Source organism: Bemisia tabaci, chromosome 3 (genome assembly GCF_918797505.1).
Source record: "Bemisia tabaci chromosome 3, PGI_BMITA_v3".
Taxonomy (NCBI): Eukaryota; Metazoa; Arthropoda; class Insecta; order Hemiptera; family Aleyrodidae; genus Bemisia; species Bemisia tabaci.
Genome location: NC_092795.1, coordinates 40278294 through 40422472, shown reverse-complemented (window position 1 = coordinate 40422472; position 144179 = coordinate 40278294). Strand labels below are relative to the sequence as shown.

At 40.7% G+C, this 144179-nt stretch overlaps 1 protein-coding gene across 2 annotated transcripts; it reads right to left on the bottom strand.

Annotated features, from left to right (window-relative positions):
- Positions 1-32800: 32800 nt before the first annotated feature.
- On the bottom strand, positions 32801-135567 carry vg (transcription factor vestigial). Of its 2 annotated transcripts, XM_019044470.2 has the most exons (7): positions 134224-135567; positions 81118-81310; positions 73612-73854; positions 47806-47971; positions 39018-39256; positions 38010-38106; positions 32801-33233 (listed from the first exon to the last, which is right to left on the bottom strand). In XM_019044470.2, exons 1-6 carry the CDS (start codon positions 134341-134343, stop codon positions 38039-38041), a joined length of 1029 nt encoding a protein of 342 aa, XP_018900015.1. In that variant the 5' UTR covers positions 134344-135567; the 3' UTR covers positions 32801-33233; positions 38010-38038. The 2 variants fall into 2 exon arrangements, with proteins under 2 accessions (XP_018900015.1, XP_072154452.1); XM_072298351.1 differs by lacking the exons at positions 32801-33233; positions 38010-38106 and having other exon boundaries at positions 39013-39256.
- Between the last annotated feature and the right edge of the window lie 8612 nt (positions 135568-144179).

Here is a 144179-nt window from a genome sequence, read left to right as displayed (position 1 = left end):
CCGAAGTTGAGGTCATATGGATCTCTGAAGTTTTCTGATCACGCATCCGAAAACTTGAGGTCGAGCTGCCGAAGTTTGGATCAGACATCGAGGGACTTCGGTATGTACCGGAGTACTTCAGATGTGTGACCCGAACCCTTCGGTATATATCGAAGTACTTCAGGTGTCTGACCCGAACTTCGGCAGCTGGACCTCAAGATTTTAGGTACGTGATCCGAAAACTTCAGAGATCCATATGACCTCAACTTCGGGTCCCACGCACGAAGTTTTTTTTCTGCTTGTAAAACGGTTTTTCTCTGTCATAGGATCAATCAAAAAAGTTTTAGCCATAAAAATATGATTAAAAAATGTAAGAAATGAATAAAGGACAAAATTAATGATTCCTATGATAAAAAGGGAAAAATACCAAAAAAAAAAGTTTGGCATACTGCAACGCATGACGAAAGTTTCTTGAAAAAGACTCTATGCTGGTTCATCACACGGTAACTTACAGAGATGATCAGTTTTCACGAAAAGAGATGCATCAATTTATTGAAGTATTAAGAATTCCAAATGCATCGATAACTTAGAGGCTCGTGATTTGAAACAGAAAGACTCCTTAAATACGTTGTTTTGAGATTCCTACTCTCCGACCAAAAAACCCATTTCCAGCAATTTCAATTACAGATCCCGTTAAAGCCGAAAAGGCAAGGTCAGGAAAAGAAGAAAATTCAATTTTCAGGAGATTAGGCATCATTGGACAAGACAGCAAAGGGGTAAATTTTTGTCAATTCTCTCAAAGCCATAAACCGGTTTCAGTAACACTAAGAATTTATTTCTTTTAGGTTCGCATTGTTTTTCTAACCGCCTCTCTTCCTCCCCTCCTTATTGCCACCTATCTGCGCCCGGCTCTTTTTTCTTAGCCTCAACGTGCGTACAACGGTGTTGGACGTAAATGTCTAAGGTAACTTGCTTCAAATAAAAATGTGATACGCTTAAGCCTAAAACATGGATACAGATGAATATATCCCTCAAATAAATATAATTTGATAAATTCTTAATAAACGTATACGTACAAATTATAATGTATTATCTTGTATAAAGGTGCTTAAGTGATAGATCTTGCTTTGGATAAAGTTCTTGTCGGAGATATGTGAATTAGACTTGAGAATGTGTCCACCGTGAAAGAAAGTTTCCGTGTACTTAAAAGATGACCTGCGATCGACAATCGGTTTTTTGCAGTAGATTGCACTTAATAAAAATAAAAACAATTTAGGTGCCCCGAACACGATGTTTTGGAATTGATTAATTATTTAATTTTCGAACTTCTTTTGTTCCTAAAAATTAGAACCTGCTGTCGGATCAACATTTTAATGTTTTCTTGTTGCGGCGGTAGACAATTGGCTTTCAATTTGATCGAGTACTTGAGAAAAAGACAGCTTAGTTCAGCTCGAGCTATGACATGTAAGATGATCTGATCACCTGATTCAGCTCCTATTAACGGAGCGATGCCAATTTGAAACGTATGATAGTAATTAGAAACAGAAACCAGTGCGTCACTAGGTCTATCAGTTTCAGCCGAGTAAAGTAGGTGGGTGTTATCATTGCGAATCACTAGGAATTCACATATCTCTTCCTCTGGTTCTTACAATTAGTTAGGGAAGTCATTTAACTTCTGTGCATTCTTGAGAGCTTTTAAAAGCATCAATGATCGTATTAAGTATCGTAATTTGGGCAGGATCATCATTTCGATGATATATTTTATCTTTTTGGTTATAACTTGGGTTTATTCAAAACTAGGGGGCTATGCCCCCGGCCGCTACGCGGCCCAAATCCCATGTGGCGCTTAGCGCTCTCTTAGGCCCGCGTCGACAGAAGAATGACCAAAGAAAAATTAAATGATTATCATGTCCGACTCTCATTTGTACAATCTCTCTCTGTCTGGGAGCGATTCACTGGAAAAAAACACATTGGATCTAGAGTCCAGACTCTTAAAAACATCGACAAGAAAAAATACTCTTGATTCAATCAGATTTAAGCTTAAATCAAGGACCAATTAGAATCGAATGAAAAAATCGGCATTTATTTCATACTTCACGCCAAGATTGAAACGAAACGGAATAGAGCGTTTCGTCGCTTTTGGATATAGTCTGCACCAAAGGAGTATACCTTCGATTAACTTACCCTACTAACAGCCCAAGATTCAACATTTCCCGCATACAAAGTTAAATTTTCCGCTAAATTTAAAAATCTCGCTTTATTTCAACGGCGGCACTTTCAAATTTTGCCCTCCTTCCTAGGTTCTCTGGTTTTCTCTTACCCATGTAAAAAAATCTGGGTCATATTCTCAAAATTTGATTAGAGCGGGCTCATCTAAAGACTATTACCTGTTGCGAGACCTGTATTCAGAGAAGCAAAGGTGGCTTTGCTCCTTTACAGCTCATTCACGAAAAATCCCTGGTTTGAAAGTGAATTTTTTTTTAGAAGATGTTAAACTAATCGTAAAAATTCTGTAACGCGACGATGCTAATGCTGCCGTGCTAAGGAAGAACGCCGTATGAACATTTAAGAGTTGCCCCGGATAAAACACGTATTTTTAAAGAAAATTGTGCGTATATTTCCTTGAAATTTTCGGACGATTAGAATAAAATTGCGAGCAAAACTGTCTGAAAAAATTGAAGAAAAATATTAACGATTTTCCCAATAAACTTGGGTTTTAGAGAAGGAAATATAGCAGCGTCTGAGGGCTCATACGGCGTTCTTTCTTAGCACGCACTGGAAAAAAAACACATTGTATCTAGAGTCCAGACTCTGAAAAACATCGACAAGAAAAAATACTCTTGATTCAATCGGATTTTTGCTTAAATCAAGAACCGAGCCTCTTAATTTGAGTGGATTTCCTTTTAGTTTAAGCAAAAATCTGGTTGAATCATGAGAATCTTTTCTTGTCAATGTTCTCAAGAGTCTGGACTCTAGATCCAATGTGTTTGTTTTTCCAGTGCGGCAGAATGGGGGTTTCTAACGTATTTTCCAAAGAGACTGCACTATTCAGTTATTTTTTTTTTTTTGCCAGTTTAGGCCTCCCTCGCTTCGTTCCCTGGGCGCGCACGGCTCTTACGTGATTCGCAGGTTGCATATCTTCAAGTGCTACGCTGCTGGCCTGGAGACCTATCTTCTCAAGTATGTCGGGAATTGAGGTTAAGTTACGACTGGAACTCCGGAATGTCAGGACTCTGATAACATTACTCGCCCCGTCGACAGATTTCACGAACTCCCAGGGGAAGAGAATCATCGAGGAATTCAGTAGCTCACAGCGCGCCTGGCAGCTTGGCAACTTAGGCTGGTTCTCGTCTGCTTCCTTGCGAGAAAAATTTGAGGAGCTTCGATTTGGTCTCGACGCACGACGATTTACAACGGGAATCGCTCCGTTAAAACCTGAACAAATGCATTCAAATCTTCAGGTCAATTGGATTACATTTTGCAATAGGGAACCACTATTTATGGCCCATTTTAGAAACAACATACATGCTATTGGTTTCCCCACGTAGATATGTGCTTTTATGGGAGAGCAAGAGATGGTGGTTCCCGCAAAATGTAATCCAATTGGAACCAAGATATCCTGCCCCTCTGCAACACCTTTCGATCAGACCTGAAAATTCACCATTTTCTCGGTAGGGTACGAAATGTATCAAAATACCATCAGACAGAGCTTAAGCATCGCGATTCGTATACCATCATTCTGCCGTGCTAAGGGAGGACGCCGTATGAGCCTTCAGACGCTTCCTTATTACCTTCCCTAAAACCCTAATTTACTGGAAAAATCGTTAATATTTTTCTTCAATTTTTTCAGACAGTTTTTTTCGAAATTTTATCTTAATTATCTGAAAATTTCAAGGAAAAGTACGCACAATTTTCTCTAAAAATACGTGTTTTATCCGGGGCAATTTGGCAACTCTCAAAAGTTCATACGGCGTTCTTCCTTATAGCACGACAATATTGGACCTTCATGTTGAGTACGGCGGACAAATTAAAAGCACCATTAAATTGTAAATGAGTCGATAACTTTTCCCAGTCCGTTGGTTAAAACATTGTACTCAAAGGTCTCTTGCACAAAATCGCTTCTCGGACCAGGACGCTGCCAGGATCGAACGTACCTGGATCATATCGGTGGTAATTCAATGCGCTAGACATTCGCAAGTCGCGACCTCTCAGTATTTGAGGAGAAAAACAAGAGAACATTAGTTCGGCAGGACACTTTCTTCATCATCCGTTGTCTATGAGTAGCCTACTGTTTGAGTGGATTTAACACAAAATTGTGTTGAGCAACCCGCCTTTGGTTGATTTGATACAAAAAAATAACACAAAGCGACACAGCGTAGCTTCACACACGAAAATTTTTAACTGTGTGCTGCTCGGACATTACGTCTTTCCCAAGAATTATGAGGCTCCCTAGGGTGCGTCAAAAAAAATGAAAGTCTGAAATGTTCCGCTCCCCAGGCGGCAATCGATGACGTTTGGTAAAAAAACATGTTTGCCAAAATTTGGGCCAATTTCAATCATTTTATATGGTGCCAAAGGTCAATTTTGTGACGAAATTATGATATTTCGGTTTAGACCTCGATTTCGTACAAAAAACTCGATTTTACGCTGAAATCGTGCGTTTACGAGAAATATGTCAAAGAACTCGACTTGTAGAGGATGAAATTTTACACTAGGAGGACGTCTTTGTAACCGATAAAAATCAAATTGAACTAGAAAAACTCAACTCGGTATTTATTTTTTTGGTTCTCAGAATTTCCGAGGTCTTACTAAGTAGAGGTTTAAAAGACTCATTTTTCACGAAAATAAGTCGAAAGAGGGTATAAATGAACTGTAGGCAAGTGTTGAGGATGCAAATGTCATCAGAACTTCCTCAGTTTCAAAAAAAGTTCCAACTATTTTGCACAATCCTCCAAAAAGTGTACGACTCGAGAAGCAGGATCGTGCTATAATAGTAGGGGGAAAGTGCGGTTTGACCGGGAAAAATTGCGTAACAAACTTTCCCTATGTAATCGTCATCAGTAGGTCCCCCTGAACAACTTCCTAAAAGTTAAAAATGGCCTGACCCCGGAATATCCCTCAATAAAGTTAAAATTGAAAATAGCGACCGTAATAAGAGGGTCCGGGAAATCGGTATTTTAAAATGCTCATCCTGTCTCATCATGTGAGGTATCATTTCCTATGTAATTTTGGTCGTAGATTTCATAAATGAATTCCGCAAGGCCCTCCGGCCGAAGGGGGCGCTCCAAATCAAAGATGGCGGCCAAATGTGAAAGGCAGGAGGTTGCATTTTTTTAAATATTCACCGAAGGAACAAGGAAAGTGAAGTGTCTTTATTTTCATGTATTTATGGCCAAGAAACTTAAATTTGATGTTATAAATGTATTTAATAAAGGAAATTAAAGGAAACATACGACTACCGAGAGAAACGTAAGCTCAGAAGAGGCCTTGCGGAATTCATTTATGAAATCTACGACAAAAATTACATAGGAAATGCTACCTCACATGATGAGACAGAATGAGCATTTTAAAATACCGATTTCCCGGACCCTCTTATTACGGTCGCTATTTTCAATTTTAACTTTATTGAGGGATATTCCGGGGTCAGGCCATTTTTAACTTTTAGGAAGTTGTTCAGGGGGACCTACTGATGACGATTACATAGGGAAAGTTTGTTACGCAATTTTTCCCGGTCAAACCGCACTTTCCCCCTACTATTATAGCACGATCCTGCTTCTCGAGTCGTACACTTTTTGGAGGATTGTGCAAAATAGTTGGAACTTTTTTTGAAACTGAGGAAGTTCTGATGACATTTGCATCCTCAACACTTGCCTACAGTTCATTTATACCCTCTTTCGACTTATTTTCGTGAAAAATGAGTCTTTTAAACCTCTACTTAGTAAGACCTCGGAAATTCTGAGAACCAAAAAAATAAATACCGAGTTGAGTTTTTCTAGTTCAATTTGATTTTTATCGGTTACAAAGACGTCCTCCTAGTGTAAAATTTCATCCTCTACAAGTCGAGTTCTTTGACATATTTCTCGTAAACGCACGATTTCAGCGTAAAATCGAGTTTTTTGTACGAAATCGAGGTCTAAACCGAAATATCATAATTTCGTCACAAAATTGACCTTTGGCACCATTTAAAATGATTGAAATTGGCCCAAATTTTGGCAAACATGTTTTTTTACCAAACGTCATCGATTGCCGCCTGGGGAGCGGAACATTTCAGACTTTCATTTTTTTTGACGCACCCTAAGGCTCCCTCGGTGTCGCAGATACTGTGGTCTCAAGCGTCAAAAATCGAGCTTGGACCACCGCGCGGCGTTTCAAGAAAATGAAATTAGTGTGAGCGGAATTTTCGAAAAAGTTGACCGGATTCTCGAGCTGTTTGAAGTGCCTTTGCGTGCACTCATAGAGCGCCGAATGAAAAAATAAATAAATATGCAGTGTCGAGTCGAACGCACCACACCACCGTGTGTCCGTCCGATGCACCTATTTACCGATGGAAAGAGACACAAAAACGGAGAGGAATTTTTAGGAAAGTTGCCGGAATGCTCGGACTGTCTCTGGGAATGTCTCCTTACTCGCACGGGGAAAGTATTCCAATTCAGTGATTTGAATCCTTCCTACGCTTGACTGGAGGGAATTCTCATAAAAATTTGACCGCGTTCTTTCGTTGCTTTCAGCGTGTTATTCGAGCCGTTTGAAAAAAATGTCCCGTGAAATGCACCTCGAGACGCAAGTCATCGACATTGTACATCAATTGGACTTCAATTTGCAATTGAGAGTTGCGATTTCTAACTCAACCGTGAGAACACTTATGTGCATGGGGAAACGAATGGTGCATGCGTTGTTTCTGAACCGAGCTAGTAATTGTAGTTTCTAATTGCAAAATATACTCCAATCGGTTACCAATCATAGTTTCAATGATAAAGAGGGAGGTTTTGTTTAAAAAGGCAATTACGTCATTCAATTTTACATTTGCAATGAAACAACCGAACGGAAAGGAAAATTCTCTTTAAGCAAGGCTACAGCAATACCGGATCCAAAAAGACGTCGAGAGACGGATGGGGGAGGATAGGAAAGTCGGAGGAGGAGGGAAAAATATGGCGGGGATATGGTGGTTCCGTGGAAATTTCATTTTTGAAAAATGACCTTTACAGCTTGAACTTTTAAGCGATGTGAGTTTTTGGATCAATCAACACAGAATGAGAAATAAAAGTTTACAAATTTCCAAGTGCGACGAACAAAAAAAAAAGTTGGTGAAAAACTTGCTGATGACTTTGGTAGCCATTCGATTTAAGATCAAGACACATTGCAGAATGTTGAGATTTTAATCAAGATAAAAAACGAAAAGGAATTATTTTTGTGATCGGGCTTAACCACTGAACTGGTCTGAACTTGAAACTATAATAATTAAGCACATGTTTTTTTCTATGGAGGTTTCAATTTTTCTCGTATGCTCTTTTTATTTCCACTCCACTTCCGTTTTGCCTCCTATTTTCTTTCAAAAAAAAACAAAACACCCGTGTTTTTTTAACGTTTAATTTTGACCCAAAATTAGGATATTCCGCATCACAACCAACATTTAAGTTTTGTGTTCCTTCTTAATTTTGTCCTCTCTCTCGTTTTTAAGCTCCACACTGGAAAAAAACACATTGGATCTAGAGTCCAGCTGTCCAGACTCTTAAAAACATCGACAAGAAAAAATACTCTTGATTCAATCAGACTTAAGCTGAAATCAAGAACCATGCCTCTTAATTTGAGCGGATTTCCTTTTGATTTTAGCTTAAATTTGATTGAATCAAGAGTCCTTTTTCTTGTTAATGTTTTCAAGAGTCTGGACTCTAGATCCAATGTGTTTTTTTTTTTTTTTTTTTTTTTTTTTTTTTTTTTTTTTTTCCCAGTGCAGGGCACGTCGATGAAGTGCCCTAATTTCGCCTTAGTGCTGGAGGGAAAGAAGGAATGCCCATTCATCATCTTGGCTTGCAGCCGAAAAATGGGAAATTCAGTGGGAACTGAAGGAGATGCACTTTTCCGCGCTGGTGTGGAGCTCGGGAGTTTGATTCGGAGTCGGCGCCCGCGCAAGTGCTTAAATCGAGTTGAAAAATCGTCGCCGGGGCCCCTTATCGGACATTCCATCAATTTGTTCTCGATTTTTATGTCCTGCTCGGCCGCCGCGCCGCGTTTACATCGTAATAAAACTGCTTCACCGGGCAACGGGCTCTCCTCCACGGGAACAATCGATCGTTTTGTCCCGTTCGTTGTTTGTCAAGCGCCGCAATGTTGTCGCCTCAGAGTTAATGTCAAAAGTTGCATCAACAACTTATCGAAATGCGCAGGGGTCTTCGGATAATGTTAATGGCAAAAATAACAACATTGCTTCTTGGGCAAAGAGATGCTACACTGGACAGAGGGTATCGGAATGGAGCCAAGCCACAGTATGGAAAAATTGAGTTAAGAATGTTTTTGAGTTCCATCATTCGTATATTTTCCCCTGCCAAAAACACAAGCTGGAAAACAATATTCTTCTCTTCTTCTTCTTCTTCTTCGGCCCTAGACAGAGGGTAGAAGAAGAAGGAAAACAAAATTAGTCTGTGAAAAGAGGAGTCAAAGTTTATTTTCTGCATTGAGTTTTATGGGGGAATGAAACTTCAAACCTCGTTTTTCTCAGTTTCAACTTTAGGTGGGTTGGTTCCTTTCCGATAAACTCAAGTGAATTTATCTTTTCATGGTAAAAAAGACCACTAGTATCTGTTATAAACACTACGTATGCTAAGTAAATCACTAAGTCGGTAATTTGAATCATAATTTTTTCTCAGCTCGATGATATTCAACAGCCTGCTTTGAAAACACGTGAATTTTTCAAGCACTGCCGAAAATGACGCCCTCGTAATGAAATTCGACAGTCTGCTCTGCTCTTACAATTAGCTTGCACGAATTATTTAAAATCCATTAAGCATCAGCGAAATATTTGTTACGAAGCGTTTATGAGTAAAAAAAAAAACATATTTTTAAGTAGTTGGTTTGATGTCGGTTCTGAAAAGATTATAGAGGGGAATGGGTCCTTAATTTCCATAATTTTTTTAATTCCCCCGCGGCTGAACCGATGAAATCCATCAGAAAATTACTGACTAAAATCTGTGTTTAAGGAACTCTACTTGCCATTCAGGAACTTGGCTTTTGTTCGAAATGTGAGATCAATTCTTTGGAATTTTTACGTAAACGTGTACAAAGGTTTTCAAGTTAAACAACAGACACCTTAGATCATTTAAAATTAATATTTATCGGAGGTGAACAGCATCTCCAATCTGATCCGAGCAAATTTAATGTGGATACCTTTCTTTCATTGAGTCTGCTCTTTGAATTTTTCAACTTCATAGCGCAAAAGTGGAAATGCAAAAGCTAAACATTGCAACGGCGCCTCGCACCTCAGCCGGCTTAAAAAATCAGCTCTGCCGATAATCGATTGATTTAATCGGAATACCTAATGAGAGCGGTTTTTTTTTTCGTCTCGATTTAACGCGTGCGAATATGTCGGGGGCCGTGTCTTTGACTCCCTCTCCCCGCTTTTCGCCCCTTGCCCTATTCTTCGGCAGCTATTGCTCTTTTAAGGTGCTGTTGTTGGAGTCAAGTACCCATTCCTTTTAATTCTTTTCTCTCTAATCACGGCTCTCGCTTTTTCAGCACCTTTTTTTCCGAGTTACTTTCCAACTGATTTTATTTTCTTCTTCGGCTCCGGCGAAGGCTAGTCGCGCGCTCGTCGCATCGAAAGATATACTCCTTTGTTTTCTAACACCGTTGATCTCCGAGGAGCTGTTGGACGAAATGGATGAGTTATTGTCTCGAGTAGCATAAAAAAGAGGAGAGGAAAAATACTGTTACGTACATTTTGTTAAGTTTTATGTAGCAACATTATCTCTAGGGCTAAAATTGGTTTACGCAAGCGACCCGGCCAAAGGAAGATTGGACGAATGAGAGTCGGGTATGAACATTTTTTCATTTTTTGTGGACGTTCTTTTGTCGAAGCGGGCCTAAGAAAGCGCGGAGCGCCCTCTGGGGGTTCGGCTGCATAGCGGCCAGGGGCCATATAGCCCCCTAGTACTTTCTGATGATAAATGAAGTGAAAAGATTGAATAATGGCCGTGTGTATAAAGAACTTACCTAACTTCTCTCAGAAAAAATATTTAATCAGGAGAAACAAGGCAACGATGGACTGCTCTGCGGCGTCGAAACGCAACAGAGACCTTTTAAGCCCTAATATTCGATGCCGCGATCATCCTAATTTAACGCGAGTTCGAATAATCGCGCTAAACACAGTGCGCCCAGCATTAAACGTATATTAGCGCCTGCAAGACTTTAGGAATACTTCATGCATTGCACCGATCGGTGCGCTCGGCGCGCGGCGTGATAGCGCCTACAAGACTGCAAGAATACTTCTCGCATTGCGCCAAACAGTCGGTTAGTTGGCGTGAGACGCATACCTACTAGCGTCTACAGGACTGTGGGACTGTGTATCATCATTCTTGACTTTCTGCTCCAGTTTTTATCATAATTAAAGGGAAAATACACGTATATCCTCATTATGAAGCTTCAGAAACTTGGATGATATTCAATTTTTATGCGCAAATATCGCGTCGAAATTTTCGATACTTTTAATTGATATCACTTAGGTAAATTCGCGGGGAAAATTTTAAAAAAAAAACAGTATGTAGCTTTTTAAAAACATTTAATAAAAATAAAACATAAAAGAGGAGCATAACGTTGCAATAAGAGATATACGCTCTCTTTCGGGTGCACCCGTAGGATTTTGAATCCATTCATCTCTTAAAAAACTTGAACATAGTTGTTCCACAATTTTTTATGTTCAGTTTTTTTCAGTGGTTGGCGGCCACAGGCCCCTGGTGAAATATATTGTGTATTTCTCTTTTTCTAACTTCCTTAAGGTGATTCAAACTGCAAACTTTGTATTTTTCTTTCCTTATTCCTCTTTTTATAATTCTAAAAAAGTTGCATCATATTTCGTTCTTCATAATATTATCAGCCCCACGTGAAAAGGGCTTGTTCCTGGGACTCCAGCCTTGAGACCTGGGCCGTGGGGGGCGGCAGGGCCCCCTTGCCGCACAAAAGTTTCCTGATGGATCATAGGACAGAGTGAAATTTATTCCTTCTGTCGTTGACTATTTTCAAATCCTACCCTCTGTTTCAATAGAAGGATCCCGAAAAACTTCACACAGGATCACAGGGTTGTTATCTCACGGGTGCAAATCATGCTTAAGCGCACAAGTCCCGTGGATCGCATATAACATGAGGCAATTTTTTCATGCAAAGATGTCGTTTCTCTGCAAAAACTGAAAAGAAAATGGCAAAACGCCCCGATTGATTCTTGTTTGGCTTAATACTCGTACTTTCGACCTTATTGTGGAGTTAAGACATTTTCAGAGAGTAAGTACACTTTGAGACGCGCACAATGAATCGAGTCAATGGGAGAGGTCGGACAAAATTTGGAAACTTTAAACGTTTATAACTCCGTTTATAAACAACTTTGATGTTCTAAAAGTGGTTAAGTTGTGACGAAACAAACATCCAAATTTGCAGTTTTAGTCAAAAAGTGCAAGTCCGACCTTTCCAATTGATTCGATCCACCGTGCGGCGGTGGTTGTGACTAACTTTTGCTCCGAAGAATAACTGCACACTGGTAAAAGAAAACCTCTTGGACCAATGCCGCGGTGCATTGACCTAAGAGTGCAGTTTCTTGTCGCCGGATTTAAGAGTCTTGAACTCTTGTTTCAAGCGGATTTTGCATTGATTCAAGAGTCCAGACTCTTAAATCCGGCGACGAGAAACTGCACTCTTGAACCAAGAGCACTGGTAAAGAAAACCTCTTGCTTCAATAGTGCAGTTTCTTGTCGCCGGATTGTTGCTTGAAACAAGAGTCCAGACTCTTTTTTCAAGCAACAATCCGGCGGCAAGAAACTGCACTCTTAAGTCAATGCACCGCGGCATTGGTCCAAGAGGTTTTTTTTACCAGTGAGGTTTTTTTTTTACCAGTGCACCTCTGCCTAATTTTTAGTGTTAACGAAAAAACTCATTTGAAAGAATTAGTCTGGAAAATGATTGGAAACTTGGATATCATACGGGGAGAGGCGTATAGAAGAGACGAAGAAAGGATAAAATACACGAGGGTTACAGCATGTTACATGCTGTGAGAAAGAAAATCCAACTCCAGAAACGAGACGTCTTAAACGGGCATAAAAAAGGGAAAATACGACGGCGGATAATAGGTAGCCTTTGTTTGCTCATGGCTGGAGCCTTATGCGTGGCGTTATGAAGAGTGGGCCAATGGGGGGAGGACGGCTGCGTCGAGGAAAGCGGAAGCGGATGGCGAGCTTTCGTTGTCGTGGAAACGACCGGCCTTGCCGCCATCTCCATAACGACCTTGGTCCTCGATGCACGCATACCTCGCTTTGTATTCTTTCCAGAGTCTTCGTGTCCCCCCATAATCGGCAACCTATAACCCCTCTGTCCCATGTATGCTCATCATGGAGGGAAAAATTCAGGTGTTAGCATTTCAGACATCTTCGAGAGAAGTCGGTGACGCATGTCGTAGACATTTTCGTCGTCGATTACCATGAAAATGGTGTTATGTATGAAAAATTGATTTCAAAAGCATATGCGGAGCCAAGGGGGGCGTAAGGGGCCGCTTGTTCGAAAAAAGGAGGAAGAAAAAAGGGAGAGAGAAAGAAGGAGGAAACGAAGAAAATAAAAAGGAGGAAAGGCTATACTTGGTAATCATTAATGACAAAATTGACTTAAACTTCACATTAGATGCTTTTAAATTTTGACAATTTTCTGGTAGAAGCCGAAACCCCTCAGCCTCCCCCCCCCCCTTGTTTGGAGTATCTGAATCTGCCTATGTTCATAAGAAATTTTTTTAAATTCGATTTTGTGACAGAATCACGCGTACGGCGAATCTTTCCTCATTTTCCGTACCGTTAATTTCGGACATCGCAGGGATATTATAAAATATTTCACTCACGTACCTCACCGTATAAACCAGTGGCGTGGCGTGCTTTGCGATGTATCGATTGATACGCCACTCATATCGCTAATCGATTATTCACGCCATGCCACTGGTATAAACAAAGCTAGCCCACTGAAAGGCCTACAGCTGAAGAACCAATCAGAGGGCGGCACAGACATGGCAATAGGTAAAGTGAAGTACTCTGGTCTTCGTGTGACAACGTAAGCCGGGGGCCGAGTCGGCAGCGCTCGGGGGCAGGTTCGACTTTCAGCTTGGGAAGCTGGAGCTTGGTGGCGCCAAAGCGACGGCTGCGGCGCTGGAGCCAACGGCGCCGAACAATAAAAGAAGACCATCGTGAACGACGCGATCGCGGCAGACCGCAGCTACAACTTACCTCTTAAAGCCGCGCCGCGCCGCAATGGAATCTGCTCCTGCAAGCTCAACCGCAACCACCTGCTACACCAGAAGCTCCTTGCGCGACTAGCTACCGAGGGTAGTCCAGCAATTCGTCCAGCGGGCCGATTATTGAAATTTATAGACAAAGCTACAGACAAAGAAGACATAAGGAGAATACGGCGATCCTATTGGTTGAAATGGGTGGTTTTTATAGACTAAGGGGGTAAATAATGGAGTAACTATCGGGTCTCTCGTGGGTTGCCGTTAGTTAGTCCATTACCTGCGTCCTTTGTCCATTGCAACCACCCGCTTCCACCAATAGGATCCCTCCATATCCTTTTTATCTTCTTTGTCTATTGCTTTGTCCATCAATTTCAATAATCAGCCCGCTGGTCTCAATGTCGTAATCAACCCCTTCATCAATCAGCTATTCAATTCGGAACTAGACTGGGTAAAAAACAATCCTGTTAAGTTGAAAAAATTTAATTAATCCTTCCCTTGACTTGATTTATATTTTGTGAAAATGTTTAAAATACAAAAAAACACGTTTTAATGGGGGTGGATAGAATACATCTGGAGTTCTTCCACAAAGAATTATGTCAATTATTACCTGTTCCGCGATAGACGGGCTTTTGTTTAAAAACGTCCTTTTACAATACCTTATAATTCTAAATGATGAAGGAGGTTATTGTTTGATTTGATCTATGGAAGACTATCGCCTCTCTCGACACCGTGCAGAAGGCGTGAGAGTGTCTAAACATTTAAAGCAGTCCTCAAGAACTTATTTCACTGATCTTGTATGTTCCGCGACCGCAAATTATGTGTCGAATTCGATGGAGGGAAAAACAACTATTAAAATGATTTTTCTTACAGCGGTAGTGTCGAGTGCGTAAGACTGACCTGCGTGCTATGATTATTTTCAGCTAAAATCTGGGCAAATCCCATTTTTTTCCAGGACCGGTTGATGGATAACATCCATGAATTACGTATCACGAATACGATATTTTCGAACCCCTTTCCTCCAGCTAAAACTGCAGTTTCGGGCACAACTATTTCTTGAACCGGGCCTTGCAGACGATTCCAATGCCGGAGCTGCCTTCAGTATCTACCTTGATGCTCGTCAGAGAGCGGCTACTCACGGACCCAAACGAAATTCGGTGCTACGTCGCGGACAAACCTGGTCCTTCAGTCCGGATGCCGGCGGTGGTTGAGCCGGTGCCGTTTTCTCATCACTCAGCGCCAGCGCCGCGCCGCGACGCGTCTGGATGGAGCGGGACTTGCGGAGCTTTCGCAGGCTCACGGAAGCTGGAAAGCTCGCTGTGGCGGCGCGTCGCGACACGGCGGAATCCGTCGAACGACAATAGGGCGACTTCTTCGGCTTCGGCGCGACTTGAGTTAGGAGGTAGGCCGGCTAAACGGTTACACTTAATAGAACAGAAAACAAGAGCGAGTTACAAGGGGGAGAGGGGGCGAGGGAGGGGGGCGCGGGGGGCGAGGGAGGGGGCATGATTGCGACGAATGCTCGGTCTCGCTATAACTCGCGGGATTTCTACAAGGCTCTGGAAGTCGAGGAATGCGCGCTCTGTTCCCACGAGCTTAACTCCGCCTGATACCTCGGAGAAACGAAGCTGTTGCAAGGTTTCGCTCGGGACGGTTCCAGCACTAACTTTTAAAGCATACATCGTCCTGATAACAATGATTAGAGGGAAATCCTTGGCAAACATCCTATTTGACGCTCCAGACGTCAATTCTTGAGACACCCTCCGCGCTTAAAGCAATAGGGACAATCTATAATTTTGAAAATATTGTTTTCTCTTCCTTTCTTGTTGGGATTGTTTTGTATGTTAATTTTTGATTAAGTTTTGACGAAACTTCGGGCTTGAACGGCAATTTGCTCCCCTTAAAACCCCAAAATTATTCCTCTCGCGATGAAAGCACTGTTTTTATTAAATTTACACCCTACCTTCGGGCACCCTGATCCCTGAAATACGCGGAGTAAGCGCTTCAAACGTGGTGAAATTTGGATAAATTTTCAAAAAAATTCAACCCCATGCTGTCAGGAGAGCTGGCTTTGCAGGTCTTTACCACATGTTTCTCTGGGCTCTACTAGGAGCGCGCACAATCAACGATCACATAGTATTAAAAACCAATAGACTGAACTTTGACTCTTGGTTGCATGTTAAAAAAAAGGTATTGGCATACAATTAACAACTGGAAGAACAATTATTTGCCTAAAATTGTGCTTAAACTTGACGATGACCATGAGCTTCATCGTTATTTCATAAACAAAAAGCAAAAACAAAAAACGATTGAGCATAATATAATCTAGTGACATCTTTCTTTGTCAAATATTTTTGATTCGATCTTCTTGTAATCTACTTACTCGTGAAAACTCTGTAATAAATAACCACGAATAATAAGATTGATCGGCGGATCCAAGAGGGTGGGGGTTTGTAGAGGGCGTGGTCCCCTGTTCAAAGTTGCTAAATCCGCCTATGCATTGCTAACTTTATGACTATCTCGCCACCTTCCGGCCGTAGTATCACAAGCGCCATGCGACGTTTCAAAATTTCCGCCGCCATTTTATTTTTTTACAGGGAAATTGTTTAAGGAGGCTGTTCGTAAACGTCGCATCAGGGCCGGATTCACCTACTTGCCGCCCATGGGCCGCCTGTATTTTGCCGCCTCCTTCTCATTCGTTTTGAAACATCAAGAAAAACCATCAAGTGAACGTTCCGGAGGGGTAGGGGTGCGTAAGACTCGTTTATTCATGTTGGACACATTTTTTGCGAAAGCCCTATGTCAACACTACCATCAAAATTTCACGGAACTTTACGCGAAAGTTAAGTTCCGTAAACCTATCTTTGTGTATCTCATTTATAAGAACTAAACGAACAAATTATGAAAGAACAACCATAAATGTGGTTTAATAATTTTAACTTCCGCCGCCGCGCCACGCTGACCGCACTGTGTTTTGCGCAATGCGTGAAGTATTTCTACAGTCTTGTAGGCGCTACGCGTCTCACGTCGACCGCTGCGTGCTGACCGCACTGTTTTTGACGCAATGCGTGAAGTATTCCTACAGTCTTGTAGGCGCTTAGCGTTTCACGTCGAGCGGTGCTGAACGCACTGTGTTTGGCGCAATGCGAAATTACTGCACTCTCAGGAAATGAGAGATTTTGGCGCCTTTTCTCGTTTGTATTTTTTTCTGAATCCGATTTGCTTTATACCTTCACTTAAAAAAATCGCAAAATTTGCGGCCCCCTAAATTTGCCGCCATGGGCTGCGGCCCATGTGGCCACCCCCTTAATTCGGCTCTGCGTCGCATGGAGCTTGTGACACTGTTTCCGAAGGGTGACGATCTGGGCCCAGGTAATCGCAGGCTCAAGGGCTCAGATCGCCACCCCACCACCCGAGCCAGTCCGGCCCTGACAATGAGTCAAAACAGTGGAATTTTACTAAAATTTCACAAAAATAGTCTCTCTTGCAGTGCTGCATTGGAGGTATCCTTATACCTCACTTGATCACAGTATTTACCATGTGAAGCCGTCCTAAGGAAAAGGGCCGTTTAAAGAACGGCTATGGATATAGCCTTAGGAGTTTTTTATAGGTTTTGTTTGAGGATGAAGCCGGTTGACTCCGGGCGCCCGCGTCGCGTCGCGTCGCACGGTGGATCGAGTCAATAGGAGAAGTCGGACAAAATTTGGAAACTCTAAACGCTTGTAACTCTGTTTATACCAAATTTTGAAATTCTGAAAGTGGTTTCCTTGGTTTCCTCTTGAAATTTTCTACTACAGGCACCCCTTAAAATTTAAAATATGACGAAATGAATACATCAAAATCGCTGTTTTGGTCCAAAATTTTGTGTCCGACCTCTCCAATTGACTCGATCCACCGTGCGCCGCCGCGAAAAAGCGGCGATGACCAAACCGCGGCTTGCGCAAGGGCCGATGTGCCCATCTCCGTCGCCCAATGGAGGCCGCTGCCGCCGCGATATTTTGAGTTTGGGCCCTTTGTCGGCGTCACATCAAAGCACGCCGCCGCGCCAACGTCCACTAGGCTGGTCGTCGAGCTGGTAGCACCAGCTCACCTGAAAACCAGCACCATCTATCGAAACTCCACCGCTTGATCGGAAACAGCACCATGAATTTTACTTTTTCTCAAGAATGACGTAAAAGGAATTAGTTCTTGGCTTTTTTCTGCAGTGGTCTTCCTTTTTGAGTGATTTTATTCATTTTTCTAAGCTTTGTTGGGCTGTTTCAGTGCGACGCGTACATCAGGAAAAACCCCTCTCTCTTGACCCTTCCAGACGCATTCTCTTCAAAATTAGGATAGAAAGCATTATACTTCAGGGGTTTTTTTCCAGCGGGAGAACTCTTTGGCATTAAAGAAAAACTACAGTTAATGTAACAAGTCCCAGCTCAAAATTCCACTTGCGGATGACAGTTAATTTTTTTACTTTCCTTATTGACGGTTGACTATAGAGGTAGAGTTAAAAAAATCGCACTCGCCAGTAATCAAATCGGGCTCTTGAGAGCATTTTTGGTGGCAAAGATCGACGCTAAATTATCTTCTTCAGCCTCCTCATATTCTTTTTCTATTTATGAATCATCTTCTTATTTTTTTTATTTTCCTCCAATAGGTTAACAAATTTTGCATTACATTTAACCTCGGAAAATAAATTGATATCATAAAAATAATAACATGGCACTGATAATGTTAGATACTGCAACACATTATCAATCATCACCAGCAATACTTTATTCGGAAATTCAAAAAGTACTGCGCTTCTTTGATGCATTATATGTGGTGATTTGCCCGCACTTCACCCTATAGTCTGACAATCCCTCTGATTGATTATGTATGAATGAAAACCCTTTGATTTCTCAAACTCGTTACATTACGAATCCAGCTTACCCTTCTTGGCACATCAATTGATCCAGACCCATCCCAATTTTATTTAGTAATTCAGATCATAAGTCTTGGTCGAATCCACTGCGGTACTTCGAATATGAGAGTCCGAGTCCCTATAAGAAAAAGTGTGTATCGGTTTCGCTAATGCACAGCTTTGTTGCAAAAAAGTAGGCCCCTAATCCTGAAACATACCAACGAAAAAAATGTCTGTCAAATCATGAGAATTTTTCCATAAAAAACACGTCATGAATAAAATGGTTTAATTTCTAGATTTGACAACTACGTGGAGGCAGAATCGGGTAGCTTAATTAGTCGGCTGTTGGGTGAAATTTCTCCTCTTCATGTAGATTTTAAGATGTTGTCGAGGAACAGTGAGGAAAATTATTGAGATTAGATCGTTACCTCTGAGAGGAAAGAGGCTGTATAAAGTCATTCATCGGGATATTAAATACTCTTAAATCAATATATATGCTACCGCTGACTGACAGCTAAAACAATTTGATTGGTTGAAGTTGATGCAAAAGGCCCGCGATTACGTGACAAGAGGTGATTGCCTGAAAGATGTAGAATTTAGGATTAGAACTGCAACCTGAAAAACGGCACGCCTAATATTGGCCACGTCAATGACTCCTTCATAAAAATCGCAATCCCATGCTAGGAAAAACATTTGCATGACATGTTGGCGAACGTGCATGATTTAAATCTTCATCTCATGTCGAACTTTGATAAACTTTCTCGATAGAGAGGATGTCCAACCACTTAGAGCGCCCAAAGAGATATACTAATTCAAATCCTAAGGAGGAGTTGAACCGATTATTTTCAAAATCGCGCAAGCGCCAGAATTGCGACTGCAAGAAAAACAAGAAAACCCGTTTTATTCGATTTGTTGACAATCTTCGAATTCCAAAAAGTGTCTGTTCCTATAAAAGGCTATTTGGAAATCAGACATGAATGATTGTACCAGAGAAAACAAAGAAAACAACCCTTCTACCTCTACCACCAAAATAGAGATTGGCGCTTACGAGATTTGGGAAATAATCGGTTAGATAAACTCGTTCCTTGGCTCACTCGATCTCTTGGCCATTCGCTGGGATTGCTTTTGGTTCTTCACTAAAAATTGGAACGTCTAAACCACCTTAGACAGGTTACAAAAATTAGTATCTCAAATCATGCTACCCCATTGAAATTAATATATTGGAAGCATCGAAAATTTCTGAAGTCAACTCATAAATAAGAAAATATCGTGTTGAGCGTCGATTCAAACTTCCCGCTGTCGAAAAGGTGCTCAAGGCTAGAGTTTCTTTAAAGGGAGAGAATGGACATGGACGACTCGATTTATGTAACTCTTACGGCCCATAAGGGCGACAACGTGAAAAACGAAAATCACTAGAGTTGTGCCACTGCCGTGATCTGTGCATTTGAAAGATTCATCAATAGGGCCGACAGCGCATTGTAAACAAGCGTTTTTAAGGATGAAGACTTTGAAACTGGGAAAATGTATGCAAAATCAAAGTTTTATTTATACGTGCTTTTACAATTTTTGATCAAAGTACCTACTCTCGGAGTTTGAATTACTACCAACGGGATAATTCGAGTTCATGGGTTGGCTGCCTTTTTGGGCCCTAAGAGCTAAGAATTTTTTCTGTGCAATGAATTTTTTGACAAACTTAGAGGTACTTTGAATATTAGATCCCCATTCTGCGGCTCTTTTCTTCAATTTGTTGTATGAAAAGTAACATCGTCGATAAAATAATTTAAATATTAATGACCCATATTTGCAGGGACTCATGATTCAAAACGTGGCAGCAACGGGTGGCGATGTCCATGCGCTCGCGGATGGAGCAATGGGGAGGCAGATGCGCATAGATGCACGTAACGCTCAAGCATTCGCGCCATCTAAACCATCGATGATGAGAGGGGGAGGTGGGAGAGAAGGGGTCTCTCCTCGGGGGAGTCTTGGGGATTTGCGGCATTCGGGCGCCGCGGGTCACGCTTTCACAGTCCTGACAACAAAGTCGCGGGACCCCTCTTCCAACTTCATGGATACGCAACTCATCCGATAATTGGACGGCGATATTCGTCGATGACGTCACAGTATGCTTGAAAACCGACAGTACGGTTCTGTGCTAAATGCAACGCTAGGTGTAGACCGTGGAGTTGCCATTTAGTTTCTTTCAGTGGCGTAACTAGAAATCTTCGCGCGCCCCCGCCGATCTAAGGCTGCGCCCTTTCATGTCAGAAGTTTTGAGCGGCGAAACCCTCCCCTCCCCTCCGCCCCCTGCCCGTCTCGTCATTCAGATCTGAATAAAAGGGAGAAAATCAAGGTATCGCTATATCAGAAAAGGAAGTAAAATGAAGAGGAAATTCAAGTCCCAAAAAAGTATGAAAAAATGTGAACCCTGCAACACTAGCAAATAGTTCATTCAAAATCAGTTGACATGTCAGAGATCAAGTCGCAAAGTACACTTAGTCACCCGTGGGAGTGTTAAGTACTTGTTCTCCTTGCTTTCCTCTTCCTTCATCTTTTCTGTCTCTGTCTCTCCCTCTCCTCCTTCTTTCTTTTTCTCTCTTTCTTTCTCCTTCTTCCCGTTTTCTTTTCCCAAAATTTTGCGCCCCTCGCATCGCTGCGCTGCAGTATAGAAACAGTCACTATAGTGAGTGGTGATCATGGTCTTGGAATCAGTCGTTCCCCTGGGAGATTCTTCCGATTTTCCAGTTTATTCATCCTAACTGCCCCCCCCCCCCTCCTCTCTCTCTCCCGACATAATCGTCACGTGAAGATCTGATCTCCCCAATCTGACTTGATCTTCGAGACTTCGGAAAAAATTGGGTTGGATTGAATCCCTCGTGGGAGAGGAAGGCGTCATAATTGCTGTTAAAATGTTTGCCGTCAACGTCAACTGACTGTAGCAACTTTTACATCCCCCCCCCCCTCTTCCAAAAAATTGGGGTCCCAGAGGTACAGGGATCACCTCCGAGTTCCTTCCTTTCCTCCCTAAATAATAGTTTTCTACGAAAGGTCCAAGATCCCTCTACACGAAGAAAAGTCTATGGCCTTATAAACCAATTAGTGGTTCACATGGAACAGTTGTTCACGACCACCAATAGTCGTAAATGAACTAATGATTCTCGGTCTGTGGACCATATTTTAAGGTATATTGCACCATACCCAGGTATCTCGTACCATCACTAAGGTATGTGTGCTAGTATTATTTGTTGCCTTTACTACTATTAATGGTTCTCAGGGCATAGCTTTTTTTTATGGTGGGTTGAAGAAATTGGTATTAAGTCGGGAACCGACAACTGTGGCCCATCAGTCATCGACGGCAAGAGCCACCCAAGGTGAGCACCATGCTTACACGGCCATAACAGGGCGGGATTTATGGATCAACACGAATGGCTTCTATTGATCGGCTCAGCTATGGAGGCTGTGCTTGCAAGCAAAGGCAAACCCGATCCATGAGGTTTTGCAATTTGCAACGGAGAATCCATACGTTGTTGTCTCATTTAATGACTGATCCTAATTGATTTTCGAGTGATGATGTATGCGTCTTTTCAGCTCTCAAAATGATTCTGGCGTATTTAGGTGGACAGACACGGAAGTGATCAAAACATCAGCCCAACAGTACTATTTGTATATGCTTAAAAGTTTTGATAAGATGCAAAGGAAATTTTCTATAATATTCATAGATGTATTCATTCCTGGGTTGGAAAGAACACAGAATATTATCTTTAAAAGTACCTTAATGTACATTTCATTTCAAGGGCGCAATTTTCTCTTCGACAGCTTTCTGACCTTAATTGTACTTTTTCATGTAATTCCACACGGGTCGAAGTATGAAAAATTGAATACTACGAATCTTCATGATCGGTAATGATTGAGGGATGTTTCAAAACAAGATTTCGCCTTTCACTTTAAGTATAGTGATATGATAGCAATCTTTTGAATAATAAAAAAAAATCAAATAGATTGTTTTGAAATAAATATTAAATTAAAAAAAATACGATACTTTTTGGGGATCACACGTTCGAACAGTTAAATCACTGAATTTTCTACGGAAACATTCTCTTGGAAAACTGATATCAAGACAAGATCTAAGAGGGCTGAATACATGCAGTTGTGCGGTTCTTTTACGTTAGAAATGGCCGTTGAATGGCGTTAGAAAACGTTAAAACGAAATGATGTAACGCTCTCCTCGGCTCGCTCCCCCTAGAGCGTTACATAGTTTAAGGACGGCCCCCCAGGGTCGGATTAAGGGGGTGGCCACCTGGGCCGCGGCCCATGGCGGCAAATCTAGGGGGCGGCAAATTTTGCAATTGTTTTAAATGTAGGTATAAAAAAAATCGGATTTAGAAAAAAAAATTACTAACGAGAAAAGGCTACAAAATCTCTCATTTCCTGAGAGTATAGTAATTTCTGATTTTGTCGCGTCTTTCAGTGATACAAGAGACAGCACCTTTAATTAGTCGAATTAAGAGAGAAACCAAACACACAATTTGGCCTGGAACGGCGCGACTTAGGGAGAAATGGTGACGAGGACTTGAGATGGAAAGGAGAAGCCATCGGCGCGGCAATCGGCATGTAACACATATCAGCGCCTACAAGACTGCACGAATACTTCATGCATTGCATCAAACACAGTGCGATTATTGTGGTCAGCGTGAAACGGATAGCGCCTACAAGACAGCGTGAATACTTCACGCATTGCGCCAAACACGGTGCGGTCGGCGCGGCGCGGCGGCGGAAGTTAAAATCATTAAACCAAATTTTGTGTTTGTTCTTTCATAATTTTTCGTTCATTTCTTATGAATGGAAGGCCTTGTCCATGAGAGATAGGTTTACGAAACTTGACTTTCGCGCAAAGTTCCGTGACCTTTTGCTAGTAGTGTTGACAGGGCTTCCCAAAAAATGTGTTCAACACGAGTAAACGCGTCTTATGCACCCCTCCCCCGCTGGCACGTTCACTTGATGGTCTTTATTGATGTTTCAAAACGAATGAGAAGGGGTGGCAAAATACAGGTGGCCCATGGGCGGCAAGTAGGTAAATCCGGCCATGTGCAGTTGTCGTCGGTACTTTCACGTTAGCAATAATTGTCATAGAACACGTTAAAACGAAATGGCGTAATGCTCTCCTCGGCCAGCTCTCCCCTAGAGCGTTACATAGTTTAATGTGATGCATAAGGGCATTATCATGCACCACTTGGCACTAGCATCACCCACCACTCATCGCTCATTAGCACCGGTCTAAGTATGCGCTGGACTGCACCAGCCCTCAGGCTGGACCATCGCATATTTAAGCCCGATGCAACTGATCGATGGGGACTTATCCCATCTCAACTTATCCCATCTCAACTTATCTCGTCTCACCTTCGGATTTCGACAGACTCACGTTTGCATCCCCTGTGTGGCCGCGCCGAGGTTGTTCGGAGTTTCGTTGCACTAGCAGTCTGTGTTTCTCATTCCATTCCCTTTTTAGCGTTGCCGACCCTTTCCCAGGGCCCGCATCGCATTTAAGGACGGCCCCCTAGATTAAATTATTGTTTGACAGACAAATCCAACAAATCCCCAGCGGAAACTGTACTTTCGAGGGATTTTCGGTGTGGATCCTTGTATCGTAGGAGATGATTGAACCCGGCATGAGATCACACTGAAAAAAAATCGGTGTATTTACTAAGAAAAGGGTAAAATTACCATTTATGGAATTGGTAATTTTACCGAGAAATCTCGGTAAAATTATTGAACTTTCTCGGTAATTTTACTGGACCTTAGTAAAAACGCCAATATTTTTTATCGACTGTGGCAGAATTACCGAGATAAAATGGCAAAGTTACCGGGAATTGATTACCAATAAAAGTAGTATTCTTACCTGAAAAAACAGTAAAAATGCCGGTTTTTAGGTAAGCTTACCAGTCTGTCTTGGTAAAATTACCAATAATTGGTAAAAAAAAGTGAGATGGTAAAGGTACCAACGGACCTTGGTAAAGATGCCGAGAATTTTTTTTTCAGTGCATGAGAACGGGATTGCTGGCAGCCTTCAGTATCTCAGTGCCCCGCCGTATAATGTGAACTCGAGGCGACTCTCTCATGCAGAAAACCGCATCAAAGCACCCAAGCCAGGCAGCGAAAGCACGAAAGTTGAGGAAAATAATTAACAAAGTCTTAGACTGAATTAATCTGCTCCCCCAACTTTCAGCGAGCTTTTCGATCAATTAAGCGCTTTGTTGTAGAGCTAAAGCGTCTTGTCTTTCGGTGAATTTGCCGAACAACTTCGGCTCCGTCCAACTATGGGAACTTCAATTAATATACCTGAGAACTTCAATTAACTTACCTGGAAACCTCGAAATGCTCGCTAGCCTCAAATTTCGAAGTTGATGGGTTGGGAGATTCTCTCTCGTCTTCATCGATAGGAAATAGAACTTCGCGGTAGTTGGTTGTAAAAGTTTGCTTTCCAGAACTCGATAATTTCTTTTTGGATTCCACACTTTTTAGAGTGAGGAATTCGTACTTAAAGTTAAAGTGAAATTGAAAACACACGTGTAGTAAGCGTCAGTAAATATATGTATAAGATTAAAATGTCAAGTATTGCATTCATTCCATACTCTTCTCTCCTTCAAAGAGGGAAGATTTTGCGTTTATATATAAAATGGAAAAGTCGTATTCTTTCAACTGCAGGGTGCTTAAAAACTTACGTGGTTTACATGCTTGTTGTAAGGCCGCATTTAAGTTACATAAGATTGAGATAACCCCACGATGAGGAATATACAAAAATGAAGTACGTTGATTCCATGATCCAAAATTTCTGCCCATACTTTACTTTTTCGGCTCAATATTTTTGTACATTTTTCCACGAAATTTTCCGCAATCATTCCTAACACGGTAGAAAATAATCTCATAACATTGCGGGTGATGGCATCGTAAGTTATCCTTTAAAAATTTAAAAACTGACAAGAAATAGTACCGTTGAATGCCGAGATACCTTCATGGTTTATTCCTAGCTTTACTATGATACATTACATCATCTCAGCACATACCTAATACCTCACTTTGTATCACGGAGGGGAAAAAAAAACCTACCGAGAACTAAGGAACGATACTGGCTAACTGAAAATTTTGGCCAAAATGAGTTAGCAATTTTGCCACTTTCTACATTATAAAAGACGCAAGTTGATGATTTCAGATTTTTTCCAATTTATTCTGTATTTATTTATTACATTAATTCTGTAGAAGAGAGCTGCAATGACGTGTAATGAATGAAAAAAATTGCATATCGACGGTGTAAGTCGGCAATCACACAACTCGGTTTGCGACGTCGCAGACTTCCTGTCATACTTTATTATTTAAACGGAAAACCACCCGACGCCAATTCTTTAAAAATGTCGTAATTTGTCCTCTCAGTACCTACGAAGAAAATTCTGCATTATCCTCAAGGAATGATGTCGATTCGTTCTCCTTTAAAAATATAACGTAGAGCCGGAGATTTTCAGACACCGCAAACAAGATATGGATTGCATTTTGCAAAAAGGAACCACTAGCATTGCAATGTTGCTAAGATTGTGCAACTTCTTTTGTCTTGGAGGGAAAAACCCGATTATCCCTTAATAGTTTCTATTCTACTCGCTAAAAACTGTAAATTTAAGACAAAAATTACCATCTAAATTTCACAGTTTTTCAAAGTTCCCGCAATTTTATTGCAAAGGAAGAAGTTGCACAATCTTAGCATCATTGCAATGCTAGTGGTTCCTTTTTGCAAAATGCAATCCATATGTGATTGCGGACTGACGCCGTCGATATCTAACCTGAAAATTACAAAAATGGCGAATTTATCTTTGCAAAATTATCAGTTTGCAGATAGGCGGTATTCTTCCTTACCCGCATCGATACTTTTACTTTAGACTATTCAGTGACACCGCGCACCGTGATCATGAACAACAACAACAACAACAAAAACCTGTCAAAATTTTATGGTCTCAAATAAGAAACGAATCCTCCCACTCCTCCTTCTCCGCAATTTTCAACACTGATGCCCAAGTGCCACGCCCACGCCGGGCCTTGATGATGTTACATAGTCATTTGAAAGTATAAGAAACGACAATAACCAGAGCATACAGGAGGATAAAGCCATTGTTTCCACATGGTTACAGGAAATCCTTAATATTCTGGACCAATAAACGGGCTTCTGCGCCAAGTCTGGCAACAACGTCGGAGTAAAAGCAAAGAGTCGTTTATCACGATAATTAAAGTGATCACTTGAGCGAGCTGACTGTGAGCAGTGCCAGTAATTATTGTAATAAGAGGAGATTATGGTGGTTGTGCACTGTCTCTGTGTCCCCCCGACTTTGATTAGTAACTCGTTTGTCCTGTTGACTACAGACTTAGAACGGCTGCTGCGGAGAAATTTCGATGTCGGTTTAGTCCCCGGCTTTTGTCCGTTCGTCGACGGATGGCGTCACGAAAAGTTTTTCTTATCTTCCTTAAAGGATAAAATTGCGCTTCGTGATCTACAAACGTTTTATTGGCCGCTCCTTTTCAACATTCGCCAGCATTATCTTCAATTCCTGGCTAGTATTTAAACTCATGACACCTATTGGTCCCACAAATATATACAACACATGTGATGCATGTGATTTCAAAAACCAGCAACATGAAAAACTGTTTTACCACCGAATTAATCAGAAACATCAAAAATTGCATAAAGAAAAAAATGCGGGAGACATGAGGACTTTCCAATTCTAAACTTGTTGAACTGTTTACCGTCGGTTTAAAAGGAAATAGTGAAAATATTTTCTAAAGATTTTGAGAGCTGACTTCTTGACTTTGAAATTCGTGATTTTTTGATAAGAAAATATGTAACTGCATGTCCTTGTGATAAAAATGGTCGCAGTCTTCAAAAGCACGATTTTCAGTGGAATTTTCGTTAACCCGGATTGAAGAGATAAGTTTTTTTAATTTTGATGGGAAACTCTTTCTATACTGATCTATAAAAATAAGTTCAAAGCCACAAAGTTCATATTTTTGCGAATGGAGGGCGTAGATTTCAATTAAAATCCATCAATTTCTAATTCGGAACATGCTAGAGAAGGTATATAGCATTCACTTGAGATTTCTGGGATGTTCTGTATTATTTTTTATTGATTTTTCTCATCACAACCATTTGAAACTCTATAAATCTGGTTCGGTTCGACACATTACATTTAAAACTTTCCGCAGATCGATCCTTCATGATTTAATGGTCTCAGTGATTCCTTTAAAAGCTCTCGTGGACCAACGTCCGATTACCTTTGAACGTTCACGCATACTTTCAAGAAGAGAGCCCGACGGCTAATGAATTCGACGCCCCTTTTCCGAAATGAAGCTTTTAACAAGCTAATAAGCAATATTGATACATATCCATCCTTTCAAAAGCTTAGAGCGTCGAGTAATGATTATTGCAAGATCGACTGGAGTTCTAGCGGCCGTTCGGTAAATCAGAGTTATTAGTTTCCTTAATTCAACTTGCACACGGGATCCATAAGTCATCTTTGATCCTTCAACGTCGTTTCAACGGCCACGCGTGGGATCAATTGGGCGTGCTGTGTGAAGGTACAGCCCCACGCAACGGGTGTCTTTTGTTCAACCTTTTGAAGTCGATATCTCGCCTACTGCCGAAAAGGTGCACGGCGCGTGCACTGCGTGCAGTCTCCTGTCACCCGAGTGGGGGTAGGGACGGTGGAGGACTTAAAATTAATTGTTGTGAGATGTAATTTGCCTCCTCTCATTATTCGCAAGGTTGAAACCATTTGTTTTATTGAACACCTTCCTGAATGAAAGTGATGTGGAAACGAATTTGTAACAACTCTTACTGAGTGTGATTCACTTTCCGCAGATAGCATTTATGAATACTGAGTGAAATTGTATTATCCAACAATTTCTTCTAGTTTCACTTATATTTTTCAAGTTCAAATTCAAATTTTTGGGAAATTATTCTTGTGCAGTTTTTTGATTGGCAAAGCGATTCTACGGATCTGTGTGTTGCACTCTTTAACCCTCTATGGCATAAATTAATTTTGGATTTCAGATTCTAGGGGGCACTAATCTATTTTGTAGCTTGCATAAAAAAAATACAGTATATACCGACTTTTTTTTAAATTTTGAAGTCAAGGAAATCAATTTTTCAAAGAAAGAAAAAACTAATGAAATTTCGCAAAATCGTGGCACAGGGGAAAGATTCAATTTTTAAAACCCCGAAAATATGACGACACGAATTCGTAACGCTATGCCATAGAGAGTTAATGTAAAATCATAATAGTAATAACGCATAACGCCCTAAGACCCGAGGCGCTGCGGGGGGTTGCATCTTGAGGCAGCCAGGAGGCGTATCCTATAGTTGTCTATTAAATGATATTAGTGACTCTGGTTCTTTTCGGGACACGATATTTCAAGTGAGTGTTACTAATTTTGTAGGTATCCTAAAATAATGGTTCTTTTGATCCTGTGACTGTCAGACACTGTTTTCGATACGTGTTAAGTGGGCGAATAAGTTTCAGATCATTCCTAAATTTTACACGAACGTGAAAATGGATCGTAATACTTTAACAAGATCGCTATACAGCCCACAGTGGATTCGCTCAAGGAGAGTAGGACAAAATATCTCTCCCCCGCGAGACTCAACGATCTTGGTTCAGATTTAAATGAATATCGGAACTCAGAATTTTTCATCAGTCAGTGTTATCTTCTGATACTTTAAATGTGAAACTTTAAATGTGATGTTTTTCAAATAGTGGACCTATTTAAATCAAAAGGAACGATATCTATTGTGATTTTGGCCCTAAGATCCATAAAAGCACATGCATATCGGGACACATGTCACAATGACAATTCTTTTATCAATTCATTTTTTTTTTTTTTTTTTTTTTTTTGAAGCTAAGAGTTGGCTCTTTTTTCATTCTAAATCGCGTAAAGTAAGTATTCCCTATACTTCTTTTTCACCTCTCATGCATGACGCATAAAGCTTTCCACTTTAATTCATTAAGGGTATGGAGAAGGGAAAATAAAATAGAAAACAAGCAAAAGCTGAGTTGCGCATTTTTCTTTATTTCATTAATCCGATTTTAAATCATTGGATACACTGAGGTTGATGAGAAATAAAACATCAAAATTCAAAAAGAAAAATTAAATGGGCACCGTAATGAATAATTAATATAATATCACATTACTAAATTCTAACTTTGATCTATTCAGTATTTACTTATATGTTTCACATGTTTTTCAAAGGCATTTCATCAGATAGAGATTCCTCCGAAATAAAATTTAAAAGAAGGTTATGTACAAACTCGGCTCTAACGAGGCTGCAAACACTTTGGCTTTCCTGTTTCAGTGAAAACAATAGAACTGAACAGAACTTGCCGAACCATGTGAGGAAGAGAAAGTAGCAAAAAAGATTTCATGGAGGACTGCATAGCAAAAAATCAGAGGGATTTTCCCCGTAAATTCATGAAACACAGAAGTTACTTCATTTAAATATAATTCTGTAGTGATTTGGCGATCTCGTTTGATGGATGGTTTCAAGAAAGAAAATACGCAAATAAATTTGCATGATCGTTTAAATGTGTGTTAATTCCGTTAAAATTGACAGGATCCGCAGCAGTTCAAGACGACACAGTTTACAACCCAATAAAAATGCGGAGAAAAGAGGGGGTCAAAGGGGATATGCTGAATTCAAAATAACCCCCAAAAAGGTATTTCATTTGTTGCTGTAATATTATTTTCAATTTTTAAACCCTTAATTTTCAGAAATCTTTGACGTGAGACTCTTCACCCATTTACATATTCCTTGCTACGCACAGAGAGCGCTGGTTGTTGTAATCGTCCAAATGTAATACTTTAATTGCAAGAGCAATGAGCATGTTTCTCCAAACGCTACGAATCAGCGGGGGCCTAGGCCACCCTCCTTTTATTCCTTTCTTTTTCCGTCATATTCGCTCAAAGGGCAAAAAAATAAAACCAATTGAACGGACCTACATGAGGGGTTTCTTGCGCTGTGAAAAATGGAGCGAAAAAAACATAAGTTAGAAAACAAAAGAAAATGCACTTTTGCATAATTGAGGAGGGTTTTACAGCACAGTGTGCGGTCCGTAGTGAGACATTTATTCAACCCTCACATTCCAGAAATGACATGTTTCACTGAATAACGCAATGGTGATCTCTCGAAGTTTCGATGAAATACAAATATCCACGGTCGTAAGCGTCTAGTAAAAAGATGGATTGAGATTCGCAGAGGGCAAACTATTCGGCTTACAATCTTGGACACGTAGTTGAGACTAATCGATAACCTCAAACCGGGTTAACGATTAGCGAACTGCATAAGCTTAACGGGAGAGGAAGAGTGGATATTTTTTATCGATTAAATCTCGATTGAATTTCGATATGAAAATGATGTTTCTGCTCAAAGACGACATTTTACTGGGCGCGCACAAATGTGCATCGGCGGTTGAATAAAAAGGCATACCGACATTGACGCGGCTCGGCCGACAGATCAAAATTAAATGAACGATAAAAGAAAGAAATAAAAGCATAGGTCTGGATAATTATTCACATGGAATAATTTCACAACTGCATGTATTAAACCTTCAAGTATATGAATAACCCGAGCAACATATCATGATGTGCTCAGAGCCCTGCCCGTAGAATAAATAAAGATTAGTTTTTGCGGTCGTCAAACATGTTTTTATGGATTTTATCGAGACGAGAAATTAGTCATACAACATGTACGTTATAAAATTGTAAAATTTTTTTAATATTTAATGAAAATCACGTGTTCGAATATTTTAAAACCACATTATTTTGAAACAAATCTGAAATGTGATTGAATGAGTATAGAACATGGGTAGCTGGGTTTAGTTGAATGGAATATGCCGTGGCCCACAACTGATACCGACATAGGGATTTTTAGCAATACCCATTGAGTTTTTTTCGCAACCTACAGAACACCTAATTGCCAAGTGGATTTGTGCGTTATTTTTCTTTACAGAACTAATTTACTAATTCTTTTGGCACGTAAAACAATTTTGGAAGGAGACTACTTGTCACAAATGAATGACTAAAATCCTCTTTCCTCAAAAGTCGAAGTGATAAGTATACCATGGCATGCTTCCGATGTTTCAATGTATGGTATACAGCGAATCCGTAATTTTTTACATTTGCTGTTTTTTCGGGACCATTTTTCAGAAAAGTCCGTATAGTAAAATCTCCATCCATCAAGATCCTTCTTTACATCTTGTAATTTCTCCGTTTTGAATGAGTCTATTGTTTACATGAGGTATTTTTCTCCAGACGGTCTTGTTTTTTACGAAAACTTAAAAATACAACTTCCATGGAAAATTGAAGAGTGGCTAGTGTGGCTACTCCTCAGAGATTCCCGTATAGAGTTTGAACTTACTGTTACAATTTGGAGAACCGGGTCTTGATATTACACCAGATGTCACAAATCGCTGTTTTGTAAGTATTATTGCACTTAAGAAAGAAGAGTATTCTAGACAGTTTCCAGAAACAACAAAAAAAGGCTGAGACGTCTTTAAAAAAAGAGAAAAAAGAGTGATGCAATTACGTAAATTAGGTGTTTACGTTTAACAAAACAAAAGGTAAAAGTTGAGAAAATTAAAATAAAAGACATCTTAAATTATAATTAAGTACATATGCACAACCATAAGTTTTTACACTGCCTGGTTAAAACTGAAAAAGAAATACGGGATGCGGAGGATGAACTTGAAGACAAAAAGGAGAATAGCTTCATATTTACAAATTAAGGAGAATGGAACGAAACACATAGGGAAAACTTTGATCGTTTTTGAAAATGTAAAGGTTACAGATTTCTTTATCTTAATACGTAGACGAACGAAGTAAGCAGTCGACTATTAAATTGGAAAAAGGAACAAAAATATTCTGTTTTAACACAAAGAAACGATATAAATCAACAGATGAAAAAAATAACAACAAAAGAATTTTAGCTATCCGCCAATCAGGAAAGAAAAGTTTACTCTTCCTTCTATTCAGAATAATTCACTGTGTCAATTTTTCACCAAAAAACAACGAATACTTTATTTATATTTTGTGCACTGGAAACTAAATATATACTCTTATGTCTTACATTCACTGAAACTTTATGGTTTGATATTAGATTGGAAATTAATCGGCGTAAAAACACGATGTAAAAAGAGTGTGAATAAAAGATTACTCCTGATAGCTTACTTGAGATGTGTGATATGCTTAACATGCGACAATAGAAGTTCATCACATTGCATTGCGACTTTAGATAAAATAAAAGAAAATAAAAAAAATTACAAAATTTTCCTTCAGTTCTTTTTCCTTTTTCTCGGGTTCTTTCTTGGCATTCTAAAACTGCACACAAATAATCGTGAAGGAAGCAACTAACGCGAGGAGACAAAGACGATTGATTAGTTGAAAAGGAATTTTAGTGGGGGGGGGGGGGGAATAATCGGATGTCTCAAAGACTTGCAAGTACATCATACTTTATCTTGGTTCATGAATCCTCGCAAGAATCGAAAACCGCCTCACTTTGGCTCCATTAAAGAAATCAGTCAATATTGCAGAACAACAGGAAAGTTTTATCAACTTTTGACTAGCATGTTAAGTACTTAAACAAATTTATACAATGAAAAAATTTTTAAAACTAACATTGTTTAATACAAATATTCTCTTTTCATCACTTTAGGAATGAAATAGTCAACAACTTATTCAGAATGACTGAATACCACCGAAGCAAAGAATCACTAGATATTGAAACATTTTTTTGCAATCGATCTATTGATTTTTCACTTAAATGTAAACAACCGTTATTCGGTTTATTATCAAAACCAGGTTCCGAAATTTGGAATTCTCAACCTGAAACAAACAAAATAAAAAGAACAATTTAGAAAAATTGCAAAAACACATTCACAACAATTTTGTGAATGAAATAGAGACCAAGTAAGAAGGAGTTAATATTTGTGACATACATGCAAAAAGGAGAAGAAAACAAATCTCCTAGAAAAGACATAATCGCAACTTGTAAAAAAAAAAAATCGTTGCTATAAAAGTAGCTTTTATTCCTAACATTTAAGGCCGGAAATATCAGTCTGCGTTCAATTTATCTTTTCTGTAAATTTCAGGTTTGAATAATACCCTTTATTCCACTAATTGATACGGGGGCCTTAAAACGTCAAGCTATACAAATTGTTAACTAACTTTTTTTAAAAAGTTTCAGAAAATACCCCACTTGAATTTCTCGAATTTCTTAGGTTCAGTTTAGAGAGGATTGCGACCATAAATATGAATCTTTATCGAACCCCTTTTGTCTCCTTGTTTCTATACAATAGAGCTTTTATCATTTTTCTATCGTGGCTAAAAGTTCTAGAAGCCTGAAAGTTCCATCCGAACCGGAACAGACAAATTTAAGCTTTGATGGCAAAAATTATAAGAACTTTTCCTGGATTGAAATCCCGCAACGCCACTGACAACAGTTGCCAGGTAGATGATTTAAAAACCGGATCTGAATCGTCTACAGAATTATTTATTAATTCGGTACCTAATCCTTGTTACTTCTAAACTTACTTCTTTCTCCCTTAATAACAACCGCACGGACTCTTTGCCTCTTGGAACAGCTACTTCCGTTTCGCATTTGACACGGCTTACATTAAGCGTATAAGCCACAGCGCATTTTTTAGGTAGAATCAGGCAACGCACTCCGGCGATGAAGTTTAATATCGGAAAGTTTGGTGCGAGTGGTGGGCGTGCTGCACGAAGTTTCAATCGCTGAAAACTTGCGGAGGAGTTGCCAACTTAAGAGCTGAATTTACGAGCCACTGTACAAAAACTTCGCGTTTAAAAGAAGCATGCGGCAACAACGCAGATAAAAAGCTCATGTTTTCTCTCGGATGTCATCGGCTTGGTTCGTATCTTCATGTCATACTTCGTTGAGTCGGCGTTATTCGGAGCCCCCGTTTTTGTAAGCAAAACTTAACATCTAAAAAGGTCAGCCACGGAAATCAGACGAAATTATCCAAGACTTTCAACTCGACCAAAATCGCTGTATTGGAAAAGCCTCCGCAGAGACGGTCTCTTTCCCATGGAGAATCACGACTTGACAGAGTTCGTCGGAGAGGAACCAACCTGCATTGGGTTGAAACTGAGAAAAAGAGGTCTGAAGTTTTATTAGTCTGCTTATAAGGCAGTAAGGCTTAATGAAAAAATAAACTTTAACCATTCTTTTTTAGAATTCCAGTTTTTCTGCACACTGGACAAAAAACACATTGGATCTAGAGTCCAGACGCTTAAAAACATCGACAAGAAACAGTACTCTTGATTCAATCAGAATCTAGCTTGAATCAAGAACCAAGCCTCGTAATTTAAGCGGATTTCGTTTTGATTCAAGCACAAATCCGATTGACTCAAGAGTATTTTTCCTTGTCAATGTTTTCAAGATTCTAGACTCTAGATCCAATGTGTTTTTTTCCAGTGCAGGGGAAACTATAGGTTAGTGAAACTCAAAAACATTCTTAACTCAATTTTTTTCGAAAAAGTGGGTTGGTTACTTTCTGATAAACTCGGTCCAAATTTCGCCTAACAACAAGGCATCCAGAATATTCATCAGGTTCTGGGATTGGAGGCATATCCACAGCCCTCCAAGCCGAGAAAATGGTGCGAGGCTCGTAATTCCAGGAACCGCCCCTGACATCCCCTCTTCTGAGAGCTCGAGCTCCGGCTCAAAATCCAGAATGGTTGTGTGAATTTCCCGAGGTGCCAACGCGAGAGCAGGCCCGGTTTCCACCCTTACGAGGGCCGACGAAGATTGATTCGTTCTCGGGGAGCGAGCGGAGACGAGGGTGGCGAAGGGGTTGCCGTGGAGGGGGTAGTCACGGGGACGCCCTCGCGGTACTTTTTAATAGGCAACGCATTCCTTCCACCATATCTCATTCCACTAGTTTAATAACTCCGCAACCCCGGCCCAGGAGGGGCGGGGGGCTCCGGGGTAGGACATAATTCAATTACTTTTTCTTCATCATCCCTCCACTCGAGCGAGCCGTTTTATTAACGGGATTCTGCCTCTTAAACCCCGTCGCCCCTCCGCCGCGACCCCACCACTTCTACCCCCTTTCCGGAGTATTTAATATCGACTCCCCGGTTGGGAACGCAACTCCCGTGCCCTGGCTCAAATTAACTCCGCTTTTCGTGCACTTGTGCATTTTTTTTTTTTTTTTGAGGGGGGGGGGGGGTTAATTCTTCATTCACTCTTCGAGTGACGTAGACGAGATGCCCTCATTTTACTCGACGGGCGCTGAGGGAAAACATATTGTGATAATTTCGGCATGAAACGCGAGGGTGGTTTTCTCTTGTACGCACTGGGAAAAAAAACACATTGGATCTAGAGTCCAGACTCTTGAAAACAATGACAAGAAAAAATACTCTTGATTCAATCAGATTTTTGCTTAAATCAAAAGGAAATCCGCTCAAATTAAGAGGCTTGGTTCTTGATTTAAGCAAAAATCCGATTGAATCAAGAGTATTTTTTCTTGTCGATGTTTTTAAGAGTCTGGACTCTAGATCCAATGTGTTTTTTTTCGCCAGTGGGGGCTACTACCAAATAGTGTGCACATTGAGCCGGAACTCCAATATTCATTTATTTTTTCACCCGAGAACTCTTGGTATGCATTGCTCGTCTAAAAAGAGGTATATGCAGCACACTTTTGATATGTATGGACGCTACCATACACTGAAAAAAAAAAGCTTGGCTCAAGCATGATAATTCTTGAATTTCCAGTCAAGAATTGGTGTTATCTTGATTTAAGCTGAATTTTTCTAGATACAAGCAAAATAATGCTTGGGTCAAGCGAAAAAGTAGTTTCTATTAAACGGCAAAATTCTTGATATAAGAAAAAATACTTCTTGGCGGCAAATTTAAGATTATTTTTTTTTTCCGGTGTACAGTAAGAATATATATGCCCTGTGAATTTTGCGTCTTCCCTCCTTTCAAGAGATGAGAGCCATATTAGGCTTAGGGCTCCGTTTGATTCGAATAAGTAGCAAAAAAATTCAAAACACGCTTTTGATTTGAAAAGAAGCACATATCCACTCATCGCCTTACCAAATGTATACAATTCTTACTAGATAGTTAAAATTAATAATAGTAATAATATCAGTTAGTTATAGTTAAAGTTAATAATATCATTACGAACATTTCAATTTTTTCCTCATTGTATACCGTGCGTACCTATCACTTTTTGCGATCTGAAGTCGAATTATACATCAATCTCTTTTGATTAAAATTAAATTTAAGATGCCAGTTTATGTACTGATTGGTGGGATATAGAAATGTTGTGATGCGTAAAACTGGCCAAAAAGGGCAAAAGACTCTTTTAATTTTATTTTTTTAAACTGCATTTATCCTAGCCGCATTACTCTTTTCGGACCGCGCACACAATTTCGAGGTGTATCAATATTAATTTTTAACTATAATTTAATCAATATTAATATTTTTAAAAAATGTCTCTGAATGACTACAGTATGTCTAACTCCCCATCATTTTGAAAAAGGCTGTGCTGTAATTAAAGTTTACGCCGTAAAATGTAAAAGTTCTGTAGTAGGTAAATCATCTGCTCGATTTCAACGATTCGTGAATTCAAAGTGACTCAACTTTACGCGGAAACGATATGCCATCCGTCAAATCCCCGAAATTTCCCTATTTTCTTTCACTTTCTTCGTCCGGCAAACTTAAGCAAGAAGTCCAAATCTTAAACGGGTATCCCGGACCGCCACTCGGGCTGAAAGTCCGAATTTGACAAAGCTCCAGCCTCGGTATTGTTGACTGCAAGGCTTCGGGAGCGCTCCTGCTGAGTACCGAATACTATTCGCTGAGCAGCGTCCAGTCTCGGGCGAAAGCGCGGGGGAGCGGCAGGGGGGAGGAGGAGGATAGGGGGCAATTATTATTGATCACGTCGCTGTCGCGTCGTCCGGCGGCGGGCGCCGAGCTCGGATTGGTTGCCGCTGACCACTCCTCCTAGCCCGCGTGCCAGTCGCAGAGGTTGCTATGGCGACCGACGCCGCACCGGCCGCTCTGACGTCACCGAATACGCCCGCTCCCGCCAATTTTCCGTGCTCGCGCTACGAAACAAAAGAAGGGTGCCTCAAGTTTCAAAATTTGCCTCTGGTTTAAAAGAAACACAGGAGAGAAAGAAGGCGTGAAAGCAATGGAGGGGAAAAGTTTAAAAGCTCTTTATGTCAATGATCGTATGTTGACCGACGAATTTGCAGTAAAATCAACGAAACTGAAGAAGGGTGCCTCAAGTTCCAAAATTTTCCCCTAAATCAAAAAAATGAAAAAGTTCGATTTTCAATGACAACACACGCGTCTTCCTCCTTTATTGAAATTATATTTAAGTAACAAATGCTGTAGAACTTCAAACTATGTACAAAAATGGGTCAATAATCAAAATTGTTTTGCTTGGATTAGAGAGTCAATCTGCCTTTTTTCCAAAAAAGCTTTCGTGTCTAACAAAAGATCCAAACCACCTATACACCGCACCGCCATTGCAACTTTTCTCAACCCCTCTTATTATTCCCTTAACCGCATAAATTCTGCTAAGTTCACCTCTAAATAACGTACCGAAATGATGATTCACTCACCTAAAATCTGGTTCTGATCAATCAATTGACTAAAATGTTTGAAAACTAGACGGCATCACTCCGTAGACACCGTCTCTCGACCACGAGGTTCCCTGGTCTGCAAAGAAAAAGAAAGAAATGTTGGAAATTAAAACGTTATTAAAAATGAAAATATGGCCGTTTCTTCTCTTAAGGAAAAGTATTGCTCTTGTAAAGCTGTCAAACCCTCAATATTTTTTATTTTCGGGCTTAATATTTATTAGACATAGCAAAAATACGGCTCATAGATTAAGAACTCCATTTTTCAAAGCCGGTCGAAATAAACATTAAAGCAACATCGAATGTAGGTAGACTGATTTTGGTTCAATCTGTCTATCCGGCACTTAAAATCGTCGTTTCCCTCACAAAAGAACTTAGGTCCACATCAATGTTGCCAAATTTCCCCCCGCAAATTACATATTTACCAGGAGAATCTTGGGCATTTCGAACTGAAAATTTCACTGATTTTTCTTCAGATTCCGAGCAAAAATCAGAATTTTTTTATAAGAATTGCACGGGTACGCTTTTGTGAAATAAATTAATTGTTAAAGTAAATTGTCCAACCTTGGAATGGAGTTACGTCCCTTCATTTGGGAGACGACAAAATGTCAACTAGTCTATCGATCGACAATTTTAAATAATAATTTCGATGATTGGTAATTTTATTTGTCTCTTTATTTTTTTACTTTGTTTATCAATGTTTTGGGTCTGGTTCTACATGTTCTCTCTTACCATGCTCATTTTGTGTTCTCTGTCAGATAATCGATAATTTTAAATAATTTATAAGCAATAATTTCAATAATTGGTGATTTTATTCATCTTTTTATTTTTTTATTTTGTTTATCAATGTTTTGGGTCTGGTTTCTCATGTTTTCTCTCATCCTGCTCATTTTGTGTTCTCTATCAGCTTCGGGTTTCCCATTTGGGTAGCTCTCCTCGAGTAGGAAAAATCGTGATTGGTGCGGAAAAGAAGAAGGCGTGATAACTAACCTGCCATAGAAGGGTAGGAGGCATAACTAGGTGTGGCGGCTTCGAGACTATGGTGGGAGGCGGCCTGATCGTGGTGGAGTCGGTGGTGCTGACTCGAGGTCCAGGCTTCGACGCCCGGCTTCGTGTGGTACTGGTGAGGCGCCGTCACGTGGGGTGGCAGTCGCGTCGTTGGTGGCAGAATTAGCCCGCCGTACTGCGCCATGTTATGGTGGTGATGGTGGTGGTATTCGTGAACAGTCCTGAAACATCATCCGGAACAAAAAATAAGTACAGGCGCGGAAACTCATGGAAAAATCGCTCATGTGCTAAGGAAAGACGCCGTATGAGCCTTTAGGCGTTGCTAAATTTCCTTCGATAAAATACGAAATTCCTGGAAAACTTGTGGATATTTTTCTACAAATTTTTTACAGAATTTCAATCACAATTTAATCGTAACGTGATCTTAAATTTCCGTTTCTTATGCACAGATATGTGGAAAATATTATTTAGACCGAAAAGTTGACATGACTGAAAATTGCGCAGAATAACTTATACTTATCGCAGGTTCAATTTGTCTTTGCTTGGAAAAACTGAATATGTAATGTATAAAACCTCGAATTTTCGAAACAAGTACATACGGCTTACTGGAAAAAACACATTGGATCTAGAGTCCAGACTCTTAAAAACATCGACAAGAAAAAGTATACTCTTGATTCAATCAGAATCTAGCTTAAATCAAGAACCAAGCCTCTTAATTTAAGCGGATTTCGCTTTGATTCAAGCAAAAATCCGAATGAATCAAGAGTATTTTTTCTTGTCAATGTTTTCAAGAACCTGGACTCTAGATTCAATGTGTTTTTTTTCCAGTGCTCATTACAAAATTCCCTCGTTCCTTCTCGTTCCTTTCGCCCTAAAAATCTGCTATAAAACGTCGCAACTGGAAATAATTGTATTCGTCCCAACCCGATTTGACATTGCGCATCGTGGAGGAGACTACACGTAAACAACAAAGCATACGGCTTTAAGGACGCAAAAATGTCTCTTCACTCATCAAGGACGATTATCAATGTAAGAAAAGTAACTGGAATATGCCAGGAAGGTCCCAGGACAAAGAGGTCGCTGATCAACAAGCAAGTCCTCTCGATGATGTTAAATCAATGTCGATCGGTGATAAGTTAACCTGGAAGGTGATTAGTCGCCTAGTCGACACTGATTGCTGATTGAGGCACTGATTGCGCGTGCCTGATGAACCGTAACTCATTATTCCCTCAATTAAACGCGGGACCCAGCGGCTTTGATTGGCTGCGGTGGCTTTTGCGTCATTGGATGACGGCTTCGAGGGAAGGGAGAGTGAGAAACGTCTTCGACCATGATGAGAAAACATCTCGTGTAGATTGATTTATGGCAGGTCATGCTCATACGGCACTCGAAGTTTCTCGACAATTCTTAAATTAGTTTTCAGCTATTTATTTATCCCTTAGGTGGAATACAATACCGTATTGAATTGATACTTCTTCAAACAAGTATGACTCATATGAATGATATCTGAAGTAAAATATTAAGGTATTTTTATTTTGCAAAAGCACGTTAATTTATAGTAACGAAACACTGAGAATAATTCGGATGTGTGCAGCACCCGGAACTAGGTGCTGTTAGCTGAACCTACCGGTGCGCCCTATATGTGTTCACCGTTGAGCATGTTTGTGCGATCAAAAGTGGTACGGGTATACGGCCCCGACAAGATTTACATGTAAATTCGAAGTATAGTGTCTCACGGGCGGCACGGGCGCCGGTGCTAGGGACCCAGTACCCTCCCCCCCCCCCTCCCTTGCGGCGGGCCTGCATGGCTATCCAGTATCCACGCTAGAAATCTGAAGCTCTAGTAACTTAATGTTTAGTACTTGCGGTCTAAGGCTCAAAATGAAGGCGCTTACAAAAATAAACGATCGTTTCATACCTTAGTAAATGTTTCATTAATTCCTCCCTACATTGTCTACATGAGAAAAGGCAGGATATTCATACTCATGAATTTTAAGGCAGTTTCGTTCTGCCATCGGCGAAAGTATTTTAATCAGGATTGACCTCATTGCGTTCCAATCCTGCGAGGTCCTGCGTCACACTCTAGTGAAACAAGCTAATAACCCTGGAGCGGCTCATCATAATTCGCGCTACTTATCTCGAAATTCAAAAAATCCCGCTACTTTAAACTCCCGGTTTACGTAGCGCTAATGTTCTCTGCTGACCTATCGTCGAGCTAATATTCCTAATAAAAATAAAAAATGAATAAAAATGGAGAAATGCGAGAGAGCGATGCTGCTTTTCGGTTGTGATTTCACCACCGAGTCGCGAGGATCATAAAAGCGGAGGGAAGAGAAAGCGATGGGATCGCGGAGGAGCGAGAGAGAAGGGCGCGAAGATCGGGGCGGGGGACGAGGGGGGCGGCGGAGGCAGGAGTTATGCCGGACGGCTCATAGCGGCATGGCGGCGTCCTTTGATGAGCGATGGCGATGAATGTAAATTTGAAAATCGGAGGATGAGAATAGTTCTCGAATTTACGCGGGCTAAATGTCACTTGCCCGGGTAGTGCCCGCGCCACCGGCAAAGACGCCGCGCAGCTTCGCGCGAGAGCGAGACATTTTCCGCGCGGCCTGGCCCTGGCCTAAGGTGAACCACTTCCCGCTAATCATCGCTCCTCCGTTGCCAGCTTACGAGGAACGCCCCGCGCCGCACAGTGGATCGAGCCGATGGGAGAGGTCGGACGAAATTTGGGAACTTTAAAAGCTCATAACTCCGTTTTTACAAACTCTTGAGGTCTTGAAACGGTTCCATTGGTTTTCTCGTAAAATTTTCAGTAGGAATCACCCCTCAAAATTTAAAATTTAACGAAATAATCATCTAAATTTGCAGTTTTAGTAAAATAAATTCATGTCCGACCTCTCCTATTGATTCGGTCCACCGCGCGCCGCCGCTCACGCCAACCCTACTCTTGCCCTTAAAATCTCTGTCCAATGGTAGAGGCGTACGGGCCGAGACCGCAAGGGGCCGTCTCTAAATCACGTAAAGCTCTAGGGGCGGATGGGGGGGGGGGGGTCGAGGAGAGCGTTACGCCATTTTGTGTACACGTGCGTCAAAAGAATCGGAACATACGTTTTGAAATTGTTACAAGGGGAGGGGGGTGTCAAAAATGACGGGGAAGTGCGTTACGTAATTCAGGAACGGCATACGGCCCCTAAGTATTAGAGGCGTAAAGCAACAACTACTTCGTTGATAGCCCTCCTTAATATGCAGTAGTATCCGCGATAATTGGGACCGGAGATACCACGGATAATCCGAATCTACGCAAGACGGCCGGAAAAAGTCATCGGAAAGATTGTATTTTGAAGGAAAATAGAAACAGAAAAAAAAAATCTCCGCTCCACAGACCGCGGATAATTCGAATCGCGGATAACCGAGGCGCGGATAATCGAGACTCAAATGTACTCTGTAGGGGCAGGGGCAGGGCCGGATGAAGAGGGTGGCCACATGGGCCGCGGCCCATGGCGGCAAATCTAAGGGGCGGTAAAAATTTGCAATTTTTTAACGTGTAGGTGTAAAAAAAATCGGATTTATAAAAACAAAATTACAAACGAGAGAAGGCGACAAAATCTTTCATTTCCTGAGAGTATAGTAATTTCTAATTTTGTCGTCTCTTGGTGATACAAGAGACAGAACCTTTAATAAGTCGAGCTAAGAGAGAGACCAAAAATGCAATTTGGCCTGGAACGGCGCGCCTTAGAGAGAAATGATAACGAGGACTTGAGATGAAGAGGAGAAGCCCTCGGCGCGGCGATCGGCATGTAACACATATTAGCGCCTAAAAGACTGCGCGAATACTTCACGCATTGCATCAAACACAGTACGGTCATTGCGGTCAGCGTGAAACGCATAGCGCCTACAAGACTTCGTGAATACTTCACGCATTGCGCCAAACACGGTGCGGTCTGCGCGGCGCGGCCGGCGGTGCGGCGCGGCGGAAGTTAAAATCATTGATCCCATATTATGTTTGTTCTTTCATAATTTTTTCGTTTATTTCTTATGAATGGAAGGCCTTGTCCACACAGAGATAAGTTTACGGAACTTAACTTTCGCGCAAAGTTCCGTGAACTTTTGCTAGTAGTGTTGACAGGGCTTTCCCAAAACATGTGTTCAACACGAGTAAATGCGCCTTATGCACCCTTCCCCCACTGACACGTTCATTTGATGGTTTTTATCGAGTTTCAAAACGAAGGAGAAGGGGGCGGCGAAATACAGGCGGCCTATGGGTGGCAAGGAGGTGAATCTGGCCATGGACAGGGGGTCGAGGAGTGTGTGCCTATGTTGTTTCTAAAGTGATCCAGAGATAGTAGTTCCTAATCACTAAATATGGTCCATTTAGAGGTTATTCTAACTGCAGCAAAAAATTTGACGCAAAACCGTCTTGGCATATCATTGTTAGTGTTTCCACACATATTATATGCACCGCTGAAACTTTTTGTGGATTTAAAACATTTCTGCGGCAGCAATCTCTCTCCGCAGAATATTGCGGTATTCGGTGCCATGAATAATTAAGTATTTAATATAACACTGAGAACTAAACTCCACGTCCAAAAACACCACTTTCCGGGTGTGAATAGACACATCATCTTATCCGAGTCAAAAGACTGGAAGCTCCAGATACAGGATTTGTGGCGCTTCACCCGTTCCTGAATCAGCTTCCCCACCCCCCTCCTGATAAGTGTAATTGCATTTATAAGCACAAACTGGCATCAAAAGTTAGAGCATTGAGGTTAAGAGTAATCGCTGTAAAGTCCTTTTATAGAGAGATTTAAGACACATCAAATCCGTTCCTCACTGGCTCATGTGTTTTAATCTTCATGAGACTTCAAACCGTCGCTGCAAACCGATTGCACTGCATTTTCGAGTATCAAAAAGAACAAACCAGGGAAAGAGGCAGCCCAGATAAGACAGGAATATTTAGCCAATATTTAAACAATATTGTTTTGGTATTTATGCAAACATTGGGCCAATATTGGTTAAATATTGAGCCAATGTTAAAATCGTACACCATCTTTCCTTTTGGCATAAATACTGTGCCAATACTTTGGCTGAGAATACTGTGCCAGTACTTCAAAGGGAAAGTATTTGGATATCAATATTGAGACAATACTACACCAATATTGAATCAATTTAGGGGTTCACAGCTAGGGGATGGTGGAAAAGGGTTAATTGTGGAAATAATTTTAGAAACCATGAAAAATAAAAATAATGAAACCACTGGGATGTTATTGAATCGATTTTGCAGATTAGAAATTTTTCATCCACCTTGGGGATTGAACCCGGGACCTACCTAACACTAACCGACGACCCTACCGATTGAGCTTCACTAGACGATGTATTTAGTGACTTAAAACCGGTATTTAACGTCGAGTTGGACGGGCAACTAGGATATTTTCCATCTGCCTGGATTTGTCCGTGTATTTATTTTACTTTTTACTTTACTATATTTTTTAAATTTATTTTATCGTTTTACTTTGTTTTATTTCCTTGCTGACTCTATTTTTTTCTTCACTCTATTTTTTTTTTTTTTCAAGCACTTCATTTTTTTTCTTTAATTATTTACTTCTTATTCCTTTACTTTGTTTTGTTTTACTGTAATTTATTTTAATACTTCATCATAATTTTTTTGACTTCAGTTAATTCTTTAAATTCATTCTATTCTTTAACCTCATTTAGTTTTTTCCCTTATACTTTATTTTTTTCTTCATCTCAGTTTTTTTACTTCATCTCCTTGCTCCCTCTAATGTTTTACTTCAGTTTAGTCTTTGACTTCATTTTATCATTAATTTGATTTACTTCATTTTATTTCTCTTCTTTTGTCTCTGTTATTCTATTATTTCCACCATTCTATTATTTTATTTATTTTTTTCTCTTTAAATTTTTCATCGACATTCTGAGATGCATTTTGCATTTGATTGCAGTTTGATGTCTTCCTCATAAAGACTATGCAGGTGCGATTGCCATAATCTCACAGCTGCACAGCTACTAAGTGCAAGTTCTACAGGAGACCAATAAGCACACGAGATCAAGAATTTCTTCTTCAGTTGAATTTAAATGTTTCATTTGAAATTTGAAAAATAAAAAATAAACAACCAGATGTGAATGAATGATAACATTCTCATTCAATGATAATATTCACAACAGTACATGAACTACAAACGAAACAAAAAAAGAAATAAACTGAGATCACGCGCAAATACATTGAAAATGACCTCAAGGAGGTGGAAATTCAACAATTTCTTGGGAGGCAAAAAAATATATATTATATTATATTATATTAAATTTGACAACAACTGCAATAACCTTTATGAATAATAAGGTTGAAAATAATGGATAATTGTTCAGAAAGAACACATTTGAGCTACGTCTTAAATCTAAGCCTTATTATGTTTAATACTTTTCGTTATGGGCAGGCATTTAGTATGATGACTTATACCGATTAGGATATCGAAAATATTTTAAAAATATTTTGAATAGCAGTATTATTGTTTAAAATATTTTCAAAATATTTTGAAAATACTTACCAATGCATTACTGTCTTTTAAAATGTTTTTAAAATATATAATAAATATTTTGAATATAAATATTATATGTACTGATATTTTAAAAATACTCTCACGATATAAATTTTTACAGTATTGAAATACAAATATTTTGAAAATATTTTTATGATGTTTTGGGTAAACATATTATTTTTAAAAATACTAAATGATGATTCTTTAAATATTTTCTAAAAAAATAATTTTGATTATAATATTATCAAAATATTGTCAGTATTGTGTAAATATTGCGACAGTACTGACAATATTTGCCCAATATTGTAAAAATATTATGTCTTATCCGGGAGGGAGGAAGTAGAACATCGAGGGGAACATAGAATGAGAAAGGAACAAACAGGGACCTAGCTCTTAATGGACCACGGTGAGTCTCATGGTCTCCCCAAATATTTGAAATTTGTATCATCTGCGTCCCCCTTCGGCTCTCTGCATAAACTGCATAATAGACAATAGCTTCGAAATCGATACATTTCCTCTACTTATTCCATGGTGTGATAGGAAAAAGTAAAAACGTTTGGGATATTCCTCAAAGTTTATTCTTAGGTTTAACCTTAAATTTGCATGTACGGTTTTTCACGAGAGGATTTCCTGAATCTAAGAGAGGGAAATTTAGCAGGCGAGGACCCCCCCCCCCCCCCACCGGAATCCCCTTCCAACTTGACTAGAAAAATTTCCCCAAAAAACCGTCGTTTTTCGTGATAATCTGGAAATTTTAACATACGGACCCCCTCGATTGAAAAAAAATTGGGCCACGGCACTGGGCGAAATGAACATAAGGGAGGTTATATTGAACCCATAAAAACTGCGTTAACTGTGTCCTAACGCGGCCTAAAAATGGATACCCAAACATCCGAGATCACGCTAAACGGTTATAGGACATTTTGTCAAGGATTTTTTGTCAGCGCACCTGTTTTTTCCAGTAGTTTACGTCCACGCGTTTTTTCGGCAGGGGAGTTTTGGTCCACGTACCAATTATTATTGAGACTCAAAATAAAATATTCTTGACGGCATACTCAGGAATTTTTCTGCCTAAATCGAGTCACTTTTTTCTCTCATGAAATTTTAAAGTTATGCTAAACTTTATTAAATACGGATGCGAGGACTTGATGAGTTTTAGGACTACCGCTCTCTTTTTGTGCCGTAGCATCTTGATTTATTTTGCGGAGAACGCTGCGTATTCTTAAAGGATGACCGTCATTCTTAATATGTTGGGGTGCCTTCAATTTCGAATGATACTATGCAACACCTCTGTTGTGAAATAGTTGCTTGAGGTGCCATACCGCGGCACGGCGAGCGGGCGGCCAGCGCGGAACGCGCATCGGCGCCTACAAACCTAAGTAGATACTTCAAACATTGCGCAATGCGTGAAGTATCCCCTTAGGTTTGTAGGCGCCAGTGAGCCTCTCGCGCTGGCTGCACGCCGCTCCGCTCTGTTCGGCTCTAATAACTCGCAGTCAGCGTTTTTCAACTCATGATTTTGAAATGCTTGCACACTCTGCATTGACTATTCTCATTTAAATTGATGAAAAAGGATATGTATTAAAGGAAAATATGTTGTGTACTCTGTAAATATTATGTGATTCCGTGTCAAATTTAATGATTTTCAAAGCACTCTAATTTTTTCTTTCATTTCTTGTGCTTTTACTGTGCTGCAGTGCAACCAAACGCTTGAAATTGGACGTATTAGATTCTAACAGATCGATGTACAAATGGGTTAAAACCAAAGATTACGTGCTTTTTGGTTTTTCCCCTCTTTTATTCATTTTTGCACAGTTCCTTTCAACACACGACTCATTGAGATTAATATCTAAGGCATCGCTTGAAAATGTTTTACAAATATTTGCTACGTTTTACTAGAATGAATCACAAGAAGAAAGTAACACTTCATTTAAAAAATGAGTTACCATAACAACACCTCCTTCTCTTTCAATTTTCTCATTTCGATATTGTCGATATAATTTTAAAATCGGACTGAAATATAATGCTTGAACCAAGTCACTGTTGCTTATTTTACGCATGGATGTAAACTACTGGACAAAACAGGTGCGTGGACAAAAAATCGTTGACGGAATGTCCTGAAACCCGCTAAACAGAGGAAAATCCTCGATTATGAAACACATGTCTGAAATAATACATAATTTAGAAACGAAAACAATGGTGTAGTGAAATAAACGCACCTATGATGATGAGCCGAGTATTGCTGGTAATGCCAAGGGTCAGCGCTGCTGGCGCCGTGGTACATGGGGTCTCCATACAGATCCCCGTGGTGGGTGCTCATACCCCCTTGGTGATTGCTATTCCAAAACGAAGCAGGGAAGTTTCGCGTTGACATAGGTGAAGATTCTGAAACAGAGGAAAGAGAGCGGAACATCAGTTTTCACATACTTAAATACCTCTTGAGGGGGTATGCAGACAGACGGTCTACAGCAAAAATGTCTACAAGCAGAAAGTCTACACTTTTTGGTCTAAGTTTACAATGTCTAGAACTAAAAAGTCCACTACGAAAATGTCTAAAAATGATAATGTCTTCTAAAAAAAAAAGTCCAAACTCAGAAAGTTCACTTCTGAATGGAATAGGAAGAGTGAACTCACATCAGTTACTTCTCCAGTTGAATCTATGGAGAAGAGTCATCGTGTATTCATTTTCCTTTAATAGACGCGTTATGTAGACATTTACTTTCTTGGGCATTCTAAAAGCAGACTTCTTAATTGTAAACATTTTGACTTTAGACCAAAAAATGTAGACATTTTTTGAGTAGACCTTTTTTGAGTAGACCTACTGTCCGTGATTCCTAGAGGGTGTCGACTGCGTCGGGTGATGGAAGTTGAAAATGACGTTGAAATCAATGTGTTTGACGCCATGCGTGAAGTATTCATGCAGTCTTGTAGGCACTGATGTGTGTTAAATTCCGATGGCTTCCCCTTTTCATCTCAAGTCCTCGTCATCATTGCTCTCTGCTCTCCTTTAAAAAGATAACATACAAGCGGAGATTTTCAGAAACCGCAAACGAGATATGTGATTGCGGACTTACACCGTCGATATTTCGCAGGAAGAAAAAGGGTAAGAAAACGATGATGCGTTGATATGTTGCGCCGTCTTGGGTGTCTTGCCCGACACGCGCGAAAAGGTAAATATGAGGGACGACACAAAATCCGTAACACGTGGACAGAAATATGCTAAGCATGGCAGTTTAGACCCCGGTCGGAAAAGCGAGTGGAATGCGGGAAGCGGAGACAAACAACGAACGGGAGGCATCGATGACGCGGTATTGGCGCTTCCGTGCCCTGGTGGCCCAGTAGCGTGGCGTGAATTGCGATACATCGATTGTTATGCCATTTAAACCTATGAAAAAAGATCGATTATCAGGGTGTTCGCAGCGAACACCTTAGTAATCGATTCTTTACCATAGCTTCAAATGGCGAGATATCGATAATCGATTATTCACGCCACGCCACTGCACTGTGGTGGCCCCGGTGGCCCGTGCCCGTCCCGTGTTGATGCTGGCGCTTGATTGTTATGACTGTCGACGTGTTGCCCGTTGCGCCGTGCGCTGCCGTCCTAAGGAACAACGACGTATCAACATTCGAGAGTTGCCGAATTTTTCTTGATGAAACATGTATTTTTGACAACATTCATGCATATTTTTCCTTGAAATTTTTGAATGTTTCAGATTAAATTGCGTCCAAAATTGTCTGAAAATTTTGGAAAATAATATTCACAATTTTCCCGACAAATTCGGTTTTTATCGGAGGAAACTTGGCAACTTCTGAGGGCTCATACGGGGTTCTTCTTCAACGGGGCAGTGCGGTGGGGTGCCTCGCAGCGGGGCACGCGGCCCCCGTCGCGATTCCTCGCCGCCGTACACACGGACCCAGATAAGAATCGCCCGCCCGCCGCAAGTTTATAGCCACTGGCTGGGGAGTCTCCTTCCCGCCCGGCGCCCTCCCCCCCCCCTCCCCTCGATGTCCTCGCGACCAAAAAAAAAAAATTTAAGTCGTAATATTGCAACTTCATGGAAAAAATAAGTAATCCTGCCTCATTTTTGCGCCAGGGGCCGTTCACGAATGACGTCAAGCAATGTTTCCTATTTTTGACCCTCCCATATTCTCCCTTTTACTTAACCCTCTACCCCTCTCACCTGCTCCCCCTCCTTATCCTTTCTCCTCCTACCATCCCTTAAAGTTATTCGTCAAGCAGACTTTGAAACCACCCTTCACTTGAGTGTCTGGCCTAAAGGGGAAGGCCCCTCAATCAGAGCCGGAACAGCGCTTAGGGGTCCAGGGTGCTGGTTATTAGAGGCTCCAAACCCTAAGGGCCCCTAAAATTCCAGGCTTTAGTCCTTTCGAAATGTGTCTTTTAGACTCCAAGGTCCCTTAAAGGATCTGCAAGTTTAAAAAAAAAACAAAAAAACAGGGAATCCCGGGGTGCTACAGATCCCACCCTGCTGCCTGCTCTCAAGGTAGGTTTGAATCCATACAAGTTTTCGGTAAAGTTAACTTGCAAATCATTGAAATTTTCCATCCATATGGTTCATTTAGTATATGCCTTTGTTCGCGCCAAACTCTATGGGTATCTTGGCAATGGTGGAAATTTTCAAAGTCGAGACTTTACATTAAACTAACCCAATAGGTGCAGGTACATGTTGAACATTGTGTCGTTTTGCAAACAAACCGAAGTTTTGCCTGGTTTGTAAACTTGCTTGGCTCATTGCGCCATCCCAGGCTCATCATCCTCCTAAGCGGCGAGTCCCATATGCACAAATGCAAAAAAAATTGCGGCGCAAAAGCGCAAAAAAGACGTTTGCGCTTTTGGGTTTCTCTCATTCACGCATATGAGACCCCAAAATTTGCGCAAACTTACCCATTCACGTAGGTTAGGAGTCACTGAGGGAAATTACCCATTTACTTGGCAAACTATTTGCGCTTTCAGGTGCGTTTTTATTTTGCGCTTATGGGCTTTGCGCATTTGGGTTGTGGCCCTCCTAAGATAGGTCAACAGCCGAAAAAAGGGTGATGGCCGTTGCCGCATTATTATTATCAATAAAGAAGTGTTGAATTCCCGAAAGTAAATTTTCAACAGCCGCCAAGAGGCTAGTGCACGGCCTCTCCTTGTCTTCGAGAAAATATTCGCCTGTTTCGATTTCCGAAGCCGAATAAAATTTCCCGAGCTGAAAAGCCGCGGAGATTTCCCGGTGCAGCGGCTCCAGGCATGGCGTCACATCGCGGCAGGGCGGGAGGGGGAGGAGGGCGTCAGCTATGCGGGTAATGTACGGTGTGGAGAGCGTAAATTATACGAAATAAATTGTCCGTCTTGGAGCGAGCGTCTGCGTCTCTTAATCTGGATTGCCGCTCCGCTGGAAATTCTCCCGATTCCCGCTTGACTTATATATACATATTATATATACATAACACCTGGATTTACGATATCCCGCACCGCTACGGGTACTCATGAGCTCTGAAACTCCTTAGTCGGCGGAGCAAGACGGCTCGAAAGCCTTTTGGCGCTTGGGTCGTTATTCGATTCGAGCCCCGAATTGCTCGGGATTGGGAGTCGGATTGGCAACGTTGCCGGACGGAGACGAACGACATTTCAGCGACGACGCGAGGAAGAAGAAACCTGGATTTACGACGCATTTACTCCGAGCGCCGAGGCCGAGCGGGAAAAGGAGCGAGAAAAAGAGACGGGAAAAAGCGGCCGTAATTAAATGGGCGCGCGCTCGTGCATGTGTGTGCGTGTGTGCGGGTATGCGCAGAAAACCATGGCTCCGAACTGTAAATGCCGGCCGGTCTATGTGTGGGTGTGTGAGTCTGTGCGCCGTTTGTGCGCTGGCCTAAGTCCGGGGCTCTGAGTGGTCGCAATTCCCAAAATGTATTTACTTATCCCCCCCCCCCCCCAATTTTCATCAAAATGCAAAACTTGAGCACCTCAAGTGCAGCGATCGAAAATCTCCGATTTTCATCATTACTGTCACTCACCACCGTCGTCAATATCATCTATTAGTATAATTCTGCAATCCCGATCCTTCGAGACAAAATTTTACAGAGACCCTCGATGGCGGAAAAATAGAGGGATCCCGCGGCGGTCCTCCGGCCTTTTGTGCCCTTTGAAAAGTTGGGTCTTCCGTCCGTCCCGTGGAGACTAGAGAGATGCGGAACATTTGATGCAGGATGCAGTTAACTTTTTAATTACTCCTAAAAGTCATAATGATAAGTGAACCAAAAAAAAAAAAAAAAACGAATACGCGTAGGAAAGCAAGGAACGCAGACTGACTACTCTCCACACTTGGTGTCTCTTAAACTGTCGAGATCGCCTTCAATAACCGTGATAGGAATATGAGCGACATGGGATCACGAATAGTTGCGTGCCTAAACCAACCAATCATGAAGCACTTGGGAGGAAACCATGCTAAAAACAGTGAAATGCTTGCCAGTATATTCCAATCCAAACAGAAAATCGACGCTCTAAAGCTTGAAATAACTAACTTCATCTTTTTGATCATGTCTCACAAGGGGACAGATTTAACCCGAGTTTGGACGAGATGCGGGGCATTTGAAAGGAAAATATGTAGGAATCCTACAATCGCAACTAAAATAAAACACAAGTCTACCCTGGGGCCAAAAGCTATTCGGTCTATTTACTTATGCGGTATTGAGTTTTCGTACAAAAAAATGGACAAAATTTAAACTTAGGTTACATAGTTTTGCCTTAGAAGAATTTCAGTAAATTTTTAGAAGCATTTTTTTTTCTCCGTCTTTATACCCCCTTTTTCCATTATTTGCCTAAGGGGGAGGGTGTATGCCTTACTGGGAAAAAAACACATGGATCTAGAGTCCAGACTCTTGAAAACATTGACAAGAAAAGGGACTTTTGATTCAATCAGATTTAAGCTTAAATCAAAAGGAAATCCGCTCAAATTAAGAGGCTTGGTTCTTGATTTAAGCTTAAATCCGATTGAATCAAGAGTATATTTTTTCTTGTCCAAGTTTTTAAGAGTCTGGACTCTAGATCCAATGTGTTTTTTTTTTTTTTCCAGTGCACTATACCCCTCCTGCATCCCCCACTGCCTTGAATATACTTTATTTCTTTTGGTTGTATTGAAGGGTCGTGGGTCGGTTTGCCACGTGGGACGACCCCACTGAGCGGCGGGCCGGGTCCGCGCCCTTATCCACGGATCAGGAATCCGGGATCTGGATTCCCGATCTGGGACCTAGGTGCCGAGCGGAGCGGCGAGCGCGGTGGCCGCATCGCGGGGCGGCGCGAGCATTCCCATCCTGCATGCGGCCCATGCCCATGCGGCTCCGATCATGCCGTCACCCAATTCTCACAGCCTTGACATTCAGGAATGCCCTTCCACGCATTCCCGCGCCCAGACTCGGAGACAAATTGATCGCGACGTCATTCCTATATACGCGCGACTCTTAAGGTTCGGGACTCCTCCGAGGAACTCGCTCAGCGGCTGCGTCGCGAAACTTCAATGTGCACAAAAAAGAAAGAGGGTCGGATTCTGATCGATTCACTGACAGAAAAGTTACGGGCTATTAAGACATACCGTCGGTTCCGAGCCTAGGGGCTGAAAGTTCCGGGTGCTGGAGCCATGTCTTTGATTGCTCCGGGTGCTACGCCCGGAACTCTCGGTCACTGAGCCCGGAACGCGGGCGATATGTCTATGTAGCCCGTAAGTACGGCTTCCACGGTCGGAGTTTCTTGTCAGTGTTTCTTCCAGTCTTGCATCCCTATGCCTATGATGCGGTTTGAACTGTCCATAGGTATATCAGAGACGGTGGACGCATTCGCAAAATTTGATCATAAAAAATCCGCACGAAAATAAGAGTGGTACTCTGAGGAAAAAAAAATACATTGGATCGAGAGTCCAGACTCTTAAAAAAATCGACAAGAAACAGTACTCTTGATTCAATCAGAATCTACCTTAAATCCAAGCCTGTTAATTTAAGCGGATTTCGTTTTGATTAAAGCAAAAATCCGATTGAATCAAGAGTATTTTTTCTTGTCAATGTTTTCAAGAGTCTGGACTCTAGATCCAATGTGGTTTTTTTCCAGTGTACAGTGAATAGTCCCAAAAATAACGGCCACGCAGTTATGGTTCCCAGGGGACATGTTTTTATAAACATATTTTCGGGTCAATAGAAAATAAGGAAAAGAGAAATCAGGAGGGAAAAGGGAACAAAAAAAACGAAAAAGTACAATGAGTGTACCTCATATGAAAGATACCTAACACGTACTCAAATATTCCTACGACGAGGCCAAAAAAAATACAGTGATTGTAAAAATTTAACAAATTTTTCCTTAGCTCAAGAATATTGCTAGAATGCTAATATTCTAAAAAAAATGTTAGTACGTCTTAAAATATTTCAGCCGAAATCTTTGAAAACAAGGATTAGAAAAACTTCAATTGAACTTTTCCATACTGAATAAATTAGAGAAAGTCGTAGTGGTGACTCGTGCTGGCTCGTCCATTTCATGTATCAACACGTAGCAGCTCGAATTCCAAGAGGTAAAGCATCTCCTTTTCTCACGCTCATGACTAAACAGATAGCTTTACCTGCTTGCAAGGAGACACCGCTTAAGACATTAAATTAATGAACAGTGAACGTTCAATTCCAATGATTTTTAATTAAAATTTTTAAACGTGAATGCTATCAATTCAGTGGGTTTTTTTTTTCATCGAAAGTTCTACTTTAACACTTTAAAGATTGATTTTTTATTTAAGAACAAATCGAATCTAATGAACATTTTGAAAGTAAGTCAACTCAATGTATGGATGGGAAAAACCACAATGTTCTGACATACCTTAAACATTGTCACTGGTTCATTCAACGTCTGGAGCTTTGACGGGTTTAAAACAAAACCGGTACCTATATCACGCTAAATGCTTCATTCTACCACTGATTATATTAGATGACAAAAATGCAGTACAAATCTACTGAGAAAAAACCTAAATCAGCCCCGTGGGTTCTCACTGTTGGGACGGCCATAAATCTGAGAGTCGAAAATAAAGACATAAAATCGGAGACGATCCCGGATTTTGAAAAACCCGTGAGAAAGATCGAGGCTAGCCCCTAGAGCCCCGGTTCGGAGACAGTCAGATTTTGGGTCCAATTCTGATCTTCATCGCTAGTCGCGACGCGACGGTGGGATAAAATATTCCTCACCGAACCGAAATTAAACTCTGGACCCATCTTTTGTCTCAGTTCACACGAGCCGGAGGTCTGGGTGCTGATTTTTTTACTCCTTTCCTACCTCGAAGTTTTCGTACGGTGGCACGGGTAAAATGCCCTAGGATTGAGTCATTCATCCAGCTTTTTATTTTCCTACGAGCACAGCAGGTCCGATGAGATCGGAATCCAGCCTCTCACAGTTTTTTTAGTATCAATGCCACAGTGTTTTTCTACGTAATATAAATAGGTGCATTGCACCCTATGAGAATAAAATTAGTGTTCTAAACGCCCGCTTTCTTTATGTTAAACTGGAAAAAATAATAAAATAATGCATTGGAGCGTGCGACATGAAAACTTTCAACGTCGATTTATGAGATTTATAAAAATGTTTTTTTGCTGATTTCAACGCACATAACATGGTTTGACAGTCAGTCTATAAAGAAATATCCACACTTCCTTCAGAAATGTTTCTAATTTGTTGGTTAACTTTTGCATGCTCAGCAATGTATTAAAATATACTTTTTCGTAAAGGGAGGAACATCTTTTTCTCATTATTGCGTATAGAAGTATATTTCCAGCTTATGGGACTCATAAAAAATACGATTCACACATAAAGGGAAATGTGGAAATAAAATCTTGAGCGAGGTATTACACTAATGCAGTTATTTGCACTTTTACCGTTGAACCCATGTAAATTTTCAACACTTATTCTTTACTTCAGGGTTGATTTCTAGACTTACGTTGTATGATTGGTTTTCCTCGTGAAGTTTAGAGGAGAAAAGTTTTATGTGAAGTTTTTCGTAAAGTTTAATGCACAGCTTGTTTGGAGGAGCATTGTTGGAAAACGATGAAGCTTTTCAACGATTAAGGCTTTCGGATTACGGTCGCTTTAGCTGAACGCTATTCGTAATTTAAATCGTAGAACATTCCTGGGCAGTTTCAAAGATATGAGATGAGAATAGTCGTTGCACGGCGGGATAAAAACATTGCAACACAAACGGCAGTAGCAATCCGAGGCCGCTCGTCTACGCTTCACTGAAAAAGTGATACTAATTTCCACTAAATAAGTGACACGCTCAAAAAACACGTGTAGCGAAGACGGTAGCAAGCATCCCGAGATTATGCAATGCGGGGGTAAAGGAATCGTGTCCGAGATCCTGCCAGGAACCACTAACTGAAATTACCGCCCAACGAGAAAAGATTACGCAGTCCACAACGAAAAAATCTCTCTAAGGTGTGGGATAAAAGTGAGAATGATGGGGAAGAGGTGTTGTGATTCTGAGTATAACTGGCAACAGAGATGGTTTATGAGAGGGAGGAGGAGAGCTTGTGACGTCACGCGGAAAATTCGATCAGACGCGACAAAGCTCGATAGAGCAAATGTGATCATAGACAAGCGCCTTCCCCACCTTTTCCCCGTTCATAATCTGGCTCGAAAATATTGGTGTCGTTTTCGGTGTAAAAAACGAGGGAATGAATTGATCTCTTTGGTTGGCGATGGAACCATGTTGCCAAGTATATTATGATAAAAGGAACCATTATTAAGGAGGACTTCGATAGAATATGACTTGTTTTATGAAAAGAGAAATTAACGTTTCCCTGTAAATTGATTATAGATAGGTTTAATGTTAAATCATCACAGAACATGTCTCTACATTTCGTGCAAAGCGCATTGTAACATTTTGAAAATTCCAATCCTACCTCGCACATAAAAGATTGAACATTTCTTACACATACACACTTCACATTAGAAGTGGTAAATTTCAAATTACCGCTCTCTATTAAAACAACATCGACGTTGGTCAAATCGGTCGTTTACAATAAACATTTCGTTGGGGGAAAAATTAAGATTGGTTTCACGAAAGATCTCTCTTCCTAAAATCGTATACCCATGCAGCACTTACACACTCACTAGAAAAGTTTAGCACATTGAAAATTTTGTTTCAGCGTAAACTGAATTGCATTAAACTAATTCATTACTTAGTTGATTCACTCGAGTGGATTTTAGCTTTTTGTCAAGCGAGAAGTTTTAACTTAAGTAGACCAAAATGTTGATTTACCACTCATAATTTGAAATTGGGACTATCGTTACTAATTCCATGATACCTGCCGAATTTTCTCAGATTCACGCATCGAAAACTTCGCTACACTTCAGTACTTTTATAATAATTTTATGTTCCAAGTATTCGGCAGACCATACAATTACAGGGAATTTTTTAAAAATGAAAAAAAACTGGCAACCTCAGATGCATGTAGAAGCGCTGAAGACAAGTAGTGGCGGCCTCTGCTTTAGTAATCAGACACCGAATCCTACTTACATCTCGCTAAGGGCCTTTTACAATTACACAATGAGACACAAAGCGTTGGCCGTCTCCAAACACACATGAGGAAATCAAGCGAGATAGAAAGTGGTGGAAAAGGCAAAGACGTCATTTTGATTATAATAAGTCGACTGGAGTCTTAGCTGGCAATGGATTGAAACCCATATTTGAATTGAAGTCAAACATCAGACGGACTGTAGAAAGGACTGACCTATATTTTAAAAATAGTAAGTTGAGAAATGCACTAAAACTATACTGTCAAATTTTCTCGTGGAGGGGTGAGGTGCCACGTGAAAACTCACAAATGTAACCCTGTAACATTGAGTCAAAAAGTGAATCAACCATCAAGTTTGAGGGATGTCCTTTTACCTCTTCCGCACTTAGATGAACTCATTTGAGTACCAGGACAATGTCCTCGTGTTTTTCATGTACAAAATTAAATTGAGGATGAATTTTCAACATCCCAAATTAAGGTAAATGTTAGTATAGGGCGCAGAATGCAAAGCGCATGCATTTCACTGCTCCATTCTTTTCAGGATACAAAGGACTTTAACGCCAAGAAGAAAAGTAGCGATAATTTCCCCCAATATGCAGAAATGATTCGGAGACGGACCGCAGTTCGATTGAATCTTATCACCATAAGTTTTAACCCTTCCTTTTCATTTTCCTCATATTCCTTTTTGAGGTAGCACGTTCATGACTCACCCATAGACTGCATTTTTTTCTCAGTCGTGCGTCCTGTAACCGGTTGGTTTCCGATAAATTAAAGCATAATTATAACAAAATCAACTCGAACGTAGAGCACAGACAAAGAGGGTCAATGACCGCTCCTTCACAAGTTTTTGATGGATTATGACAGGAGGAAAAGAAAGAGGTTCCAGTGAATAAATTGTCCGAAGAGGAAAAGAGTCGAGTTTCTATCAAGTACATCATATATTCATTATAAAATTGACAAGCAAATTTCATTTTGGCGCGTATACGTAGTATACCGCCTTTGCGATCGTTTCGAACCCTGCTCGATACAATAACCGAGTCCCTTAGTTCCTTACCGAAAAGTGACTACCGCGAACTTTTGAGATTTTCCAAAGCGTGTAAAAAGTTTATTTATCCATCATTAATTATGATTTAAAGTTGTTTCTCATTCTGGGGGTCGCTAGTTTATGTGCAGTGAATACCAAGAGTCTACGTTACTTGGTTTTTTTAAAAAAAGCCTAAGAATGGGGCGCGCTGATTTAAAATATGCATATATAAGCAGAATCAAGCGAATTGATTCGAGGATGGCTGAGCAGGTCGGCACTCTCGGAATGAGAATCTAACTCCTCCGTTTTGTTCAAAACGTTGCTATGACAGATCTGTAACCTCGGTTATACTTTTCAAAAGTTGGTACCCGTGCTCTGAAAAACCCAAATAAGCCAAGTTCGTGTAACTATGGTGTCATTGCCTCGACCGGGCTGTGCTGTGTTGCCAATTGTTGGAGGATAGGTTACTTGCCCGGTGGTGGCTACCGCCACTCATGATAGTGCAATCTGTGTAAGTGCAATCTGTGATGAGCCTCGAGACTCATTAGACCATTAGCTAAACGTGGCTCATACAGGAATCCACTTACCCCTCTCTTCCCCACGCTCCTGATCACTGCGTCGGCGTCTCGACGAACAATAGCTAATGACGGTCGCCAAGCGAGGCCGGGATCCTCAGCCCCTCGCCCAATTACTTACGCTTCATTAACCATTTCACCGTCACGCTAGGATTCGTCCAATTTTCAAAAAAAATTGTTTCGCGAGTTTTTAGCAATTTTTTCCTTCCTTTCCGTTAAAACACGAGTTAAAAGAGGTCTCATTCATAAAAATCGGCCAAATAGAAGAGAAGTTACAGTATTCGAAATCCGAAGAAATCAACAAAACTTCTCCAAACAAAAAATAAAATGAAGGGGGAAAAAAAGAAATGTATAAATTACAATTTAATATGATTGACCTCAGAATGTGACAAGCAATTCAATTATAAAAAGGAGAAAAAATTGAGTGACATTACAAAAAATTAGCCTCTTGCAAGGGGCTTTCTTGTATGAGTTTTGACCTGAAGACAAGTAAATCCCGTTATATTATTAAAACGAAATTGACTCCATAGTTTAATGCCTTAGTTTCTTGAATACGATTATTTTAAGCACTCGAAAATTTATACCAGCAATTTTACCCATGGGGTGATTTCCTGAGAGCTGATAATATCACGAATTTCTCATAGAGCCCTTCAAAAATGGCTTGCTTTTTGGGCAGCCGATTCGGCCATCAAACCGGGGTTTAAATGGAAGCTGATAATAACACAAAGCTCTGAGAAAAATTTTGAGATGAGTATAGGAACGGTTTGTAAATTACGAGGAGAGGCGGGCATTCTGTTCAGCATATCGATACATAAGTATTTTCACACGTAGAATTTAATTTTCACGGCAGGGAGTCGACATATTTTGATTTTTTTAATTTTATACGGAAAATTTATGGTTTTTCGGGATTGAAATTACTTACAATTGTTTCATGAAAAATGAATGCACCCAAAATGACTATAGCATTTTGACTTTCACATACGTGCACTCACTAAATTGATTGGTAAATTCAAAGAGTGGGTATATCGACCTGGTATATCAAGTTTCTGCGATTTATTACGGCAAATCGGTAGATTTTCGGGATGTGGATTGCTTACTTTCAATTCATGAATGAATAAAGCATGGACATGGTTGAGCTTCTTTGCATGAAAAGACGTTTAAAATAACAAAATCAAGACATATTTAAGACAATTGCATTTATATCGAGTCAATTTCTTTTCAATAATATAACGGGATTTATAATACCGGTGATTTGGGTATTTTAGCCCCAAAATACCTTTAAATCGACTTTATCTTCTAGGAGTTCGACAGAATTTTTCCTTTCTTCGCTTAAATTTTTCCGTAGCACTTTTCTTCAAGAATCTGAAAAGATTTTGCTTGAGGCAGATCAAAAAACTTAAATTTGTTCGAATAGCTTTCTAGATTCACAATACACGGTCTCGTGAAGGTGCGTCGCTGACCTTGCAGTGTTGGATCGTGAATTCTCTTGTTGTGCTGCTTGCCTTTTTTGAAATCTCTGTAAATGAAAACTAAAGGGGTTGATATGTGCGAGTTAATGACGCGCCTTATCAACACATTGTGTTGGAGTTCACTGCTTGTTTTTTATTATTTTTATTTTTTAGAAAGCAAGCATATTTTTAGATTCGAGAAAGGATACGAGGAACCCCAGTTTTCCTTGACACGTAGCGATGACCAAAGTGCGAAGCCACATATCTCCGTTTGCGACATTGCAGACTTTCTGTCAAACTTTATTTTCTCTTTTGAAAACATAGTCAACTTAATTTCTCGAAAATTCCTTGATTTTTCTTCCCTATCAGTAGAATATTCGGTATAAACTTCAAGCTATTAAGATAGTTTGTTTGTCTGTGAAAAATGAAATAAGGACGGAATTTTTGTAACACCGCAATCAGTGGCGTGGCGTGCTTTGCGATATAGCGATTGATCGGCCATTTAAACCTATGGAAAAGTATCGATAAACAGGGTGTTCGCAGCGAACACCTTAATAATCGATTATTTACCACAGCTTCAAATGGGGAAATATCGATAGATCGCAAAGCACGCCACGCCAGTGACCGCAATTCGGATACGTGGTTTCGCAGTTCAACCATCGATAGTGTCACCGTAGCTTCGACCCACGTTCCCGGGGCCGAGTTAACGTCAATTAACCCTTGGGGGGATTAAAATTCCTGAGATCTATCCACTTTAATCAACCCCTAAAAAAAGATCCTCCTCGTAAGGTCTCTCGTGTCCTCTGCCGGCGGGTGGGGAGGAAGCGCGGGGAAAGGTTCACCCCGGTGACATCCAAATCGCTCAGTGTATCACCTGGCCTACCTGTTCTCGGAACGCTAATTAACTTGTTGCGACAACAGGGAACATGCCGACGACTGATAACTACTTCGATGCATCCCCCATCTCTCTTGTTCTGGAAGAAAGGTGGTTGGGGAAGGAGGAGAAAAAATCGAAAGTGCTTTGCGGGTGTATCAGGTGTTCCAGAGGGTTTGTTTATCAGATAGATTAGTCGGGGCTCCTGTGATATTTGAGGGGAGGTTAAAGAAAATTAAAGATTCAATAGGAACAACTAACAACAGGTGCAATTGGAACCAACACTTTTGACATGCGAAGAACAATTGACCGCAAAACCGGGATAGTTTTTCCAAAGGAAAATCACCCTCACGTCATTTTTACTCGGCTTTTTTATCAAAAAATTTGAAGTAATTGTGATGAATTCAATTTGGGGTGATTTGCATACATTTTTCTAAGTATTGCCTCCGGCAAATATCACTTACGAGAGTCATTTTTGCAATGACGCCCCTTCATAAAGCTGTCGATACACCCATGCATTATTGTATGCTCGCATATACAGTACAGCAGTTTTGTGGTAAATTTTGCTGTAATTTTTGCTGTAACCATATCATTCATTTTTAAAACATAAGTCCGGAAAATATGGTAAAATAACGACCACAACAACAAAATCAATTTCAATTACGGTTGTACCATATACCCTCTGTAAAATATTATCCCAGACATACGTACTTTGGAAGCTTTGATTGTTGGATGCTCAGGTTTGACAAGTTTTGCCTGATGAAGAAACTCTGCCAAAACATTCCAGTCTTTAGACACAATGCATGCTTACGCAGTGCGCTGATACATTCTAATCAGGATGATAGAACGTTTTACGTATCTAAGCTCTTACAAAAAATAGAGCGAACGGAAAAATGAATACATCCCAGCACTAGGATTGTGGAAGGGATGAAATCAATTATTTCTGAATTAATAATTAATCGTATACACCTGTCAACCCGACCCCGATCCACTATCAGTTCCACGCGCTCTTCATTAAATTCCTGTCCACAGATTATTTATCAACCAAACGCAGGGAATTATTTCCGCACCCCGCTTTGACCGTTTGTCAACTATTTTGCCGCCTGCCCAAACTCCTACCCCTTCCAACCTATAGAAGCGTCCAGACCGATTAAATACGCCAGCCCAGGGTTGTCAATTAATAATGGAAGAATATAGTTTAAAACAGTAAATGGTCCGCTAGAGAAGGTTCAAATTTAAGCATTCTGATACATGTTTCTTATCCAGAATTTCACGGAAAACTCGATTCTTGCATCAAAAATTACTGAAATTAACTTCTAATTAAGATATTAATGTTTTTATTCTACATTGGTTACGGGAAATTGAATTGCTCGGTCACAAGAAACTCATTGCTCTACGTGAGTCAAATCGGGCCTCACAAAAGTTTTGACAGGCTTCTCAATCGGGCATTGTTCCTTTCGATTCCTTTCAGGAATCGATTTGACGTGAAATGTTAGTTCCATGTCAGTCTACATTTGCGAATAAATAAGGCGAGAAAAATAAAAACCGCTGTCGCTGGGGGGTATATAATCAGAATTTCTCCAGATCATATCACTAATTAAAGGGAAATTTAGGCCTACCGTTGCAGGCGACGGCGCGGCGCCCTCAAAATGCGGCTGCACGAAAGAGGAACCTGAAAATTCCTCACGTCCAATATTGGGGCGACCAACCATAAATAAACCCCCCAGGTCCCCCAGGTGAATTATTAAGTCCGAGATCCGAGTGGCCGCAAGCCGCGAGTGGCTAGTGCCGCGCGGGCCCGGGCGCGCGGCGCGGCGGTCAGGAAAGAAGAAATTCCTGATGTTAATCTAAAATATTTCTGGTGACAGTCGCTCACCCGCGCCGTCCTCCACAGTGGAGCGATATTCAACCCTATTCGGATCAGAGGAAATACATCATTTTAAATGGAACTTTAAAGACGCGCTTATATTAGTTTGTTTTTCTCTTTTTGATTTTAGAGGGAATAAGCAAATCCTGATATCCAGCCATTCCAATCGCCGATTGGCATCCGCGAAAACGTTTAAAGTTTCATCATTTTAGAAATTAATAACTGGACTACATTTTGCAATTCAGCGCTACAATTTCTCGCTCAGATTAGAATCAACGTATGCACCATTAGCTTCCTACGCACATCAGTGTTTTTACGCACGAGCCAGAAATTGTGATTCCTGATTGCAAAACGAAGTCCACTGGTACAAGAAGTATGCCCACAGAGTTCCGGCGCATAGTTTAATTTTAGTCTATATTTCGTAGTTTCCCGTTAGAAGGAACGTAACTTCATTCCAAGGTTGTAAAATTGACTTAATAAACGGTTTGAGTTTTTACAAGAATGTACCTTGGTGATTTTTGTCCACATTCTTTCTGATTTGTACGTGAGATCAGAGGGAAAATCAGTGATATTTTCAGTAAGAAACGTCCATGATTTTCCTCGTAAAAATGGAATGTACGAGGGGAAATTTGGCCACATTGAAATTTAGTTACTTTTTTATGCGAGAGGAACGATTATTTAGTGAGGACAATTCATTTAGAAAGTTGAGAGAGGCGTTCCGTCATGATGCGTTGATTTGATGTAATTTTTATGTAAAATATCAAACTTTATTTGATCTTTTATTTCTTGAAATATGAATAAAAAATATGATTCTACGATGAAAAGAGTTTTATTTTGAAAATATTAACGACTGATCAATTTAGGAACTGGCGTGGACTTTGGAGGGGGGGGGGGGGGGGGCTGCGTGGAGCCAAAAAAATGCTCGGGTACTCTTGGGATAACGGAAATAATGGTGGCTCCAGTTTATCATGGTATATATATATATGTACAGCTATCATATCCACAAAAACTATCGATCTACTTCACTGTGTTACGGCCCAATATGTGATGGCTGTAATTTGACACCTACCGTCACAGCAGCCCTAAAAACACGTGTATACCAGCCGTTTCTATGAACATGTTATTTAGAAACAAACTCCTATAAATTTTGGGGGGCTTTCTCAGCGTTCGGATAAAGATTTTATTCCATGCCTACAACCTATCATTCTGTCAAAAACCACAAATTTAGTTCGTAAGTTCGTAAGTTCGTTCCATCTTCAAACCCTTGGATTATTTTTGTCAACAGTTCATTTCCTATCACTTACACCTCACTTCGTACTATATGCGTGAAAAAATTTAAAAAGGAAATCAAAGCACTTAACAATCCACGGTCTTTGGATGAAGTAACTGACATTAGCATAACCATATATCGTCCTGAATGTGTCCTCGACTCAATTTCCTCTTGTTAATGTTCATTTTTTCATTTTTTTCTATTTCATTTATTTTAATGTGTTGATCTCGTGGCGATGAGCATAAGTACGCAGTCATTGTTATGATATTTTTTGGACAAAATACGTAGGTTATCCCATATTTTGAGGGTCATTTTTAATCGCATGATTTCTAAGTCCAATCGTGAAAATTAAAAACTTTGTCATCCACAAAAAAGATTACTTTGTTTTATTCTTTCACTGAGGTGCTTCATTTTCTTGGCGAGATTTTAATTTATACTTTGAAACGGAGCAAAAGACATGTAAAAATGAGTTCATCACAATCTATTTGATACATAATAAAAAGTAAAAATTTAAGATGTTTTGTTCTTAGATCGTGTTTGAATCCAATTTTATATGATCTATGACGCCGGACTGAGACAGTCTGGAAAGGTCTGTAGTCCGAAGGTGGTATGGTCAGACGATACATGACATCCATAAATTAAAGGGTGGGGAGGGAGGGAGGTGAGAAATTTAAAAATAACCCCAACAGACACGAAGAGTAATTGTGACCGCTGGGGCTGGATCCAACACTAAAGAAATGAAAACAAAACGAAAAGACAATAGTCTAAATATTCGTGTAGTGCGGGATGAAAAACGGGGGGAGGGGGGTATGTTCGCGGTCCGAGATGCTAATCGGGAACCAGGTGATGCGAAAGTGTTGACGGCGAGCTATCGGCCGTAGGTATCAGCGAAGTTCGCTCTCATCTTGCCGCCGCGCGCCGCGCCGCCGGGGGGACCCAGCTGTTGGGACCACTCGGCACTTGGGTCTCCCGGGCAAGCGTGCGGGCCCCCGAATAGACCTTTAGGACGCAAGACGGAGTTGCCATTTTGACGCATATAGCCGACTCGAGGGAACTGCGTGCCCTCATATTTCAAATTTTTACTTTGCATTAAGTTTGCTGAATCCGGTAAAATGATTGCGTAAAAGGCATTAATCGGATCTGAAACATTTTGGTGCCTTAAAAGTCTGGGGCCCCTCCCCCCTCCAAAAGAAAATCCTAATTTTTCTGTTTGGTGATTTTTCGAAATTTCCCCCAGGTTACAGTTACTACTTCTATAACTAAAACATCTTGCGTCTGACTTTCCACTAAATGCGCTGTGGTATATAGGCAAAAAGTCAATTAGGCCCCTAAAAAATCTTCAATGACCCCTAAATATCGAGCTTGATGCGCCACATGGCTCCTGAAACTCAAAGGTGAGTTTCGAACACTGTTCCGAACCTAGAATTTTCTGATCGGGATAAAGTCACAAAAGGCGGGAAAGGGGCCACATATTTCCCATGAGATGCAATCAGCAACTAATTGAATCAATACAAGAGCGGGTATGATAAATTTCGAGGGAAATCCGACAGCTCCTTCTCAGCCCGATGTCCGCATCGGATGACACAAAGTGCGCCGAACCCGGGGCACCGCATTCCGATCGACCAAACCGAAGCGTCATCCGATCAACATAATTACGTCGATCCGGCGATCCGACCAAACATATTACATCGACGATTGTTTTATTAACAAGAACTGAGGAACCAGAATTAACAACGCTAACCCCTCTGATCCCTCTGAGAGCATAATCCGGGAGTCTGAGCCGCAAAGAACGAGGAACTAATCAGAACGACGATCGGAGGAGTCTTGCTGAAATAAAAGGGATCCCTCACCGCGGCAACACCCTCGGATAAAACAGATTATATGATTTATATTATATATGATCCCTAGGGGATCCATATTAGCCATAGTATACTAAAACTGGGAAAAGAAAAGAGGAGACAAAAGTTACATCAGTCTGGATAGAGTACCTATGTAGGCAGAGTATGGACAACTCGAAATATGTAGCTCTTAGGGCCCAAAAAGGTAGGGAACCTTTGAAAACGAAAACAAACGAAACAAATTACAGCCTGCAAATCTACAGCTCGGTGACTTTCATTTAAAAAAAAAAGATCAGGCAAATTGGTCCGGTGGTTCTCTCAAAGTTAACGTCCAAAGATTCAGAACTTCATGTTTTAATAAATAGGATTTTTCCCAAAAAAATTTAAAAAATTCACCAAAGCTCTTCATTACTCCGATCAAACATTTTGCTTGTCGATGAGCTGCAGCAAAGCGGCTGGAGAGTCTCCGCTGTTCTGCCGAAATAGCGAAGAGAGCAGTAAGTGCATGCTAGTATGAGCCTAGAGACATATAAAAGTATGTGCTAACCATGGCTCATACCGATAGTAAGTGCAGTAAGTGCACTTCGGTATGATAGCGAAGAGAGCAGTAAGTGCATGTTGGGATGAGCCTCGAGACATATAAAAGTATGTGCTAACCATGGCTCATACCGAAAGTAAGTGCAGCAAGTGTATTTAGGTATGAGCTGTGGTTAGCACATACTTTTATATGTCTCGAGGCTCATCCAAGCATGCACTTACTGCTCTCTTCGCTATCAAGGCAGTGTTATAGAGACGTCCTATTCAGAGTCGGCTCAGACGCTTGGCGACAAAAAGCACACTAATTTTTTGCCGACGAGGCTGTCGGCGCAAACGAAGCTGCCTTTCGCCGTCCCAGCTCCAACTCCACGGCTGGAGGAAAAACCGCTGCGGAAAATTCCGAAGCGATGAGCTGTCCTGGAGCCCTGGCCGCATCTTCGGTGTCTGTCGCTGCGCTGTCACCGACTCCGAGCTTGCATTCCTCCGTCCCGTTGCCCGCTGCAGCTTCGACAATCGACACTCGTAACTCGCTCCGCTAATTATCCTATGCAACTTCGGTGTCTCCGTCCGGTGTCAACATTCATCATTGGTCTCTTCAAAATCTGCCGGGTGGAGGGGAAAACAGACGGCGAGGGAGACGGGTAGAAACTTCTCTTGAGAAAAAATCAGCCTTAGCCTCTAAAATTTGTCACTCTCCAAAAGACCAAAATGCTCGCTGAGAGAGAAAATTTGAACATCTGCGCAGGCCTTTGCGTCTTCTTTCTCATTTTAAGGGAAAGAGAGAGAAAAAAGAGAAGGAAGAAGATGAGAGAGGAGAAGATGAGGAGGGAGAAAAATAAGAAGGCTGTCGAGCATGCACACACGGTCCCGCGAGAAGCTGCGGGCATCTCTTCTTTCCTACTCTGCGTTAAAGTCCCCCAAAAAGCCTCATATAATAATCGAGCATGACGTTGGTCAAAAATTTTTTCTCTGATTTGCCCAAAATTTGGTAACTGATTCTGGCCTGGTGAGGAATAGAGTTCATCTATAGTCTCATAAATTAGTATAATGTGAGTAAGGGAAGTAGGGGGTTCAAACAGGGAACATTCATCCCGGGAAAGGTATTTGCACGTTCATCTCCTCTCGTTGGTTTTTCAATACACTGGAAAAAAAACACATTGGATCTAGAGTCCAGACTCTAAAAACATCGACAAGAAATATTACTCTTGATTCAGTCAGATTTAAGCTTAAATCAAGAACCAAGCCTCTTAATTTGAGCGGAAATCCTTTTGATTTAAGCTTGAATCTGATTGAATCTAGAGTCCTTTTTCTTGTCAATGTTTTCAAGAGTCTGGACTCTAGATCCAACAAGTTTTTTTTTTCCAGGGCAGCGTTTAGATGACGGTTAGGGTAAGTTACGTGAGCAACAAGAGAAAAAATTTATGAAGTGAAATAACAGAATAAAGTATTTTGAAAAATACAGTCGCGCATCGCATCCTTCCGTTGACTCCGGTCCAGATACGCCAAGTTTCGCGAGGCAAAAGATCAGCGGTTCCTGGGTCCGCGAGATAACGAGGTCCAAGTTTCGCGCGAGTTGAGAACGTACAGTGCAGTGGGAAGCTCGGTGACCAATCGGTTGCGCAAACGGCGAACCGGTTATGTTGGAGTAATCGGTTTCCCCGGGACACTTTACGAGCCCTCGGAACCGAAACCGATTTTACAAGGAATGCATCTCATAAGTTAAGACGCTCGGCAGCCCGATTGTTCCGAAGCGTTAACACCGTTTAGTCAGTTCTCACGGAGTCGCCACCGACCCCTCTCCGCCGGCCCTCCGGCCTTGGGCAAGGGGGTCAATTGTGGGGGCCCCGGGCCGCCGCGCCGCTTCCCCAGGTGACAATATAATTACCCCTGCGACCATGGGCGCGGGATCCCGCGGATCGGGCGGTTGACCAGCCCTCTTGCCGCGTTGCGTCTTGAAAATCAGTCATCACTTATCCGAAGACATAATCGTCATTACCGCTCACGTAATGACAGGACTGTCCACTTGGTGAAAATCTACTCTTCTGACCTGGAGACTACGATTTAGATGTTTCTTCCCCGATCAAAAAATATTTATTTTTGTTTGCCATCAACACTGGGAAAAAAACCACATTGGATCTAAAGTCCAGACTCTTAAAAACATCTACATGGTCAAGAAACCACTTGTAAGCCTTTTGAAAATGACGTTCCAGGCAATTTGGCGAGTATTTCCCCTGTAATAAAAATTTGACGTTGTGAGAACGCTACTGATTAAAACCTTCAATGTATGCATGCAAAGAGCAAGATTTTTCTTTTTCTTCATTTTATTTTATTTTTTTTTTTCAAAATTTTTCTATTTGCAGTATATGGAACAAAAACTAACTCGAGGTAAACTATAAAACAAAGTAAAAAAGTACCTCAATAATCGAAGTTTTAGCTCAGCATTATCGACTGAAATCTCATCCTAGCATAAGACTGAGCGTAGTTTTTGACTGAGAACTCATTGAGTTCAAAAATGAAAAAAATGTCACCTAGCGCTTTCAATCTTGGCGGTCTCAATGAAATACGAAATCACACATTCTATATTTTCAATTGTTTATTTTTCCGAAAGTAAAAAAATTCCTCATCGTAAAAGCCTCACTTTCCAAAATAACGGTATGATTATTCTTGTGATTTACGAAGTTCTTGTGATGTACGAAGTTTTTGTGATATTCTCTCCGACATTTTTGCCGGAGCCTGGAATAGAAATGTTCGATTTCATTTCTCTTTTACAAAAGAATGGCACATAAGTGCAACTTTTGGAAGATTTTTAATAAGAAAATAAACGAGAGAGTCGAATTGAGGATAAAGCGAACAAATTTGCGTCGACACTTGGCAATTATGCCGAGCCCTGCGCAATTTTAAAGGATTAACGATGCAGTACCAAATAAGGACAAAAGGATTTTTCTTCTTCAAAGACGCGCTTCGCGACACTGGACCACGGCTGAGAAACGACGCTGCCAACTTGAAAGGGGAAAATTATCCTAACAGCCCCGCGCCTCAGGAAAATGAAGTTAGCGTGAAGTTGCGATGTAAAGAGGGCACTTATATAAATTTCAAGTTGGGAAACTCATGACTGATCTTGAGATGAAAACTGCGTGTTTAATACTTCATACAGTCAATACTTCATGGAGAAGAATCCGATCCACGTACGGGAGACAAACACTTAGGGACCGTAGAACTTTTATAGCAGTGCTTTTTAGACTTGCAAAGTTACAATCTCCTGACGCCTTATATTCGGAACGATCTGATTATTATTGTACGTAGGATAATTGTTTGCTCGTAGCTAGACAGCCAGAAGCAAACTATGACAAACTATAGCAGCTACAAAAATGTTCGATGAAATTGGTTTTGCTGATCCAGTCTCTAAATAGAACTCTTATCAACCCTCGTGGGCCTCATTTTTTAGGTATGGTTGTAACCGTACTACTAGGGGTTCTTATCTGTGAGGAGCTTGTAATGGAAACAGAGGTATCACCGTTCTTCTTCTCTCCCCCGCACCACTTTAAAATACGGTCCTCCAGGTGTTAAAAGAGCCGTATGCAAAAACGACATTTTTCGCCCCCCCACTAAAACTTATTCAAACTTCGTCTATCAGTTACTAATACTGGAGCGCTTCTTTCCCCAAATTTTCAGACCCCCAAAAAATTTTGGGGGGGCGCTAGGGGGGGTGGAAGTCAAAACCTGGGACCCTCGATATCTTTCGAACGAAACAAGATATTGAGACCCGGTTTGGACAAAAAATCGTCTAAAATTGCATACTTTAAGATTCTAAAGGTCAAAATCCCACAATTAAATTTTTAACTTAACTTATGTGCTTTTTTTCAGTTTTTGAGGAAAAACAATTTCTTTTAAACAGATTAAACTGAAATTTCACATTTTTTGATTTGAACCAAAACCAGTTTTTTAAATTGTTCGTCTTTTTCCGCATCCAACGAGTGGTCGTATAAGCTGGGGAACCGAACGGTTCCGGAGTTATGATCGATTGAAGTTTCCGCTCAACGCGCGCCGACCGATTTTCGCGCGCAAAAAAGTCGGATTTGACTGTTATTAAATCAGATTTAATGTTCAAACTGAGCAAAATGCATTATTAGGGACTCTTGAGGGTCGCTGAGTCCAGAAATTACAGATACTTCCAAAAAATTCACGTTTTTAAAATTACAGCTCCGTAGCGCTATTTTAGAGGCCCACTGAGCGCCAACCGGCCGCTCAGTGGTCCTGTACGGAGCTGTAATTTTAAAAACGTGAATTTTTTGGAAGTATCTGTAATTTCTGGACTCAGCGACCCTCAAGAGTCCCTAATAATGCATTTTGCTCAGTTTGAACATTAAATCTGATTTAATAACAGTCAAATCCGACTTTTTTGCGCGCGAAAATCGGTCGGCGCGCGTTGAGCGGAAACTTCAATCGATCATAACTCCGGAACCGTTCGGTTCCCCAGCTTATACGACCACTCGTTGGATGCGGAAAAAGACGAACAATTTAAAAAACTGGTTTTGGTTCAAATCAAAAAATGTGAAATTTCAGTTTAATCTGTTTAAAAGAAATTGTTTTTCCTCAAAAACTGAAAAAAAGCACATAAGTTAAGTTAAAAATTTAATTGTGGGATTTTGACCTTTAGAATCTTAAAGTATGCAATTTTAGACGATTTTTCGTCCAAACCGGGCCTCAATATCTTGTTTCGTTCGAAAGATATCGAGGGTCCCAGGTTTTGACTTCCACCCCCCCTAGCGCCCCCCCAAAATTTTTTGGGGGTCTGAAAATTTGGGGAAAGAAGCGCTCTAGTATTAGTAACTGATAGACGAAGTTTGAATAAGTTTTAGTGGGGGGGCGAAAAATGTCGTTTTTGCATACGGCTCTTTAGAACATTAAACCTTGGTGGGTATTCAAGCTTCGCTATCTTCCTTTGGAAATTCCTGTCGGAAAGCTGAACTCGCTGATGAGTCAATCTTCTCCAATCTCCTTGTAGAGATTCACCAACCAATGGAGGCGTTGGGTGCAGAAAAGGCACTTCTCAATTGCAGTGTCTCAGAATCTCAGTGCTAATTTATATTCAGAAAGGAAACTGTTATTGAGTAAATTTTCTGAAATTTTACAATTCCAACATTGTGAAATCATTAAGCATATATCGGTGTGAAAGATGCAACAAGCTACGTACATATGCGTTAATCACAAGGATGAAACGTTAGCGGAGAGACACCGCAACCAAGAAGTGCCCTCTCTGCACCCAGCGCTTTCGATTATGGAGCCAGAAACAGTAGTTCCTTATTGCAAAATATGATCCGACTAGACAGAGGGACCATGTCACAATTTGGAGCAAAATGACTTTGGAGTAATATCAAGCTGAGCTGTTTGCACACTGGAAAAAACACACAGTGGATCTAGAGTCCAGACTCTTGAAAACATTGACAAAAGAATATACTCTTGATTCAATCGGATTTTTGCTGGAATCAAAACGAAATCCGCTTAAATTAAGAGGCTCGGTTCTCGATTTAAGCTAGATTCTGATTGAATCAAGAGTACTTTTTCTTGTCGATGTTTTTAAGAGTCTGCACTCTAGATCCAATGTGTTTTTTTTTCCAGTGCACGTACTTATCTGAAAAAATATCTCAGTCGAGAAAAAATTACTTCTAATGAAAAGTAGGCGTTGAACTTTATCCCTACCAACAACACTCATGGAGGACTAATATTTCAAACCTCTTTTTCCTGGTTCCAACTTGATGCGACTTGGTCTCTTCCCGTTCCGTTAAACTCGGTCCACCTCGGCCTGAGAAACCGAAGTTTTTTAGGGGACCGGCCCGATGTTACAACACCGCAAAATGCCGGTAGAGGGCACTAAGAACTCCGGCATGGCGCGACGCGGCGGCGGAATTACCCTCGCGAAAGCGGGCTCGGAGACAAACGGCGTCTGCAATTCCTCCCGTGAGCATCGTGCTTACTTTATTTCCCTCGCTTTTCCTCCGTATTCCAGCTCCATGTTTAATGATTTTGATGTTTAATAGATCTGGTTTTATTGTCCGGGCGACCGGCGCGAACCAACTGTGACCGGTTGTCGTATCCGCGTTCGGGCAGACCCAGACCCGGCTACGACTCAAATTTGTCGACGTTGACGCGAGGGATGGCATGGCAAGGTCGCAGTCAAAGGAGTCTTCGCGGTTACTCTTGAAGCCACCAGGAAAACCAAGTGGGATTGCTCCAGGTCCCCCTCCCCACCCAACACTCAGCATCCCAAAAGTCTTATCGACCATATTGACACCCGACAGAGTGCAAAAACCCCATAGTTTTAATGGAAATTATGGTTTTGCAATTTTGACTCAAAATTCTTGACGGTATATTAAATGGCGTGTTACTTAGAAATTTGTCCGAAAATGGACAAAGCTTTGGTCGGTTATTCTATTGTTTACTCGAAGGTTTGAATTTGCCTCTTCAGGCACTTTTGGCTGATTACATATGATACCAAGGGGCTACGCCCTCTAACCGCTCCGCGGTACAACCCCTCGAGGCGCTTCGCGCCTGTGACAGGTTTCAAACAGCATTAAGATTGGGGATCGTTCTCATCATAGAAATGATAGAAATAATTTTAAAAAAATTGGAAACCAGGAATTCGTGAGTGAAGGGGGCAGTGAACTGCTCCACTGCCGCACAGTGGATCGAGTCAATGGGAGAGGTCGGATGTGAAATTTTTGGCTAAAATTGCAAATTTTTATGTTTATTTCGTCACATTTTAAATTTTAAGGGGTGCCCTGAAAGAAAATTTCACGAAAAAACCAATAGAGCCACTTTTAAAACCTCCGAGTTTTATATAAACGGAGTTATGAGCTTTCAAAGTTTCCAAATTTTGTCCGACCTCTCCTATTGATTCGATCCACTGTGTGCCGGCGCTGACCTAATACTAGTTTCTCTTATGCGATTTTATTGAGTAAGATATTGACTTTGGGAGTCTGTGTGATGATTTCCACGGACAGCAAAACTAATTAAAGCACACGACTGCGTATAATATGAGAGAGAATCTGGGGCTTACCTTTGGCGGAAGCAGATGAAGACTTTGAGTCCTGACTGGCGGACGAGGCGGCGGCGGCGGCGCAGGAGAGGGCGCGCGAGAAGTGCTCGTCCACGACGGAGGCGACGTCACCCGTGTAGTGCGTGAACACGACGCAATTGGTCGAGACGTACTGTGCCGTGCTCCTCTCCTCCTCCCCCTCCTCGTCGCCGCCTTGACCTCCGCCTCCACCGCCTCCTCCCACACTCGATGACGCCCCCGCACCTGCAACAACATCAAAAAATTACAATCAACACTTCAAAAATCTGTACATTTTCACGGATATCCAGAGCATAATACTTTTCCAACTGGACATCATTGAACACTTGACAACCAGAATCATACGCGGAGAAAAAAACTTGCGTGGGACCCGAACTTGAGGTCATATGGATCTCTGAATTTTTCGGATCACGCATCTAAAAACTTGAGGTCCAGCTGCCGAAGTTCGGGTCAGACATCTGAGGTACTTCGATACATACCGAAGGGTTCGGGTCACACATCTAAAGTACTCCGGTACATACCGAAGTGCCCTGACGTCTGACCCAAACTTCGGAAGCTCAACCTCAAGTTTTTGGATGCGTGATCAGAAAACTTCAGAGATCCATATGACCTCAACTTCGGGTCCCATGCACGAAGTTTTTTTCTCCGTGTAGGGTATTTTGTTTCCAAAGATTCAAGCTGATATCGACAACAAGCTCCTTCATTTCAGAGGGTATAAAGCACGCGCTCTTACCTGTCGAAATAGTGATAGTATCCAGGTGTTTCACTTATTGCTATATGCTGGTGGTGGGCAGCACTGCAGTACTTACGTGCACAGGAAAGCATACGTTTGGACTGTTCGGTGCACATGGGCGGATTCAGACACTTCGAACCGGGGGAGGGGGGGGGAAGGTTGTCGTAAGGTGAGTCCAGGGGACTTCCGGAAGACAATTTTCGAAAATTTAAAGCATCCACCATTCCCACAGAGTCAATTTCTCATGAATGATTACAAATTATAAGCGTCCCTCGTTCCTTTCCTGAGAGTATAGTAATTCTATCGTTTTTCGGTGATAAAAGAGACAGCATCTTTAATTAGTCGAGTTAAGAGAGGAACTAAACACGCAATTTGGCCTGGAGGGAGCTCAGCGCAGAGAGGAATGATGACGAGGACTTGAGATGAAAAGGACAAGCCCTCGGCACTGCGGTCGACATGTAACACATATTAGCGCCTACAAGACTGCATGAATACTTCACCCATTGCGTCAAACACAGTGCGCCGGTCAGGAGCAGTTGGCGTGAAACGCGTAGAGCCTACAAGACTGCAGGAATACTTCACGCATTGCGCCAAACACAGTGCGATCAGCCCGGCGCAGCGGCGGAAGTTAAAATTATTAAACCACATTTATGTTTGTTCTTTCAATTTTTTGGTTCATTTCTTATACACGGAGGACCTTGTTCACACAGAGATATGTTTACGGAACTTAACTTTCGCGCAAAGTTCCGTGAAATTTTGCTAGTAGTGTTGACAGGGCTTTCGCAAAAAATGTACTCAACACGAGTAGGTAAACGCGTCTTATGCACCCTCCCCCTCCGGCACGTTCACTTGATGGTTTTTATTGATGTTTCAAAACGAATGAGAAGGAGGCGGCAAAAAACAGGCGGCCCATGGGCGGCAAGTAGGTAAATCCGGCCCTGCACTCGAGCAGTGGCGTTGCGTGCTTTGCGACACATCGATTTATCTGCCATTTAAACCTAAGGAAAAGGATCGAGAAACAGGGTGTTCGCGACGAACACCTTAATAATCGATCTTTCACCATAACTCCAATAGGGGAAATATCGATAATCGATCATTCACGCCTCGCCACTGTGCTCGAGGAGTGCGCGAATCATGAAAATGTGTATTTTATGAGTTGCAAACCGCATATTTCGCTGGAAATAGTGTCATCTATGCGTATCATAGAATTGTTTTAAGTAACTAAGTAAAGAATAAATTAAAATCAGGATTTTCTATGATTATTTTATCGAGAGTGAGTTTTTGCAGGATGGAAGGAAGAAAAGCAAGATCCAATAAGACACCGAGCTACACTGCAAATAAATCTCGGTTGATTTACTAGGAAAAGGGTAAACTTACCAAGAATTCAGGGTTCTATTTGATCCCAGTTTATTCTTGGTAAAATTACCATTTATGGAATTGGTAATTTTACCGAGAAATCTCGGTAAAATTATTGCACTTTCTCGGTAATTTTTCTGGACCTTGGTAAAATCACCAATATTTTTTATCGACTGTGGTAGAATTACCGAGATAAAATGGCAAAGTTACCGGGAATTGATTACCAATAAAAGCGGTATTCTTATCTGAAAAAAACAGTAAAAATACAGGTTTTTAGGTAAGCTCACCAGTCTGTCTTGGTAAAATTACCAATAATTGGTAAAAAAAAGTGAGATGGTAAAGGTACCAACGGACCGTGGTAAAAACGGCGAGAATTTTTTCTCAGTGTACAACCGAAACCGATGATTTTCCCGTCCTTGCCTCCTTTGCTTCGTTTGTCTTCCTTCGGACAGCTTCAATTTGTTGAACTTGATAAATGCATGCAAATTACAAGCTGTGAGTAGTCGAACGTCGGGTCCTTTCTGATTCCTTTCGAGGCGAGCCTCGAGGGGTTCGAGGGGGAGGGGGAGGCGGAGAAGGGGGGAGGAGGGGTAATCGGGGGGGGGGGGGGGCGTTCCAGGACCGCGCGAGCACGGTGGCTAATCTGGATAAATTGCCGTCAGCCCGCCTCGGGATTCGATTCCGCCAACTGCGAGGCCCCTATTTCCTTCGCGCGGCCCCCTTTTTGTACTCGTCCCCACTTTTTCACCCCCCCCCTTTCATTACTTGCTAACAACTCCGCTCACTCGACTGAAAAGTTGGATTCTGTTGGGAAAATCTCATCGCTGGTTCAAGGACCCCTCTCGAGATTTTTCCTGTCGTGTTATACGTTTCGTTTAAAAAGATTCAGAAAAAAAACTAAGTATACCGATGGTCTGTATGGTACGTTCTACATTGAATTTTGACACTAAAAATTTTATGAGATGAATACAGTGCGTAACCGTAACAGTATGTATCAGGGGCGGGGCATGATAATCGAATATCAAAATTTTTCCATCAGAAGCTATGGTAAAGAATAGATCATTATGCCGTTCGTTGCGAACGCCCTAATAATCGGTCTTTTCTTCAGGTTTGAATGACATATCAATCGATGCATCGCAAAGCACGCTACGCCACTGGTGTATCCTCTCGGGGCCATCCAAAATGACCAGAGGCGGATCCAGCAAATTGGCAACACTGGATTCCCCCATTTAACCCTATGTAAAATAATCGATTCTTATCGGGGCACTGATCCCCTAAGAATCGATACATTCTCATAGGTTTAAATGAAGAAAAATAATGATGCCAGTTTGCTAGATCCGCCAATGTAAATGACAGGACACACAAGGAGAAAAAAAATTTCGGGAGGTATTAGATCTCGCTCTATAAAACATGTAAAATTTTATTTTCCCTTTTAATTGAAAACATAAAGGGTCCAGAAAAACTTTCCTCATGTCCTTGCGCTTTTCCTTATCAAGCAATCCCTCGGAGGCGAGATCCTGTACTTGTTCAAGAACTTACAAAAATTCCAACAGATTTTCCATGCGCGACAAGGCAAGGTTGCCGAAGTATACTCTATTATCTCATTACTAGAATATTAGAACCTAAGAGAAGGTTTTCCTTGTAATCCAAAGTAGGCAACCCCGGCAAGTAAGCACCGTCAGGTCATTTCCCATCACGAGCGCGATGTTCTTACACAGTTCGATTGTTCAACAGATTACGGTTCCGCTTTGATCCCCCCCCCCCCCCCCGACCACTCGTGGGTCCTCAGGGGCGCCTCACCGATGGAGCTTTGATTGCATGCCGGACCGCTTATTAAAATATTCCTCTTTGTTTTGATTTTACGTCTTCGTTAGGCTAATTTATCTCGGCTTTAATGCGTGTATTGTGTAAGGATGGGGGGCTGGTGCGGTCGTCAAGTATTTGAACGTATTCCTATCAAACGGAACTATGTGCATTAAGACATGGGCCCTAAGACCCATAGGAATACATGCATAACAGGGCTCACGTCTTAATGCACATAGTTCCGTTTGACTTAAATAAGTCCACTCGTCTTGAGCATGCCTCTGTTCCACTTCGGTAGCGGTCAAACCTCTCTCATGCTCAAGGTTTCTCAAAAACTGAAACCGACTTTATTGGTCGGGTAAACATTTTAGTATACATAAATTTTCACGCTCACACCGAATTCAGGAGCATGCTTTCATTGTTAAAAATCCCGGCGCGAAATTCACGCTTACTCAGTTGCTATTTTGACCACCATTTACTCTGAGTGCGTGGATCCGGCGCGAAATAAGCTCGGCGCGAATTACGCGTCTGGCGGGAGTGAAAATCTGACAGGCAAACGTAAACCGGAACGGCCGCAGCATGGATTGCGAACTATACTGAAAGATCGAACATTTGTATAGAAAATCGATATAGTTGTCAGTTATTCCAAAATGATATGCTGGCAAAAGAATTTTTCTCTCTAGATAATATAAAACACGAGTTAGCAAGTGGAGTCATTACAAACAGTTTCAGACGTGTAAAACTAAGGGATAGAGATGCGAGGACCTTTGGGTCGAAGATATGAGGTCATTATAAAGGATGACAAAAATTGGCCAATTAGACATAAGTGCTCTACATACGGCAAATATACATGAGAAATTGCCGGTTGAGACACGAGCAAAAAGACTCAGATTCGGCATTCGCAAATTTTTCGACTTGCTAATTGCTGTTGCTCCCACCCTTGGACAATTTATCAGCGACCAAGTACTTGGGGCTCCAATAAAAAGCCGCTTTAAAAAGGTGCGCAGGAGTCTGTAACCTGTAACCATGTAACAAGTAGATAATCATCTCAAGACAGGAGCCGGATTCTTCCGGGTTAAATGAGACGTAAATAACCGCGCGACGAGCTCAAAGGTGAAAGGAGGAAAAACTTTCTCGACCTGACGAACAGGGATGCCGCTTCGTCCTCCACTGAAATTCCCGCCGTTTCGCCGACTGAGTCAAAGAGGAGTTTTTTGCCTATTAAAATTAGTGTCCAAATCAAATTGAAGAAAATAAAAAGTCTTTCGAACAGAAAAATCGCGCTAAAAGTAAGAAAGATAGAAAATAAAATAATCCTCGGGAGGATAAATGGATTACATTTTGTAATAAGGAGCCACTATCTCTGGTGCTTTCATGAAAACACATACCTGCAATGGGAAACCAATGGCATGTATGTGGTTTCTGAAATGGGCCAGAAATAGTGGTTCCTTGTTGCAAACTGTAATCCAAGATGGTAAATCTTTACTATGTCAATTGCACTTCTTCCCAATTTCGAGCAAGACTGCTGTCGGTCTTGTTTCAAAGTTGTTATCTGATAAATAAAATCATTATTAAAAAAAAAAAAAAAAAAAAAAAAAAAAAAAAAAAAAAAAAAAAAGATGGTAAATCTGCACATTCACCACTAATTTCACACCATAAGATGTGACATTCTGTGGTTATTCTCACAGAGATTTCACAATTAAACATCTCGTCGAATTGACAGCATTTGAAAATTAACGTAATTATTTAACATTGATTTTCTTATTTTCAATGGCTTTCGGTGTAGATCCAGGCATGATTAATTTTATATGACTGGTTACTAGCAATAATCTCGAGGTTGCGGTTAAAAATTGAGTCCTCAGTGGATTATCAGGGTGAAATAACGGTACTTTTATCATTTATTTTTAATTATTACGTTCCCTCATATCTTGAGTTCATAGATTTATGATTGCTTTCCCGACACGTAAAGAGATTCTTTGCGCGTTTTTTTTTTTTTTTTTAAAGCGAGGATTTTTTTTCAAATTTAAATACGATCTGCTTCCTTAAGAACTGCTCCAGTTGAACTTTCAAGTACTTAAAAGCCAACGATTCTGAGAAAGAATTATATAGTTTTGAAATTTTAAAAATTAAAACTATCTCGTGCGAAACAAATACGCACCAAAAAAAGGGGGGAAGAGAGGGGGGATGGGTCTAGTTCTGGAAATTACAGGACTAAAGATAAACCCAACTAAGATAAAATATACCCAAAATGTATGCGTTTTTGTGTGCGGTATTAATTATTTTTCGGAAAGATATGTATGTAATGTTTCGTTACGTAAACGGACTGATCTACGATATGAGGCATATGGTTTTTATCTTGCAGAATATTTGGGAATTTGCCTCGTAAATTTGGCAGGAATGCGGCAAACAAGAAAAAAGTCACATTAATGAACTTGAGTGAATGTACTTGAAGAAATTTTCCCCTCTGAGCCCCGGTTTTTTCACGTGAAAGAAAAACAGCGTCTTCGCATCGATGAGCAAGCAATTTAGAGCCCCTTCTATGCCTATTTAATTTCGCTAGCGAGCCCGCTCTTTAAAATGAAACAATTTATTCTTCCTCGACCAGCCCTGCCTCTCTTCTCATTTCTTTATCTTCCTCGCATCTTTCTTAACTTTTAATTTGGTGTGTCTACTTGATGCAGCCTCCCTTGATTTTAAAGACGTATGTTTCTTGGTCGCTTATAAGCACGCCTGATTTCATTGTTATTTGTTTTTTTTTTTTTTGGGGGGGGGAGAATGTGCGAGGTAAAAGTGCTATATTTTTTAAGCTACGTTAAAAGCCTTTTGGACTTCATACAACTGACCGAACAAATCAAAAATCATCCAAAAAATGGGATGCTTGCCTCCGCTCCCCAAAATTTGAATAGAGTATGAGAATATGCTGCAGGTAAGTTATGATGAAATACTTCAACTGTAAATTCTTCAGAATCCTTAGAAGTCAAACGTAATACATTGGAACCACTAATTTCGTTCTCTCTGTTGTTGTCGCTTTTTCTTCCTATTTTCGTGCATTGCATCATTTTAAAAATAGATAATTTGTCGTGCTTCAAGGTCTGTGAAGATTAAGCACTTTTCCTGTTCTACGTTTCCTAGGTTTTTTTTTTTTTTGGTTATTTGTTTTCAAAATTTCCACGTAGGAAGGTTTACGAACACAATATAAACTTCGTTCATTAAAAACAGTGTCGAGGCGTGAATGATTGATAATCGAAATTTCCCCATTCGAAGCTGTGGTAAAGAATCGAGTATTAAAGTGCTCGTTGCGAACACCCTGTCCATCGATCCTTTTTTATAGGTTTAAATGGCAAATCAATCGATACATCGCAAAGCACGCCACGCCACTGACTAAAAACATTTACGTTCATTGTATTATTAGTGAAGAGGACGAATGAGGCTATTTATAGGTTTAAATTTGTAAACCGATGAAAACATACTGGAGCTAAAAATAAGTTGTATTTTTTTACTTCAGTCCTTAGCCTCTCTCTATCGCTACTTTCTCTGCAGACTTCATATTATGAGACGATTGCATTTTGAAAGGTGCAAATTCATGAGAAACATACCTTCGACGCTGGGCGAGCCGTCTTCGTCTTTATGCCTGACGCTGGAGGGTGGGGGAGGGGAGCCGGGGCTACCAACGCCCCCGCCGCCCGAACTAACTGAGCCAGCGCTACTGTGGTGTGACGATGCATGGTGGTGCAGGTATACCGGTTCCGATGACGTCGATGGCTGTTCCAGAGATCTTTGTACATTTAACTGAAACAAAGGAAAACAAAAATCTTAATGCACTTTTTCGAGCAAAACAAAAACATGACATTGACTAACATTTACCTATGAATTTTTAAATGCTCAGCCATTCAAACCCATGGCTAAAATGAAGCAACTCGAACGATGAATCGTGGCGTGCATGTTGGGTGTGCAATTCGGGGGGGGGGGGGGGGGGGGCACGGCCCCAAGGAGTGTGGTCGCAGGCTGAAATTTTAAAATTCTTTAATCGAGTCCGGGAGGTATGGGGGGGGGGGGGGGCTAGAAATGCAATCTGCGGGTGGTAGACCCCATTTGGTGAGTTAGGCCACTGATTTATCCTATTGGATTATAAGCGTTGATCCCAATGATGTCATCTTTATTACGTAAGGATTTCTCGGGAAAAAAGAAGAAAGCGGCGAAAATACAGTGACCCGAAATTGTATGCACTCCGGAAAATCCCGCATTTCCGAGAAAAATTTCAATTTGCCAGAAAATTCTGACGCGATACAGAAAGCACTGAACATTCCATTGGCGCCAGCATGCAGGGTGCTTACTAAAATAGGCTGGCCAAAAATCAGTACTTTTACAGTACTTTTCCAGTACCTCCTTATATGAGAAATTCAGTACTTTTTTTAGTACCTCCAGTTGACGAAATTCAAGAATTTTCAAAAATTTGAATTTCTCGCTCGAATTGGGACAAAAATGACAAAAATTCCGAACCTCCTCGCGAAATTCCACACTTCTTCAGTGCTTTTGGGCTGCCCTCCTTTAAATCAGTACTATATCCGGACTTTCCGGAAATTCCGGACTTGTAGACACCCTGCGACATGTGACATCTTTGCTTCAGTCCAGAAGAAGAAAAAAATGTATCATGCTATTCAATCCATGACACAGGAGACGTCATAATTGGTCAGTTCAATACTAGGAGTTATTGCGATTACGATCGTGTTCCGACGACTGAAACAAGAGTTTGACCAATTTCAATTTGAACGCCTTACGCGACTGTGAGTGTCTGCATGCGAGACGATTCGGCCTACAAGGAGTCAAAATCAAAAGAATTACGACTTGAGGTGGGTCATATACAATCCGAAACGTAAACCACTTTAAAGTGTGTCATTGTCGTGTCATTATCACGTTTAAAAGCGGCCCCTAAATCCCCGAACACAAATAGAATGAGTTACGTCCTTGCCGGTCGCTTGTACTTTCCAACGGAGCGCAATCCTCCATCACCTTAAATCTCTTGAGCCGCGGGTCCCGGGTGGCGGACAGGGTGTAATGGCGGAGGGGGAGCAAAGGGGGTAATTATTTTAGGACTCCCAAAATCGTTCAACGACGCGCTCCGGCCGGCCCCACCGCAGGTTTTCGCCGTAATTGTCGCCCAGACTCAACGTCTGTCTTTCATCAAACCGAGCTCTAAGCTCTGGATTACGGGCAACGATGTCACGTTGCTCGAATGTTCCAAAAATTAAGTTGGCGTGTCAATATATACAGTAAATCTGACCGGGGTGTCTACTAAAACAGGCTAACCAAAAATCAGTACTTTACAGCACTTTTTCAGTACATTCCCAAGATATTCAGTACCTTCTCAACAGAGAAATTCAGTACTTTTTCAGTACTTCCAATTATTGACGAAATTTTAAAAAATTGAATTTCGCTCAAATTGAGACAAAAATGACAAACAAATTAGAAAAATTCCGGACCTTTTTGCGGAATTTCCACACTTCATCAGTACTTCCGGACCGCCCTTGAAAAATCAGTACTATTCCTGGACTTTCCGGAAATTCCGGATTTGTAGACACCCTGCTGACGAGTGTAATTGAGGAAACCTATGGATGCCAAGTGTTGGAGAACATCCCCGCCAGAGGGCCGATTATTGAAATTGACAGACGAAGCTATAGACAAAGAAGACAAAAAATATATGGAATGATCTAATTGGTGGAAGGAGGTGATTGACCTCTTGATGTATACAAAAGATGTCAAAATTCAAAAAAGTTACCAGTAAGCTACGCTAAAATTTCAAACAGATAATTTCTTAAAACAAAACAAAAGAATTTAAATCCTTAAATTTAGACAGTTTTGAGTGTTTCGACCAGAGTATAATTGAGGGGCTTGGAGGACAATGCAGCAAATGCATACATGCAGTTTTTGAAAAAATTGAGATGTTCATGATTTCAAGTAAAACCAGTCTTAATGCATATTCTGTGAAAAATTCGCTCCAAAATTACTATTTTCAAGCATCAAAAAGTCAGTTTGAACTTTCTTTCCGCCACAAAGATCCATACAATTTCGAAACTTCAAACAGGCATTTCTCGAAATAGCAGAAACTGCATTATGAGCCTTGTCCTCCAATCCCCTCAATTCGCAATAATACTTATATTAGTTCAACTGATAAATTTGAAATTCTACGTGAAATGAATTACTGGTATTTTAAATTACTTTGTTTTCTTTTTATACACCATTGTTTACCCTTAGGTTCATAAAGAATCCGATGGCATCGAAGATCGAAGAATAATAAATTCTAAACCGCTCAAGACTGCTGCATCACGGAAATAAGTTTCGTTTCCGATTTGGCAAGCGGAGCCGAAACTCGGTGTGAAAGGAGTGAGTTACGATTAGGTTAACCTCCGAGGACATTATTTCGGCCCGACGTCAGACCGGACGTCCGAGAGCGTCTACCGCGTGTTGCCCCTCTGTAAGTCTGTAATGAAAATACGATCGGCGGTGCTTGATTTGTTTATTAGACCACTCGCAACTAAGTTGCACGGATGTGATACCAAGGCGAGGGGCGGTAACTGATCCGATTTAAATTTATTCAATGCGAGCGATCTAAAAACGTCTCTACTCGTCACTTGAAGTCGACGTTCGCTGCAGGTATACGCATAAAGCTGCTTTGATGAACGCATAACGAAGCTTTGCCGTCTCTTTCGGTATTATGACAAAATAACGCTTTTATCGTTTCTACAAAAAAAGGAACGTAACCTCATTCCAAGGTTGCAAAATTGACTCGAGAAGTATAATTTGTTACAAAAATAGATCGGTGCTGTCCTAGGAAAAAAAATGCAGATTTTAGCATGAGATCAGAATAATAATCAATGCAATTTTCAATTAGAAAAGCCCAAAATTTTCATGGCAAAAACGCAATTTGCGAGGGTGATTTTGGGAACACTAAAATGAAGTTAAGGTCTTTTGTGAGAGAAATGACGAATTGTGGGACAACCAACACAACGACTAAAAACTGAGTCGTTATGAGGCCGGTTTAGCTGGAGTGCCGAGGTGCCGCAGCACGCCGGGCCTCCTTAGCGATTTTTTTAAAATTTCAGATCCTTTAGGTGTCTTTTGAGTCTAAAATACAGATTTAGAGAGGTCCTAAACCATGAAAAATGAAGTTTTTCCATCTTTCTTAAATACCCTCTTCTGACTTCACTTTTTTCAGAGAAAATGTCGAGGCTCCCTTTACACATGCCGAAAAGCGTAATAAAAGTAATTATTTATTATCACGAGCAACCAAGAGCCAGGTAAAACAAGAAAGCAACGAATAAAAACGAAATGAACGAGCTTACAATCAAATTAAAACAAACAGCAAAAAAAACTTGTCGTGAGCGACTGAAAATGGGTATCAGGACACAGTTGTCAGTTTTTGCTCCGAAAATCAAAGTCTTTATCCTCTACCATTCCTCTAGAGTACTTTATAAAACAGTTATTTTAACCATCCCGACGTCTACAGAGCCTTAATCACTCTCCAAAAGTCATGAATACAGTGGCGAGGCGAGAATGATCGACTATCGATATTTTTCCATTTGAAGCTATGGTAAAGAATCGATTGTAAAGGTGTCCGTTGTGGACACCCTTTTTATCGATCATTTTCCATAGTTTTAAAATAATGACAGATCAATCAATATATAGCGCAAAGCACGCCACGCCGCGCCACTGCATGGATCCACCTTTCAGTTCACCAATTTGAATAAAAGTGTCTAACAATTATGAAGTTAAGGCATAGATTTCTCCGATAAAATATCGATCACCTTTAGTTTTGACGATTACTGCACTAAAGCTTGTGTACTCTATACAAAAAGAAAGGAGGAAAAGATGGAAACACCGCGGACTCTGATGTGAAATCGTGCAACCGTGCTGAAGATGCGATGCAGCCGATGTTCAGTTAAAATTTGCCTTGTTCGCAACATTTTTTGCGGAAAAATTCGAAGGATTCGCCGCAAATTAGCAGCCCTGGTCGGACGGCCGCGGATCAGAGGAATGCCGACACCGACACTTTTTCAAAGAAAATCCGAGTCGCCAAGTCACCACTCACCAACTTGGTTCACCGTCAGTCATCGTCACCGCGAACCCCCGATGTCTGATTACTTGGAAGCCAATTTTCTTTCGCCGCCCTTCCCCTCCCCCTCCCTTTGCGCTGACTTGCCGGCTACAAATTGCCGCGATACTATCGCTCACTCGTATCTAGCCCACGGTTGCCTTACGTTGGATTATGGCCGATATCCGTCATGACGTCACAGCGGATTTTTCATGAAAAAATACAGCGGTTTTGTTAAGTTTATGAAAATTCTCTCAAGTTCCCTCCACTCCCCCTCCCCCTTGCCAATCCTAACGCCCCCTTACAGACTTCATAGCAGCGGCTACACTTAGAGTGACAGTTTTGAATGTCATGGGGTGCTCTCGATTTGGTAAATTTTTTATTTATTTCGAAAATATGAAAATTTTGATTCATCTTAGCGGCTGCAGTTCGTATCATATTTTCAATTGTTGGATTGACCTCCCGAGGTGAATCCGAAACTAAATTGGTGCAATCTGCAGTCAGTCTGCAGTAAATGCGGAATTTTGGATTTCCGACTTTAAGTTAACCGTAAAAAGTGGTATGTTTAATAGATGAGGTCATATGGAGATGCCGCACCTTGATACCTAATCATAGTCGTAAATATTTCAATTTTGACTTTTATGTAAAGTGTATTTTATTATTTGACGCAAGCAGAACCATATCATACAATTGATAGACTTACGGCAAAATATGGATTTACTGCTCTTTGATTTAGTACAGTGGTAGAGTGGTCAATTTCTCGACCACTCATGCACTTCAAGTGGGCGGTGACTTGGTGGCCGGTAAGTCACGTAAGGACTTAACGTACAATTTGATACGGATGTGCATTTCGGATGCGGATGGGGTAGGATAATAATTGCTACTCCTACGACATTTGGCTTAAATTTTGCGATAAGGAACAAATTCTGGTTCACTTTAGAAAAACATAATATGTGCTTCTAGTTTTCTCATGCAGATAGATGCATACATGGAAGAAAGAGCCAAAAATAAGTATTCTTAATTGCAAAATTTAGTCCAATTCACCCACTGCTTGACCCCATATAGACAGATTCGCTGATGTGCGTTCTATTCGTATGAAATTTTAAATTTGTTTCCCTCAACGAATTTTCTCTTAGATTAAAGACCTTTGATAGACCGTAATCCGTCAAAAAGTTTCAAGTGTCAAATCTTTTAAGTTTTCCATCGAACTTTTCGTACACTTCGGAACACGACTTAAATTCTAGGCCCCCTGAATCATCACATCCATCCCGAAAAAGCTGATTCCCAGGAATTTATATTTATGTAATATATAAACGCCCATGAAAATTGTCCTACAACAATTTTCCCGTCAAGAAACTTGTCCAATGTTTCGAGTGCATATTATAGGCTAATACGTTGACACGGCTTTAAAAATCGTCGATGGTAGAGCCGGTCTGGAATAAGATTCAACTGCAGGAAAATCCTTCGAGCCGATGCAGACTGACGCTACGGGAGCCCATAAATCGTCATCTCCAGAACCTCATCCGACAACAGCGCTGTGACGGGCAGTTTCAGTCGGGCACGCACATAAATGACATCAACACGGCATTAATATCCGAGCATAATCATCGAAGGCAATAAAAAATAAATCAATAAAACAACGAGCCGGCCCGGGAGACGGTGACCGGGCGAGGATCCCGATCGGACGACCGATAAGACCCGCGGCACAATCGGGCATCGCCCGCCCGCCCAAGATCCACCCCGATACCCTCCTCCCCCCTCGTTGCCCTCGTTGCCAATCCCGCGACACGTCCAGGAATATGAAGACTTTCCACCGAGGACTTAGCCCAGAGTGCATTCCCAGATAAGACAGAGATATTTAGCCAATATTTAAAAAATATTGTTTGGATATTTATGCAAACATTGGGCCAATATTGGTTAAATATTGAGCCAATGATAAAAGTGTACACCATATTTCCTTTTGGCTTAAATACTGTGCCAATACTTTAAAACTTTAAAATACTGTGAAATACTGTGCCAATACTGTGAAAATATTTTTATAATATTTTGGGTAAAAATATATTTTTTTTAAAATACTAAACAAAGATTCTTTAAAAATGTTTTAAAAAAATAATTTTGATTAGAATATTATCAAAATATTGTCAGTATTGTGTAAATATTGCGACAATACTGACAATATTTGCCCAATATTGTAAAAATACGATGTCTTATCTGGGACTACTGTGCTGAGGAAGAACGTATATGATCATTCGAGAGTTGCCACATACCCCTTGATAAAACATGTATTTTTGACAACAGTCATGCATATTTTCCCTTGAAATTTTCAGATATTTTGTATTAAATCGCGTACAAAATTTTCTGAAAATTTTGGAAAAAACTACTCACAAGTTTTTCAGTAAGCTTCTTATTGAAGGAAATTTGGCGACGCCTGATGGCTCATACGGCGTTCTTTCATAGCACGGTATAGATCAGAGGTTAATCGAGAACGAGAGATATCCTCCAGATCCCGCAATACGGGCTCCCTAAAGTCTCGTCTGTGGATTAGCGACAGGGATGATCTTCATCTAATATTCGTGAAATGATGACCACTTAATTTTTTTTTGGTATTGTAGGTAGACCAGGGTATTGTATTTGTAGACCTGATCTACGATCAGCAGGCCCCATGTCCTATTCCCGGCTCGGTGACCTGAATTTTATGGTCCGAAAGGTTGCCTGGGGCTATCAATTGGAGACTAAGGGTGATGGGGCTTTATAGCTGCAAGCGCGGGGTTGCCCTCTAGATTGAATTTGTAGCACCTATAGAAAGGGCTGTTCATAAAATGCGTAATGCTTGGGGGAGGAGATCTGATGTGTGCCTTCGTCACAGTTGTTGTGCAGGAAAAAGAGAAGTGGTTCCATGCTATCACCCGTGCTTATTGCTTTCACGAATGAAAAAGGAGAGAAAAATTAACAGAGGTATCACTCGGTCTATCAATCTCTATCTTTCACATCAACCTGAAAAACGGAGGTTTACATGAGATTTTTTTTTACTCAGGAAGAGGGAAGTGAAGAGGAACCAGTGGCGTTGCGTGCTTTGCGATATATCGATTGTTATGCCATTTAAACCTATGGAAAAGGATCGATAAACAGGGTGTACGCAGCGAACACCTAAATAATCGATTCTTTACCATAGATTTAAATGGCAGAACAATCGATACATCGCAATTCACGCCACACCACTGAGAGGAACATTACGGTTTTTTTCAGGGAGGTCTACATCTGCAATACGGGTACGTTATAGAGGAATGAGGGCGCAAGTTCACAAAATTAAATTTTTATATTCTAGGAGTGCGCATTTCATGAGGTGCCCCTTGAAATGAGAGAATATCTTTGCCACCATTTTCATTTGAATTGGCTTTCCTGACAACTTTTGATGATCATCACGTATTTTTAGGATCTAAACATCATTTTGTCCTAAAACACTGATTAATAAAGTATCAGGGTCCTTTGTAAACTTCTAAATATTCATGGGACTAAAAATAAAATTACTATCCAATTCTAATGTCTCGGACCAACTTAGGTGCGGAATTTACGATTAAATCTCTCCATGCAAATTCTGAAACATTGTATTAGAACTTTTCGCGCGAGCCGAGCCACTTCGTTTTACCGAAGCCAAAATTATTGCCAATCAGCCGGAATCTGTGCTAACGAGAGACTCTAACATTGCACAGGTGCCTGTAAGCTGATATTTGATTCTGATGCATGACAGGCCGCATGATCTGAGAACTAACTAATTATGGCCATGGAAGCTATGACAAATTGACGGATGACAAGGAATTAAGGCAATGCTATTTTCATCAAATTTATGCGGAGATCGAACGATAGTGCGCATGCACATCACAAGGCAAAAACGGCCCATAACTTGGATCCTGAACCCGTCATCACATCAAGTTGACACAATTCGAGCTAAGATATAACGGCAGAGATTATCTCTACACAAACGACAGGGTTGCCATTCTCTAAATGTACGCACATATTATAAAGAGTACCTTTTTCGCCAATCGGATACTTGCAAACGGTTTTGATCATAAATTAGCATGAAAAATCTAACTGAAAAATCCCTTTCAGGCAATGAACTTGATCGGTGTGATCAGCTCGAATTTTTGCGGGCGGTGAGTGACTTCAACGCACGGTTAGGAACATAGTCGTAAACTACTTGACGAATCCGATTGATTCAACCGCCTCATTTTTAGACCCCCTTGCGTTGACAGCTCTATCACGAAGCCCCCGTCCATCATTGCCCCCTTCACTTTTTGCAGGGATCTGGACTTGGCACGGATTCGCTGACCGAGGGTAAAAAACCTCTCGCTTGATTTTCTTTTTCTTTTTTTCTTTCTTTTTTGTGCGCGCGCGTACCTCTTATATTTATGAGTTTTTTCGTGAGCGGAGGATTAGCATTGGTAATTCTCTTGTACCTCGCGATGTTGTCAAAAATTATTCACTTTTATTTGAAATTTTGATAAAGACATGCTGAGGCACACCATTCAAAACCACGAATGAATTCTTGCTTGACGGATTGAACGTTTTGAGAAAACGATATTATTTGGTTTGACTAAAAAAGCGACCGTCCGAGGGAAAAGGTATGTCAGCTTTTAAAAATTCGAAGTCAATTATTGATATCGCAACGTGAAGGAGTGTTATATAAAAATTTTGAAGCCAAAAACGCCCGAAAATATTAAGCCAAACTGGTGTTATAATGGATTGAAGTTTGAAGTTTTAAAAACGTAGCTTTGAGAGGATCAAGGCAAGGTATTGTAAAATGCGAATTCCCGCCTGTTACTCGCAAATGAGTAAAATATGCAACACGCAACTTATTCTAAAGGACATCAGAGAGTATTCCGTCGAAATCTCCGATTTTCTTGATTCTTGACGGGAGTATTAGAGTAAAATTTAGAGAAGGGTTTCTTGTGAATGGAGCATGAGGCATTTTTCAGTGGAAATCACCATGTCCATTCTTAGCAAAATCTATTGGTCACTACTAAAGTTTTAAGTTTCTGCTCTTTATAAATCGAAAAGCCTGTGACGTCACATTATCTTCAAGCAGACTCTTGAAAACATTGACAATAAAAATACTCTTGATTCAATCGGATTTTTGCTTGAATCAAAACGAAATCCGCTTAAATTCAGAGGCTTGGTTCTTGATTTAAGCTAGACTCTGATTGAATCAAGAGTATACTTTTTCTTGTCGATGTTTTTAAGAGTCTGGACTCTAGATCCAATGTGTTTTTTTTTTCCAGGATGCCCAATATTTCACCAAACTGATGCTCAGTACTTTTCCCTGAATTTCCATCGGGCGGCAACATGGCGGGAGCGAGAGATGCGAGTCGGTGGCCGGCGGCAAGCTCAAAAACAAAGCTACTTAAGGGTACTTAAGCGATTAATCCGCCAGGTGATCCAGCGATTAATACGTCACCGGGGAAATTAAGATGGATAACCCGGTCGCGGCTCATCCAGAATCCCCAGCTCGAGTCCTTCCCGATGCCATCGTGATAACGCTCGCCGTTGGAATTTGACGCTTGCTTATGATAACTGGACCGCTGGCGCTCAAGAGAAACAAGATCCAAAGACACCGACAGAAGAAAATCGGAAAAAAAGCGCGCGAGACAGGCAGCGGTGGACGACGAAAAAAAAGGACCGGACCGAAATTCGTTTTATCCCGCACGAAGGGACGTAACTCCGTTCCAAGGTTGCAAAATTGACTCGAAATAATTCATTTTTTCACGAGAATGTACCTTTGCAACTGTTGCCCAAAATTTGTCTGATTTTTGCATGAGATCATGAGAAAAATCAGTGAAATTTCCGTTTAAAAATATCTATGCCTCTCTAGGTGTAAATGCAATTAGCCAAGTAAAATTTGGCAACATTGAAATTTAGTTACGTTCCTTCGGCCGGGAGACGACGAATTACATAAAAACAAAGGAGTCCGCTCGGTGTCTCACAATGGGGTCGGCTGATCCACCGATCTACTGACAAAACCCAAAATGACACTATGAAGCGAAAATTATGACAGATGTGTGTTATTAGTAGTGCGTTTATTATGACAGCATCGAAACCGAAATTTGGAAGAGGGGGGGGGGATTAAAAATGAGGAAAGGAATAAGGATCTACGTGCAGGAGACATTCGGAGAGGAGAAGTGGTCTTGACGTGAAGCCTGAGGCTGTCCCACTGTCCGTTGGGTAATGATAAGATCATTGGCGGATTCAGCAATTTGGCAACACCGGATTTCCTCCATTTAAACCTATGGAAATGTATCGATTCTTGGAGGGGCCAGGTGCTCGGACAAGAATCGATTATTTAGCATAGGTTTAAATTGAGAAATTCGGTGTTGCCAAATTGCTGGATCCACTTCTGGATAAGATATATTGAAGCCGCCCCTACTTTGATCATTAAATTATTTGTTTATTTCATTTCATTGAAAACCCTTAAAGAGAATTTTGCGTGTAACGTCACGAAGCTACTGAAACACCGCCAACGATAAACCAGTATCCTACTACAATTATTAGAAGTAAGTCCCGTTGATTGAACCGTTTAAAATGAAAAAATTTTTGAAGAAAAAATCTACTGGTGTTGCTAGGAGACTTTAACGCACGGTCAGAAAAATAAACAGACTTTAGTGGCGAGACGAGAATGTTATATTATCGATATTTCCCCATTTGAAGCAATGGTAAATAATCGATTATTTAAGATGTTCGTTGCAAGCACCCTGTTCATCGATCCTCTTCCATAGCTTTCAAAGACAGATCAATCGATAACTCGCAAAGCGCGCCACGCCATTGACGCGAGCTTCCTGGATTCTGCGTTGCATTGCGTGGAATGAAATGCACATGTGATTATCTTTCTTGGGAGTTGCTCTCCCTCTCTCTCTCGTATTATTCATGCAGGGAGTCAGATAAACTTGATTTCATTCTTTCCTTTGTGGGTGGTGTATTAAAGCATTATTAACCCTCCCCCCCCCCAAAAAAAAAAGTTTAAAAAAAATCGAAAAAATTGATTGACACTGGTTGAGGCAATGCAGGGTATAGACACACTGGATATTGACACTTTTTATGAAAGTGTCTAATGTGCCTGCATACTAGCTACAAGGTTACACACGGAATCGGGTTGATATATGATACACCTTTCTTAAACTTCAAATGATTCGCTTCCCTCAAAATCCAAAACCATAACAATTTTACAGGCCCCGTGGTGCCTTTGCCAAGTAGGCAAAATTTCCTTCTCTCCGCTAACCCTGAGGTTTCTCGTGAAGCTCAGACGAATTTTAGCAAAAAAATTCGCAACACGCAGGCTACTCGCGGCTTTTGCATAAACTTTTGGCATCAGCGTTCCTTCAATATGATTTATTTCTACAGCTAGGAGCTGGCAACAGTGACTCGAACATCACTCCAAACAAATCGTACAAGTTGAATAAAATGTTGCTGCTACTGTTTATCAGCACTTACGACCCCCTTTCCCCACCTCCGTGAGATGCCCCGTCGCGCCGAGCCAACAGCGGTGGAGAGCGCGGCGCGCGGTCCACAAAAACTTGTTTGGACACTCGGATATTCCATAATTTAAAATATTATAGTTTTGTTCTGCCGCCAAACTGAGAGCGAGATTTCTAATTTAATAAGCAAAACTCAGGATCTCTGTGCCGAGTTGTTTCAGGTGAATTAAGGCTTTTTTTCTACTTCTTTGCTCTTTTTTTCTCTTTTCCTCTCTTGTTAACATCAGCATCATTACTGTAAAACATTTTGACAATTGGACCACATTTTTCAATAAGGAACCACTATTTCTGGCTCATTTTGGAAATAACATATAAATCATCGGTTTCTCAATGCAGAAAAGCGCTTTAATGGAAGAGCCAGAGATTTTGGTTCCTTTGACAGCAAAATCAGTGGCGTGGCGTGCTTTGCGATATATCGATTGTTATGCCATTTAAACCTATGGAAAAGGACCGATAAACAGGGTGTTCGCAGCGAACACCTTAATAATCGATTCTTTACCGTAGGTTTAAATGTCAGAACAATCGATACATCGCAATTCACGCCACGCCACTGAGCAAAGTATAATCCAATGATATGAAACGAACGAAGGATTAGAGAGAAAATAAAAACGATTAAGTTTCCAATTTTTAATGCCGAAACTTAAACCTTAAAATAAACCCTACAGTTATGTATATTTCTGAGATGGGGGCATAATTCATGTAAGTTACAAGGTGACTGAAAAACCATAGGCTATTTCTGCTTAAATGAACAAGATTAAGTTCTAAGTAATTGCCAACCCCCACAAGCACAATCTGCAATTTTGATGTTAGTGATCCCCAAAGAAGCTTAAATGTAAGAAAATAGCGACAGAAGTAACTTTAAGGGAATCTCCGTCGAATCTCCGACAGGGGAATGCGACACCTCCTTGCTCCTCCAAAGTTACAAAACTAACAACAATTTATTTTTTTACAGCAATTGGTTGTACACATTTTCCATCAGAATTTTGCTGCTTTTGTATCATCAGAAAAAAATTCGTGAAAAATTTCAGTCAGGGAAGCTCAAACCTTTTTGGTGAAAACATAAGTTGCGGGTACTTTCGCAACGTTGAAATGTCATAACGTTCCTTCCGTCTACGAAACAACGCTACTCTGCTACTGCTGCTCGCGCTAAGGAAGAACGCCGCAAGAAATTTCGAGAGTTGCCAAATTTCCTCCGATACAATGTTTATTTTTGAGAAAAGTTATGAATATTTTTCCATGAAATTTTCAGATAATGTATATTAAATTGCGAACAAAATTATCGGAAACATTGGAAGAAAAATATGTATAAGTTCACCAGCAAATTCGTGTTATATCCAAGGAAATTTGGCAACGCCTGAAGGTTCATACGGCGTTCTTCCTTAGCACGGCAGTACTATTTTCTCATGCTAGCACTGTTACTCCGTCTCCTGATTTTGTACAGCCCTGTCAGTGTTTTTAATAATTTAAGTATGATATATTATTATAAATAACTCAACTTTTGAACTCCTCGCTTGATATTCATGCAATAGGAGAGAGTTGATTTCACAGAACTCCTAGTCTTTAATCGAGACATACGTTACAAGACGCGACAGTGACGGCGCTCTCTATTACAACACGCGACGTCGTGACGTCACACGTAGAGGAGACGTGCGTTAACGTTGCTGAAAAACGTCACCGAGTTCAGTAAGAGACAAGGATGGCTCGGGTGAGGTCTTCGTGCTAAGCAAAAACATCGTAACTGCTACGGTATCCCGATGTAGATGTGCGGTTTTTCCGATGAACAGCATTGGTGGGCTCTCGGCTCCCAACCCGTTGTCTCTGCTCCTACCCGTGCAGTCAACAAGAGCGGACAGACGGCCATTAGGGGCAACCTTGGCACTCCATATTTGCAACTAGACATTAATCTCGCAACTCGCCCCGCAGCTTGGGTTCTACGAACTGATTCACGGATCGCCGCGAATTAATTCCGACAAACAACAACGGTGCTCAGCGAAAATAACTCGAAATTTCGAGTGTATACTCGGGATCGGCCGCTTTTGTTCGCTTTTCAGCGTGGGGTTATTAAACGGTAATAATTAAATCGCATTCCCGCGTTCACTCGTCAAATGAAGAGTTGAGTGGATGTGGGGTGCCCTCCAATGAGTTGCACGAAAATTGGAAAATAAACATTTCCTCTCCTTAACATGATCTGAGAAGTAAAATCAGCAGCATATTGTTGTGACGTCCTGAGAAAACGTCACATGAACATACAAATATTACCAAAATTTTCACCGATAAAATCATTAAACTGGAGAATAGTCGTGCATTGTCCCCCTGTAATTGCATATAGATTAATTTGCGAATCAAAGTCTTTCAAAATTGGAAGAAAAATATACCCAAGACTCCCTAATTTTTTTTTATCAAATAAGATTGCAGACTACGTCTAAATTAAGGCTCTCAGGGCATTCCTCCATGGCAAAGCACATAGGACTATTGGTAACGATGAGAATAAAAGTATGTCCTAAGCATTCAAATTACACTCCCAATCAGTGAGAAACACAGGTGATTTGAATGTGGCGACTTACGCGTCGGCGACTGACGATGCACTTCGAGAACTGATGCATATTAAATTTCTTCTTTTTGGAGTTTCCTCACTCCTTGGTTATTATAAGGTCATGTTGACGTATACGGCACTATTGGAACAACTTCTCTCGTCTTTGAAATGCTCTTACAAAGGGATGACTCTTCTCTGCGGCTGCTCCACAGTCATTGTTTCCCGAACGAAATCCCGAAAATCGTGCGAAATTCGTTTAAATAAATTCGTTCGGAGGGTAAAGATCCGCATTAAATCCGTTTTCTAACCCATTTCTCAAGTGAATGCGGCGGCGCTCGATAAATAGGAGCTTAATATTCAGATGCTGACTCTTGATCTTGAGGGCGGGGGTTAAAGCGGTGTTAACGACAGCTGTCTACGTGTAATTAATTCGACCACTCTCGCTCTCCCCCCCCCCCCTCACTCCCGCCTCTCAACCGTCGGCGACGTCTTTTGAGGCTGCACTCCATCAAACTCCTCGCGCTGCATGCGCTTCGCTTGCTCAGTGCAGTTTTCAGATCAAGCCTCCTGTGTGGCGAAATGAGTTTTAAAAAAGTTGCCGCCCCCCCCCTCCAAAAAAAGGAGGTCATTTGCATTGGCAGTGATCAAAAACGTTTTGTGTGAAAATGGTTTTCAAAGAGCGCAAATTGTTGACGATATATCTGTCATCACAGCAGTTGAAACGATACCACTATTTGAACTCGTAGGAGCATTTTTTGCCTATCCAAAAATTGAAGGCGAACTGCACTGCCAAGCAATCGTCTTGTCCTACTTCAGCTGCTCAGTTGGACTTTGCGATATGTGGAAATAAGTGGTGGAGTTTTTTTTTTGATAATTAGGAAACATGGTTATGACCCTTCTCTTTAGGGTTAAAAAGACGAGCAATTTTTATCTGGATGTTGTTATCGATTGACAGACCAAGGCGTATTGATTTGTGCCGATCTCGAGATATTTGGTAAAACATTTGGCTGTGTAACTTCAAATTTCGAAAATTCCAAATTTTTGGGGTAGATTTTAACCAGCAATTTTCTGAGACACTATGGCGAGAGACTAGCTTTTTCGGAGAGGATTGTGGGTGTTAACTTGGTGGTGGCAACTTGGAAGCTTATTAGAGTGGCAGCATTCTCGGCACGTCCCATCTGCCCACGCGCCCAACCTCCGACCCACGGACCGCACGCGGAACTCATTCCCGCCTCCTGCCTCCATTTTATATTCTCGCCGATGCTTTCGAACCCTTAGCTTGGAATAGGAATATTGCAACGAATTGGACTTTCTGCACACGAGCATGTGAAGAAACAAGTATAATGCGGTACAATCTTGATAAATGGTGAAAATTAGGAAAAGAAGGAAAGTGTGAAAGGTGCAAATTGACACGCAGATGTCTTTTAAGGATCATTCAAGTGTTCAGTGCGACCAATAATTGGATGTTCTCACAGATGGTGACCCCTAAAAAAAAGAAGAAAAAAAGAAAACAAAGAAGAAGAAAAAAAAGAAAAAAAGAAAAAAAGAAGAAGGAGTTGCCCAGGCGTAGGTAAGCGTATGAATTTTTTGTATGAAATACTCAAAATAATATGTTTTTTTACCTGAGAAAGAAAGAGTATACGAGCTCCTAAATCTAACTCAGGATTCCCAATTTTTTTTTTTTTTTTTTTTTTTTTTTTTTTTTTTTGGCCTTTTATTTCTAAAGTTGATGAATAATTTCAAACCTATATACTTTTACAGAGCAAAACATTGAGCTTGCTATAGAAAATTTCTCCGTGATTGTAGAAAAATCATGGATGCATAATAAATTAAAGTAAAACAATAATAAATATGAAGGGCTTTTGTTGAGATACAACTTAGTGACTTCATTCGGAGACGTTTATTCTAGATCTGAGGATCTAGGTGTGTAAAAAAGAAGAGAAAAAAAAACTAGATTTAAAGACCTACACAGTTGCCAAAGTTAAGTGCTGGATCCTAGGCGGGAGAATACCTTCCTTCTCGTCACATCCGATTATTCCAGGAAAAAATACATTACTCTCTTCCTAACTTAGAAAGCACTTATTCCAAAATTCATCACCAAAAAATATTGAAAAACAAATTTTTCATGAAGCCGGAAGGCGAGTGGACATGGGTATAGTAATTTTGCTTTGCGGTTACTTATTTGAAATAAGAGTTTCTGTTTTTTCATACATTCATCACTTAGATCTGTGGAGAGAACTGTGAAGAAAAAACCTGATTTATCACTCACAACCTCTTTTCACCATAAATACTCGAAATATTGTGAATTACATTGACTTTAGCATCTGATCTGACAACGGTGGTTAGACCAATAAAGCGAGGATCTGGGGGAAATTAAAACTGGACCAACAAGTTAGTCACAAGGCTAGAAAACTTGAGGAGGTGATCAATCATAGATACTGAGGCGTAAACAGCACTTGACAGTGTCTTGGTAGCGGGTCAACTAAATTTATGGGTCGTCTTGGTCGAAGGAACGTGACTGTTCCGCTGTTCACAACTTAGCAAGTTCCCCACGTCCTGAAAAAATTGGCTGGGCATATTGTTTTGTAAATAAATTTCTCTTCCGCATCGAAATCCTTAGAAAAATAATACGGTAGCGAGCATTTTTATCGTACCTGAGACAAGCACACATGAACCATGAAGGCTGCAACATTTTAAAAAATAGGTAAAAATAAAACTAAACATGTAATAATGTAGGCAAAACTAGCTCCGTGGTCGGATAGTAGAATCATCTTGAAATAGCACGATCATTTCGGAACACACTAAAAAAAATAGTATTTTTTTGTTTATCAAACGAGAAGAGGAGACTTCAGCGATATGTCAGTTCGCCTTCAATTAAGAGTGTAGGCAACGCGGGCTCCCACGTGGTCGAATAGTGGTATCACCGTAAATGACGCGCTTATTTAGAACACGCAAGAAATATCCTTTTACCGAGCGTTGAGAGGTGATTCTAAATTATGCAAAATTATGATATTTACATTTACTTATTTTGTGTGAAAAATAAACGCCGGCAAGAGGCTATAATATTTTGAGGCTGAGGAGGACAGAGCGTGGACGGTGGACAGCTCTCACCGAAAAGCTGATGTCACAAGATCAAATCGAGCCATCGATGTATCAAGCTCAAGTGCTGTGATTGGTCAAGTCATCAAATAAGTCAACCACAACACCTGATCTTGAAGATTTGATGGCTTCATTTGATCGTGTGACATTAACTTAGACCACATATACTTTTACCCACAAGGACCTGTTACTGGAACTTGAGTGCGCGCGCGCTTCAACCCTTTTTTTCTTTTTTTTTTAAAGGTATTTCAGATTTTCAATCCATTTCAGGATTCTGCAACCTTGAATGTGAATCGATTCAGGATTAGTACACATCCATGTTCCAGGCTTTTACATTTTTAGGGATTAGGACTGAGCAAAGTCTGTTTTGGAAGATCCACTCGTCATAGTTCCTTGAAAATTTGTCGCCATCACCGGGATTCGAACCCGGGACCTGTTGGTCTAGAGTCAGACGCGCTGACCCCTTAGCCAACCCGTGACTCCAATTCTCCTAAGCCAACCTGCAGGCTGATTGTTGGACTTGATAGACAAAGCGATAGACAAAGAAGACATAAGGGATATAGAAGTATCCTATTGTTGGGAGCGGGTGGTTGCAATGGACAAAGAAGGTAAATAATAATAGACTACTGACTAACTAACGGCAACCCACGAGAGACCCGATGGTTAGTCCATCATTTACCCTTTAGTCTATAAAAACCTCCCATTTCAACCAATAGAATCGCTCCATACTCTTTGTGTTTTCTTTGTCTATCGTTTTGTCTATTAATTTCAACAATCAGCCCGTAGGCCGGTGCTTCAACCCTTACACCGTCGTAAATCCAGGCGGAACCCCCGAGGACTTTTTTGCAATCGGGAGTCCAAAGGACCATTTGGACGTATTTATGCCAAAAAGAACTATGTCTCGCGCAAGCACCATGCACATAGTTCCTTGTAGCATAAATACGTCCATATGGAAGAGGGACAACCATCGCCATCGAGGATTGGAGTCCCGGGATGGCCAGCGCCCAGTCGCGCCCAGTTGCGCCCAAGGAGCGATGGTTACACGCATCGACGAGCAGTCCCCCCCCCCCCCCCGGCCATGCCACCGTCCGCGGGCGGATCGATAATCGCATGCCCTACCTCCCCCTCAACCCCCCTACTGGCGGGGATAACAACTTAATTCCGTGCTCAACATTCACCGACGTCGCGGCGGGGGTGGGGCCACGTTGAGCGTTGACCCACGGACTTGACACCGTTGCCACCGCGGGCCGCTTTCCTCACGCAGTCCTATTCTACCGTGCTAGGGAAGAACGCCGTATGAACATTCGAGAGTTGCCGCATTTCCCTGGGTAAAACATGTATTTTTTGGGAAAGTTAAGCATATTTTACCCTGAAATTTGCAGGAGCTTTAGAGCGAATTACAAAAAAAATTTCTGAAAAATTGGGCGGAATATATTCACAAATTTTCCAGAAAATCAGTGATTTGTCTGGGGAAGTTTGGCAACGCCTCAAGGATCATACGGCGTTTTTTCTAAGCGCGATAGTATCCTATCGTGCCGAGAAAAAACCTCGCATAAACATCCAAAAGTTGCCAAATTTCTCTCGATGAAATATGTACTTTTGAGGGTAGCCATGATACAAGGAGACGCCTTGCTAAAAATTCAGATCAGTCAAGGCAAAGATGAGGGATGGGCATAGGCGGATATAGGCACTTCGAACGGGGGACAGGGCTGTGGGGGCTGTAGGGGGGGGGGGCTTTCTCTAAAAAAAATTGCGAAATTTTAAGGCATCTAATATACAGTTCGAGTCAATTTGTTATGAATTTTTCCAAATATAAGCGTCCATCCTTCTTCGCTTCGTTACTCCCTTATTCCTTTCTCCCGCCTTTTTTTCGGGTGAACGGGGGCAAAGACAAATTCAACCCTTGACCTCAATATTCTTGGTTCCTGTTCTGAGATTTGTCTATGCCTCCTTACTTCTTTACATATTTGAATGTCTACATGCCATCTGAATCAAAGAGAATGAAAAGACACCAACTTGATAATGCTAAATTTTCATCAAAGACAATCAATTTTCATAAAGGTCATTGAAGCCGGCGCATCTGTTCCAACTTGTGCCTTAAAAGTGCCCTTAAGTACCTGTCTTCCGGCAGCAAAAATCTTTTTCGTAGACCAACTTCTCACCTATTGTGCAGTTTTGTGTGTCTTGATTATTTTAATTTTTTCGAGTTGGCGTGTTTTAGTCCTTGCTGATTCATTTGTACGACTCGATCGAAGAATTCATATTATTTCCTTTTCACACAAGATTGGCGAGAGGGACCTGACTCAAAATCCTAGCCGGACTTTGCGAGGCGGCGGCGCGACGGACGGTCCGTTAGGAGCCGACCGGCCCCGTAAAAAGCTAACCACGGCGCCTTCTCTGGTGACGTGTGGCGTTTATTTTAAGCCGAAAAGCCTCCGAGATCTCCCGCCCCGGCCAGCGACCAAGGTGAAAACCCCCGGTCCGCGGCTGCGCGTCGGCGTTTCAAGGAAGTTCATCTTACCTCACCGGCAATTAACCCGCGCCTAAGAAATACGACACAAATTAAAAGCGAAAAAATGCGAGAGCAGGGAGCATTAATCCTTATACACTTTTAACGAGCGGGCGGCTACCGGGCTACGCTGGCGCCCCGGAGCTCATGCGGGGCACAGTGGAAACTCCGCATGAGCTACACAGAAAAGAATGTCTGCTGACCGTTCACGTCACCGCCAAGCCCTCAGAAAATTTAACGTGAATTCGATCCTTTTTGCACAGAAATATCAAACAGATGAAAGCAATCACACATCGTAAAAACCGAAACAGAAAACATGGCTGACGTGTCCACGTGCACATAGCTGCAACACGCAGAAAACAGTCGGTGCTGATGACAGAACCTTCTGTTCACATAACCCTTCAGTGAAAGAATTAAGATTCAAATTAAATCTAAAAGACGTCACATTTCCTTCAAGTTGAGAACTCCTTATGGATTGGAGAATACAAGTTTCTTACTTCAGCCGCTTCCATTTTTCCACTTTTCATATTTCGGAAAATATTGCGCTGCACTGAAAAAAGTGCCTTGTCCGAGAAACAAGGATTCTAGTCCCCCAGACAAGACCGTCTTGTTATATTTGATCCACAAGGCATTCTTGTTCGTGGGACCCATACAGTCTTGTTCAGGGAACAAGACTTCCTTGTTGCATGAGTCAAAAGTCTAGTCACGGTAACAAAATTGTCTAGTTCTGGGAACAAGACTTGTCTTGTCACAGTATTCGGAAGAAATTAAAATTGCAAAAAAAATGTCACAAATTTATATGAATTGCAATTTTTATATGAAAATTTAATTGATCTCTTCTTCCTTCACTCCTCTTACACCAGAATTGTCCCATCCGATCTTCCAAATTTTACCGACCTGATCGGGATTTGAACGCGGGACCATCCGGTTACGGACCGAGTGTCTTACTGACCGAGCTATCCGGGCTAGTTGTATAGTGGAGCCGAATTATAAGTATAAGTACAGCCCACAGAATTACTTTTTCATTTTGTTGCTATCTCAAGTCTGTGGAATGCGTAGAGCATCAGATTGTTTGGTTTTTTTCTTTTTTACTATTTACCGTTTACGAAAAGGAATTTACACTCTACATCAGATAAAAATGGACAATTTAGGCCGAAAAAATGTGTTTCTTCAAGCAACGACGTTTCCTTTGTTCCCTGTTAATGATTCTAATTTTTATTTTTATTTTATATCATGATAATAATTAATAATATATAAATAAATCAAACGTTAAAAAAATAATTATATAATTAGATACATTTGATTTTAAAACCTTACGCATGAGCGATTTATTTTTAAAAAAGAATTATAAACTTATCGTATTTACCTTGTCATTAAACATCCAGAAAAATTTTCGGGGAACAATTATTATGCGTAGTTCTTAAAATACTCTTTCAAAATATATAAAATAATACGCTCTCTTTGAATTTGACCGTTACTCGCGGTGAGTAGAGAATCTTGTCACAGTGACAAGACTTTCGAGTCCGGTGGCTCAGAAACCTAGCATATAAAACAAGACTGGTCTTGTTGTATTAACAAACGGGTGTTGTTTCCCAAACAAACTGAGTTGTTCGGCAAACTAAAAGTCTTGTTCCTGAGACAAGGCAGGTTTAACAAGTTTATCTTGTCTCTACGGCACTATTATTTTTTTCAGTGTGGTTTCCTTCGAAATATGAATTCCATCTCGAGCGATATACTCTTTTTTGAAAAAGAAGAAGAAGAAGAAGAAAAAGATAGTTCGACTTATTGGCGTGTAGATGCCTCAAATTAGGGGTGTAACATCTGAGAGTGGCAAGGGGGGCGGAGGGTGGGATTACACTTCGAATTCAGAAAAACACTAGGGAAACGATCGATACCACTGTGCGTGTTAGCGTGTTACCATTCCGCAAATTTCACGTGACGCAGAGAGTAAATTCAGGAACGGACTGATTTCGCGCATGCGCATTCCATCTGCTGCTACACTCTCACGTTTATTGTTCCACCGAAACTCCCGAGCAAAATACTTTTTTACGAGATTTCGACGCGACGGGTCGTTGGAGCACAGATCAGTCAAGAGAAGATGTAAGTAGGTATTATTCACAGACGATGTCGGTTTTCGCTAGAGGGTAACTTTGTTTTCTTCCATCTGAATGTTTACCACGTAAAAAAATCTATTCTAAAGACAAGCGGGAAGCCTGCTTCCCTTAAAAATACACAATATAGCTTCAAATTTACAGAGGAATTACATGGAGGATAAAGATGTCGCCATTTTTGCGAAAATCTCCATTCATCACAGATTCCGGGCTACGGAATCCAATCTAAGCAGCAAAAAAATCAACTCCCACGTCTTACTCCTATACCTCGAAACATGATAATTGAATGATTTAAGGATACTGCATGATTTAAATTCACCCTTTAAAGAGCCTCCCAAAAAGTGGCCCCTTTTTTGAAACTCGGGGATTTCATTCGTATGTGGCTTAAATGAAACCTTATGGTGAGACAAGCCTTCAGTAAAAATTTTAGCTTGAGTATACGTCTAGTTTCCGAGATACAGCGTTGCAAAGTTTGCATATTTAAGCGTTAAAAATTCGCTTATTTTCAAGTATCTTATTTTCGAAAACACCTCCATCGGACATTTTATGATATTTTGTGACATTTTACCAACAGTCAGTCTTATTACTGAATGCATGTATCAATTGATACAATAATACTGCTAATTCTCTTGATACAACGTTGCAAAGTTGACACCAAAGACCTATAAAAAATGCTCATTTTGGTTAGTTTTTTTATTAAAAGACGAACTTACTGATCACCAAAATATATGTTTATGGGGTTTAGGTGTAATTTTATAATAAGACACGTCTTCCATATTGGCCTTACTGCGAGCGTAAGCACAGATTCAATGATACAGAGTTGCAAAGTTTATATATTTGAGCTTTAAAAATGTTTATATTTTGAAGTTCCGCGTTTAAAGAGCGATTTTCGTGGATCTTGTTTTCGAATTTGAGGAGTAAAATCTACCCACGTGTCATTTGTAGATGTATGTTCGAACAAACAGGGATACTTTGATTGGTGGTGGTACAGCGTTGCCAAGCTAGCAACGTTAAACTCTTGAAATTATTATTTATGCTAGTTAAAGATGACGTCTATGAATGTAATACCTGATATCAAGGCAAAATATCGAGGGCTGATGTCAGTTCCAAGTGACAATCGGAATTGGCAAAAATACTATGATCAAGTTTATTAATACTTCTTTTAAAACGATAAATAAATGAGAAATTAAAATAAGGAATCCTCTAAGAATTGATATTTGATTTTTGTTTTTTATAACTTTGCTTTACTTTTTTAATTTTTATTTTATTTTTTTGTACATTTTTGATGTTTTTACATTTTTTTAAAAACAATTATAATTTTTTATATTTTTTTCCCATTTTTTTCATTTTTTATTTTATTTTTTTGCATGAATGTATCACACATCGGTACCTACAAGTTCTGCCTGCAAATCTATAGACAATGTCTTGACACTCTTGACACTGTCGCTAATCTTAAACTTTAACATTAAGAAAAAAAAATAAATAAAAATAAATAAATGATCAAATGAACACTAAAGGAACAAGAACGAATGCAACGGATGAACTGATTATTTTTTCAAGGCGTAATAAATGTAGTCTCTAGATCAAGATTAATTAATACTTAAAAAAACTCGACATATTCCGTATTCTATGTTTATTTTTTAATTTTTCTTGACAAAAGGTCAAATTGGCAACTATGGCGAGGCAGGATTTGTTGGATTTTGAAAGAAACGCTGATGCTGAGTATTCCATTAAGCATGACAAAGTCTCTTGAATTTGATTTTGAAATCAGATTATTATTTTTGGAAGTATCCTAATTTTAAAATTATTTTATTCATAAATGTTGAAGTAAAACAAGAAAAATAGGCAACAGTGTAATTTTTAAACCAATTGTCATCTAGTTCTAACTAGAGTCCTAACATTTTGCTTTACAATACCGAGACATGTTTGATCGAAGTTTTTTTTAATAAAAAAAACAATAGAAAAGACATGTTCAGAGGTATAAGATGTAAACTTTGCAACGCTGTGTTACTTGAAATTATTGTAGCCTTACATCAATGCACTATGCATCCACGAGTACCACTAGGGGTTAATTTCGTGCCTCAAAATACAATTGGACATTCACTAAAATTGGTTTTTAAATAAGAAACTCAAAAATATGAGTATTTTTAAAGCTCAGAAAGGTAAACTTTGCAACGTTGCACTACCTAAACAGGGGTCTTACATAAGCTGAAACTTTTACTGGAGACTTGTTTTATCATTATGCTTCATTTACGCTTTGTTTCAGTATTGTAAAGTTCACTCTGATGTTGGTTTTAGGAAGATAATACTTGAAAATATTAAGATTTTTAAAGCTTAAATATGCAAACTTTGCAACGCTGTATCTCCGAAACCAGACGTATACTCAAGCTAAAATTTTTACTGGAGTCTTAGGTCATCATAAGGTTTCGTTTAGGCCACATTTGAATGAAATCCCCGAGTTTCACAAAAGGGGCCAAAAAAGGCCCTTTTTTTGGGAGGCTCTTTCTTCCGCATGAATGTTTCCATTGCTACAGCGAGGAAGAGGAACGGCATGAGGTGAAAAGGAACTCACTTCAGTAAATTCGATATTCATGACACGTTTGAACCCCCAATAACTGGAAATTGATTTCAAAATTTGAAAAATGAGCTTGAACGGATCTCTGTTTTACTCCTGCGTAAGCGATGAGCGTTAGGACTGTAAGGATTCGTTTTAATTATTTTGCCGAAGAGACTTACGAGGAAAATTAGTACGAGTTGCAAATAGAATTCATCGCTCTTTATCGTTATGGAAAATATGTATTTTAAGAAATTCATTGTATTTCAAAACGTACAATTTCTGCTCGATTTTATATTTTAAGAGTGGAAAAAACAAATCTTTTTGAACATTTGCTTGACAAAACAGTTCTAATGGAGTACAAAAAAATGCACAAAAATGTATCTGTAAATGTACCCTCACTGGTTTCCCATCGTGAAAATAAGGTTTCACCTACGATACTTAAACTTGTGCATAGTGCGCCATTGGTTTGGTTTGATTATTGGAGTATGCTTGATTCTGATCAAACGCAAACTAGCATCAATTGATTGTTTTGAGGGCTCTGCTCGCAGAGCAACTGGTTGGGAAATTCTAGGGAGGAAGATGTGCCCAATTATTCTAAACCGCAGGGTTAAAATTTGAAAACTGTTTTTCATATTATTCTTTGAAATTATACCCAAAATACTTGACCAACTCTAAAAGTTAGTGTAGCTGTAGTCTGTAGTATGCAATTATTACGAGCGCCGTAATTTTAGGCTCTTGGGGCTAACAGTCCATCAAACATTTCGGAACTTTAGGAAGCTAGTGTTTTCATAGATTTTCACTATCACATGCATAAAAATTGGAATCGTTTCCCGGTAATTTTAGTTGCTTTTTGTTGAGGAAATCAGGTAGTGGCTGAAAACTTCCTACAGCGCAGCGTGAATCCAGATACACATTGCCCAACTGAGGTCCGAAAGCTGCCCTTTGAATGACCTTCGGGTTAAACCAAAATTACGATACCTAGTTCATTTCATAGCTAATTTTGCTTAATTAATCGATTAGTAGGCAGTTCGCAACACTATGTTAAATAAAAGGTGAGCAAGATTTTCATAGGCTGCCAAACTGTACGATTAATGAACTGATTTTACAAGAAATAGTGTTGAAATTCGTCAAAGTTTGACAACATCTTCTCAGCAGGAGGTGGTTGTTTCAAACATACGGCCAATAAGCTATAGCCACTGGAAAGTTGTGGCTCAAGGCCTGGTTTGCTGGGCAACTTGCCGAATTTTGATTTTTCTGATGAATTTGAAAACTACAAATTGGACGTTTCGGCAGTTAAAAACATAGTATGAAAGGAGACTCCCGAAATATATACCTAGCAAGTGTAATCAAGCTTTGGAACCAGAAATTTGCAATTTGGAAACTGAAATATTGCATAAGTGTCCACTGAGGATTATCAGTGTGTTCAATTATTGAAGAGACGTGTTCATTCTAAGCAAATCATTAAAATGATATGGAAATCATCGAAAGTTTTGAAAATTTGTTTTTGCCTGTTGAATATTAAGATGTGTGGGTGACCTCTTTAACTTGACAATGAAGTTACGTTACTTGTACATACCTCCGCTTTAAATCAGTCATTGACTTCGAATTGAGACAGAACGATGAGGTCATTAAGATTCACGCAAAACCCGTATTTTTATAACGCTGTGAACGTTCCAAACGGTGTTCGAACAATTGTTTTCAATTCATTCACAATTAATTGCCGCGCCCTTAAAATATTTTTTTCGATATTAATTTTATGGGGTGAGTTTGATTATCGTTATAAAATTCATTTTATGGCAATATTCAATCGGATTAAACATTTCATCTTAAAAACAAAGAATTCTAGCAGAAAATGATGTATGATACATACAAGCTATACTCTTTAAATCGCTCCTAACTAAGTAACATCTGATTTCTGGACGTCACATTCTGGGGGTTAGGAAAAAGTTTCATCAACTTTGTAGTTAGGGTCTTATACAAGTTACTTTTATATCCAATTAATGTATTTTAGTTATGCACATTCATATAATGTGGGGATCAGATATGCGCTTTTCCCCAGAATCGCATGAGTAGCCCTCCGTACCTTAATGCTCTTAGTGTTAAGCCTCACTTCTCTAAATTTCATCGTAACTTATTCAAGCCTGTTCAGTCCTTGCACGCGCCCTTCCTCGAGTCCTAGGAGCTGGTAGCGATCAAAAAATCATGTAAGATCGTCGAAGAGTCATGTAAACTGCACCTGCTGCGAAATGCTAAAAGCACGCTTATTTTTTTTTTTTAAAAAAATTCTAATGATGTTCAGGCCAATTCTTTACAACAATCGTGAAATGTCACAAAAAATTTGGCAACAGAGCGACTTGGTTCCTTAAAGCGGATTAACATTGGGCTTGGATTATTGAATATTCATCGATTTTTGAGTCGATGCAAGGATCGCGAAAAATACCGGTAGAACTCGGCTACCGCGAAGCCGACAAAGGGATCTGTGTCAGACAGCTTGGCGTTGTGCAAATTTTAGACTTGAACTTTCCGTCCACCTGCCCATCCTCTTCTCTTCCTTTGCTTGGCTTTTGACGCACATGACGTCAAAAGTGCTGCTTTATACGAATAATTAAGGAAGTGCGTGTTTCGGTAAGTGATAAATGCATACTATGAAGTTTGAAGGTCCCCGCTAGATTAGCCTCTTATGCCCACGAAAATCTAATGTTTCTGCTCTCTGCACCCTTTAAAATCTTGATATTATTGTAAACAAAAACCTGATCTTAACGTCTATCCACCTCTTCTCCCACCTCTTGCTCAGAGGTTGATTTTGGAAACGTGAATTTCATTTATGGCACATCTTCTGCACGAAATTTCGATAAGGAACCGTTTCCTATAGTGCTTAGGTTTTCAAAGTGTGTGTCTCGAGGGTGACAGGTGAAAATGTCCAATACAAAATATCCAATTACTAAAAACGTCCACAATGTAATGATACTTGTGAAATGTATATTGTTTGTCCAACACAAACTGTCCATAAACTGCAATGTCCAATAAAAAAAAAAAAATTCAATTTCTTATTTGTCTTACGTAAATAATTTCTGCAAATTGTCAAAAAAAGTAAAAAAATACTAAATAATATGAAAACAATTAGTGATCTGATCGAATAAATTTGAAAACTGGGTAGTTGGAAGTTCCGAACCACATTTTCTGCAGGGCCGGATTTGGGGGTGGCCACATGGTCCGCGGCCCATGGCGGCAAATCTATAAGGGGCGGCAAATTTTGCAATTTTTTTAAATATAGGTATAAAAAAAATTCGGATTTAGAAAAAAAAATTACAAACGAGAAAAGGCGACAAAATCTCTAATTTTCTGAGAGTACAGTAATTTCTACTTTTGTCGTCTTTCAGTGATACAAGAGGCAGCGCCTTTAATTAGTAGAGTTAAGAGAGAAACCAAACATGCAATTTGGCCTGGAACGGCGCGACTTACCCAGAGAGAAATGATGACGAGGACTTGAGATGAAAAGGAGAAGCCCTCGGCGCGGCGATCGGCATGTAACACATATTAGCGCCTACAAGACTGCACGAATACTTCACGCATTGCATCAAACACGGTGCGGTCATTGCGGACAGCGTGAAACGGATAGCGCCTACAAGAATGCATGAATACTTCACGCATTGCGGCAAACACAGTGCGATCAGCGGGAGACGCGTAGCGCCTACAAGACTGCGTAAATACTTCACGCATTGCGTCAAACACAGTGCGGTCTGCGACGCGCGGCGGCGGAAGTTTTAATTCACATTTATGTTTGTTCTTTCATAATTTTTTCGTTTATTTCTTATGAATGGAAGGCCTTGTCCACACAGAGATAGGCTTACGAAACTTAACTTTTGCGCAAAGTTCCGTGAAGTAGTGTTGACAGGGCTTTCTCAAAAAATGGGTTCAACACCAGTAAACGCGTCTTCTGCACCCCTTCCCTGCTGGCACGTTCATTTGATGGTTTTCATTGATGTTTCAAAACGAATGAGAAGCCCATGGGCCGCAAGTAGGTAAATCCGGCCCTGATTTTCTTGCAACGAAACGGACACATCTTTTCTTGAAACATGTTTTTTGAGGGGCAATTTCCTTTAGGACATTATTTTCTTTTGGACTTTTTTTTACCATGTTTTTAACCATGGATATTTTTTTGGACATTCTTGTAATCGGACATTTTCTAGTGGACATTTCCACTGAGCACCGTCTCGGGTAGTGTCTGACGGTCGGGTCCCAGGTGTGAATTCTCAACATAGCGGTGGATACCAGCGACGGACCTTAAAGTAAGTGGACAAGCAATCCGAACATGTTAATGTGTCAATCGCTGGTGTAGACACATAAAAAACGAGCGAAATCGGTGAGTAAAAACGGAGGAGGGAACAAGACGGACATCAAAGCGCAGTCGTCGAAATCCAAGCTCGCGCGAAGATCGAGAGACGAGATTTCGGATAGCGGTGGTGGCAGACAAGCCGAACTCATAAATTCACCATCAACCGAGCTGCACATCGATTACACCGGGGAAAACTTCGGAAACGCAGAGTATACGTGATGAAGAGAAGAAAAAACTTGTTCTACAAACCGCGATAAACTCTCATGCGGCGACTTCTGGCTCCTTCCTCCTTAGTGTTCGTACGGTCGCTTTACTTTAGAGAGGAGAGAGAAGTGTTTTTGTGCCCCCCCCCCCCTCTTTTTTTCTTTTTTTTTTTACATGGTAGCGAACACACTATGAGCATGTTAATATACAATCGTCTACAAAGCGCGATATTGCGCTGAAGATCCCCCACACCTATCCACCTATCCACGCGGACAGTTCGGCAGGAAAAATTTTGCATTGAAAGTTGGACGATCATTACTATATGTAGTTCTGCTGTCACACGCGGCGCGTGGGATTTTTTGACATTATCAACGAACTAAATGTATGAAATACGCAGTCTATACATTTCTATTGGCAGTGTTCTGCCTTCCCCCTAAAATTTTAGGAGCCACCTTGACCAGAAAGCCCAATTTTTAAGAGCTATCTACTATTTTTTAGAGGCGAAATTAAATTTTTGCATACGGGCCATGGCGATACTGCGAACGGTGCGTATGGAGAGCGCTTCATTGCTACCGCTGCCTACCGATTGTGAGTTCAATCTGTCAAATTTTTTAGGCGCCACAATGGCCCAGTCCCTCTAATTTTTAGGCGCCAAGGCCCGATTTTTAGGCGCATTTGGCGCATGGCGCTCGGGAAAGGCAGAACACTTTCTATTAAGCACGAAAATGCAGTAAGATTGCAATTTGTGTAGGATGCATATTTTTCCATTTATTTGCATTTGATAAATTATTGCACTTGCCACTTGCAGGGTATGTAGATATAATTAACTGACAAAAAACTTCAATCAGTGCCTTACGAACTATATCTACTTGTAAATATGATATTAAAAATGTTGAACCGACTCATCTTAACTGTTGCATAAAGTGCCTTGTGCAGCACAACCGCGTCTTGATGAAAAAAATGCAGGATTCTCTAAAAAGTGAATCAGAGCCAACCGCAAAAATTGTTCTCAGGTCAATTTCGCACGGTGGGAAAAATTTCATAAATACAACGGAGAGAGGACACTCAGGTGAGATGAAGAGTTCTACTCCTTGACCCTGAAAATACTATGAATCCCGCTTCCCTTTTTCCTCGCTCGGGATTCTTGGGATAAGTTCGAGCATCCTTGCCGACGAATTAAGTAGAGCACTCGAAGAAGTGAAACCGAAATGAGAAAAATTCCTGGAATGCCACTCCACGTGGCAACACGGGATCTCGGGAAGCCGGATCGAACAAAGCTATCTCGATTTCAAAATCTCAGACCCCCCCCCCCCCCTCGGCCCCCGGGGCCGGGTGACAAGTCGAGGATCCTGACTCGACTAGCCGTGAAACACCTTGTTTTTTTATGGTTAACATGCCGTAATATCGAAGCCTCGCGCATTTGTTTGTTTCTGTGGCAGATTTGCCGCGGTGGCGCAGTAGACAAACGGAATCTCTTGGGCGGCTAAAAATACGGTTAGATTTTTTAAAATATGCACGCTTGTTGAAGAATATCAAAATCAAAATTGTATTGCCACAATTTTGTGTGTGTGTGTATTAGGATACCAAGTTTTAATTTTAAAATTGGCGTAGAAAAAGTAGAAAGAGGAATTTGAGATTTCCAAAATTACTTTGTCAAATGTTTTAAAATCAATTGTAAGTTTCCGAACAGCGCATTGACAGCCTGAGAAGGCAAGCGCGAAAAATTACAGAAATGGTAAACATTCACTTACGGATGGCAGCTTTCAATGCAAGTAGAAAGGCACTTACCTGAAAAGAGAAGATAAAGAATTAATACATACAAAAAAACAAGCAGTGAACTCCAACACAATGTGTTGATAAGGCGCGTCATTAACTCGCACATATCAACCCCTTTAGTTTTCATTTACAGAGATTTCAAAAAAGGCAAGCAGCACAACAAGAGAATTCACGATCCAACAGTGCAAGGTCAACGACGCACCTTGACGAGACCGTGTATTGTGAATCTAGAAAGCTATTCGAACAAATTTAAGTTTTTTGATCTGCCTCAAGCAAAATCTTATCAGATTCTTGAAGAAAAGTGCTACGGAAAAATTTAAGCGAAGAAAGGAAAAATTCTGTCGAACTCCTAGAAGATAAAGTCGATTTAAAGGTATTTTGGGGCTAAAATACCCAAATCACCGGTATTATAAATCCCGTTATATTATTGAAAAGAGATTTACTCGATATAAATGCAATTGTATTAAATATGTCTTGATTTTTTTATTTTAAACGTCTTTTCATGCAAAGAAGCTTAACCATGTCCATGCTTTATTCATTCATGAATTGAAAGTAAGCAATCCACATCCCGAAAATCTACCGATTTGCCGTGAAAAATTGCAGAAACTTGATATACCAGGTCGATGTACCCACTCTTTGAATTTACCAATCGATTTAGTGAGTGCACGTATGTGAAAGTCAAAATGCTATAGTCATTTTGGGTGCATTCATTTTTCATGAAACAATTGTAAGTAATTTCAATCCCGAAAAACCATACATTTTCCGTATAAAATCGAAAAAATAAAAATATGTCGACTCCCTGACGTGAAAATTAAATTCTACGTGTGAAAATACTTATGTATCGATATGCTGAACAGAATGCCCGCCTCTCCTCGTAATTTACAAACCGTTCCTATACTCATCTCAAAATTTTTCTCAGAGCTTTGTGTTATTATCAGCTTCCATTTAAACCCCGGTTTGATGGCCGAATCGGCTGCCCAAAAAGCAAGCCATTTTTGAAGGGCTCTATGAGAAATTCGTGATATTATCAGCTCTCAGGAAATCACCCCATGGGTAAAATTGCTGGTATAAATTTTCGAGAGCTTAAAATAATCGTATTCAAGAAACTAAGGCATTAAACTATGGAGTCAATTTCGTTTTAATAATGTAACGGGATTTACTTGTCTTCAGGTCAAAACTCATACAAGGAAGCCCCTTGCAAGAGGCTAATTTTTTGTAATTTCACTCAATTTTTTCTCCTTTTTATAATTGAATTGCTTGTCACATTCTGAGGTCAATCATATTAAATTGTAATTTATACATTTCTTTTTTTCCCCCTTCATTTTATTTTTTGTTTGGAGAAGTTTTGTTGATTTCTTCGGATTTCGAATACTGTAACTTCTCTTCTATTTGGCCGATTTTTATGAATGAGACCTCTTTTAATTCGTGTTTCAACGGAGAGTAAGGAAAAAATTGCTAAAAACTCGCGAAACAATTTTTTTTGAAAATTGGGCGAATCCTAGCGTGACGGTGAAATGGTTAATGAAGCGTAAGTAATTGGGCGAGGGGCTGAGGATCCCGGCCTAGCTTGGCGACCGTCATTAGCTATTGTTCGTCGAGACGCCGACGCAGTGATCAGGAGCGTGGGGAAGAGAGGGGTAAGTGGATTCCTGTATGAGCCACGTTTAGCTAATGGTCTAATGAGTCTCGAGGCTCATCACAGATTGCACTTACACAGATTGCACTGTATTTCTTAGTTTTAATAAGAAATAAAATATAATTCTGTAAAATTAGTAAATAAATACCAAGACAATTATTCAGGATGTCAAAGACTGACTGAAAACTTTTTATTAACCTCATATTTTTTTTTTTTTTTTTTTTTTTTTTTTAATTGGTATTTTAACAACAATCTACAATATATGTATTCAGTTGACTTTGGATAGGACGCCTCACAATATGATCACTGGCATATTAAAACGGGTGGGGAGGAACTTAGCATTCTAAATTCTCCAGCAGATAGCGCTAGCGGTGGTTCACGAATGAAAAGCCATGACGGCGAGCGATAAAAATATTATTATCAGCTGACACTGACATTGTTGTCAGATGAACAGCACTATCAGAGCACGGGTACCAACTTTTGAAAAGTATAACAGAGGTGTGGAGATCTGTCAAAGCAACGTTTTGAACAAAACGGAGGAGTTAAATTCTCATTCCGAGAGTGCCGACCTGCTCAGCCATCCTCGAATCAGTTCGCTTGATTCTGCTTATATATGCATATTTTAAATCAGCGCGTCGTACTCTTAGGCTTTTTTTAAGAAAACCAAGTAACGTAGACTCTTGGTATTCACTGCACATAAACTAGAGAGCCCCAGAATGAGAAACAACTTTAAATCATAATTATTGACGGATAAATAAACTTTTTACACGCTTTGGAAAATCTCAGAAGTTCGCGGTAGTCACTTTTCGGTAAGGAACTAAGGGACTCGGTTATTGTATCGAGCAGGGTTCGAAACGATCGCAAAGGCGGTATACTACGTATACGCGCCAAAACATACGTTAAAATTTTCACAATCATAAGTATATGCAGAAGTTTCTTAGAAGCATATTTTCTCATAGAGAGACCCCAAATGACAACAATTTGATCTAAGGAGGTTACAAAGATCTTTATTAAAAAAAGGCAATTTTTGAAAATTCGAAACTATTTACACACTAGTCGCAATGGTCGAAAAATTATAAGAAGGGTTAAGTGATCAAAACTTTGAAAATTTTCCTATATATTTATACTCTCTTATAATTCTAATCCCTTACACTAGTCTTTTTCTGGAGCAATATTGATACACTTTACCCGCAGTTCATGAAAATTCCACATGTGGGAGGACTTTCTCAAATGAGAAGTGAAGCCAAAAAGGTAAAACTATGCATCGTAAGAGGCCGAAGAATTCTTTCAATTAATTTAGGCAGATTATTAAAAGTTGGATTTTTCTTCCAACATAATCTCAAGTAGTGCTCCCAAAAGCCGCATCGTTCCGCAATAGATTGGATGAGTGGACAAAACAAAAACGGCGTGCACTAACTTCACCATAACGGCCATGAACAAAAAATGTATCTTAGGAAAAATTAGTTTATTTAAAACCATAAAAAAGTAATATTAAAAATTTGTGACACACGGGCGTCCACAGCAGTATTTTATATCGATTTCTGAATAGAGACTCTTGAAATCCCAAGTGCGTGCCCGCTAAGCGGGACTTAGTAACCTTTCCGCTGAATTGCCGTTGATGCGGCACGTTGATCGATTGCCAACCGCCGAAAGAAAATTGCTAAAAATGCACTACACAATGTTGCCAATCAACGAACAGAGTCACCGGATTTCATTGCACTTCCACAGGAAGTTGAGCGTCTTGTGATAAATACTACACCGCTGGCAGACGACAAAGATTAAGACAAACGCTTTTTTTTAGACCGTCGCGCGCCTCGGATCGGTGATGCGTCGTGGTTTAGATTCGATTGAAATCCTGTGAGATTGATTATTCAGGAGGTTCATTTCGAAGACATTAAAAAGCAACAGCTTCTGTTAATAAGAAAAAAAAGCTGGATTTTTGACCTAAGCTATCACTGATTCTAACTTGACGTCTTTAAAATTTCTCCGATCTAAAATACATTTCCCTCCTTTTTTCAGGTTGTTCATACGAATTTTCCAACCGGTTGAAACGAATTTTTTTTTCTCTCCACCGCGTATAAAATATTGACATCCTTTTATCCAGCTTGACGCCGGACTTTCATGCTTTTTTTAAGTAACATAAAAGATTAAGGTCATTGTGCAGGTCGTAGTTAAAATGCCACCACACAAAGCAATTCGGGATTACATCTTGTCCTCTGGTGACCGAGAAGTGCGCAGCTTGCCTCAGATGCAAAATTACTTGGATCGAATGGCTGACTTATTCTTTACTCCGCCACTAGGACAAATTGAAGAATAAAAGCGATTTGCTCGTAAGTCTTTTTTTCCGTCTTCCTCTCTTTTTTTAAAAAAAAAGTTAGAGAGGTTCGTTAGGATCGTAATTAACCAAGAGGCAATCAACGTCATCTCGGGTCACACCTGATTCCCGTTTGTGAGAATCACCGTTTTTTGTTAAATTCTAGAGCCCAGGAGTACCTTCAGATTTTTTTTCCTCGTTGCAGAAAAAATACGAAAAATACACGAGAAAATTGCTGTGGATTCAGAAAAGTTCTGACAATCACAACCCGCGATTTTTAGTTCGACAGCGATTTGCGGAAGAGACGAATATGCTACATTTCACTTTGAGCCGTCAATGGTACAAGAAAGTACCTCCACGGAGGCTCGTACCAGCATGTGGATAGATCCTCATGCTTAGTCCTATTCAATTGCTCGCCATTAGCATGACAAGTTCCGACTTAATGTTCTCCGATCCCCGCTGCTCTCATTAAACCACTAATTTATTCTCTCTTCACATGAGCCCCCTCCTCCTCCATGCCCTAACATTTTCGGGCGGAGAAGAGCGGAAACCGGTTATTAAAAACAGAAAAATAAAAGCAGGATGAAAATCCGAGAGCGGTGGGGGAAATTTAGTAGCGGAGGATAATTACATCAAAACTGGCCGCCCTCACGCAACGCGACTGCCGCGACTTAGCGATGGCCCTTAATTTGAGGGCTCCGCACACGGGAGGATGTAATGTTGGGGGGGGGGGGGGATGCGGCCATGGAAAGAGCATAATTAAACGCCATTTTAGGCGCGTAATCGTAGGACCGTACCCTGGGAAATTAGTTCTCACCGTTCTGTCCGAAGCGGACTCATGGCGGCTTCTCCAGCGTCGGAACGAGAACGGATGAGGCTTCGTTCAACAAGTGTGCCATGATCACTGCCGTGCCAAGGAAAAACGCCGTATGAGCCTTCAAGCGTTGCCGAATTTCCCTTGGCAAATCACTAATTTTCAGGAAAATTTTTGAATATTTGTGCACCAATTTATGAGATAATTTTGTTTGTAATTTGATCTAAAACTTCTGAAGATTTTAATGAAAAATATTCACAATTTTCCACAAAAATAAACATTTTACCGAAGGAAATTTGGCAACTCTCGAATGTTAGTAAGGCGTTCGTCCTTAGCACAGCAGAGCACTGAACACTTCTTTCCGTGAAGCGAGCGGAAACTAGGTATGAAAATATGGTTTGTGTGAAGCCACGGCACCAGTAATTAATGGCTTGGAGATCAAGATCAATCTGAGCCTGGCAAGTTTGAAATCTACGGGGAAAAACACCGAAAACGTGACCCAAACTGTAACAAAGGTGTTGGCAGTGCTGGGTCCACAGTATTTCGCGGGGATTTTGCGAGATGCTAAGGCTCACTGATGAAAGTGATCTACTGGTGAGGCCTAAAAAATGTAAAAAGACCTAAATGGATATAGGTCTCTAGGCGAGACCTTAGCTCAGTGCATGTTCCATTGCATCTGTCTAATCTGAGCACCCCCCCCTCCCGTCTCGCACTGACACTCATATTATAGCTCAAATTTTTTAATCAAATGAAAATTTTTGGGGATTAGTAAGCTGAGCACCCCCCCCCCCCTCAGTCTCGTACTGACACTCATTATAGTTCAAATTTTTTAATCAAATGAATTTTTTTGGAATTTGTGTGGCCTTGATTTACCCTCACGCAGTACTGTGGACCCAGCACTATTCTACCACCTTAAGGTGGTTTGTCTACTTAGCAGATTTTAAATTATAATTATTATTTAAAATCTACTGAGTAGACGAAGTCGTATGAGGAGTAACATTACAAGTAATTGCAAGGCAAGGCATAAGATCACCTAAATCGCGAAGCTCTGAACACATAAAGAGCGAGAGATTATTTCAATATTTTAAACTCTGCACAAAGGAGACTTAGAAGCAAGCACGGATAAAGGATTCATTGAAGTTTCGAGCAAGTTTGTTTTTGAGTTGAAGTTAACAAAACCGCGGAGAAGAGTATCACTTCAAAGGAGAACCACTTTGAAAGAGCGCAGAAAATACTGGAAAATAATTTGCTTGACGTTCCCTCGTGTTTCTCCATCTCGCAGGTAGGGTAACTGAAAGAGGGGAGGAGTGACTCGCTGAAACCAGAAGTAAAACATCGAACAACTTGGATTCTGCTTCGACGGCATCCAGTGTTTCGACTTCTAGAGCGTAATGGTGAATTTAGATACGTGCGCTTAAATATTTCAAAGTAATAGATCGTAATCGATAGTGGTTCGATGTATCGTTTGGTTCAAAACAATAGAGCATAACCTCGAACAAAAATTTTAGGATTCAATTTGAAAAAGCTGAAAATGACAAAATTCCTAACAATTTCACTTTTCGTTGCCATTTGATACTCGAAAGAATAAAAATTCGATCACAAAAGGCCTGTCACCTTAGATTTCTAAATTGATATTTGAGGCTATGTTTACATATTGAATCAATCGATATCGATACAATGTCACCTGTTTGATGTATCGAATAGATCTATCCCATGTATTACGTGCACAGGGCATTGAGATGAAAATGCAATTCATATTCTGGTGGTGGTAATGTGGGCTCGTAATACAAATCCTGCTTACATTGCACTGTCAGATTAAGAGCAGATAACCTGTGCAAACATTGGCTGAGACACGAACTTGCATGAGAATGTTTGTTTTTTCCTTTTTTTTTCTTTAAACAGTAATAGCTGGTCATTAGATGGTTCATGTCATAGGTATGTTAACGAACGTGGAACCACATTTCCCATTTGAATATCTATGTGACGCTGCGGGATTTCAAAAGTTCACTTACTTTAAAAAAACAATATGGTAATATACACATCTGATTTGTATGAACTACTTAAGGAGGGTTTTTTCACTCTGGTCAATAGCTTCCAACTTTTTTTTTTTTTTTTTTTTTTTTTTTTTTTTTTTTTTTTATGGTTTGATAGTAGTATCTCAGCTCTCTTAGTTTCTCCGCGCAAGCTTTCACCGCTGGAGAAGGTGTTAGTTTTGGAATGGGCATGGGTAACTGTTTTACATTCGACAGAACTACTACCATGGCAGCCCTGTAAACATCAGCCGTGACAGGAGCTGGGAGAGGGGGAGTGGGGGAGGATTCGATGAAGAATTTCAACCATTCAAAATCATTGCAGCTCCCTCTCCACGTTTTGTTCCGATTCGTTCACAATCGTCAAATTCAGGGGTGCCCTAAAGACGATTGCACTTCAAATATAAAAATATCACTTTTATCATTTCTCAAAGCTACACGGTCCGCTTATGTTTTGATTTTCCTCTCAGGAATCTCAGCAAAAAGAGGGGTGAAATCCCTGATTTAGTTATTCAATGAAATTCTGTGAATAGCAAAGAGACTCTTCTCCGCAAGGCCTGATGTGTGTTCCTTTTTTATACGTTATCTTCGCCAGGTCACCGCAGCATATGAAAATAAAAATGTGATTTACTGTCACAACTTAAATTATTTATGCTAGGGAGTACACCCTACACCCTCTGACTGCTACGCGACACAACCCCGCCTATTTGAGAAGATCTCAATAGACCGGGCTCATCTACGGACTGTCAAAGATTAATCAGGCAAAACCTCTTTCTCTTCGACATACTCTCACTGAAAGTATACATATATTACTCAGCACTAAGGAAGGTACCCCGAAGACAGATTTGATGCTGCTGAGTATTGCACGTCTACCGAGTATGAAGTTGAAAAAATCAAACTCTAATTAGTTTTGAGCTGCACAAACTAATTACCCGGCCTGCATGCTCGCATTCCATTGTAACTTAGCTGCTGGCGGCAGGGTTGCCCGGCTAAGCTTGAAAAGGATAATATTTCCCGGCCTGAAGATTTCCGTGCTTAGGCATGGATGATTCTCTCTCATTGGCACCCTTGGTCACGGGAGACGGAGAATGCAATCGATAGCAAACGCATGCCGAAAACAGAGGTTGCCACATGCGCTGGACAGTTTATAAACCGATTGGTATTTATTTACCCACTAATATATGGGGAGGAGGCTTTCCATTGAAAGAAACAAGCTCACACGTTATGAATGATTGCTCAAAACGATGAACATTTGGCACACTTGTGCTTGGTGCAAAATACATTTGGGGAAAACATTTTTTTTTCTATCCCTACAAGCAGAGAGAGGTCATGTTGGGTCTACTTTACCTAGCACAGCGAAACATCTTGAAGGTATGACTACATGTTTATGCGCATTTGCTTGCCGATTAGTCAGGTTATTGCGTCGTTTCTCAGATCAGATGAAGGGTGTCTTAAGGCCCCTCCTAATACCCTCCAACAGATCATCAGGCAATTGAAACCTTCTGATTCCCTCCTCCACTCCCCACCGCCAACCTTTTACGATACGCCTACCCACGCTCAATAATTACTTCATAAATATCATAATTTCAGATACGTAAAATTATTATTTTAAAAAATAAAATTGGAAAAATCTTGACCATCAACGCCAATGTAGAGAAATTGGATAAATACTGCATGCTGCAGAAAGAGTGGTATGCAAAAAGATTGTGGTCAGATGGAGCTCTGGCTTACGAGTTTATGGGAATCCCATTAATATTCCTCGCCATATTTCAGCGCTAGTCAAAAAAACGGGCAATATTTACATGCAGTCTCGTCTCTATTACCAGCCGCGCTGATGGGGAGAGAAAGAATTGATTATATTTAAATTGGCCTACAATTGTGATCAACCAACGCACAAAAGGTCGCCACCAGTCGTGCGCAGAAACAAGAGAGATTTCAATAATGACCCCTCAAAAATTTACGGTGGCTATTGAGCAATTGTTCTCTGATTTTTTGCATACTCTTCGTTCTTCTTGACGATTTCTATCAGAATTATGATTTGTTGCAGTATTATGATCAAAATTCGCTTGAAAACGTTAACGATGATAAGAAAGAAAAAAAAAACCAAGAAGTGGCCCAAACTGTACACGGAAAAAATTAAATTGCTTATTTAACAATTTAATTGCTTAAAAAAAAAGTGACTGCAATGTTTCAATGTAGATTTCACGACAAAAAAAATGCTACTTCAACCACCCCCGTGGTTAAATTAGCATTTTTTTGTTGTAAAAGCTACGTTGAAACATTGCAGTCACTTTTTCAGCAATTGAATTGATAAATCAGCAATTTAATTTTTCCGTGGTAAAAAGGTAGAGAGGCTGTGCTAGGTTCACACCATTTCGCGGGAAAAACAAAGGCAAGAAGTTCCAAAAATTAATAATCAGAGTCAAAAATAATGTTTTTTTAATTCTGATGAGTACCATTACAAGTTTATTTAGAGAAAAATTATTTTTGACTCTAATTATAATTTTTGAAACTTCTTGACTTCGTTTTCCCCGTTAATGAAGATAGGTACTCGTTGCAGAGAACTTTTAAATTGTCAGCAATTTAAATTGGTTCGATCTGCTTTCGCCCAATTGGAGACCACTGCGCGACGTTTGGGTATGAATTGTGGCAGAATGCCGAGTGAGGGAGGGGGAATGGGGAGGGGGAGGGGGGCAGAGCGCGACGCGATGCGGCACCGGACTAGCAAATTGTTTATTACGCCCGGATGGGAGTTAGGCTCATAAATATGGATGCTCCATGCTCGCCGTTCGGTCGATGGGCGAAGCGCGAGGCTCGAATATTGGTCGAATGGTAGAGCAGCGGCCGCTTTGGATCTCCATCGCGGAGCACCCCCATCCCGCACCCGCGCCCGCCGCCGGGAAAACGGTGATTAAGCCTTGTTGCCGCTCAGGAAATACTATCGAAATTTCTTCTTGTTAGGTCTAGAGTCCCTTTATACTGAGAGTCAAGACAATTCGGCTCATGGATGTCACAAACGGGAATAAAGATTACAGAAATTGAACGTTTTTCGTAATCTTTGATCGGCCCATTCTCAAATGCCTTTCTCCGTTCCTCCTCTCATTCCGTTTGTTCCTTGCCGAACCCGTAATTCCCTGGTCCATTCCAGATTACAATCTTTGCAACTGGTGAAAATGTAATCTTTATTCCCGTTTGTGACACTGTGAAGGCCTAAAATACGGGAACCAATCAGAAATGGATTCAAATTGTCTTGACTCTCAGTATAAAGGGACTCTAGTTAGGTCATCCCTATCAGAGGACCTATACGGGAGAGTATTGCCATCATAGTGCCGCTTTCTGATTGGTTCTTCAGGTTTAGGCTATCATAGCTCAAAGTTGGCTCAATGTAAACAAACCCGACCCAGAGGAACACGTATATTATCGGCTGAGAAATGAATGATAATCACACTCAAAGCTTAATTTTCGGAAAAAATATCCATAGAAGTTCGATCAGAACTCAATTCAGAAGTTGGATATAATAAAACTATCACATCCAAAATCACGTCTAGAACTTTGTAGAATTTTGTCGCCATCTTGTTTGTTTGCGTTGGGCCAACTTTGGGGCTCCATGATAGCCGACCAATCAGAGAGCGGCACCTTTTTTCTGTGGTAAAAGGATTGAGATGGCAATACTCTCCTGTATACAGGTACTCTATAATCTCCATTTTACTTATCAGCGTACGTCAATGTTTAGATCCAAGCTACTTTTTTTTACATCTCTAGAGCCCAGACTCTTAAAAACATTGACCAGAAAAAATACTCTTGATTCAAATGGAAATCCGCTTAAAGCAAGATGCTTGGCTCCGATTCAAGGAAAAATCCGATTGAATCAAGAGTATTTTTTCTTGTCAATGTATTTTTAAGAGTCTGGACTCTTGATCCAAGCTACTTTTTTTTTCACCAGCGTATGACTAAAAATTTCAGTTACCAGGACCGAAGCCTCTAGTGTTCCATACAAATCAAAGTTTGGTCCTTGTATGACTGAAGGTTTTCCCTCGCGTGTGGTATCGCGCACCCTTCTGCAAGTGCACAAGCTACGAAGCTATAGTAACCACTAGGCGTGGGCGTGGCCGGACAAACACGTCAAGGAGGGGTAGGCGAAGGGATGTTTGAGGGCGCTATAGGGGACGAACAGTGTCGTGTCAATATCTAATAGTAGGCGTGCGCGGAGGACAGAGCTTTCCGTCATTGAATTCAGTGTCCATGTGTGACAAATGACTGCATCGAGCTGAGAATGGGAATACAGCCTGAGCCTCTCTCCCCCCCCCCTCTTGCCTACTCTTTACGGTCAGTTGCAGGTTGCTATCGACAAAACGAGAACGAGTCAATTTAACAACGATTTTGTTTAATTCATGAACCCCCTCCGTGTCATACTTTTTCCTTTTGCCACTCACTCCCACGCTTCAATGGCGCTACATACCAGTGGCGTAGTGTGCTTTGCGATATATCGATTGATCAGCCACTTAAACCTGTGGAAAAGGATCGATAAATAGGTGTTCGCAACGAAGACCTTAATAATCGATTCTTTACCACAGCTTCAAATGGAGAGATATCGATAATCGATCACTCGCGCCTCGCCACTGCTAAACACGGCCGTTGTCGCGTCGTCCAAAGTAAAAATGCCGTTACTTTATTTTACATTGTTTCGATTTTTACCTAGGGCAAAATATTTTATTACAAAGAAAGGAAAATAACTCAATCTATCCATCGCATTCTCAGAATAATTATCATGGCACCTCTGGAAACTTAATATGACAAATTGAGGCGTGAAGATGATCAGGTTCATAGGGGTGCGAAAAGCACTCAACCATCGCGTCCAGAAATTGAAAAATCCCGAAAACGTGTGCGCAATACTGTAAAAATTTCGTACATTCCGCGAAGACGGGGCTAGAATCGCGCGTATTTTGTAAAGGCAAGGTGAAACTCGCGTATTCCTCCGCGCAATCGCGGTAATTTGTACATGCACTCAGAGCATAAAGAGAATCCATCATTTTGAACTTTTTGAGGGCTTTTTCAACCCAAGTTTTTGGTTGAAAAAATCGAATTCCGATAGGCGCTACCAGAGTTTTCAAACGGAGGGGGCAGAAGAGAGATTCTTCACATCTTACAGGCTTTACTTCTAAACCTCACCCTACCTCCCCGGATCCGCCTGTGCGAATTCCTGGCAAATATCGTGAATGGACGCAGTTTCCGCGAGGTCATTCGATGATGATACTGAGCGTAGTGTGGAAAAGCTGGAGCACCCAAGTTCTATGCGACGCAATTCAGTTTGCGGCTGTCATCTCGATTGTCACTTTAAAACAAGCGGCGAGAATTCAAAGCCGGCTCGTGGTGAGTCAGCGCTGAGGGAGGGAACTCAACTGGACATCAGCGAATTTTTCCGCGCCCGGCTCTGGTAAAGAAAAAATGCGCTGAGCCCACTCGAGAAGCACCCTTGCATTCAGTTCGTGCGTATCTGTGCGGTTCTTTGAAGCTTCTGAGCTGTCTCCGTGGGTGAGCTCGCTTCGGCCATTCAAGTGAATTAACGACAGCCAAATTTCGCAAGCTATGATACAAGAAATCGGAACCATCAAATTCTATTCCTTCACTTCCAGCCAACGAAAATCTATTTTAGACTGGGAAAAAAAGTCGCTTAGATCTAGAGTCCAGACTCTTGAAAAACATTGACAAGAAAAAATACACTCTTGATTCAATCAGACTTTTTGCCTGGATCAAAAGAAAATCCGCCAAAATCAAGAGGCTCGGCTCTTCGATTCAAGAAAACATTGGATTGAATCAAGAGTATATTTTCTTGTCAATGTTATAAAGAGTCTGGACTCTAGATCCGAGCAATTTTTTTTTTTCCAGTGTATCGTATTTCCTGGACTCTTACAATCAGCATTTGAATGGAATCGAAAAGGATTCCCATTTTCGTATGACGTGATGCATCACAAGAAATCATAACATCAAGCTATACCGCAAGAAATAGTCAGAGAATATTCAGTGTGGGTTGCCCTAAACTACTTGTTATCAGATGCTATGATGTGCTATTGGAAAACAACCTGATATCAATCCACGGCACTGTAGCGAGGTCAGTCACCTCTATTCACGTTCTGTCGTGAAAAACCATGTTAGTAAACAAACAGCAAGCACCGATAAGCTTATCGCCGAATTCCTTAACCTACAATCTACCTGCAAGTGTAACAAGTGTTGCACCGGCGCGGCGCGGCGGCCGACCGCGGTCGAATCTATCACATCGATCATTGAATGCCACCTCCGCGTTTTCGGACTTGGGACTTGGAAACGGATCTAACTCCTCTTGTCAGGCCTTCACTGGAAAAAAAAACACATTGGATCTAGAGTCCAGACTCTTGAAAACATCGACAAGAAAAAGTACTCTTGATCAATCAGAATCTAGCGTAAACAAGAATCAAGCTTCTAATTTAAGCGGATTCGTTTGATTCAAGCAAAAATCCGATTGAATCAGCGTATTTTTCTGTCAGAGGTATTCAGAGAGCTGGACTCTAGATCAACTGTGTTGTTTGTTTCACGGGAAAGAAGCCCAGAAGTTTCATTCCTGCGATTCGAACTTTGGAACAATCCCATGAAACGTCCCGTGCGAAACGAGGCATCATGTGATTAACCTGCTGTGAAGAGAAGTACCTGTTGACTTTCAACCAAGAGTTAAGAATATTAGTTCCAAAATGTCCCACATAAGTCGAGCTTCTTGTTCGAATCATGCGATTTATCATAAATAGCCCTAAAATCCCCTTTAAAATGTTGCTTTTAGAAAATGTGCAAGATTTGACATGCCAGAAGTGTTTGACCGCAGAGCAGGTTAGGGAACCGACCCTATATAGGGACGTGGGCTAAGGCTAAGGCTGAAATAGCTTTGGAGACCGTTCAAAAAATAACGCTCTGAGGTGGGTCAAAGAAAACGTAACATTTTGTTCTTATACGTATTTAAGGATAGGAACCCACGTCACGAAGGCGTTATCTTTCTTTGGGTCAAATTTTCAGTTCTTGAAGGAGGAGGGCTCAGATCTCTTCGGACTTGCCTTTGATTTCATGAGTATGAATATTTCAGTTCAAGTTTCCTTCAGAAAAAAGTCTGACTGGGCCGCTTCAGTTTATTAGTGATAATTTCAAATGTATCGCTCAACACCTTTAGCGCGGAATAACTGCTGGGAGTATATGCTGCCATGTTGACGAAAAATTCTGAAAATCGTCAGTCATGAATGCAGATTTAAAAAAATAGAGAAAGAAAAAAGAAACAAACGTCGCGTGCACTATAACTAAAAAATAGAATTTCAGTACCATGAATGTGTGGCCCGAAAGAAATATATTGAGTACAACCAAGGGAAAAATCCCTTGGTTGGACATTTTTTTAGACTTTAACAATGGAGCAAAGCACTTTCCCTTAGAAAAAAACATGCATCAGAAAATGGACGAATATGAACATCATATGGCATCACTGAGTGGAGATACGGATCTGACTTCGCAGGAATCAGAACGGTTCTTTAAATCACAATGAATTCCACTAAACCGCCGAGATTAGATAAGGAAAAAATAAAATAAAAAAACTCGCCCAGGTGGCAGCGCATTGCTTTGCGGTTCCCGTCGTAGCGTAAAGGTCCCGCGCAGTCTGGACGGCAACGAAGATGTCCGAAAGAAACAATGCAAGTTCGGGGAATAATGCTGGTGGATAGGTGGTTTTGACCGCAGGAGGTGTCAATTTTTTTCGTGAATTTTCAGCGCAACTGCGGCGGATCGCTTTCGATCGAATATCTTCGGGCGACAACGTAAAACGATACGGTAGATGCGGCAAGATTTGCCGACTGTTGTCGAACTGTGCGGCGATTCAGCCAAGAACGAAATTAATACGCTGATATTTAAGTTTTTCTGGCTATGCATTTCTTTACGGTTCATTAGCAGCCCAAAGATAAGGAAAAGAAGAAAGGAAGAAGAAGATATCTACTTCGTATTGCAATACCCATAGAGGATTAAGAGGTGGCAACTAAGTGTTCTATTTTGATGCTGGGCGATAGGTGAAAGCAAAGAATTAAATATTATACTTAGGTGAATATTGGCGCAATTTATACTTATTGGTGTTGATTGATAATTTAAAATTTTGAAAAACCAGCTGAACTTGTGCACATGGAGCAAAATAATGATACAATTTTTCATACATCACTGTGACTTCTGTGACTTAAATTGTAGGTACAGCAGACAAAATAAAACAATTATTTTAAAGAACAGTTCTTTTGCTGAAGCTCGGTCGTTAGAATCAAGAAGGAATGAATTAAGAATGACCACGAGAAAAGAATGAGAAAAAGTAAGAATAGCTTAGCTGACCAGATAACTTAAAACACACAGTATCTTTTTCCAATTTCCTTAATTGGCACTTTATTTTTCGGTGCATTCATCAACCCCTCGACCATTCATTCTACTTTCGTTCCTTTTTACTCTTCTTTTCTTCATCTCCCTTCTCGATCTAACGGGAAAACTCGAACAGATAAGCAAAACTCTTCGTGGACGAGCGGTTAGTCCAAGAAGCGTTGGATTCAGTTCTCCTTCATTTCGATGTATATGCAATTTAAGCGACAGAGGAGTTGAAATAATTGTATCGCGCCAGTTCATCCAAATGCAAGAGTTCAGGTAGATTAAGTTGAGGACTATTTTTATCCATGACACCAGAGAGGTTGAAGGTATTTCGACTAAGGGTTTATAAGAGAAATAATCATCTATTGACTCCAAAATTCAAAACATGGCAATGTAATGTAACTTTTCCTCTTTTTTTCAGCGTCTTTTCAAGGTGCTTCTGTCCATTCCATTCTATGGACTTTTTCTCATCAGTGCAGGGCAAACTGTCTCTTTTCTTTGCCAATTTTTAAAAGTTCCTTAATGTGAGGACGAGCGCCTTTGAAAATCTCACAATAATCTCCATGCGCGTACCACTACGTTCTCCATGTTGAGACAATGTATATTGTAAACTCCCAGCGTAAAATAAAAATCCGAACTCCTAGGACTGGGAAGCCGTAACCAGCAAAGCAAGGAAACAAAGAAGGCGTCTTGTTTACGATTAATTAAGAATAGGAGTGGAAGCGAGGGGGGAGGGGGGTCGAGAGGTTAGAGAGGGGGGCGGACGAAATGTAAATAAGGGGCGTGATTATTAAAACGACTCGCAATTTATGCATTTCGTGGTAATTTTTTGTGGCTGTATAATTTGTTTCGGCTTTATCTTTGCTCTGGAAATAATTAAGCGGAGTGGAGTAGCCGAAGCTGCCCGTAAAATACTCTTTAAACGTAGCTCTATCGAGCCTTCCATCGTGAGTTGGCGGATTGAGCAGAAACTCTGAGGTTATTTAATCATCTTCGAGGAAAACCGTTCCGTCACGTTGAATTCTACAGAATTGTTTCTCGTGGCAAGGCTAAATCTGCGAGGAGCAATCTCATAACCCTAAAATCAAAATACGAATTAATAGGTATCTATTTAAGATGTGAAAAACGCGATGTGTCTTTTTGAACCTAAAATTTACGTTGATTCTAAGTTTTTAAGTCAAAAATGCGTGAGTGCTATTCAAGTTTTCAAAGAATGAAAAGAAAAAGAAAAAAATAGTCAACTGAAGATCCGATATCTTCTTTCGTATAGAAATCGTCAAGTCATCCGAAAAAAATATCGAACTTCTTTCTTGAACAGTTATAAAATACAACAGCGCCTACCTTAGATCTACGGATAATTTTCTCGAAAAACTCAAGTCTATCAATTTCGACCTCATCTCAACTAAAAACTATCGTCTGAAAATTTTCGTCCAAGCTTAAGCGCTGCTTCATAGATCTTATCATATTTTGCGAAATTTCATGTTTCAGCAAAGAATGAACACGAAGCAAGCAAAAGTAACGTGGCAGTACAGCTCCTACAGAAACTAACAAATCTCTTTAAATAAAATATTTTTCGATACTTTTGAACTCTGGAGTAAATGCTGGCCACCTGTGACGATAAAAATACTCTAGAATAACGAGGAATCTGACTTTCAATAACTCATATAAATTATGTTGAGACATTTCATTGTACGTGCGTAAAAAGGTGAGTTAGGGGTTCCACTCTCCATCTCTATCCAAAAGTTAACATTTAAGCATTAAGAACCTCAGAGCTCGCTTTATTTACTATTCTCCCTTAAACGAACCAGGAACATTACGATTTAGGACCAATGCTCTCATTATTGTCATTGATGTAATCAAAATTAATTGTTACATCATTATTGTTGATTTCCTCATTTTCATTGGATTTATCAACGAAAGGAGGCCAAAAATATATTCAGTGCCTCCAATAAACTGGGCAATTTTCAAACTTGAACTGTCAGAGCTTGAACAGGCCCAGTCCGCATTCCACTGCGCACCATATTGTAAACTTTGATCCCTCATTTCCTTCTCGAGTGCGTAACATCTGTAATGTCCCTGAATATTGGCTGTAAAACTAGCTTTAAAGAAATCATATTGAAAATTGTTGACCAGCCTTCATTCTTGATTCCGCTACACCTATCCGAAAAAAATGAATAATTTTTCTCGTATTCCAGCAACACTGCTACAAAGCAATGCTAATAAGCCGCGTTTTGCTTGCTAGCAACGCTAGCGCGAGGCATGATTAATGCTGGAAACGGAAATCACATCACGCGAGAGGCGAATTTTCGACACGAATACATGTTTTTTTCCTGAAAAGATGGCATCTCGTAGCAATTTTAAAAGAACAACATTATTCGAACCCCAACACTGCGCTCAATGTCGATCACCTCTGCTTGCATTTAATTCGACATTTGATATCGGGAACTTTTTTAAAACGCGATTCATCCATGAGCGGATGCAGTTACTGCGAACGAAAGGGATAATTTTTTTTTTTTTTAAACGCCAACATTTTTCGTTTCACCCCTTCGTCACCCGTCATGTTTGTTTAACCTTCCACCGATTAAATTAACAAAACTTTGCCTCAATTTTCGGCATATTTGGGAAAAGGTTTATCCCGATCAGTTTTTGCGAAGGTTCACTGAAAAAAAACCTGGTACATTTTACCATGCTCTGACACAGTGATGCGATTATGGTAATAAACACCAGACTCTTTGGTAGCATTTATCATATTATGGTAAGAATCATCAGAGTTCTGGTGAATTCTACTATAATTTTAATTAAGTTCACTAAATAGTATCATTGTGCAAAAAATCAAATAGACTCATAGTAAATGTTAGGTCATACTTTTTTCAATGTTAAATTTCTGCAACTAGGAAATATTCGATTCGTTAATTGAGGATAATTGGACCGCATTGAGCAGAAAGGAGCCACGCCACATCAGCTACTGTCAAATTTAATTGGGCATTTTAATTTTTTACACAAAGACTGTTGTGGTGATTTTCGTGCAAATTTCAGTGAATTTTCTGCATGAAATTCGTAACGGAGTGATACCTTCTCACAATCAATAATACGATTTTTTTGACGGATGTGCAGATGGATGAATCATCGGACTGTCGTATCTTTGAAATAGCAGCTGCTCAGACGTTCGGTGTCAGTTATCTGTAAGAAGAGATCAGAAGTCTCTGAGTCGGAGTCTGATGAAATAATTCTTACTTTTGAATAAGCAGCATAAACGGTATTAATACAATCTAATTTGAAAACAAAATGAATAATCACAGGCCTGTTTTACAGCTCATACAATCTTTTGCGATGAATCGTATTCGCCGTCGGCCAGAGCTCCCGCTGTACCAAAATCGTTCCGGATATTGAAGCATCCTGAGTATCTCGCCGAATTCTCAGAAAATCGAAATATGAACTTGGGAGACAGGGAGAGTCTGCAGATAAAGAAGTTGAGCTCATAACTCTGCGGCCGGACCGGATGTCTCGGTTTCACGAACTTATCAGTCTCTCGGTAAAGCATGCGCTCCTTTCAATTTTATGACTCTTGCCTGGACAGCTGGTTCCAGTCTGAGCAATTGGAGTCGAATATCGAAAGTCGTGGGAAACAATTATTGTAGTGAGTAAAACCGAGATTGGCACGGATACGTCATAACAAGACCACCAACTTTGCGTACTTTCATTGTACTGTTGGCTTAAATCGAGAAGTTTCAAAATCTTTGATCGTATCTATTTTTTAAAAGCCCGTTTGGTCGGGCGATTTTTCGGTGTAAAATCCAACTTCATGCACTGAAAAAAAAGTAGTTAGCGTTGAGAACTAATTTGGTAAGTTCTCGCCAAGTAGAATCAAAATTAGGCTTCAGAACTAATTTATTGTACTGAAGCACCAATCAATTCGCTTCATACGCTGACTTGACTTTACTAGAGCGCGAACCAGAATTGGAAAACAGCACTAGCTGTAAAATTAGCGCTGTGGTAAGACAAATTCACCTTCGGGTCAAACTAATTCGCCCTCAACACTAACTGCCACATTGTCCGTTACATTTATTTAGTTTCGAAAAAGTGGCGTCGGTACAACAGCCTCAATCGCGTCAGCTCGTGAAAATCAATTAAAATGTGAAATTTCGGGCTCGTTTGACAATGTAAATACTCCCGGTATGATTTATAGTGTCCTCTCTTTCTTGAAAACGTTCGAAAGCAACATAAATAAACCTGTTAAGGTTAGAAATCGTCTGTTCGATTCAAAACGTAAACAAGCATGATATTCGTTGGAGTCGTCAATCTTCTGTATTAAATTGCGATTAAAGCGTTCCGCGTTCAGTTTATATTTTACGAAAATCTGTGAACTTACTGCTTACTTCTATAGTTCGTGTTCTCCCGTAATTTCAAAAGAATATCTCAAGTGTTCGGACGAGATATGTTTATTCAGTGTGAACATTCGCTACCGTTTCATGTGTGAGTGTGTGTCTCTCTAAAGGATAATTCTGTCTACTTGCACATACCTATGGGATATTCCTTTCCTCTGTCGTTCATTTGGAACCGGTCAGTTGATTTTTACCTCTCATCTTTTAAGAAATCTTCTTTTCCTGAAAGTATTGTCCAGTTATCATTCGCTAAGCCGTTTTCTCCTCTCTCAGTTTTGAGGTTAGGTTGACCCAACCCTACCGAATGCGAATTAGAGTAGCGGAATTAGTTTCCAGCACTAATAGTGGTTAGTGTACAGAAACCAAAAATCATGTGTGTCCAAATCACACAATTTGAGTTAGTGTATAGAAACCATTTTTAGTCATCTGACGCTAACTCATTTTTTTCAGTGTGGGTCAATAAAAGGTAAGTAACTGAAAAAACTCTTTAGAATTTTTGTGGGTATTTTTATTGAGTAATACCAATGATGTTGCAATATTATACTAGCCAATCGTATGGATGTCACTAGTTCACCTACATGCTAACTTTCAAAATTGATATCAACGCAACATGCACTCTCGCGATAACAGAAAATCTCCCCAGAGGTCACACGCCTTTTTAAAGCATGCATGTATGGAAAAGACGGCCAATGTTGATTTCTCAAAGGAACAAGGAAAAGTTTTGCGTATAGTAAAATTTATTAAAATGATAATGATAAATTTTTTTCCTTTATTTTTTTCCTTCTGCCCCCCTCCACCCTTTTTCCCTCTATCGCGCTCAAAAATCCCACTCTTTGGGCGAACTTGGTTTGGGCCTGTCTACAATGAGCCCCCCTCCCCTCCCCCAAAAGCCTTTTTTGGGAGGGATTTTTAGTCGAAAGTAAATATATATGAAAAAAAAAAAAAAAAAAAAATGTGCAATCGGACTAAGTTCATCAGAAAGGAAACCCGCATAAAGTTGAAACTGAGAAAAAGAGGTTTGAAGTTTTATGTATCCATAAGGCTCAATGTGGAAAATAAACTTTAATCCCTCTTTTCACAAGCTAATTTCATGTTTTCTACATTCAGATTTGAGCAGGAGGAAGTAAACAACTAGTAAAACTCAAAAAAATTCTCGACTCAATTTCTTCAAAAATAAGGGTTGGTTCCTTACTGATGGACTCCAATTGATAAGCTGAATAGAGCTATATCAAGGATGCTGTTGACAGTTTCCTACTTTAATAATTCTTTGCAAAATACAAAAAAGTATAGGTCTCCAATACTGCGCAACAAAGTTGCCTATTGGATGGAAGACGGAGAAATCATTCAACCGAATTTGATATAGTGTTACAGAAGAAAACAAGGGAGCTTGATTGGGACAGATTTACTTTCCCAAGTTAGCAATATTTCTTACTTTACTCGGGAGCATATTAATTTCCCTTTCTAACTTTTGGTAGAAGTCAACTCTTGTTAGCACCTCTATCAGCTATTTTATGAACCCATGTAGCAAATTGCATTCTTAAACTGGGCCCAAGTCATCCGCAAAATGAATTCTTACTGCTTGATATCCACGACATCCCTTTGGCGCCAAAACATCGTCAATTCCCGGGCGAAGGGAGTAACTCTATTCCAAGGTTGCACAATTGACACAAACAATTCAATTTTTTACACGAATGTAGCTGTGCGCAATTTTAGTCTAGGTAAAAGTCTGATTTTTGCGTGAGATCAGAAGAAAAATCGGTGAAATTTCCAAACGTTTCCTTTCATAAAAACGATGACATTTTCAGGCCAAGATTTATATTAGTGAAACTGAATTTTTGAAGTATGTTAACGGGAAATGTCAATAATATACAGTTAGTGTAATAAGCAAAAATAAGTGGAGCAAAATTGAAGATTTTTTTTTTTTTTTTTTTTTTTGGACTTTGGAATAGTTATAAAGTTATAAATAAATAGTTAAAATCTTGCATTTTATTGTCAACCTGAGATGGATTTTTGCATTTTCTTTAAAAATAGGCTGGAAAGCTCACCTAAAGCTCAGCCCTCCCCCCTCTCCCTCGTAAGGCTGTTAGAGACGTGAGATATGATTGATTTTACCCAGCCCGTAAGAAGATATACAATAAAAAATAATTTAAAAAGCTGGTAAAAAGACTGAAATTTCACGCATTTTTCGTGAAATTTTAGTGTTGTTACTCGCTTTTTAAATTGTTTTTATTTGCTGTCAGAGGACCCCCCCCCCTCCTATCCCCTATAGGAGCCTTGTGTAATTCATGGACGGCTCCTTACACGAACAATATTCTGAGGCTAGATGATAATAGCATGATGCAATTTTAAAATTGAAAAAAAAGTGAATGATGTGCTTAAAAGAACTCACCCGCTCATACTGGTGGAAAGGTGGGAAGGGTGCCGTGCGCGCCGCGGAAGCACTGGATGTACTCGGTCTTTGATATAAGTACGGGTAGTACGTCTGGTACACCACTTCCGGGCAGCTCATTCTTTGATACCGATCAATTTTGACACACACACAAACACATTAAAAACGAAAACGCCACTGGGCGCTGTGCCTTTCCCCGGAGAAAAGGCCAATCGAGGTAATAACTTGAATATCACTCGCGCACTCACATCGCTGAAAAGACTTTTGTACCGAAAAAAGAAATCAGTCGGGAATCGGAGGGAGTATCACTTCAAGAGAAAAAGTGCTTTAAAAGTTCAAAATTGAATAACTTCAGGTAAATAGAAAATCACACGTGACGAGGTAGAGAAAACCACACAGTCAATGTTGTTATTGTAAATCACCCAGAAAAACTGCTTTCAGTTATTAAACGCGTTTTGAACTCAAATCCGAAATACAAAATTCTATGAAAAGGTCAAATAAGCCGAAAATTAGACGGAACGATAACAATCAGCTGACAGAGCTCAAAAAATCTAACATATTTTCCCGAACGTGAGCGTTACGGATTCCGAAGTACACAAACTTTTCAAATCCACTTGCTCTGCTTGTGACAACACGGTGTTCTTGGTGAACGGCGAACGAACATTCCAGGCGTTAATTATTTATCAGCTGATAAAAAGAAAACACAATAATTCGGTGAGCTGATGCCGAGGGAGCTCAATATGAAGGTAAACACTCGTGAGAAGCGAATCAGTATCCTCTCTGGAAGAGTTTGGAACTTTTCGGACGCACAAAACTTTCAGGCTGATCAACGTCAGAGAATTCCCGAACGGCTCTGAAGGATCGTGGAAAATTATTCACAAAACTGCAAAATACACTGCCGCGAATAACAAAATTCAGCGTCCGATAATTTTGGTCACAGATAATCAGTGCACTTGACGCCAAAAATACAGTGCCGAAGTTAGTGCTGGATTGTTATCACGACGAAAAGGGGGGGAGAGGAAAGTATGTACAGAGAAGAAAATAAGGATCACTTGGGTGCCGCGAAAAGTTTGAAAAACTAGGGAATCCTAGAGCCGATAAGAGGCGAAATCACGTGTCGAACGCGCCTCGCCGCCAGATGGAGCGCGATCACATTTCGGAAATGCCTTCGGCGCGAGAGCACTCGAACAATGCGCTTTTTCCCGAAAACGATGAAAAAAAGACGGATTCCGCAAATATCTCGAATTCCGGAGGATTCTCGGGGTCCGCGCGCACGGTGCGGCGATCTGGGGCTGATCGGGACAAGACTGGCCGGCGGAGGCGAGGCGCGGCGCGATCTTCGGCCGAGGCCACGCCCACCTCCCCTCCCCCGCAGCCGAGCGCGGGAACCAATCTCCTTCGCGGGATCCGCGGCCAATGGCGTGCCGCCTCGCCGCATTCTGAGTTAATTGAGCCGCCCTGTCGGCTTCCTTTGAGAGCAGCGCCGCGCCGTGCCGCACCGCGCGCCGGCCAGGCATTATCCAATGGCCTCGCCGCCAAGTCGCCTGGAATTCAATCGCTCATCAGAAATGGTGGAACATAGATTTTGACAGGAGTCCTCATACCACACGTGTATTTTCCGTGGGGGCCCGTCGTATGCAGGGCCGGATCTACGTTTCACGTAGGGGGGTGCAAACCCAGATTTTGGCGCCCCCCACGCCGGGGGGTCTGGGGGGTATGGAATACCCCCCAGGAAGGCGGGGGGTTCGGGGGTCCCCCCCGGAAAATTTTTGAAAATTACAGCGTACCAGAAGGCCGTTTTCCGTAGTTTTTAGCGAAAAATTGATTTTTTTAAGTTTGATTTTTGAGGTCTCAAAGAGCGGTATACGCGCATGTAAAAATACTTGAAGTCGCATTCCTCAATACATTCTTTATGTGTGCTTTCTATAAAGCACTGACAGATACGTACTTACACTTCACATTTTATGAATGAATATTGGGTGTACCAAAGGGTAGGTTGAAGCTCCAGCGAATGAAGGAGGTAAGTATAAGTAACATTTTTGTGATTTTTAGAAAGACGATTTTAATGTTGAAAAGTTACGTGGGGTCTTGCAGCAAAAAAAAATTATTTAAAATGGTATTTTGAGATGAGATTTGTTCAAAATCACCGCTACAGGTATTTTGATTTTTCAGTAATCTCACTTACTCCCTTCATTCACTGGAAGCTTTTTCAACTGTGAAATTGTATCGTAGGGAAAGGCTTTTTTGAGGGTTAGTTGTTAAACAGAGTACAACAAAAACAAGAGAAAGAAAAGGATAAGTAGGTTTTAATCAATCCCATTAGTGGAACGTGCCAATAACATGTTTTAAAATTGTACTTTTCGTGCCTTCCCTGGTAAAAATTGGCAGTAGAATGTGTGTTCCAAAATACTATAGACCTAAAGCCGGCTGTAAGATTTCCAATAGCTTCTGTAGCCGGCTGTACAATTTCTTATAGCCTTTTATAGCCGATGGCGATTAAGCAACAGCCAGACGATAAAGTTTATGCTAAACGTTACTAAATACGGATACTATAGGACTTAGTTAGTTTTTGGACTACCGCTCTCTTTTTGTGCCGTAGTATCTTGATTTATTTTGCGAGGAAAGCTTCGTACTTTTGAAGGATGCCCGTCATTCTTAATATGTTGGAGAACCTTCAATTTCCTGTGATACTGGGCAATACCTCTGGTGTGAAATAGTTGCTTCAGACGCCGTGGCACGCTGCGGCGCGGCGGGCGGGCAGAGAGCGCAAAACGCGCATTGGCGCCTACAAACCTAACAGGGATACCTCACGCATTGCGCAATGCGTGAAATATCCCTATTAGGTTTGTAGGCGCCAGTGCGTCGCCGCCGCTCCGCTTTGTGTTAGGCTCTAATATTTAATCTGGCGGAGTCAGCGTTTTTCAACTCATGATTTTGAAATGTTTGCACACTCTGTATGGACTATTCTCATTTTAATTGATGAAAAAAAAATATGTTTTAAAGGAAAATATCAGAGGCGTGGCGTGCTTTGCGATATATCGATTGATTCGCCATCCAAACCTATGAAAAAAGATCGATTATCAGGGCGTTCGCAGCGAACACCTTAGTAATCGATTCTTTACCATAGCCTCAAATGGCGATATATCGATAATCGATCCTTCACGCCACGCCACTGGAAAATATAATATGTATGTGTTTCGTAAATATAAAGGTACTTCCGTATCAAACTTAATGATTTCCAAAGCACACGAATTTCTACACAATTTCTTATAGCCTTTTATAATCGATGGCGAAGAAGCAACAGCCAGGCGATAAAGTGTAAAGCCCGGTGATAGGAACTATAGCCCAACTGTATACTTTTTTATAGCTTCGTATTGCCCGGCTATATGATTTGCTCCGCTTTCTACAGCCAGCTATATAATTTTCAATAGCCTTCTCTAGTCGGCTATAAGAACTCCTATGGTATTTTGAAACGCAGCTCCTATCGCCAATTTTTACCAGGGTTTTTTTCTGAAAAAATGTCAATTAAGGAATCAAAATTAACCGTGTAGGCAACCACACTTTCGATTGACAGAATGGCCAGATTTGTCAATCTTTCCCGCGACATGGTCGACCGCAAATAATTTTTGATGAGCTTTAACTTACTAAAACTGCGTTCACAGCTAGCGGAGGTTGTCGGCAAAGTGCAATACATACGCAAAGCGATCGCGACATTTGGGAACGTATCTTTCTGGTCATTTTTCGCAATTAAATTCAGAAGGTTAAGAGGGCTTAATTTTTGAAGATTGCCAGAGAGCTCTCTGGCTTGTACCCGAAAGACTTCTGTTTCCTCGACAAATTCATAGGGATCTACGTCCATCGCGTACTTCATGGCGAAATCTTTCGCATGCTTTTTAAATCGTCATCATTCAACTTATTCATCTCTTCGCCGTTTAAAAAGCCCTTTTCCCAAAAATAGATTCAATTTTCCCGTCAATCTTACACGAAAGAAATTCTAAAATTGTAAACGCTGGAATCTTGCAATAGGTTAGTTCTGCTGGTCACAGAATCATGCTCCTTAGAAGATATGAAAACTGACAAATTTCGCCCCTTTTTTCTATAATGTTATTCCTGTTTCGGAACCTACATCTTTTCTTCCTCTCCCTCCCTCCCCTCCCTCTCTCACTCTCTCCAAAAAAAGTCATTGCCATTTTGGCGCCCCCCCCCCCTAAAGTAGCGCCTCGTCTTCTTTCATAGTTTAAGTTTACAGTCATCACTCATTGTTATTTTAATTTCGTTCTTTCCTTAAATCTAGCGCCTTTTTCACCCCCGAGTTAGCCTCGTTAACCCATCGGAATGCATTTAACGATTCCGTGTGCATTAAAAATATTGGAATTTTCAATCCATACCTTTAATCTTGACGCCTTATGCTCAGTGCTGACTTTGACTTCAGCTTTCAGGTGCTCTTCAGAAGATATGAAAACTGACAAATTTCGTCCCTTTTTTCTAATGTTATTCCTGTTTCGAGCTTTGTGGCGATTAGGCGTGGTAAAGCGCCAAAGATCGCTATAAAAGCGACTCATATGTATGTATTCCTGTTTCGATGTTCGTAACCTCCCTCTCCTCTTCCCCCCTTCTCACCCTCCCTCCCTCTCACCTCCTTTCTAAAAAAAGTCATTGCCATTTTGGCGCCCCCCCTGAAGTGGCGCCCGGGGCACGTGCACCCACTTGCCCCCCCCCTAGATCCGGCCCTGGTCGTATGTAACGCCCAGAAATCGGATTTTTTGACTTCCCCTCCTCCTGTAGCCCAGCTCCGACGTAGTGCGCCCCCCTGAGAACATAACGCAACATTCCATTGCTCAGCTAAATTGGCGTTAACGCACTAGGGGGCTCTGGCCCCCGGCCGCTACGCGACCCAACCCCCGGTGTGCGTCCCCAAACGCTGCTTCGCGGCCAGCGAAATCGTCGAAATCGACCGTTGCCGGTTAATGAGCAAATAATTTTAATTCAATGACAAAACATTGTTTCAAAGAAAAATTTCCCGCCAAAATGACTTTTTCCTTACTCTGCGAATTTCGATTCCTTTTTTGGAAGTCGACCTTGACGGGGCTACGTATAATTGCTGTCTATGACTAAACAAAGGCCTCTGAAAGCCTAAAACTCTACCTTTGACCTCGCCCCTTCCTCACTCCTGCCCATCGATCGTCTTACTTTCCTTCCATAGAGTCTTAAAAATGATTTTACTACAATAGAGAGAATTGATAATTACCACTTCGCGTCAGTCTTTCACCTTGAATTTTCAAAAAATCTGATCGATACTAGCTTACGTAACGCAACCCCAGACTCACTCCTCCCGGGGCCTGATCGTTGAAATGTTGTGTTTGTCGACTCAATAAGAAAAAATAAAACAGGAATGGAGTCATGCGATTGGTCACCTTTATCAATCGTCCCCTTATTTCATCTTGTGCCCGATGGATCGGTGGCGAGGCGTGAATGATCAATTATCGATGTGCGTGTTGTACATTAAAAAATTGGAAGCGTTTCCGTTTTACAAAGACCAGACTAAGTTAACCGTAGAGCCTTGATGCAATTATATTTTGTGTGTAGCATGTGAAAAATTGAAAGCACTCTCGCCTTCCTTACCTGTACAAAGATGGGAATTATTGTCGTTAGTTGTAGCATCTAAATAACAGGACATTACGATAATAATAACATTCTATGTAGGGCAACTAGGTATTACATCTCAATCCTTTTAATACAAAAATAGTCCCGCTCTCTGATTGGCCACTGAAATTCAGTCTTCCATGGATTTTCTAATTTCAAGCTTTTTAAATAATTTTTGAACAAAAATTGATGGATATTTTTACCGAGTATTGTCCTTTTTCTGTTAGAGTCCATTTCACGAAACCTGAGATTCATTCGGCATCATAATCCACAAAAGGCAACGCGATCAGTCTTTGCCGCGACGACCGGACCGCTCGCTGGACACCCTCTATTGTGCAGCGAAGAGAGGCCTGCAACCCGTTCATTGTCAGGGCAGAAACTATATGAGCACCCTTCATCCCTCCATAAAGAGCTTTAGTGCCCAGATCGAAATTTTGTTATCGTTGAAAAAACATCTTTAATCGTGAAAATTTAGTATAATTAGTTAAAATAGCAGTGCGGCCGGGCGCAAAATCCATATTAACGCCTTCATGACTGCATGAATACTTCACGCATTGCGCCAGACACAATGCAGTTGCCGGTCGCCGCGAAACGCATTTTATAGCGCCTACAAGACCGTATGAATACTTCAAGCATTGCGCCAAATACAGCGCTGTATTCAACTCGATTATTTTGCACCGAGGGTTTGTTTTCCTAGTCAAGTATAATATCAGGCTTAAAAACTTAATACGGACACCTTTTTTTTATCCGGCAATATTTCCTCCTTTCCTTTTACACACAAAATATCCTAAGCGGTGTGACGGTCGAGACGAACTTAAACAAAAACGCCGTCGGTTTCGTTGTCTAATTTTCATAGTGGTCCTTGAAAGGCTACGTACGCAACACAACCGAAGAGAGGAAAGTCGTAATCCGGCCTCGTTTTTTTACTTTATACTCTCAAATTTGAACAACTTTGCACCATCAGCACAGAGCGGAGCACCGAGAGTTCACGCCTCGCGCCATCGCGCCTTCAATTTGACTTAAATAACATGGTCATCCATCGAGCACGAAACTTGTATATTTAATTGCGCTATGTCATCAACGCGCGTTGAGTTATCTCTTATTATTGAATTTTGAGAAAAGTAAAGGTTAAATTTGCTCAAAATATGCTTTAATGTGTCCAGATCAATAATCATTTTGAAAGAACAGAAGATGAAAAAAATAAAGACATATTTAGAGATTTCCCAAGCGCCCCTCAAGGCGTAGGTACGCCTGAAAGGTGTTTTGGCGAGAGTTGTTTAGTGCCGGGGAATTGCTTTTTCTAATAAATACCCCCAGAAATTCCAATCCAGGTCAAATTGACCCGATTATAAACTTCACCAAAAAGGAGGAAATGTCAAAGAAAATATGTCTCACCTTCAAAAACGTAGAAATAACCCGGATAATACTTCCCAAAACTGTACAAATCAGTGTATTGAAATACGATGCGACGTGTATTGGACTTGACTTGGGATTTTAGCTCTATAAACTGTAAAATCACCCCTAGGCAAGGTAACCGCTGTTTGAAACGATCAAACTCGGGTCACCCGCGCTCCGCGCGGGAATCGGACCAGGCACCCTCTAATCATAAAGACAGCGTTACAATCACTTCACTGCAGGAGGCCAGCAAAGATACAATCATGATTGTGAAAGATGTTATATGCAATCTTTTTCTTATCGATTTTTCATCCATCGTAAAAGATTTCATAACATCTTGATAAATATGACCGATGAAGTTAATAAAAGAAGTCAAGATCGGACTGGCCATAAGGCCAATCTGCCATTGGCAGATATACCCCCTGAGCGCAGGTCCGCCACATCCCATCTCGGGCCCTGGTACCAGTTTTAAGGTCCGGGCCCCAAGCACGGAGGGGGGGGGGTCCGAGGGGCATCCCCCGAGAGATTTTAGAATTTATACGACTAATCGGACGCATTTTGAAGCTTCCATAAAGAATTTTTCCATCAATTTCTGCGGAATAATTATGTTTTTTTTTCTACTTTCAGCACAAAATACTTGCGAATTGTTGCATTCAAAACATCTGAAAAATTTTTATTTTTATTTTTTTTTGGGGGGGGGGCATATGATACTATTTTCAGTTCTATGAGGGCCAGGCCCCCTGGACTCCCTCTTCGTTTGTCTATGGCAAGGGAGTTGAGCTATGAGCCATTGAGGTTGAGGATGCCCAGACTGGAGACTCTTAGCATCTGACGACGGAAGAAAATGAAACGCAGTTACTAAAAATATCCCTCTGTACTGAAAATCTTGAAAATAGACAGAAATTTTCCAATATATAAGCGGAATATATAAGAATATATGCGGAAAATTTCTCAAATGAACGGAAGAGGAGAGAGTTAGGAGTAAAGAAAGGTGCTTTTACGCATGATAGTGGTAAACAGAGGTCCAAGGACCACTTTCTGGAGCGAAAACACTTTTTTGTGAAATGTTCACCTTTTTGTTGACATACATGCGCCTTATCATCCCCCTCCTTCATTCGCTATGTGTTACTCCCTCAGAAGCGATGGTCGGTTCGATTTTTAGACATACGCACCCTTTATAGACTCTTGAGAGACCTTTTAAACATATTTCTTCCATTTCAAAATGACTATTGATTCGGACCAGTGGTGTCACTCCCCCCCTAGGTACTTGACGAGTTCCCCCCCTATTTCATTACTTTTCACCCCCCCTTAAACAGCCGCGAATTTCCAGGGGGCGGCCCCCTCCCCCGACGGGGGGTCCGGGGGGCCTCCCCCGGAAAATTTTGAAAATTTGATGCTCTCTAGAAGCAATTTGAGGCTATAGTCAGCAGTTTTGTCTCCGATTCCACTGCAGAAATTTGCGTAGTTTTCGGTGTAAATATATATAATTTTTTTTTTAAAAAAAAAACTTAGGTAAGGATGAATATTTATGGATGCCTTCTCCATACAGATACATTGAGCAATTTTATTTCCATTACAAAAAATAAATAAGTAAAAAATTATTTCATTCGTGGAATTAAAAGGGTCCCCTCAAAGGTTCATTAAAATCTCCCATTAACGATGCCGGAAGTTTCTCTTTTTATTTTGAATAAAACCTCCCCCCCCCCAACTTTAGGCTATCCCTTTCCAATCCTTACCGACGACACCCTCCTTAAATTTTATCAGAAGCTATTTCCATGGTCTTCATCTAACATAAATTTGACTAGGCTGCTCCCTTCCCGTAAGCAAGTTCGATCCTAACTCGACTGAGCTCCCCCCCTACCACAACTGAGCCCCCCTTACCTCGACTAAAGGTCCCCTCAACCTTTCGTGAGCTACGTGTAGTAACATTATTATTTTTCTTGACATTAAATGAGCTTTCCTTTTAAAATCCAGAAAATGATGCTTACGATTAGAACTAACAGTAGCAGTGTCTTGCATGTAAATGCCCCCCTTGAAAAAAATAAAAATAAAACAAACGGGCAAGAAAGATGAAGGGATAAGAAAAATCGTGAAGGAGAGAAAAGAAAGAAAAGCGGGGGAGAGAGCAAAATATGGGGGGATGAAGGATCGGGAGAAAAGGAAAATGGGGGAAGAGAAAAAGAATAGAGGGGGAACAGGAAAACGAGGGGCGGAGAGAGAACAAAATATGGGGGGAATGAAGGATAGGGGAGAAAAGGAAACTGGGGGGGGGAGAACAAAATATGGGGGGAATGAAGGATAGGGAGAAAAGGAAACTGGGGGGGGAGAGAACAAAATATGGGGGGAATGAAGGATCGGGGAGAAAAGGAAATGGGGGGGGGAATAAACGAAGAATAGGGGGGAGAGAACAAAATATGGGGGAATGAAGGATAGAGGCGAAAAGGAAATTGGGGGGGCGAGGAACAGGTGAGGGGGGTAGAACAAAATATGGGGGGAATGAAAGATCGGGGAGAAAAGGAAATGGGGGGGAGGAGAAACGAAGAATACGGGGGAACAGGAGAACGGGGGGGGGGGGTGCAGAAAATAAGGAAGATGGGTGGAGAGGAGAATATCTACGAGGGAAAACAGGTAACGCTTTGGCGGATTCACGGTAAAAGTGCCCATTTAAAAAAAAAAAAAAAAAAAAAAAAAAAAAAAAAAGTCACCCCCCCCAATTTCAAACTTGACGAGTTGCTCGTCTACAAACATGGCTACTGACACCACTGATTCGGACATACCATAGCATACCTCGGGCGAACTTAACCTTAATTTATCTTGAAATTCAAAAATAAGAGACATTTAAAGTGTAAACGCGATACAACTATTCGCGCAAGATAGATGTCCATATTGCATATGAAAAATGTGAGATGCGATGGCGT

What these genes read in the sequence shown, in the direction of transcription:
- vg (XM_019044470.2), bottom strand. Translation starts at nt 134,343, where the DNA reads ATGAGCTGCCCGGAAGTGGTGTACCAGACGTACTACCCGTACTTATAT. An exon ending in CGGCTCGCCCAGCGTCGAAG is followed by an intron (nt 73,855 to 81,117) that starts GTATGTTTCTCA and finishes ATGTTGTTGCAG; the next exon opens with GTGCGGGGGCGTCATCGAGT. An exon ending in TTCATCTGCTTCCGCCAAAG is followed by an intron (nt 47,972 to 73,611) that starts GTAAGCCCCAGA and finishes CCTCTGTTTCAG; the next exon opens with AATCTTCACCTATGTCAACG.